At 39.7% G+C, this 144,179-nt stretch overlaps 5 protein-coding genes and 4 long non-coding RNA genes across 12 annotated transcripts in view; 4 read left to right on the forward strand and 5 right to left on the reverse strand.

Moving 5' to 3' along the window:
- Positions 1 to 35,779: 35,779 nt before the first annotated feature.
- Positions 35,780 to 74,116, forward strand: LOC122019709 (protein TSS-like). Its single transcript, XM_042577182.1, has 25 exons — positions 35,780 to 35,916; positions 36,083 to 36,191; positions 36,297 to 36,358; positions 36,683 to 36,775; positions 38,745 to 38,817; positions 52,912 to 53,271; positions 53,355 to 53,422; positions 53,514 to 53,645; positions 53,849 to 53,890; positions 54,471 to 54,995; positions 55,100 to 55,257; positions 55,359 to 55,899; positions 57,513 to 57,575; positions 57,679 to 57,780; positions 57,986 to 58,303; positions 58,376 to 58,468; positions 58,547 to 58,648; positions 58,748 to 58,852; positions 60,868 to 61,001; positions 65,085 to 65,268; positions 67,691 to 67,822; positions 67,935 to 68,047; positions 68,786 to 68,876; positions 69,756 to 72,248; positions 73,859 to 74,116. Exons 2-24 carry the CDS (start codon positions 36,131 to 36,133, stop codon positions 72,027 to 72,029), a joined length of 5,826 nt encoding a protein of 1,941 aa, XP_042433116.1. The 5' UTR covers positions 35,780 to 35,916; positions 36,083 to 36,130; the 3' UTR covers positions 72,030 to 72,248; positions 73,859 to 74,116.
- Positions 74,117 to 80,360: 6,244 nt separating this feature from the next.
- LOC122020780 (auxin response factor 9-like) lies at positions 80,361 to 84,767 on the forward strand. Of its 2 annotated transcripts, none has more exons than XM_042578802.1 (14): positions 80,361 to 81,069; positions 81,139 to 81,257; positions 81,401 to 81,496; positions 81,600 to 81,656; positions 81,789 to 81,938; positions 82,040 to 82,109; positions 82,225 to 82,315; positions 82,398 to 82,562; positions 82,668 to 82,781; positions 82,875 to 82,947; positions 83,029 to 83,194; positions 83,328 to 83,896; positions 84,021 to 84,205; positions 84,351 to 84,767. In XM_042578802.1, the coding sequence occupies exons 1-14, from the start codon at positions 81,033 to 81,035 to the stop codon at positions 84,463 to 84,465; spliced, it is 2,007 nt and encodes a 668-aa protein (XP_042434736.1). In that variant the 5' UTR covers positions 80,361 to 81,032; the 3' UTR covers positions 84,466 to 84,767. The 2 variants fall into 2 exon arrangements, with proteins under 2 accessions (XP_042434736.1, XP_042434733.1); XM_042578799.1 differs by having other exon boundaries at positions 80,363 to 81,069; positions 82,025 to 82,109.
- Positions 84,768 to 85,162: 395 nt separating this feature from the next.
- On the reverse strand, positions 85,163 to 85,832 carry LOC122020782. The gene is made up of 2 exons (XR_006122330.1): positions 85,552 to 85,832; positions 85,163 to 85,477 (listed from the first exon to the last, which is right to left on the reverse strand). It is a non-coding gene; the product is annotated as an uncharacterized LOC122020782 (long non-coding RNA).
- Positions 85,833 to 86,864: 1,032 nt separating this feature from the next.
- Positions 86,865 to 87,338, forward strand: LOC122019404 (CASP-like protein 1C1). Its single transcript, XM_042576875.1, has 3 exons — positions 86,865 to 86,998; positions 87,101 to 87,164; positions 87,234 to 87,338. Exons 1-3 carry the CDS (start codon positions 86,865 to 86,867, stop codon positions 87,336 to 87,338), a joined length of 303 nt encoding a protein of 100 aa, XP_042432809.1.
- Positions 87,339 to 89,992: 2,654 nt separating this feature from the next.
- Positions 89,993 to 93,314, forward strand: LOC122020781 (dnaJ homolog subfamily B member 13-like). Its single transcript, XM_042578803.1, has 3 exons — positions 89,993 to 90,488; positions 90,584 to 91,020; positions 92,626 to 93,314. Exons 1-3 carry the CDS (start codon positions 90,324 to 90,326, stop codon positions 93,062 to 93,064), a joined length of 1,041 nt encoding a protein of 346 aa, XP_042434737.1. The 5' UTR covers positions 89,993 to 90,323; the 3' UTR covers positions 93,065 to 93,314.
- A 12,198-nt stretch (positions 93,315 to 105,512) lies between these two features.
- Positions 105,513 to 106,312, reverse strand: LOC122021002. Its single transcript, XR_006122408.1, has 3 exons — positions 106,276 to 106,312; positions 105,687 to 105,744; positions 105,513 to 105,581 (listed from the first exon to the last, which is right to left on the reverse strand). It is a non-coding gene; the product is annotated as an uncharacterized LOC122021002 (long non-coding RNA).
- Positions 106,313 to 134,585: 28,273 nt separating this feature from the next.
- LOC122019405 (triose phosphate/phosphate translocator, chloroplastic-like) lies at positions 134,586 to 136,467 on the reverse strand. Its single transcript, XM_042576876.1, has 5 exons — positions 136,093 to 136,467; positions 135,944 to 136,012; positions 135,471 to 135,549; positions 135,018 to 135,101; positions 134,586 to 134,907 (listed from the first exon to the last, which is right to left on the reverse strand). Exons 1-5 carry the CDS (start codon positions 136,465 to 136,467, stop codon positions 134,807 to 134,809), a joined length of 708 nt encoding a protein of 235 aa, XP_042432810.1. The 3' UTR covers positions 134,586 to 134,806.
- A 44-nt stretch (positions 136,468 to 136,511) lies between these two features.
- LOC122021001 lies at positions 136,512 to 139,783 on the reverse strand. 3 transcript variants are annotated; one of them, XR_006122407.1, is made up of 3 exons: positions 139,199 to 139,678; positions 138,803 to 139,110; positions 136,512 to 136,562 (listed from the first exon to the last, which is right to left on the reverse strand). It is a non-coding gene; the product is annotated as an uncharacterized LOC122021001 (long non-coding RNA). The 3 variants fall into 3 exon arrangements; XR_006122406.1 differs by lacking the exon at positions 136,512 to 136,562 and adding an exon at positions 137,196 to 137,489 and having other exon boundaries at positions 139,199 to 139,677; XR_006122405.1 differs by lacking the exon at positions 136,512 to 136,562 and having other exon boundaries at positions 138,756 to 139,110; positions 139,199 to 139,783.
- A 1,697-nt stretch (positions 139,784 to 141,480) lies between these two features.
- The window catches only part of LOC122021920, a 3,157-nt gene continuing 458 nt past the window's right edge, over positions 141,481 to 144,179 (reverse strand). Inside the window, exons 2-3 of the long non-coding RNA XR_006122690.1 lie at positions 143,821 to 144,179; positions 141,481 to 143,716 (exon numbers count right to left, since the gene is read on the reverse strand). The exon at positions 143,821 to 144,179 is cut by the window's right edge and continues 9 nt beyond it. This is a non-coding gene — a long non-coding RNA (uncharacterized LOC122021920). The remainder of the gene's footprint in view (positions 143,717 to 143,820) is intronic.

Genomic DNA, 144,179 nt, shown 5'->3' on the forward strand with positions numbered 1-144,179 from the left:
GGCAGTCAAGCAGCGGCTCTAAACCCTAGCACAGCATATCATAGCTGTAAAATACCGAAAAATGGAGAATAATGATAAGGGAATTTTCTGAAATTTTTAGAAATTTTCTGGGAATTTTTCGGAGCTCGTATGACCGAGATTACGGGGATAAAAGTGGGCCCCGGGAAAGCCTGTTTAGGCTACCCATTTATGCGAGGAAAAAGATTTATTTATTTATTTTCTTTTCCCTTTTTCTTATTTATTTTCTTTTCCTCCTCGTTACTGTGTCGTTCCTTCTTCTTCTCCGCGCGCCCCATGCCGATCCTTGCCCTAACCGACGCTGCACGCGGCGGTTTTTCTTCTCCCCGAGCGATAAAAACCTAAGCTAATCCCCTCCTCTTCTCTTCCCCCTTCTTCCCTACTCCTCTGCCCGTCGCCCTCACTGTGGAGACTGCCACAGCCGACGCTCCTCTTCCCCAAGCGCCGGCAATGATCTGCCACCGCCGACCCACTGTCGCCCTCCCATTGCGTCGCTCCGCCGCCGCCGCCGCCGTCGTCATCACACGGAGCAGCGGCGACGCCCTACAACCGATGTCGTGCCCTAGCTTGAAGCTGATGGCCACGGTTCAATCTCTCCGGTGGCCATTGCATCGCGTCTCTACCCTAGAGTAGTCGCCACCCTTCCTTTGCCTGGATCGTCGCCAGCGTCTGAGGTATAGCCATGCCCTAGATTTCCACCGGCGAGTCTTCTATTTCCACACAACCACTGATCAAGCCAGCGCCGGTTGTTGTTCACCAGGTACTTGCCTTCAACCGGCCATCGTCAGAGGTAATCTTCTTGGGTCTGTGATCCCTGTGGACGAAGGAAATCTATTGGGCTAGTTGATTCATAGGTTCTGCTGAATCATCTATTCGCTTTTCTGGTGGATCTAATCGCATTGCAAGTTGTGGCTTTCCTCGGTTCCGGCCTTTCTATTGTGGATCGAGTTTGTTGCCATCACAGACGGCTGAAGGAGAGGTAGAGGTAAGGTGTATAAATTTGTTCTGGTATTAGGTTCGTATTTGGAAGAGTTCAAGTTGATTTAGGTTTAGACCTAAATCAAATTGTATAGTGGAACGAATTAGGGTTCTGATAAATAAGGAATTTCTTTAGCTATGTGATATATATGTAGCTAAATTAAATGTGGTTATTACAGGACTTTGATTCGAGACGGTATCTCGACGAGGGATCTGTTTCGGATTGGACCATTTCTATTGGAAGCGGGTACTTTGACTTTATGTCATTTGATGTGCATAGTAATGTTTTTAACAAATAGCAATGATTGTGTTTCTTATCTGCTTCGGTTGGTCACTACCTGATCTATTACATGCTTGTTTGTTTATTTGTTATGCACTTCATGTTAGTACCTACCTGATTATACATGCTTATAGGGGTAGTGACACAACCATGTTTTTATTATGTTCAAGACCTAGGTTTTATACCTTATCTGATCTGTGTACCTTTGATTTGGTTCATTGTCCTATGGTACACATTTTACACATATATGGATATTGCTATACTGCTCAGGATTTTGCCATGCTTAGTGGCATGCATCATTCGCATGATTACATGCTGCGCGATAGTCTGCTCTATTATTGTTGAGCACATCGCCAGTTTCATCTCTATCGATGCTCCGCTGGTCCGCTCATGGGTAGCGTGACGCAGCGTGGTAACACGTCAGTTTGCTCGGTGATGCTCCGCTGGGACTCTCATGGGTAGTGTACTGCAGCGTGATAGCACGCTGGGATCCCTCCCCGTCATTGTGTACCGGGAGATGAGAGCATTGAACTCCCCCATTTATGATTTAGGGTAGGAGGATAGGTGTACTCCGACAGCATCTCATCCACTCGGTCACTCATCAGGAGTAGTAATATCAAAGTGCACGGTTGTCATAGCCCTACCCACTTGGTTTCACTATCGTGTGTGAGATAGCTGACTGGCGTTAGGGGTGACCAGGACCCATCATTGGCATCATATGCATTTATGCATTTTCTGATTATGTTTGCTGCACTTATATGTTGCATTTGGATGGATGCATATGTTTGACATGCATACAGGATTTTGATACCTCTCGGTCTGACGACCCTGTTATACTTATACCCTGGTCCTGCTTAGTACAATTTTCTCTTGCTTGTTTCAGTTGCATTTATCCTTCTTGTATCAGGAGACTGTACGCACGATTAGTGTTGGTTGTTATTTTCTTTATTATACATATCAGTTGTTACCCGCTGAGTGTTGGACTCACACCCTCCTCCTCCGTTTCTATTTTCAGGTTGATGCTGTCCGGAGAGTTCCAGTCGCTAGTCCTCTGCAGCCCACGAGGACGTGTGTTGATCTTTTGGTTTTCTTCTTTATTAGACTTGTTCTATTTTAATACATTTGGATCTTGTATGGATTTTAATTTATCGATGGGTTTGGATTGGATATGTTTTGCTACATGCCTGCCTGGATGACAGAAGAGGTAAGTTCGTTGTGATTTGTGTTTTATGAGTGTAGTGGAGTAGGATATCAGTTTTGAGCTTAATGGGTGTAGTTGAGTAGGGATGTTTTTGAGTCTTCTTATCACTATTCTAGTTTGTTAATTATTAACCGCGTGGGTGATTGCCTTATATTATTGTTATTGTTCCAGCCGTGTTAGCCGATGTATATGTGGCCCTGAGGGCATTGTAGAAAAGTTTCAGATTGTCACCCGTACAGGGGAGATGCTGCCGAAATTTCTTCTGGCAGGGACTACCTGGGGCGTGACAATTTATTTGGTATCAGAGCTAAGTTGGCGATACTTGTTTGATTTTCGTGTTACGGATTTTCGAGATTTAGTTGATACCAATTTATTGGTATCAGAGCGGGTTATGATACTTGCTTATGGTGTTCTGGATTTTTGGAGTTAGCCCCAGTTTACTAGTAAATTTGGATATTTATTTTCGGAGCTACGGATTTCCATTATGTTTATGTTTCGGACTTCCGTTTCGGATTTATATGGATTTCCGACGATTTTTGTGTTCGGAATTTTAAGGTCAGAAGTTGGGGACTGGACAACGATGGAACATCTCCAGACGACATATAGGTATGATGTTTAATTTTATAGTTTATGACATGTATTAGCATTCTTTATTTAGTACATGTCTGGTTGTTGTAACACATATTGCATGTGATGGGTTAGCCATTGAGCATGGTCGACCTTAATAGATGTCACGCCCCGGAGGAGTCCCTGTCCGAGCAGCATCTCCCCTGTACGACGAACAATCTGAAACTTTCTACATCCTCATATACCTCAGCCATATGCGGCTGGAATAATAAAAATAAATAAATACAACACACAGACATTCCACGCAGTTTAATAAGCAATAAACAAAACAGTAATACCATGACTCGAAAACAACCCTACTCCACTACACTCATAAAACTCAAATCCGATTTTTCCTACTCCACTACACTCATAAAACACAAATCCGACGAACTCACCTCTTCTGCCGTCCAGGCAAGCATGTAGTAGAACAAATCTAAACCATACGAAAATTCATCAATCATAAGAATCCATACAATATCCAAGTATCAAACAAACCAAGTCTAAACATAGTCAAATGAGAAGAGAAACTAAAAGGTCAATAAGTCCTCGAGGTCTGCAGGGAACTAGCACTACGTGCAGTGAGGACTAGCGACTGGAACTGCTCCGGACAGCCTCAACCTGAAAATATCAACAATGGAGGCGGGGTGAGTCCAACACTCAGCAAGTACAACTGATATACATAATAAAGTAAATAACAGACAACACTAATCATGCGTACAGTCTCCTGAATACGAGAAGGATATATGCAACTGAAACAAAAACAGGAGAAAACTGTACTAACCAGGACCAAAGTATAAAAATAACTAGGTCGTCAGACCGAGAGTGTCATAATCATGTATGCATGTCAATCATATGCATCCATATAAATGCAGCAAGTAAATGCAGCAAACACAAGCAATAAATGCATCATGCGTATGATGCCAATGACATGGTCACCCCTGACGCCATCTCACACAATGGTGAGTCAGGGTGGGTAGAACCGTGCACTCGACATCGCGCACGATGAGTGATCGAGTGGACGGGATCTTGTCGGAGTACACATACTCCTACCCGAAATAATAAATGGGGGCGAATGCTCTCATCTCCGATACGATGACGGGAGGACTCTCTGCTACCCGAGTCACACTACCCATGAGCGGACCAGCGGAGACAAACAGAGTCAAAACTACAACGCTGCTACACTAAACCAACGGAGCCAAACAGAGCGGAACTGTCTGCCGGCTACCACGCTGAGTCACCAGACCAACGGAGCCAAACAGCAGAACTGCCACACACCTGTCTGATATACCACTAACCCATGAGTGGTGGTGTGTACAGATACATGTAACTGGCGATGTGCTCAACAATAATGGAGCAGACAATCGCACAGCATGCAATCATGCAGGATGATGCATGACACTAAACATGGCAATATCATGAATAGCATAGCATGCTCCATACATAAATATAAAATGTGTACCACAAGACAATGAATCAAATGGAAGGTACACAAACAGATAGGGTATCAAATAAACCCTAGGTCCTGAACATAATGTATCATATGGTTGGGTCACTACCTAAAGCATGTATGATCAGGTAAATAATAACATGCAGTGCATAACGAGTAAACAAGCAAACATGTAATAAATCATGTAGTGACCAACCGAAACAAATGGAAAACACAATCATGATATATGTTAAACACATTATTATGCATATCAAAAGACATAAGTCAAAGTACCCGCCTCAAAAATGGAGATCGTATCCGAAAGATCCCACGTCGAGACACTCATCTCGAATCCAAGTCCTGAAAATCATACATTATACAATTTAGCTAACAGATAAGTAACAAGTGGCTAGACCTAAAGATCCAACCCTCAGGAAAAATAACCCTATTCAAACCGATCATTATTATCCTCAATAAATAATTAGCTTCCACAACTCTTACCCATGAATCCTTAATTACAATTTATTCAATTCTGCCAACAAGAAACTGTACAAATCCAACCCATGACTATTAATCACAATTATTAATCTAATGTTTTCGATACAACCATGTATTCCTCTAAATCAAACAATCACTAGTGAACCAAACCTCAACAAGAAATAAAATCAAATCTCACCTCGTATCAACTAATTAATCAAATTCCAAACTGATACCTATCCAAATCAAAATAAGTATGACTTAATCAACTCAAATTCTCATTCCAGCCCCATATCTCCTCATTAACTAGTTAATCAATCCAACACAGAAATGAATCAAATTCAAAACTTACCCAATTTGGAATAAACCACCACTGATCCAAGGCCATAATTACCATGATCAAACAACCTCCAATAATCAGTCCCGATACATATATTCCCTCGTATGAACTCCAACGGCTGCTGTCCACCAAATCCATATCCCGAAATTAGCAACAATCTTAGACGAATCATAGTTAGAGCACGGTAACAACAAGGATAGGACCACAGTGAAGAACCAACTAGAGCACTGACCTTTGCCCTTGGTTGAAACCCAACTCGTGTAGAGGTGGCACCTCGGATCGGGATGACCAGCACTCGTCGGCAGTGGACCGAGAGCTAGGGTAGAGGGAAAATCTGGCCTAGACAAAGGAGAGAAATCCAAGGGATAAGGGGAAAGCTCCTGCGTCTAATGGCTAGTGATCGGCGGCCGGCTGGCTAGGGCATGAGCACAGAGGAGGCGGCTGATGGCAAACATCTAGGGCATGGTTCCGGATTGGAAGAGGAGAAGAAGGGCCGGCAAAAATCCAGTGACCACAATTAGGGCTCACGGCAGTCGGCGCGAAGAGAACACACTGCTCGGAAGGAAGGAGGGCGCTGGCGCCGGCTGTCGTCGCTAGGGCAGAGGATGCTAGGGCATAGTATCGCGGAAACTAAGGCATCTCTCCAAGCTTCGGTAAACAATGATGGAAGGAGACCCGATGCTGCGGAAAGCTAGGGCACAGTGAGAGATCGGCTGAGGGGTCTTGGATGCCGACGACCGGTGCTCGAGCGTTGATCGGTGTCGAGAAGAACCAGTAGGAAGAGGAAATCAGGGTGTCGGCGCCGAGAGAGGAAGATCTAGGGCTCGAGTGTGTGGTCGGCGACAGGGCTTTTCCTCGGCTTGTCGTCGCGTGAGAGAGACGGCAGAGAGGCTTCGACATTGCGGAAGTTAGGGCACACAGGTGGTTCGGCGGGGAAGAAGAGAAGGAAAGGAAACGGCTCGGCGCGTGGGTTCGGCGGTGAAGGAGTGAAAACAGTGATTGGGGGAGAAAGAAAAGAAAAATAAATAAATAAAAATATATAAACTTTTCCTCTCTTAAATGGGGTAGCCTAAACAGGCTTTCCCGGGGCCTTGTTTTCATCCTTGTAAACTCGTCCATACGAGCTCCGAAAAATTCCTGAAAAATTTCTAAAAATTCCGGAAAAATTCCCTTATCATTATTCGTCATTTTTCGGTATTTTACAATATAGATCAAGGATTATAGTCTCTGGTGATTTTTCATATCATACCATCAGTAGTTTTAGCTTCTGTTACTACTAGTAGGAGATGGAGGCGCATACCAGCCTCTGCTATTGTTAGCTGGGTAGTGGATGATACCTGCATATTCCTGTTGACTTAGCCAGTAGAATGTCATTTTATCTTAGTTAATTTTATTAGTAGATAATTGATTTATTCTTATTAGATCGGTCAGTAGAAGTCAAATTTACCCTTATAGATATAGATAGTCGATGACCGATTCATTTGTTTTGGTTGGTCCGATCAGCAGGGTATCGACTTACTCTATTTTATAAAGATGCTGATCTTTGGGTTATTCATGCTTAGTTGGATATCTTGAGCACATTGAGTACATGACTTGTATTGATGTGGGAAAAGACTGAATTAGTTGTATACCGTTGTCGGTTTGGTCAGTCTATAGAGGATCGATGTATCCTATTCCATGGGTACTTTAATTTTTGATTGTATGTATCTAGTTGGATAACATAGAAGGTAGAATAGGGAATGTCAGGTTGCTTGGATTAAGTATGCTGATTTTTGCATATATATGAGGTGTGTACATATGATTATTATGTGTTGTAGGAGTTCTATGATAGACGGTTTAAATTTGCATGTAGTGGGTGTATACTTGTCCAGTTATGATTATTGTGGGTTTCTAGTAGATTATACCCGAGTGGTTAGGCATACATGTCTGATTGGTTATTGGAGGTATTTTGTCGATTTACTGTGTGCATGTGTTTGAGTGTTTTAGTGAAGGTATCTTATCGATTTAATTTGAGTTGTGATATGTGCAGATGTGTTCGGTGTAATATTCGAAGTATCTTGTTGATTATATTAGTTCCGTGTGTACACTCGTGTCTATTATGATTTGTTGGAAGTATTATGTTGATTATTCTCTTGGCATAGGTGTATATATATGTTAGGTGAATGTTGTTTGAGGTGTATTGTCGATTATACCTACGTTGATATATGCACACGGGTTCGGAATGTATTTTTGGAGAATGTATTTTTGGAGGTATCACGTTGATTTATATCTGTGTTATGAGTATGTTTGGTGTATACTAATTGGAGGATTATGTCGATCATACCTATGTTATGTGTGCACATGTGCCAGGTGTATTGTGGGTAGCATTATGATGATTCTACCTATGTTGAGTGTTTACAATATGTCATTTGTAGTATTGCTCTATCAACTAATTCTACTATTAGTGGGTGACCCACTACGATGTTGATAGAGTTGACGATGGATTTGATTTGCTTACTGGATTGTTATACCCTTGGCTGCCCACAGTGATATGTGTTTGAGTGATCTCGTGCAGTCTTTAGTTGGATAGTTTGATGTCTTGGTCACATATTATGGATCGTTTATGATGGAGCGTTACTCCCACATATTGAGGATTTCTTGTGGTGGAGCATTTCTCCCACATATTGAGGATTTATTGTGGTAGAGCGTTGCTCCCACATATGTAGTATTTTCTGTGATGGAGCGTTGCTCTCATACTGGTGGATCTATTCTTTGGTGATTTTTATTGTTGGTGATTAGATTTCAGAGTTATTGTCAGAGATCTTATGGTTAGGAATGTCTTTAGTACGGACATTGTGAGTTCTTGATTTTACCATTAGAGCTTGCGGAGCTTTAAATGTTTTCAGGGACTCGATGATTTTTGATATTTCTAGGATGCTTGGATCGGTTTCCATTGTCTTTGTTGACGATGTTGTGGTCTATTTCGGATCTGGGGTGAGTCACGTACACCATCTTTGCATAGTTCTAGAGATGTTTCGACGAGAACATCTATATGTGAAGATCAGTAGTACGTATTTGGATTGTCTTATGTGAGATGTTTGGGACACACGGTCACCAGTAGTGTATACCGTGGTTTCACAAGAGATAGAGGTTGTTACCGTTGGGAGCAGCCGAAATCAGTGCAGGAGATCCGCAGTCCTTGGGACTGGCAGGATATTACAGACCTTTCGTCGAGGGTTTCTCCCGTATAGCTATATCACTGACACGCTTGACCAGGAAAGGCGTGAAGTTCACGTGGTCCGAGGATTGCGAGACCAGCTTTCAGGAGCTGAAGCGGAGATTAGTGTCGACTCCAGTTTTGGTTTTACCTTCTGGAGAGGACAGATTCGTGCTCTATACCGACGCGTCTCTTCAGGGTTTGGGCGTTGTTCTGATGCAGCACGGCAGGGTAGTCTCCTATGCTTCTCGATAGTTGAAGGAGCATGAGAAGAACTACCCAGTTCATGATCTGGAGTTAGCTGCCATCATCTTTGCTTTGAAGATTTGGCGACATCATTTATACGGCATTACATTTGAGATTCTCACTGATCATAAGAGTCTCAAATATATTTCCACCCAGAAGGAACTTAATCTCCGACAGATGAGATGGATGGAGTTCCTGAAGGATTATGATTGTACCATTAGTTATCACCCGGGGAAAGCTAATGTGGTTGTCGATGCACTCAACAGGAAGTCCAGAGGGACTTTGGCTTGCCACCGAGTTTTGGACATAGAATTGGTTTAGGGTTTCTCCAAGTTAGGCCTTCAGGAGCAGGGACAGACAGAGCAGGGTATTCTTGTTACCATGGTGGCTCAGTCGTCGATCAGGACGAGGATCCGAGAGGCCCAGGCTGGTGATCAGCATTTGCAATTTATAGGCAGCAAGATAGCTTCCGGGCAGCAGACCGAGTTCACACGAGAAGAGGAGGGTATTATATAGTTCCGAGGCAGATTATGCGTACCTCAGTCTCACCCGGTCTTACAGGAGCTACTTCAGGAGGCTCATTGCTCTCGATTTACGATCCATCCAGGTGGGACCCGCATGTATCGAGATTTGAGGTGTTCCTACTAGTGGAACGGAATGAAGAAAGACATCACGGAATTCGTAGCTAGATGTCTTGTGTGTCAGCAGGTGAAGGCTGAGCACTAGAGACCTGCCGGTTTACTTCAACGGATTCCTATTCCTGAGTGGAAATGGGAACACATTACTATGGACTTTGTGGTGGGTTGCCGAGGACACGACGAGACCATGACGCGATTTGGGTAATCGTTGATCGATTAACCAAATCCGTGCACTTTTTAGCGATCCGGAGGACTGATCCCCTGGATCGATTGGCAGATCTGTACTACCGGGAGATCATAAGATTACATGGTGTCCCTTTAAGTATTATTTCGGACAGAGACCCCCGGTTCACGTCTCGATTCTAGCAGAGTCTGCATCAGGCCTTGGGCACTCAGCTCCATTTCAGTATAGCTTTCCATCCGCAGACAGATGGACAGTCAGAGCGGACAATTCAGACTCTAGAGGACTTGTTGAGATCATGTGTATTGGATTTCGGATGAAGTTGGGAGGACCATTTGCCATTGGTAAAGTTCGCCTACAACAACAGCTTTCATTCGGCTATCCAGATGGCACCGTTTGAAGCATTGTATGGTAGGCCTTGTCGGGCACCCATCCTCTGGGATGAGGTTGGGGAGGCCCAGTTGTTGGGACCTCATAGGGCTCAGCATGACGCTGAGTTGGTCCGTATTATCAGACGGAGGATGTCAGAGGCGCAGGACCGCCAGAAGAGTTATGCTAATCGGAGACGAAGACCTTTGGAGTTCTCTATTGGTGATCATGTTTTTCTGCGAGTTTCACCCACGAAAGGGGTGAAGAGATTGGTCCTCAGAGGAAAGTTAGCTCCGCGATACATTGGCCCTTTCCAGATCCTGGAGAGGATTGGAGCAGTAGCTTACCGGTTGGCGCTACCACCGTCCCTGGTAGGCGTGCACGATGTATTCCACGTATCTATGCTGAGGAAATATATACCCGACCCGACACATGTGCTGACAGATATCTTAGTTCCAGTATAGCCTGATGTCACCTATGAGGAGGTTCCGGTACGGATTCTAGACCGGAAAGAGTGTCAGCTGCGGAACAAGACTATCCGACTGGTTAAAGTCGGATGGCAGCATCATTCGGATGAGGAGGCTACTTGGGAGCTTGAGGATATGATCTGAGCTCGATATCCCCATCTTTTCATTTGAGGTAGGTGGGTTATTACCGTTCAGCATTTATAATATTTACCTGTTGATAGTATTTGCTGATGGTAGATAACGAAATTTGGGGATCAAATTTTGATTAGTGGGGGAGAATGTAAAATACGGGAAAATGGAGAATAATGATAAGGGAATTTTTTGAAATTTTTAGAAATTTTCTGAAAATTTTTCGGAGCTCGTATGGATGAGATTACGGGGATAAAAGTGGGCCCTAGGAAAGCCTGTTTAGGCTACCCATTTAAGCGAGGAAAAAGATTTATTTATTTATTTATTTTCTTTTTTCTTTTTCTTATTTATTTTCTTTCCCTCCCCATTACTGTGTCGTTCCTTCTTCTTCTCCGCGCGCCCGACGTTTATCCTTGCCCTAACCGACGCCGCACACTGCGGTTTTTCTTCTCCCCGAGCGATAAAAACCTAAGCTGATCCCCTCCTCTTCTCTTCCCCCTTCTTCCTTACTCCTCTGCCCGTCGCCCTCACTGTGGAGACTGCCACAGCCGACGCTCCTCTTCCCCAAGCGCCGGCAACGATCTGCCACTGCCGACCCACTGTCGCCCTCCCGTTGCGTCACTCCGCCGCCGTCACACGGAGCAGCAGCGATGCCCTATAGACGACGTCATTCCCAAGCTTGAAGCCAACGGCCACAGTTCGATCTCTCCGTCAGCCATTGCATCGCGTCTCTGCCCTAGAGCAGTCGCCACCCTTCCTTTGCCTGGAACGTCGCCAGCGTCTGAGGTATAGCCATGCCCTAGATTTCCACCGGCGAGTCTTCTATTTCCACACGACCACTAATCAAGCCAGTGCCGGTTGTTGTTCACCAGGTACTTGCCTTCAACCGGCCATCATCGGAGGTAATCTTCTTCGGTCTGTGATCCCTGTGGACGAAGGCAATCTATTAGGCTAGTTGATTCGTAGGTTCTGCCGGATCATCTATTCTCTTTTCTAGTGGATCTAATCGCATTGCAAGTTGTGGCTTTCCTCGGTTCCGGCCTTTCCATTGTGGATCGAGTTTGTTTCCATCACAGACGGCTAAAGGAGAGGTAGAGGTAAGGTGTATAAATTTGTTCTGGTATTAGGTACGTATTTGGAAGAGTTCAAGTTGATTTAGGTTTAGACCTAAATCAAATTGTATAGTGGAACGAATTAAGGTTCTGGTAAATAAGGAATTTCTTTAGCTATGTGATATATATGTAGCTAAATTAAATATGGTTATTACAAGACTTTGATTCTAGACGATATCTTGACGAGGGATCTGTTTCGGATTGGACCATTTCTATTGGAAGCGGGTACTTTGACTTTATGTCATTTGATATGCATAGTAATATTTTTATCAAATAGCAATGATTGTGTTTCTTATCTGCTTCGGTTGGTCACTACCTGATATGTTACATGCTTGTTTGTTTATTTGTTATGCACTTCATGTTAGTACCTACCTGATTATACATGCTTATAAGGGTAGTGACACAACCATGTTTTTATTATGTTCAGGATCTAGGTTTTATACCTTATCTGATCTGTGTACCTTTGATTTGGTTCATTGTCCTATGGTACACATTTTACATATATATGGATATTGCTATGCTGCTCAGGATTTTGCCATGCTTAGTGTCATGCACCATTCGCATGATTACATGCTGCGCGATAGTCTGCTCCATTATTGTTGAGCACATCGCCAGTTTCATCTCTGTCGGTGCTCCGCTGGTCCGCTCATGGGTAGTGTGACGCAGCATGGTAGTACGTCAGTTTGTTCGGTGGTGCTCTGCTGGGACGCTCATGGGTAGTGTACTACAGCGTGGTAGCACGCCGGGATCCCTCCCCGTCATTGTGTACCAGGAGATAAGAGCATTGAGCTCCCCCATTTAAGATTTAGGGTAGGAGGATAGGTGTACTCCGACAGTATCCCGTCCACTCGGTCACTCATCAGGAGTAGTGATATCAGAGTGCACGGTTGTCACAGCCCTACCCACTCGGTCTCACCATCGTGTGTGAGATGGTTGACTGGCATTAGGGGTGACCAGGACCCATCATTGGTATCATATGCATTTATGCATTTTCTGATTGTGTTTGCTGCACTTATATGTTGCATTTGGATGAATGCATATGTTTGACATGCATACAGCATTTTGATACCTCTCAGTCTGACGACCCTGTTATACTTATACCATGGTCCTGCTTAGTGCAGTTTTCTCTTGCTTGTTTCAGTTACATTTATCCTTCTTGTATCAGGAGACTGTACATATGATTAGTGTTGGTTGTTATTTTCTTTATTATGCATATCAGTTGTTACCCGCTGAGTGTTGGACTCACACCCTCCTCCTCCGTTGCTATTTTCAGGTTGATGTTGTCCGGAGAATTCTAGTCACTAGTCCCCTCCAGTCCACGAGGACGTGTGTTGATCTTTTGGTTTTCTTCTTTATTAGACTTGTTCTATTTTGATACATTTGGATCTTGTATGGATTTTTATTTGTCGATGGGTTTGGATTGGATATATTTTGCTACATGCCTGCCTGGATGGCAGAAGAGGTAAGTTCGTTGTGATTTGTGTTTTATGAGTGTAGTGGAGTAGGATATCGGTTTTGAGCTTTATGGGTGTAGTTGAGTAGGGATGTTTTTTAGTCTTCTTATCATTGTTCTAGTTTGTTAATTATTAACTGCGTGGGCGATTGCCTTATATTATTATTATTGTTCCGGCCATGTTGGCCGATGTATATGTGGCCCTGAGGGCATTGTAGAAAAGTTTCATATTGTCACCCGTACAGGGGAGATGCTGTCGAAATTTATTCTGGCAGGGACTACCTAGGGCGTGACAATAGCAAAGTTAACTTCTCAGCAAAATAGTTCAGTAACACAGCCGAGTGACGACTCTAAACCCTAGGACATCCGATCGGGAAGAAATAGTCTCAGGCCACACTAACTATCTAGTCAGTCGGACTTGTAGCTTCCTTCGACTAGACTTGAGGGGAAGACTTGTGATACGATGATAAAGAGCGGCCCCACCAAAGATAGGTCAAAGGAAAATCGGCTGACGTGGAAGTCAAAGTCAAGGAAGGTGTCGAAGTCGGCCAAGCGGGCTGGTTATGGCTAGACGAGCGACATTACCGAACGGATAACATAAGGCTAAGAGACGAACAAACATTGCATTCTCCAGCCATCGTCCGTGTCGAGTGGGACGGCACATCTGTCCGGGTAAAAGAAGGCCCTCTGTTGAACGGAAAAACCGAGCAAAGGGAGATTGCTCTGTTCAGCATGATTGAACGAGGGTGCCCTAGTTGAGCGGACGCCGATCGACCTATAGCAAGATCCACCTATGTATCTTTTCACACCCTTTTGGAGGTTTATGTCACTAATAACAGAGCACGTTCCGCTCGCAAATTGTACTATGGAAGCTTCCAGCTTATCACATCAAAGATATGCATGCTCCCTTAAGAAAAAGTGTCAGGGACACTTTTTTATCTTGTCTTTTTCTAGGATATTTCGTAAAACGTGTCATGCTTTGATATGTGTACACAAGCACTACAGTAGCACTATAAAAGAGGGTTATCATTTACAGGCGAAGATATATGCAACTTCGTTATTCTACAAACTCTTTGTTATAACATTCTTACCATTATCTACATCGCCGGAAACTGACTTAAGTATTGAAGGGCTCATACTAGGAACTCCTTCCTAACCCAATACTAACGCTCTTATATTATAAGACTATATGAAATCTCCACCTTATCAACCTTTTAGTCATATTTTTAACTTGTCATCTTCTTACTTGCGGACATGATAATCTACCTTAATTTACATACTGTTAAACATTAAAACTACATGTCTAAAGTAGGATTGCATCGACACATTAGTCCAACAAATGATAGTAAAACGGAAATGCAACCTTTGAGATCACAAAATGACAAAAAGTGCCGAAAAAAATAAGGAGATAAATCGGAACTTGTTGATAAATCGGAAATGCAACCTTTTAATCTCGTATGCTACCTTAACGGCTCCCAAAGGTGATTTACATAAGCGGTCAAATGTTTTGGAACCGCTTCAAAAAACATATCAAGCTTTAGGAGTGGTTACATATAACCGATTCTATTTGTTATGCTTCATAAATATTTTTTAAAATTATATATTCTATTTTTAAATTGTTAAATCAGATTTTTTTTTTTTTTAATACTCCACCTATACAAACCAAATCCAAACCGACTAAAAAAAATTTTAAAAAAAATCAAATGGTGAAAAAAAGAATCTGAAATAGCTTAGTGTCGAGGACTAGGCGCCCATATAAAATCACAACTAAACTACTTCGTCACGAAATGATTGGCTGATTACCAGGTTAAAAAAAATAATCTATTGTAACTAGTTGTTGTTCAAAAAGCTAGCCCAATTATATTGACCCGTCAACTCAAGTAAGCTAGTTAACCAAATTCAATTTCATGTTATATATTAGATTAACACAAAAGTATTGTTTAATTGAATTTAGTTGATGCTCATGTATTCATTTTAATGTCCAAGACTATGTTAGCTTATGGACATTGATTCGGTAATGATGAGAGTCCCTACTAAAAATAGGTTAAAGTAAAGAAGATTAGTTAATATGGAAGACAAAGTTAAGTGGGGTATCCAAGTCGATTGAGTGGACCGGTTATGGCCGAGTGGATTGGGTACGGTCGAGCGGATTGGGTACTGTCGAGTGGATGGTACCAGCTTAGGAGACAAGTAAGCTCGACTTCCCCCAGCTGGGTTGATTCGGTAATAATGAGGGGTCCTACCAAAGATGGGTCAAAGTAAGGAAGACCGACTGATATGGAAGACAAAGTCAAGCGGGGTATCCAAGTCGGCCAAGCGGACCGGGTATGGTCGAGCGGACTAGGTATGACCGAGCGGATCGGATACTGCTGAGTGGATGGTGCCAGCTTAAGAGACAAGTAAGCCGGACTCTCTCTGACCAGGTAAATTGCCCTCCGACAACAAAGAAAGCTAAGCAGCAATTGGTCTCGCCAACCGGACTCTGCGTCCGGTCGGAGGGGAATAACCGACGACAGTCAGGAAGTAAGGAAAGAAACGAGCCAACAAGCCCTAAGGATACTACCGCGCAGAGGCTACCTAGTCGAGCTGACTTCGGTCAGCTGCGCATGCCCCCCACTAAAAATTTTATCATATCCCTTTGGGAATTTGTGGCGCAAATAGCAGGACATGTCCAGTAGACAATCGTACTTTAAAAACTTCCAGGCTATCAAATTAGAGAATTACATGCTGCTTAAGGAATGGTGTCAACGACACTTTTTGACATCTTTTCCTACGACACCTAAGAAAATGTGCCTATGCTTTGGGATGTGTGCGCAAACACCACAGTAACATTATAAAAGGGGTTCTCATCTACAGGGAGAGGTATGCACAACTTCATTTTCTACACACTTTAGCTACAGTTCTCCACTTTGCTTCTCACAAAAAATTGACTTGAGTGTCAGAGGGCCAACGTCGGGAACCCCTTCCTGACCCGGCACTGACGCTTTTGTGTTGCAGGGTTACGTGGAGTCTTCGCCGCATCAACTTTGAAGTCACATCCCCAACTTGCCATCTTCACCGATTTTGGACAGGATCATATTTGGTGTCATCTATGGGGAGCTTACTTGAATTCGAAACGCAAAGATGGAGGACACTGTACGACTCACCACTGTAATGTTGACACAAGAAGAGTCAGACATGTTGATACAAGCGCGAGCTGCAAAGATGTTGGAACAGCAGCAGGCAGCGACCGAGCAGACGAGCCCATAGCATCGACGGCAGAACAACAAGCAAAACACAAAGGGTGAGCGGAAAGTCTTGCCGCTCGCAAGCCCCACAACAAGTTGACCGACACATTCAGTGATGCACCGAATGCGCCCATCCCATATTACCGAGCATTGTTCCTCAATATGTTGGAGGAACGAGGTCGGGCAGGTAGGGCACAAGGATCCTCTTCAGATGAGGTGCCCATCCGAGATGAGCGGAAGGACAAAGAACCTAGGCTCGATGACTCCCCCAAATGGATAAATAAGCAGTTCTCTCAAGCAATCCTAGATGACCAACTACCATGACATTACGCGCCACTGACGATTGGAGAGTACACGGGGGCGACCAATCCCGAGGACCATCTAATAAAATTTGACAATATGGTCACGCTCCATCAGTACACTGATGCAGTTAAATATCGAGTGTTCCTCACCACACTCTTTGAATCGGCCAGAGGTGGTTCAGGTGACTGCCGATTGGATCTATATATAGCTTTAAAGATTTCTGAGCGGCGTTCCTACAGCACTTTGCAAGCAGTCGCCGCCATTAGTAAGGCTATAAATGAATCAAGCGTTCGTAAATAAACTTGGTGTTCATCTTGATAAGACCTTGTTTATGTTCGTTCAATATACACAAGATTAATTAAACAAACAAACTTGAACAACTCATTAAACTAAACAAACAAGTTTGAACACATATATGTTCAGCTCGTTAACGTTCGTGAATAATATTTGTGAATAATGTTCGTGAACAGCTTTCATGAACAATATTCACGAACCATATTCATTAATAAAACTCTTTTCAATATGCTAAATAAATAATAAAATAAAATAAATAAATAAATAAGTTTAAATTATCAAGCTTAATAACTAATCAAACAACTAAAGTTTCAAACAATCAAACAAACTTGAATTGAGAGCTCAATAACATCTAAACGAACCAAGTTTGAACCAAGCTCAAGCCAAGCTTGAATTGAGATCTCGATAACATCCAAATGAACAAGTTCAAGCCAAGCTTCAAACAAGCTCAAGATCATAAAAAATAAATCAAGCCAAGCTTGAACAATTATTTCAAAAGCTTAGTTCATTTTAAGCTCGGCTCAGCTCAGTTATCTTATCAAACAAGCTTGAACACCCCAAAGTTTGGCTCAGCTTGGCTCATTTACAGCCCTAGCCATCAAAAGATGAATGTTAATCTGTTCGTGGTTAAGCAGGGGTCCAAGGAAGCACTGCAGGCCTACATTACGAGGTTTAACCAAGTAGCTATGGAAGTCCCATCAACCACTCCGGAGATCCTTGTGAGTTCATTCTCACAAGGGTTGTTAAAGGGTGAATTCTTCCGCTCACTCATCCAGAGGCCTCCCAAGGACTTCGATCATCTTCTCAGACATGTTACTAAGTACATCAATATTGAGGAGGCCTAAGTCGCTCGAAGGAGGGAAGTGATCCCTGAGCCAGCCACCATCCTGAAACGCCGAGTGGCCCATACTCACCAACTGCCGAAGGGGACCCGAGTAGGAGTGGTGCAGCCACAGCCTGAGCCTAGGACTCATGCAGTGCAACATGTGGAAGTTGAGCGGGCGAGATTCGTCGAGAGATGACAATGGATGCTGCTCTTTTGCTCTTTTCATCGAGTGGCGACACACAACACCAGAGACTGCTACAGTCTCAAACTGAAGCCTGTCGAGTGGCCTCACCAAGATTACACCGTAGGTCCCCATCTCCTGACTGACACCATCATAGCTCATCAGGAGGTCGATGTGAAGAGAAGAGGCCATCGAATGAAGAACATCGACAGTCGACTCAAAATTGAAAAGCATCAGTATCAGCTGAGTGGCTACGCACATTAGCTCGAGAAGAAGAGAACAACCATAATGCGACTTGAGGTAATATAGGAATAATCACAGGGGGTCCGACCGACGGCGACTCCAACTGAGCTCGAAAGTCACACACCTGACACCCATAAATCCACGCCGTCGGGTGCAGTTGAGCAGCAATAGAAGGACTAGAGATTTCGATCCTCGAGACTTAGAGGGAGTAGAGGTCCCTCACGATGACACCCTGATCATCAAAGTTGAAATCGCTAACTATAATATTCATCGTACTTTTGTAGATACAAGTAGTGCAGTGAATATCATCTTTAAAAAAGCATTCGATTAACTACAAATCGACCGGAGTGAGTTGCAGCCCATGATGAATCCCTTATACAGGTTCACCGGCAACAAAGTATTATCGATCAACCAGGCGCGGTTATCCATATCCCTAGGAGAAGAGCCGCTCGGGAGGACAAGGATAACGATCTTCATCGTGGTGGACACTCTGTCTGCCTACAATGTCATACTGGGCCGATCGATGCTGAATGAATTTCGGGCGGTCGTCTCTACCTTTTGCCAGAAGATCAAGTTCCCCGTCAAGAACTCGATCGATAAAGTAAAGGGCGATCAGCTAGCCGCTCGGTGATGCTATGTCGAAATGGTTAAAACCAAGTCGAAAGTCACTCAGAAGATGTTGGATCGGGTCACACATGAGAGGGGGGTTGAATCACGTGGTTTTTAAAAATTTGTTTTCTAGTTTTAAAATCAAAGTATACGTAGCGGAAAATTAAAAAGAATAACACAAGAAAACTCCAGCGGTTTTACTTGGTTCAGAGCCTTTGATGACTCCTACTCCAAGACCCAGACCCCGCGAACTTATCGATGGATAATCCACTAAAATACTTTTTTCGGTACCTCTGGAAAAGGGAATCGAGTACACAAAAAGATGGAACAAGTGCAACACCCTGCACTTGTCCTATTGCAAATAGTTAAGTACACAAATTACAGCTCGTTACCCAACATCTTCGAAGATTGTCAGCTTAGGCTCTGTGTCGATCGATTCCTCTGCAGTAGTCGAGTGCAACAGCGTTAGCAGAGCCATAGCAGTAAGCCGAGGCAGTCGGAACCTTAATCGGATGCGTAGAAGCTTGTATGTGAGTTGTGTTTCAATGCCTTCTTGAGACAGTCTTATAAAAGGCATGGAAGGTGCCTCCAATGAGGCAAATCCAATCCCGAACAGCCCGACTTTTATCCATGACTTCGGCCAAAATTTATCTAGCGGAAGGCGCCTTCCATAGCCATGCAAGGCGCCTTCTATGAACAGTACGAAGGTGCCTTCATTGCTTGAAGGCACATTCGACACTATTCATCCGAAGGAAAATTAGCTCCTTTGACCTGCAAAATAATGTTAGTCTAAATAATCTGTAAAACAAGTATTAGGATAATAATAATTCAACAATAAAGAGTAGTAATTTAGTTCCTGTCATCCTAGGACCAGGAACTAGTCAAGGTCTCAGTTTAGGGATCCTAAATGGACCTAAACTGGACCGACGTCTTCTGTCCCCTCAAACGGGATGTGTCGTCACTTAGTCACTCTCCTCCAGTGACTTACCTTAACTTACCAGTTTGCCAGACATCCGGTCAGCCCGTCGACTTGTCTAGACTTCACGCCAGCTATCCGATCGGTCCGTTGACCTAGATGGACTTCTTGCCAGATATCCAGTCAGCCCGTCTACCTATCTGGACTTTGTACTAACTATCCAGTCAGCTCATTGACCTAGTTGGATTTCCTACCAGATATCTGGTTAGTCCGTTGACCTATCTGGACTTTTCCTACACACTTAATCAAGTGGTTAGATCACAACAAAACCTAACTTAACTTACTTACCATGCATCAAAACCTGAGTTAAACCGTTAGTACAACCTGCATCAATAATCTCCCCCTTTTTGATGCAATGACAACCTGGGTTAAGTTAGGAAAAACATATAAACATAAATAGATAAATGATTATGATTTAGTTGTTAAGTTATTTGCTAACTTAATCCCTAACCCTCTCCTTTTGTCATTCATCAAACACATTAATAGACAACTAAGCAAAAAAAAATGTCTTAAGAAAAAAAATTTGACAACATGATAAGTTCCAGGATTACTTGGGGAGTTAAAAAAAAATTATAACCATAAAGATTTTTCAAAGTGTTTTCAAAAAGTATTGGTCAACATATCATAGAATACTTTCAAAAATAGTTTCGAAAACTATTATCTTTAAAAACTGCTTTTAGAAAAGAATTTAAGTATCACAAGGCTAATAATAATTGTCAAAGTTTAAAAAAACTTTGAAGATGCTTAAAAGAACTGTTAAAAAAAATTTCAGAAATAAAATTTTGAAAATGTTAGGTTTTGCAACAAAACTTTTTAAAAGCATTTTAAAAACAATTGAAAATATTAAGTGTCGTAAAGTTTTCCAAAAACATTACATGGTTTAAGGTAGTTTATAAAAAAATAAAATAGTTTTAAAAATAATTTTTCAAAATGATTTTTCAAAAATGGTTTTATGAAAAGTGTAAGTGTGATTTAAAATAATTTTTAGAAAAAATTAAAAATCAATCTTCCCCCTGAACCTGAGATTATTTTAAAATAATTTAATCAACTGTAAATTGTCCTTAACTGTCTAACCGTTAATTACTAACTAACTATTAGAATATAGCAGGGTTCACTTGGTTAGTCGAGTTAAGTCTTTATCCAGTTAGTATTTAACTAAACTGAATTACTTAACCTGATTATTGTTAGTTTGGTATTGAACGTCCAGACTATGTTGATGTACTGATATAAGCATCTTAAGTCCAGGCAATTTGCTTATGTATATCACCCATTTCTAAGGTTGGCAATACAGAAACAAGATAACCCTAATGTGTTGGTGAGATGCTCAAATTCTAGATCTATAGGAACATGTTTTTTATGGATTTGATCTAGGCTAAGGCTAAAATTGATTTTAAAAATTCAAAAAATAAGGAAATTTTGAGAAAAATCTAGGAAAATAAATTTTACCCTAGAATTTGTAAGTTATTTGAAAGTAATTTTGAAAATATTGGTCCTAGTCTATGAAACACATTCCTAATTTTAACAAACAGACTGAAAAAAAACTGACTAAAAATAGTAAGTCAAGTAATATTCAATGTATAATAGTGTTTGTAACATGATCAGGTTTGATCATCGTCAGCAGGTGGTAGGGGTAGCTCAGGAGCACGCAAAGCCTGAAAAATATGGTCAAATTTGGTGGTCATGTCATCTTAGAGAGAAGTAAATTCAGTTGTCATCTCCCCCCGGAGTGTGCTGAATCCATCCGAGATTGATTGCCAAAGCTGCGTGATAAAGAAGTCGAGGGTTGGGTCAAGGTCGAGGGCTGGGTCGAAGTCGAAAGATACCCAAATATCTTCTCAGCTGTAAACTCTAGCCACTCCTCTCCCTCGGCTGGAATAGGTGGAAAGTCATCCTCGGCCTCAACTGGTATGGCTGGCTACGACCCACCTCTCCAGGCTAGAACCCCCTGAGCAGTGATGTTTATATGCACTAAGGCTATCTGACGCTGACCAAACTCGTCATACACTAAGGGAACTAGACGTGCCCTGGGCCATATCTACTCCTATGGTCGAAAATATGTATGTCAAAATGTGACAATCAGACATATGAACTTGATTCCTAGTGACGAGACTAGATGCATGTATGACATTATGAAACACATGTAATGCAATGTCAATATCTAGGCGCTGACAAAGAGCATACAAAAAGGAGTGAGAGGGTCACATCATCGCAATGTTGTGAGATGTGATCAGTAAAATACATGTGGTCAGGACTCGATATAGGATATAGTCCTGGACTCTAAGGGAGGTGACCTAAAGTCAGTGACTGTAGGTAGTCTCTCCTCCTCAAAAAAATACATATAGATAGTATCTAATGTAATATGGGGTAGGGCTCGTCAAATGGCAGATCCCTACCGGGATAGCACAAAAATGTGCATGCAGATCTTTTAAGTCCTAAACTATCATATAATAAGGTGGAGGAAAAGTGAAAGTCCTTTCCACCAACTCTGGTGAAGTAGGTCAGGTCATCTATCTTTTCTAAGTTGTTATAAAATTGAGCACATAAATCGAGATTTACTACATGACTACAATAAACCAGTTTATCTAACTGGTAGTGCTCAATAATCTATGTGATAGGGGTGCAATATTGAGTAAAAAATGTTCTACTTAGGTACTTAGATTTCAGAGAAACATATATATAATGTGAAAAAGACAACCTAAGCTGTTCAGTAGGGAATCTAGCATCAGTAAATGGAGTATTGCTAGGTCTAAGAGTAACATGTCATCTTTTCCTAATTTTATATAAGTATATAAACATAAATTGACAAGGAAAAATACATAAGACCTAATGATTGACAATATAAACTAAGTTGAGGTTATACTAGGAGGCATTTTGAGGTGTTGGGGATGAAAACGTTGAGAAATCGTGGCTGGAAGCGCCTTGTCACGTCCGAGATCGTGTTCTGTTCGCTTGAAAAATACTGCTTGAAGGCGCCTTTAAGCTTAATGGAAGGCGTCTTCCATAGGTTATGGAGGGCGCCTTCAAGCGGCTGAAGGCGCCTTCCACCGCTTAGGTGTGATTTTTCCCGTCTCTCTTGAGGGCGCCTCCGATGGTGTCAGAGGTACCTTCGGGAGGCGCCTTTAACTTTTTAATTTTAGTTTTAAGTTTAATTTTAATTTTAATTTAAGTTTTTAATTTTGAATTTTAAGTTTAATTTTTAATTTAATTTTTAGTTTTCATTAAAATTTTTAATTTAATTTTAAATTTAATTTCCAATTTTAATTTTAAATTTAATTTTAAATTCTATGTTTAAATTTTCAAGTTTAAATAAAAAGTTTTACGTTTAAAATTTTAAGTTTAAATTTAATTTTTAAGATTAAATTTAATTTTAAATTTTAAGTTTTAAGTTTAAATTTTATTTTAAATTTTAAGTTTTAAGTTTAAATTTTTTAAGTTTAAATTTTTAAGTTTAAATTTTAGGTTTAAATTTAAATTTAATTTTAATTTTAAAGTTTAAATTTTTAAGTGTAAATTTTATTTTAAATTAAATTTTAAATTTTAAATTTTAAATTCCTTATCCATCTCACCTGATCTACATTTTCAATCAGGGAATCCTATAATTTTGTGAGATGAATTACGTTTAATTTGTGTTAGATTCAGATTTAGCTTTGGGTTCAACAAATAAGTATTTTTTGAATAAACTTCTCGACTATGGTGAGTCACCTGTACATCATTAGATTTAAGTTTAAATTTTCAAGTTAAATTTAATTTTTAGTTTTAAGTTTAAATTTAATTTTTAATTTTAAGTTTAAATTTTTAAGTTTAAATTTTTAAGTTTAAATTTTAAGTTTAAATTTAATTTTTAATTTTTAATTTTTAATTTTTAATTTTTAATTTTTAATTTTTAATTTTTAAGTATAAATTTTTAAGTTTAAATTTTATGTTTAAATTTAATTTTAATTTTTAATTTTAAGTTTAAATTTTATTTTGAATTTAATTTTAAATTTTAAATTTTAAATTCCTTAGCTATCTCACCCGATCTACATTTTCAATCAGGGAATTCTATAATTTTGTGAGATGAGTTAAGTTTAATGTCAGGGTTTGATTTTAACTTTATGTTAGATTCAGGTTTAGCTTTGGGTTCAACAAATAGACATTCTTTGAATAAACTTCTGGGCTATGGTGAGTCACCTAGACAACATTAGAGTAATCATGCCTTCGAAGTTTTTCAAATAGTCATATCCACTGAACTTAGTACAAAACCTTGGTCTAACTAGTTAGGATCCGTAAGGGGTAGCTTTAGTTAGTTTCACTAAGCCAAATGCACCAGGTCGAAGCCATATCTTTTTAAACATGCATAGACAAGGTTTCCCTAACCTACTATCATCCAAAACTTCACCAGTACTTTTGTCAAGTTAAACTGTTGTCCCTATTTTAACTAGTCCTAATTATCCTGCAAGGTAAGTTATTATTTTGGAGGTGCCAACTAATTTGGAGCCTCCCCCTGAATTATTAAGCTTGATTTTTAAATTTTGGATTTGTGTCGATTACTTTTGTAATTATAGTGGACTTGATGGTAATTAAATTTGTTTGATTTTATTTTGTTTTTAATTTTAGAATTTAGTTTTGCAGATTTATTTTGGTTTGAATTTAATGTTTTGGTTGGATTTGATTTTATGTAGTGGATCTCATTTTTTGGTACATAATATTGGTTGATTCCTACTTGTGTGGTTAGATACGCTTTTGGAACCCAAGCATTAGTTTGGGTCTTATTTTGATTAATTAATGATATAAAGGATTTGTTGGTTAAGCTGGACTTGTATTCGAGTCCGGACTTGTTGTACACAGCTCTTTATAACCCAAGTATCATGTTGAGATACTTGGATCTAGTTGTAAATTTTTGTAATAATTCTTTTAGTTTAATTATTTCATTTTTCAGTCTGAGATTATTCTCCTCAAGTTTTGCAATTTGAGTTAGAATTTCAGCTTGAATTGATTCAGTTGTTGAACTTGATTTTAATTGTTCATTAAGTTTATTATTTTCTCTTGTTAGTTCATTTATGCAATTTTCAGAGTTAGTTAATTTCTTATTTAAGCATGCAATAATTTTGAAAAATCTTTTACTTAAATGAAAATATACCTCATCAAAACCTTTGGAAACGAGTACGAACTCGTGGCTTGATTCGGGTTCGGACTCGTCTTCCGATTCGTTCTCCGATTCTATTTCTAAGCCATCAGCGCGATGTAGTTGGAGTACTTTGGTTCTCTGTCGTCTGATTCATCTCCGGATGATTCATCCCACGTCTCTTTGAGGACCTTCTTCTTCTTCAGATTCGGATAGTCGGTCTTGTAGTGCCCCTTCTTGTTACACCAAAAGTAAGTCACATTCTTATTGTTAGAGTTAGTGGTAGAGTTGATCTTCTGCAGATCCTTTTTGCTGAAATTCTTCTTTCTCCTGGTGAACATATTTCTTACTGAGTTCACCAGGTATTCTTCATCCTCTGAGTCTTGGTCAGACTTAACTTCTGATTCTGGTTCATTCTTATGTTTAGCTTCTTTTGAGGGTCCTGCAAGAAAAGCAACACTTTTCTCGACCTACTTTGAGTTAGTTTGTTCATGGAGTTCAAGTTCACAAAATAATTCATCTAGTTTTAATTTAGAGAGGTTCTTTGAAATTTTATAGACATCCATGATGGATGCCCACAGTGCATTTCGAGGAAACGCTTTTAGGGCATACCTTATTAAGTCACGGTTCTCTATCTGGTGGTCGACGGTGTGAAGTTTGTTGAGGATGTCTTTTATCCTCACATGTAGTTGACTCGTAGATTCTCCTTCGTATATTTTTATGTTAAATAATTTATTTAAATAAAGATCCCTTTTTGTTACCTTCGTATCATTGGTTCCCTCGTGCAATTCTATAAGTTTTTCCCATAGCTCCTTTGTATTTTTGTGTGGGTCGATGCGGTTCAGTTCTTCCTTCGTTAGCCTGCACTGGAGTGTGTTGAGAGCCTTGAAGTCGATTTGAGCCTTCTTCTTCATTTCAGATTCCAATGTTTTGGGTTCATTGGAATTCTGGCGGTGTCGATGGGAGTCTTGTAGCCTCTGGTGATGCTGAACCACTGGTCGAAGTCGGTCTTCAGGTATACCTCCATCCGCTTCTTCCAGTACGAGAAATCATCATCCTTGAATAGGGGAGAACAAATGGTGTTGTACCCTTCAAGTTGTGTCATTTGAGTGCTGAAAAGATAAACTAAAGAAGGTACCAAGACTTGGTCTTGGATTAGCAGAGTTTGAGATATATAAAAATAAAAATATAGAAAATTTTAAGAGGTATTGCACTAATCTCAAATTAAAACCGAACAAAAAAATTACTAATTCAAATAGAATGCAAAGAAATTTGAAAGTGATTCCCCCAGCTCGATTAGTGGTTGCACCAAATCAAAGCACAACCTGCTTTGATACCACTTGTTGGATCGGGTCGCACGTGATTTTAAAATCAAAGTAGGAAAATTAAAAATAATAACACAAGAAAACTCCAACGATTTTACTTAGTTCGGAGCCTTTGGCGACTCCTACTCCAAGACCTAGGTTCCGCAAACCTATCAATGGGTAATCCACTAAAATACCTTTTTCAGTACCTCCGGAAATAGGAATCAAGGACACAAAAAGACGGAACAAGTGTAGCACCCTACAGTTATCCTATTGCAAATAGTTAAGTACACAAAATACAGCTCGTTACTCAACTCCTTCGAAGATTGTCAACTTAGGCTCAGTGTTGGTCGATTCCTTGGCAGTAGTCGGGCGCAACAGCGTCATAGCAGAGTCACAGTAGTAGGCCGGAGTAGTCGGAACCTCAATCAGATGCGTAGAAGCTTATATGTGAGTCGTGTTTTAATGCCTTCGCGAGATAGCCTTATAAAAAGCATGGAAGGTGCCTCCAATGAGGCAAATCTGATCCTGAACAGTCTGGCTCTTATCCACGACTTCAGCCAAAATTTATCCTGCAGAAGGTGCCTTCCATAGCCATGGAAGGTGCCTTCTATGAACAGTATGAAGGCGCCTTTACTGTTTGAAGGCGCCTTCAGCACTGTTTATCCGAAGGTAAATTAGCTCCTTTGACCTGCAAAACAATGTTAGTCCAAATAACCTGCAAAACAAGTACAATAATAATTTAACAATAAAGAGTAGTAATTAGTTTCTATGCTCCTAGGACTATAAACTAGTCAAGGTCTCAGTTTAGGGATTTCAAATGGACCTAAACTGGATCGACGCCTACTGTCCCCTCAACTGGGGCACGTCCTCACTTAGTCACTTTCCTCCAGTAACTTACCTTAACTTAACAGTTTGTCAGACATCCGGTCAGCCCGTCAACCTGTCTAAACTTCATACTAGTTATCCGGTTGGCCCATTGACCTAGCCAGACTTCTTGCCAGATATCTGGTCAGCCCGTCGACCATCTGGACTTTGTACTAGCTATCCGGTCAGCCCGTTGACCTAGATGGATTTTCTGTCAGATATCCGGTCAACCCATTGGCCTATCTAAAGTTTTCCTGCACACTTAATCAAGTGGTTAGATTACAACAAAATCTAACTTAACTTGCTTGTCATTCATCAAAACCTAAGTTAGACCATTAATGCAACCTGCACCAACAGAAGACCTGACGGCTGGAGGTAAATGTAATCTTGGAGGAGCCTCCTGCACTAGTCTACAACGTAAAGGAGGAGGTTCAAGTTCATCCTAGTCGGTTGGAGGCTACTACTTTGATAGCCACCACCTGACTGCTGAAAAGAAGAGGGAGTTATTTGCCTATCTTAGTCAAAATCATGATGTATTCGTATGGGCGACACACAAGCTCCTAGGAATTTCACTAACCATAGCATAACACGAACTACACATCCGACCAGACGCCCGAACGATGAAAGAAAAGAAAAGAGACTTCAGTTCGAAGTAAAATTAGATCATCCAACAAAAGTAGAAAAGCTGCTGGAGGCCGGCCACATACGCAAAGTACAATTCTCGAGCTGGCTAGCTAATGTGCTGCTAGTCTCCAAGTCGGCCAATAAATGGCGGGTCTGCATTGACTTCCGAAATTTGAACAAGGCTTGCCCGAAGGACTATTACCTGTTGTTGTGCATTGATCAGATGGTGGACTCGACGGTGAGTTGCGAGTTGATTTACATGTTGGATGCATACCAGGGCTACCACTAAGTGTCACTCACTAGAGAAGATCAAGAGAATGTTAGCTTCATAACTGCTGATGGAACCTTCTACTACAATGTGATGTCGTTTGGACTGAAGAGCGCCAACGTCACTTACCAGAGGCTAATAAATAAGTTGTTCCAAAGGCCGATCAGCAGAAACATGAAGGTATATGTCAATGATGTTTTGATAAAATCCCTCCGAGCCATTGATCTCTGTGTAGATATTGAGGAGACTTGCCAAACGCTGAGAAGGTACAGAATCTAGCTCAATCCAAGTGCTTGTTGGAGAAATGCATTTTATCAAAATAAATAGTGTCCACTTAGGCTTGAAATAGAAAGGTATCCGGCTCAGATAGCTTAGGGTAGTAAAAATAATGAAAGACTCGGGGAACTAAGGGAATCCCGTGCAGCCGAAATAGTACGACTACCCTACACAGTAGCCTAAAGGAGTTAGGTTCCGACTAGTGTAGAGAGATATGAAAATACCTATAAACTTCGGAGAAATAGGGGTGAATAGGAAAGCGCATGTAGGACCGTAAATACACTAGGGGGTGAATAGCACTTTTTGAAAATCGAGAGTTAAAATGAATTATGTAGCGAAAAAGAATAGAGACAAAAAAAAAAAACAAATGTTAACACAGATGGTTTTACTTGGTTCGGAGCCTGCGACGACTTATACTCCAAGACTCACACTCATCAAGTGCTTTCGTTGGAAAATTCACTAATAGTTCGAAAAGATACAGTAATGAAGCACAAGAACTATATATGAAAGATTACCGACAACAAAGAAAACTAAATAAAGCTTGATGTCCAGTTGTCGGTGGAGCGTTATAGCGTCATCAGAACCTTTTTGAAGAAGTGCAGAGGAAGGAAAGTCGTAGCAGATGATATCCTGAAGCAGTTGGTCGAAGGCCCTTATATAGGCTTATTCCGAACGTCTAGACCATTGATGTGGGTTCAACCACTCGTCGCGCTCTAACTTAGATTCGGCATAACTTTTTTGGTTTGGGTGCTCGGATTAGCTCTAGGCACCCGAACCACCCAGGTGCCTGCGGCACCCGCTCGGGCTACACTGGTCCGGGCACCCAGACCAGCTTTGAGCGCCTGAACTCCCCTTTTTCACAATTCTCCTTCCTGTCAAAAAAAAAGTTAGTCCAGGCAAATAAAAATATGTTTATTCTGTAAAATAAAGTTAGTACAACATAATAAGATAGGAGTAGTAATTAGATCCTATCTTCCCGATACCAGGATCTAGTCAAGGTCTCAACTTACATTTCCCAAATGGACCTAAGTTGGACTAACGCGTACAGTTCTCTCCACCGAGAACACGTCCTCACTGGATCTCTCCTCCAGTTGTTTACCTCCACTTACCAACTGTAGTCACTTGACTTATCATTGACCCACCAGGTCTTTCTACCAGTTGTCAGGTCTTGCAGACCCAACTGGACTTCAGCCGGTTGTTAGGTCCCGTGGATCCAACCAGACTTTTCATCAGATATCGGGTCTCGCGGACCTATCTAGTCTTCACACCAGCTATCGGGTCCCGTGGACCTAGCTGGATTTTAGCCTAGTATTAGGTTATTCAGACTAATCAACTCCTGCACATTTGGTAGAATTGTTACACAAACAATACATCTAACTTTAACCTATTTATCATACATCAAAACTCAATTATCAGTGCAACCTGCACCAACAGCGCAGGCCAGCAAAAAATTAATCCTTTGAAAAGGGCAAAAAGTCATCTGGAGGCAAATAAGGTCGGTCATAAGCAGAGGGAATGACAATCTGATAACCCTCGAGGAAACGATAAGTTAACTGCATCTGGTCAACCTCGTCATCATTGAATTTAGAGGCGGTAGAAGCGTACCAGAGCCCGGGGACGGTCGGGGGAGGATGAGGAGATTTAGCCATGAAGAACAGAGGGGGAGGAAGATCAAGGATTCGAAGAAAGAAAGAAAGAAAGAAAGAGAGGCTTATTGCAAAGAAAATTGTCGGTGAAGAAGAAGAGAGGATGATGGTGAGTGCGATGAAGATGGTGAGGGGAGGAGAAAAAGTTGATGGCCTAAAAACCTGGAGAGAGGTCGTTCTGAGCCGTTCAATCAAGGGCTTTGGGAAAATGGGAGTTCATCATGACTGTTGAATTCAAAAAAACAGCGGTCACATCAAACCCAAATAGTCATCTGTACATCATGCATGCAACGGCAGGCAGAGATGACACGTTGCATTCCATCACAGATGGCATTAATGATGAGGCAGAAAGCATGATTACAGGGCATGACTGAGTGTACTCTGCATTAATGGGTGGAGATTTAAATGATTCTCTAGAAACTATAATGACATCAGCAGTAATCAGAAAGCACTACAGTTGAAAGTAGAGCTCAGCAAGAAGTTAGAAAATTAGCTAAGTGTCGCACATGACAAAATCGAATGGCGGCTACAAAACCGAATGTCTTTGCCATCAATAGTCGAGTGGTCGTTATAAGCCCTAGGACATCCTTATTGGAAGAAGGAGTTTCAGACCACATCAACTGTCCAGTCAGTCGAACTTACAGCCTCCTTCTACTATACTTGAGGGGGAGGCTTGTGATTCTGTAATGATGAGGGGTCTCACCAAAGATAGGTCAAAGTAAGGAAGATTGGCTGACGTGGAAGACAAAGTCAAGTGGGGTATCCAAGTCGACCGAGCGGACCGAGTATGGCTGAGCAGACTGGGTACAACCGAGCAAACTGGGTACGATTGAGCAAACTGGGTACGACCGAGAGGATCGGGTGCTGCCGAGCGGGTGGTACTAGCTTAGGAGACAAGTAAGTCAGGCTCTCTCCAATTGGATTGATCTGGTAATGGTGAGAGGTCTCATCAAAGATAAGTCAAAGTAAGGAAGATCGGCTGACGTGGAAGACAAAGTGAAGTGAGGTATTCAAGTAGGCCAAGCGGACTAGGTATGGTTGAGTGGACTGGGTACGGCCGAGCGGATCGATTACTGCCGAGCGGATGGTACCATCTTAGGAGACAAGTAAGCTGGGTTCTCTCTTGCCGGGTAAATTGCCCTCCGATAACAAAGAAAGCTAAACATCAATTGGTCTCACCGACCGGGCTCCATGTCCGGTCAGAGGGGGATAATCGACGACAGTCAGGAAGCAAGGAAAGAGATGAGTCGACAGACCCTAAGGACACTATCGAGAGGAGGCTACCCAGTCAAGCGGACTTCAGTTGGTTACGCATGTCCCCACTAAAAATCTTATCATATCCTTTTAGGAGTTTGTATTGCTAATAGCAGGACATGTCTAACAGGTAATCGTACTTTAAAACCTTCTAGCCTGTCACATCAGAGAATTACATGGTTGTTTAAGGAATAGTGTTAAAGGACACTTTTTGATTTATCTTTTCCTATGACACCTAGGAAAATGTGTCTATACTTTTGGATACGTGCACGGACACAACGTAACACTATAAAAGGAGATTCTCATCTACAAGGAGAGATATGTACAACTTCATTTTCTACACGTTTTAGCTACAGTTCTTCGCTTTGCTTCTCGCCATAAATTGGCTTGAACGTCATAGGGTCAACACCGAGAACCCCTTCTCGGCCCGACACTGATGCTTTTATGTTGTAGGATTATGTGGAGTCTTCATCATATCAACTTTAAAATCCTATCCCCAACTTATTATCTTTACCAATTTTAGACATGATCAGACATGTATCCACCAATTAAGTTGGACAAAATTAGTAATACATACGATTTTCTTCATTATTAAAGTAGCTACAAATTAAATCTTGATCTTATTTTTATAAAAAGAAAATAAATTTATTATAATTATTTATATTTGTATTGAGTTTTATTATTTAATTAAATTCCAACAACACAGATAAATTTGATAGCTATAGGCTCTTAAACAAACACGGTTTAAAGGAAATCGTAGTAATTAGAATATCCATAATATTAACCCATTATAAAATTTATCATCTCATCTAAAGGTATAAGATTTACTGTCACATATTTATTATAATAATAAATCTCTTTCGTTCATATCCCTTTTAACATTAACACTTATTATTTATATGTTTCACGATACATTCTATCTTCAAATTAATACATATTAAATAAATATAATTTAAATATATTTTCAAATATTTAAATTGTTATTTTTTATTATTATTAGATAGTGTTGATCCCTCTTAAGCCTCCCCTCTCTATTAAATGATCATTACATTTAATACCCTAATAAAAAGAATGATTTTTTTAGTCTTTCAGAGGATATCAACCAATACCCGATTGCCACGGAAAATCATTAGATTTGCTAATGTTTTATTAATATCGAATTATCAATCTAAAAAATATTTATTTATTTGAATCAGAAAAATTCTCAATATCACAACAACTAATTAAATCACTAATTTGAATTTTCTGTTTCAAAAGATTTTTTCATGGTACATTAATGAAAATCAATATTGACGTCGTTGTATTTACCTCTAACAATTTAGGAAAGAAATCCTATATCAACTGATAGTTCATCAACTAAATTAATTAAGAAATTTTAAAGAAAGCTTCGTATCTAGATTTTATAGAAATTTGTATAATTGTTTTTTTACTAATTCTCTTGACCATTTAAACCTGATCAGTTTCCAAAATTATCGCAACAAATTGAATTCCTATTTATGTTAGTGTTGATTTCGTTCTCTCGCCGCCGTGATCATGTCGTCGATCTCCGAGAATTCGGGCCGCCAGAGGAGTACCCGCGAAGAAGAACCACTGCCGGAGAGCACGCAGAGAAAGAAGAAGCCTAAACGCGTCAGGGCGCCGCGGCCTCAAGAGCCCGATGCGACCGCCGCCGTCGATAGGAGAGGCGAAGCGGCTGTCCCTCCCTGTTCCTGCTCCGCCGGCGGCGACGTCAAGCTTTGCCAGAGTCCGTTAGCGTCGCCGAGTTCCCGCGGCCTACGCGAGAAGCTAGCGGGAGTGGGCGCCACCTTCATCGTCCGCGTCATGCGGAAGAGGATCACGGACAGCGACATCGACCCCGGGCAGCACCGCCTGCTGCTGCCCAAGAACCTCCTCAACCGGACCGTGCTGGAGGCCGCGATGCAGGTGGAGGAGCTAGCACAGGCGATGTCGGGTACCGGGCTGCCGGTGAGGGCGCTTGACAGGCTCGGGCGGGAGTACGACCTCACGCTCCGGTTCGTTAGCTCCGCCAAGGGGTACCGCATCATCGGACGCGACTACTCGCGGGTGGTGAGAGAGAACCCGTTCCGGGCTGAGCAGTGGATCGACGTGCTTGTGTTCCGCTCCGCCGCCGGACTAGGGGTTGCGTTGGTGGAGCACAAAAAAGATGAGGAAGTGGTGGAGGATGACGTGGGCGGCGGCGAGGCGGCGGCGACGGCGCCGTCGTGTTTGTGCGGGAACAGTACGGAAGCGAATTTAGCGGCGGCGTTGATAATGTTATCGCGGGGTGTGCGACTGACGCCATCTCCGACCTTGCAACTTAAATCTTGATTGAATAATGGTTGTTTGATTATGTTGTCGTTGTTGTTGTTCTTGATTAGGGTTAAACACTAGTGTAACTTGTTTTAATTTGCACTTATAACTAGTTTAAATTCTTTGTCGATGCTTTAGCATGCAGATGTGTCTTGTTCTTTTTCTCTTACTAACTCAGTTTCTCTTAATAATTATGTAACTAATTTTTTTTAACAAAAAATTTAGCTATACTTATATTCAACCTTTCGGCCGATTAATGGTAAGAAAGACGACGAATCCGATCCCAATAAAACTTCTCATCTGCCATCAAATATATTTAGAAATGCTGACCAGCCTAGAAGATCAACATCTTAGATTTGCCACCGGAGTAATAATTGTGTAACTTAATAGCTATATGGTAATGCTCTAAGAATTTAACAGGATTCAAGTTTGATGCAGTCCGAGTAAAAATGATATTCAGTCATTTGAGCAGACTATTCATAGGGATGATAGCCTGATCCTATAAACGAGCTCGATCAACTCCAAGCTCAGCTCGAGCACAGTTAACTCTGAATTCGAGTCGAGCTTTGACTGAATCGCTTGACTTATTTACACTTCTAATATAAATTCTCATACATTAATCACTTTGCCCTATCCTGAGGGCAATATAACATGATTCATGATTGATAAAGCCAGGATACAATTGATCGGCTGCTCTCCTCTCAAGATTATACATTGGGCAACACCCTCTAAATCATCGGACCCGTTCGACAATAGGTAAGAGATAGACAGATAGTACGTAATAACTTCAGCCTACATGCATGAGGCGGCACGAAGAACCATGGGCTTGACCGTCATGAAAGGGAGAAAGAGTTTTATTTATTTATTTTATTATTACGGCATCTTCTATCGTTAAAATTTTAAATAAATTTTTTAAAAAATTTTAACATGTCACACCAATATTATAAAAACTCATTGAAATATTCTCAATAGTTAAAGCTCTAAGTAAATTTTTTTTTTATAATTCTCTTCACATGTAATTGTATGGTTCCATATATATTATATCAATTTCAATACAAATCTACTATTCTCTCCACAATTAAAAAAAAAACCTCCACATAATTTTTTCATTTAATATCTTTATATAGTTTTCATTTGATGTTTTAATTAATTATAATCTTTAATTTAATTTATTTATAATTAAAAATTAATAAATTAATTAATTTTTAATTTAATATAATTTATCATTTTATTTAATATTTAATCATTTTATAAATTTAATTTAATTATAGTCATTTGTATATTTTTTTTAACTTATCTCAAATATATTTATTTTTAAAAGAAAAAAATATAATTTTAATTATTACTAATTATTTATAAATTGAAACATTATAATTAGCTCATCAAATAATTTATTTTTTAATTATTTAAAAAGGGTCAATCATGTACATTAATTATTGACTCCACTTTCAAAAAAAAACAGGAGTTTGAAAACTCAAATATACTTTTGTTAAAAATCTTAAACCTCATCTATATAATCATAAAAGCTTTTTTAATGAGGTTTTTAAATTGTACAAACCTTCAAAAAAATTTACATTGAAGATGCTCTTAAGGTTGATTTTATGGATCGCTTTGAAGTTAGGTCACAACTACTAAATGCTAGAGATTTAATTCTATAGACATAAAAGAGTAAAAGATACAATTGAAATACAAAAAATTAAAAAAAAATTATTCCAAAAGAAACTACGTTCCCTTGTCTATACCAAGAGCCTCTAGCCGCACCCTCTACGATCCGCACTGGCATGAGCTGGCGCAGTACTAAACTAAACCCAAGAGTGATCCATTTTCATCCTTTTAAAAGTATACTCAAGCCCTACATTTATGGTTACGTAGCCTGTATTGATACATAATTAAATGGCATCTCAAGAAAAATTTAAATTAAGAATCACCTGCCAGAGTGGCCATTGACGCTAAGCCTCCACTGTCATTATCCTCTCCTTGAAATGGACCACCTCTAACCCAAATCCATCCAGAAAACAGATCACTTTCCTCGCCTCGCCCAGCAGTAGCATCAAAATGGTAACCGCAGCTCCCACTGCTTGTCCGCGCGTCCATTCTCCGCCCTCCATCGACCATCCAACGGCTCCAACTCGGCCCAAGAAATGATGTACCCATGTAGCATTATACTCTCCCGAGTACCCGACCATCTGGACGTCGGGACGCCGTGCGAAAATGCGTGCGTACTGTGTACATCTCGGGTAGAACCTCTGAGTGAGAATATAATCGAATACGTAAATGTGCTCCCGTTAGCGGCCAACGTTACATCTGACCGTTAAATCTCCGCCCTTCCTCCCTTATCAACCCCCCTCTCGCTATCCTCATTCCTCCCTGCTTGCTGCTATCCATCCACCTCTTCCTCTGCCTTCCCCTGCTTCATTTCCTCGTCAATGGCGGTTTGCTAGATTTCATTTCGAGAGCTATCGGAGGCTTCTATCTTCGCCGTCGGTGAGTGTTGCCGAGTTCTTCACCTAATGGAGTTTAATTAATTAATTCCACTTGAGACCGCCGTCCCCCATTCGCTGATTGGAAATCCAGCTAGCTCGCTAGTGCTCGTGCGAGAAGAGATTAACTAATCTATGCTAAATAATTGGCCACCGTGCGCGATTCCTAGATAAGTGGGAGCGGCGAGCGAGTGGAGCGGCGCGCGGAGTCGGTGCTGATGGCGCCCAAGGGCGGTCGAGGAAAGGGCAAGGGCGAGCGGAAGAAGAAGGATGAGAAAGGTAAGCAAACGCACGATCCATTTCTCGATCCTTGTTTTCTTTGTTCCTTGGATTTCGTTTTTCAATGACCAAAAGCTAGCGCTGGGTTTTGTTGCTCTCCATCAGTTCCTCCTCTGGCTTTGGACGTCCGAGTGAATCTTCCAGATGAGTCTCATGTCGTCTTGAAGGTCTTTCTATTGCTCTTCTTCTTCATCTTGTTCTCTCTGTTTCGTTTTCGAATTTGAAATTTTCTTTTCTAGGTATTTCTATTTATGGTGCCCGATAACCACCGGGCTTAATTAATTATCTGTCAAGAACACTCATTAATTTTGGATTGCGAAAGGATGAAATTAAATGAACACTCACAGTTTCATTAATGCCGCTCTTTAAAGTTTGATCGACAGCAATCCATCGATACTCAGCTGCCATCAAACGACAAAATTAATATTAATTTTATTCTATAAATGCAGACAAATCGATCTAATTATCCCTCGTATATAAATTGTTTGCAGGGAATATCGACTGATAAAATCATCGATGTGCGGCGGCTGCTATGTGTCAACATCGTCGCTTGCCATATCACCAATTATTCCTTGTCCCACGAGGTAATTAAATGCAATTTTTTGAAAATCATGTTGCACATAAATTAGTATTTCTTCTCCTTGTTTTTCATATTTCTTTTGTTTTAACTGATCATTCAGAGGCAGGAACTAATTGGAAGTATGTAGGTACCGTATGTGAGAATATAACTCCTAGCAATATTATGGAAAAAAAAAATGAATGGTTGATAAAATTCGTTTGACAGAAGATGGCATAGTTGAACAAGCAATTGCTTTTTATATATTTTGAGCCAACCCGATGAACTGAATTCATAAAACTAATGAAGTCCGGCTTACTCATCTATAGCAGTGGCACTGTTGCTAACAGAGCTTATTGCTTGCAAATTCATGTGCAGTTGTGCACCACGTTGGTTGTCAAGATTAACAGACATCAGATGTAGAAAATTGATGTGGGCCACATCCGCCATAATACATTTTTGCAATATTCATAAAAAATTAGAACGTGGAAAATGATGATAATAAATTCTCAGGGATCTTGTTGCGGTCGATATTCCGCTACGCGGTCCCATCAGGAGTTTTGGCGGGGCCCAGTTAATTAGCTTAAAATGTATAAGATAATATAGATTACATTATAATAAAATTAATTAATTGGTGCCATTTTAAAGATGTAATAATCTAAATTATAAAAATAATAAAGTTACATAATATGAATTATAAGGCTAACTCCATGTAACCTAATTATATTCTAAATTATATTCTAAGCCTAATATTTAATTAAAATTTAACTATCAAATATACCTTTAATCTTAGCTCTGGTTCTTTCAATCAAATTAAGCCAAGTCCATTGAGTCCCGCCATTGCGTACTCCACCTCCAGCGTCAGAGCCATCTAGTCTAGTCGCTCAGAGAAGGTGTCGCAATGAGCAATGCCCATGATTTGGGCTCTTGAGAAGATGATCATCTTAGCTTCGCTCAACCCTTTGGAGACAAACAGGTCAGTGAGAGTGGTGAGCTCGAAGTCCAGCGAAGGGAGGATGTCAGCGTTGGAGGCAACAGAGATCCTCCCATCTCTTTTTCCTGACGGCACCTCATAGCGAATTCCTCCGTACTATCCAATTAATCATCTTAACGATCAATTGATGAACAAGATTGAATGGAGTCAACACAAGAACGTTACATGAATGAAGGTGTCTCTGGCGGCGAAGGCAAGGAGATCAGCATAGGAGACAACTCCCCTCTAAGCAATGGCGGAGCCGGAAAATGTATAGCCCGCAGGATGACTGGAAAAAAGAAATCTCCGGTCGACTTTCTCATTTTTCTACCCGACTTATCCTTTTTGCTATCTCAAATATTTTTTTCTTTTTCCTCTGAAAAATTCGACAGCTCCAAGTCGTTGTCAGCGTCGGCCCTCAGGCTACAGCCTGAGTAGGTCATAAGGTGGCTCCACCCTTGCTTGCAAGCCGCTTCCAACTTCTCCTTCAAGGCATTGATAATGTTGAATCCTTCTAGCATGAGGTTGATCTCCATGTCCTTCTTGACTTTGCTACTATTGGGAGAATCCAACAAAATCAAATCATCGCAACCTTGATCGATACAAACACTTCAATTCATCAACAATTCCAATCCGTTACGCTACAATTTGACGGAAGGATGAAGAGGTGTGATGTATACCTTGATGAAGTAATCATGGAAGTACATCCTGAGCATTTCATGACATGTCTTTATGTATGGTATATAACTCTTTAGTATATAACTCTTTGATCAAATTTAATAATGTAATATTAATTAATTATATTAATTATAAATTTTATTATATTACGTTATATTATCCCTAATCATGAGAATACTTGATTGAGGAGTTAAATAAATAAATAAATGAAGTAGAATTGGGATTCAATGTTTTTTTTATCTTAATTTTCGATAATCTTTCTTCAAAATAGAAACACAGTTTAAAAAGTTGAATAATTGGAGTTCGTATACATTAGATTAATTGTATTTTATTTTTCCTTTTTCAGGTTAAAGGCGCAAAGTTGAATGACTCGGTGGATGTCATAGCACTCAAACCATGCACTCTCGCATTGGTTGAAGGTAATTAAAATATCACCGTTCCAGTAACGATTATTTAATTGTATTTAATGTTTCCTCAAGACTAGCATGTATAAATTACTCGTGAAACAATAAAAGCCAAAATTTTATTTAAAATTTCAATAGAATATTTAAAGTCAAAATACATTGAAAAGAACTTCTCAATAATTTTAAGGTTAACAACTCGTAAATATGGATAATTTATTTATTTATTAACGGCATTAATAAATAATACTAAAAAACATGAAACCATAAGCACTATAACTACAATTTACTCCAAATTAAACTTACCCAAAATACAGCTGAAGACGTTGAGACCAAATGTTTAAGAAATAAACAACGATATAAATTAATTATAGAAATTAACTTCATAGTATTTAAAAAATAATTAGATGACTTTGGTATTTAAGAAATAAATAATTAATAAATTAAGGAAAGAAATTCAAATTGCATTTAAGTGGTATGTTTTTTTTAAATAATTTTTAAAAGATATGGAATTTGAAAAGGTTAGAAATCTTAGTTAAAAAAATATATAAAACTTTAAGGAAAAATGGTTCAAAACTTCCTCCTATCAAACCATTCTCTGTCCTTCGAATAAAATTCGTCATTTCGTCTCATTCCCTCTCTATGTAATTTATTTATTTTATTTTATTATTATATATATATATATATATTTTGCATACATTGATTTCTGTAATTATTTTTTTTATAGGTATAAAAAGTTATGGGTACCATTCTTTCTAAATTTAGGATATTTTTAAATTTAGTATATTTAAATTAGAATCTAATATAATTTTTATGAAATTGAATAGGATTTTTTTTCTTCTGGACCAATTAATTAGAAGTCATATCAATTAAATCAATTAGTAAGCATGATCGCCTTGGGAAGTGTGCACGCATGCTACCGGAACTCTATATAAAGGGTGGCCCAAGCATCAACGGAGATATGCGATATTCACTGTTTGTGCTATAATCTTCTTGTTGCTCCGCCTTAGTCTTCATCGTCGGCGACTGACTTCAGCATTGGAGGGTCAACGCGGGGACCCTTTCCCTGGCTCGACACTGACGTAGTTTGTGTTGCAAGTCCGAGCGGAGTCAACAGGAGGTCAATGTGAGCGCTACATCCCTAGCTTTCTGTCTCTTCGACTTTCGGACATGATCGTATTTGACGCCATTTGTGGGAACATAGCCTGCATCCAAGCCGAGAAGATGGAAGACGCTGGATGACTCACCACCGTGACGCTCATCCAAGAAGAGCTCGATATGCTCATTCAAGCCCGAGCAGCAAAGATGATCGAACAGCAACAACAACAAGCGTTAGCCGATCGGTAATCGCCGCAACTTGCAACATCGGCAGCAGGAGACGAGCGGGGCCAGAAGACCGAGCAGAGCAAATCTTTGTATGGGGGCAGAACAGAAGGCCGACCGACACACACTACAAAAAATACTATTATTACCGACTGGGGGAAGCGTCGCCCGCGCCGATCTCCCTCGATCGCACCTTGTTCCAAACCCCCTCAGAAAATAGCCCAAACGAACCAAGAACGAGGATCGTCTTCGGATGATGCTCTTGTTCGGGATGCACGAAAGGGTAAGGCACCCTAAAGCAGCGCGTAGCCCGAACGGATCAACCAACAGTTCTCCGAGGGGATCTTACGAGATCCTCTGTCCAAACACTATACCCCACTAGCGATCGGGACCTACAACGGATCGATCGATCCAAATAATCATCTGGATTAGTTCGATAATGAAGTCACACTGCACCAGTATACAGATGGAATAAAGTGCAGAGTCTTTTTCACTACCCTCTCCGGATCAACGCAACGCTGGTTCCGAACACTGCGGACAGCTCAATACGAAGCTTTAAGGACTTCCGAGTTGTCTTCTTACACCACTTCGCCAGCAGCCGACGCTATCAAAAGACGGGTGTTAAGCTCTTCTCCCTGAAGCAAGGATCGAAAGAAATGCTCCGAGCGTACATACAACGTTTCAATTAGCCATGGACATCCCCTCGATCTCATCCAAGACAATGATGAACACCTTCACCCAGGGGCCCGTCGAGGGAGATTTCTTCCGATCGCTCATCAGGAAGCCGCCTAGGGACTTCAACCACATGCTCAAGAAGGGTAACGAATATATAAACATGGAAGAAACCCAAGCAGTCAGAAGGAAAGAGGCGTCGACGGAACCCTCAGCAACGACCGAGCGTCGACCATCGAATAGCCACTAGTCGCCCAAGGGGTCAAGGGGCGAATGAGCATGGCTACACCAGGAGACCAGGGGCACATATCGTACAACATGTGACACCCGGTTGGCTGAAGGCATCGAAGGGCAAAGTATGGGCGTCGATGTTCTGCTCTTTCCACCAATCGACGACCCACAACACGAGTGATTGCCGCGGTCTAACACCAATCATCAGTCGATCGGCTCCATGCGGATACCGCCTCTGATGTCCTTCTCCCAATCGACAACAAAGACATCGATTTGCTGGGCGGTGAGAGGATGATAGAAGGGCGCCCGAGCAGCACCATCAACATCAGCGAAGGGATGACATTAATCCCCTCCCGAGGCCCAGCTAAGCGAAATAGACCATCCGCTCGGGAAGAAGAAAACAAGAATAATGCATCCCGGGGAGAGATAGACATGATCACCGGAGGGCCGACTAGCGGCGACTCCAACAGAGCAAGAAAGTCGTACGCTCGGCGGTTGGAGATCCACGCAGTGGGATGCAGCAGGGAGAAGACCGAAGGTCCCGAGAGCAGTTTCGACCCCAGTGACTTGGAGGGAGTGGAGATCCCTCATGACGGCACGCTAATCATCCGGGTGGTAATAGCTAATTATAGTATTCACCGAACTTTTGTTGATACAGGGAGTTCGGTGAATATCATTTTCAAGAAGGCGTTCGATCAATTACAAATTGATCGGAGCGAGTTGCTGCCCATGACGACCCCTCTCTACGGCTTCACGGGCAATGAAGTCTACCGCTCAGACATGCCTGATTGGCCATCTCGCTTAGAGAGGAGCCACTAAGGAGAACCAGTACCACCAACTTCATCGTGGTGGGCGCGCCGTCGGCCTACAATGTCATATTGGGTCGACCATCCCTCAATGAGTTTCGGGCGGTAGTATCTACTTACTGCCAAAAAATCAAGTTCTCGGTAGACCATCGGGTGGGCGAAGTCAAGGGTGATCAGCTGGCCGCTCGTCGATGCTACGTCGAGATGGTCAAGTTCGAGGCGAGAAGCGCTTGGAGATAAACGCGATCACTGAAAAACCTCATACCTTGGTATATGAAGAAAGAAGGAGGTTCAGATCCACCCCAGTCGAGCGGAGGCAACAACCTTCATTGTCGCCGACCTGGAGGTGGAGAAGAAGGCGGAGTTGGTCGCCTGCCTTAGGCAAAATCATGATGTGTTCACCTGGTCGACATACGAACTTTTCAGTATCTCCTCGAGCGTGGCTCAGCACAAGCTTCATATCAAACTAGACGCTCGATCGGTGAAGCAAAGAAAGAGGAACTTCAGTGCAGAGCAAAATGTGATCATCCGAGCGGAGATAGAGAAACTGTTGGAGGTCGGCCATATTAGAGAAGTTCAATTCTCGAGTTGGCTAGCCAATACCGTGTTAGTCTCCAAGGCGGACAATAAATGACGGGTCTGCATCAACTTCCCCGATCTGAACAAGGTCTGCCCAAAGGACTTCTATCCGCTGTCAAGGATAGACCAAATGGTAGACTCAACGGCGGCGTGCGATCTAATCTGCATGTTCAACCATGCCAAGGGTATCACCAAGTGTAGCTCGTCCGCGAGGACTAGGAGAAGGTCAGCTTCATTACGACCGACGAAACGTACTACTACAACGTCATGTCATTCAGACACAAGAATGTTGGAGCCACTTACTAGAGGCTGATGAACAAGGTGTTCCGAGTGCAGATCGGTCGTAATATGGAGGTATACATCAACGACATATTAATTAAATCCCTCTGACCTGCTAACCTATGCGCAGATATCAATGAGACCTACCGAACACTAAGGACCTATGGAATAAAGATGAACTCAAGCAAATGCCTGCTCGGCGCGAAGAGTGGCTACTTCTTAGGCTACATCGTCACCGAGTGCGACATTGAAGCCAATCCGAGCAAGGTCGAAGCTTTGCAAGACATGTCACCGCCTCAAAACTTAAAGGGAGCTCAACGGTTGACCGGTTGGATCACGACTCTATCTAGATTCATATCCAAGTCATCCGATCGGAGCCTGTCATTCTCCGAGCCACAAAATTTCAGTGGGACGCCGAGTGTGATCGGGCATTGGAAGAGCTCAAGGAATATCTAAACTCCTTGCCTGTATTGGCCAAGCCAGTTATTGGTGAGCCACTTTAGATTTATCTATCATCCAACGAACATGCTATTGGATCGGCTCTAGTTAGGTAGAACGACCGAGAGCAGCAGCCTGCATATTTTTTGAGCCATATATTGAAGGATGCAGAGTCTCGCTACGTCGTCTTGAAAAATTAGCTTATGCTTTGATTTTCACCGCTCGGAGGCTTTGTCCGTACTTCCTAGCGCACACAATCATCGTGCTAACTAACAGCACCTTGGGACGAGTCCTTCTCAACCCGAAGCGTCAGGAAGGCTAATCAAATGGACGATCGAGTTAAGCGAATTTGACATTCAATATCAACCCCGAGCGACAATCAAGGCTCAGGCCTTGGTGGATTTTGTCATAGATGTCCAGAATATCAAGCCAGAGGCAACATGGAAGATATATGTTGACGGCTCGTCCACTCGGCAAGACAGCGAGATCAACATATTGCTCATCTCACCAAGGGAAGACCGGATGCAGCTCTCCGTTCAGCTGGACTACAGAGCCACCAATAATAAAGTAGAGTATGAGACGCTGATAGCTGACCTATAGGCAGCTCGGCATGTGGGAGCAGTTAAAGTCCTCATCCACTCGGACTTCTAGCTTGTCGATCAACAACTATCCGGAACATTCGAGATAAGCAATGCCCGACTCAGACTTTATGCGGAGGCCTTCGAGAAGTTAAAGACCAACTTTCAGGAGGTCATCATACAAAAGATCCCCCGATTGGAGAACCAGACGGCGGATGAATTGACAAAATTAGCCAGTTCGCTGTCCCCGATCGTTATAGGGCAGCCGATCGAACAAGTCTCGCTTGTGGCGCATATCGACTGGATGGAAAGAATAACCTTCCCGAACAACTAGAGGATGGTCCTAACAGAGTTCTTGCGGTTTGGAGCTACACCTACCGATCCGAAAGAAGCCTGCTTGTTGAAGAAGAGGGTCGGACGGTTCACCTTGGCGGGGGACCAGCTTTATAAAAAAGCATTTGCCAAACCCCTACTTAAATGCGTCGGATCGGAAGACGTCGAGTACATTTTACGAGAGGTGCACCAAGGCTCCTGCGGAAGCCATCGGGGTCATCGTGCATTAGCACAAAAGATACTCCTAGTCGGATATTTTTGACCGACCCTCCAAGAGGATGTCGCTCGGACGATGGTCACCTGCTTGTCCTGCCAAAAATATCACAAGCTGCCGCACCGACCGGCCAAGGAAATGAAGGCGTCCACAGTATCTTGCCCGTTCGACCAATGCGACATGAATATCATTGGACCATTCCCCATGATGACCGATCAGCGGAAGTTTTTTGTTCATCGCAGCAGACTACTTCTCAAAGTGGGTAGAAGTCGAGCCACTTGCAAAAATAGCCGAGCAAATGGTCACTAAGTTTGTTTGGCATAATATCATTTGTCAGTTTGGCATCCCACGGCGACTCATATCTGACAATGGAAGACAATTCGCCGGTCAGAAGCTCAGAGAATGGTGTGAGGGCTATGACAACCAACAAGCCTTCACCTCTATGGCCTACTCTCAGGGCAATGAGCAAGTCGAAGTCGCCAATCGGGAGATCCTCTGAGTTTTACGCGCTAGGCTCGACCACGTTGGAGGCAGCTGGGTCGACGAGCTCCCCAGCGTGTTGTGGGCCCTTCGTACGACCCCGAAGGAGGCGACCGATGTAACCCCCTTCCATCTAGTATATAGCGGCGAAGCAGTTATTCCCGTGGAGGTCAGAGTAGAATTTGATCGGGTGCAGCACTATAACAAATGAAACACCGAACGGAGGCTCATAGAGCTCGACTTAGTGGACAAAATGCGGGCAAAAGTAGCAGTTCGGCTAACGGCATACCGACAACGGATGAAGCATAACTAGAATAGAAGAGTGATCCCAAAGTCCTTCCAGGTCGGTGATCTCGTCTGGAAGAAAGTGAAGTCGGTCGGCGACGTCATCAAGCTCGAGGCCTCATGGGCAGGACCTTTCAAGATCGTGCAGAAGCTCCGTTCAGGCGCTTACTATTTGGAGGATGAAGAGGGAAGGCAGCTCGAGAGGCCATGGAGCACAAATCATCTTCAACTCTATAGGGTTGGATGAGAAGTGTGCGAGTGAATACTATATATTTTTTGTATGTCTCCTGAACGCAGGGCAAAATATAAATAAAATGCGAAGGTCTCTTGCAATGCGTCTCCCTCAATGGTCAAGCGGCGACCTTAAATTCTTGTCTCCACCAATGGTCGAGCGGCGACCTTAAACTCTTGTTTTCACCAACGGTCGAGCGACGACCTTAAACGCTTGTCTCCATCAACGGTCGAGCGGCGACATTAAACGCTTGTCTCCAACAACGGTCGAGCGGCAACCTTAAACGCTTGTTTCCATCAATGGTCGAGCGGCGACCTTAAACGCTTGTCTCCATCAATGGTCGAGTGGCAACCTTAAACGCTTGTCTCCATCAACGATTGAGCGGTGACCTTAAACTCTTGTATCCGCTAACGGTCGAGCGACGACCTTAAACTCTCATCTTCATCAACGGTCGAGCGACGACCTTAAACTCTTGTCTCCACCAACGGTCGAGCAGCGACCTTAAACCCGGGATCACATCGACGGTCGAGCGACGACCTTAAACCCTAGTGTTCGCCTAATCTTCCTCGGCGGTCGAGCGACAACCTTAAACTCTTGTCTCCACCAACGGTCGAGCGGTGACCTTAAACTCTCGTCTTCATCAACGGTCGAGCGGCGATCTTATACTCTTGTGTCCACCAACAGTCGAGCGGTGACCTTAAACTCGGGTTCACATCGACGGTCGAGCGGTACCTTAAACCCCAGTGTTTGCCTAATCTTTCTCAACGGCCGAGCATCGACTTTAAACCCTTAGCTCAATGAGAGGGCAACAATCGGCTACTCAAAAGCCTAAGTCTTCAAAATATGGTGACCGTTCGACACTATTCTTCAAGACATTCCCGGGGTCGATCGGAAGTTCGTATAATCATGATGGAATTGAATACAAAAGGGATTGGTCTGCTGGATTGACCAATCATGGATGATCGGAGTCACGAGGCCACGAGTCTGTGCAATGCTCAAAGAAAAGGGGAGTCAAAAAAATATACAAGGAGATAAAGCTCGTCCAAACGAACGAGCATTCATTAAGACTTCAAAAATTTTATAGAAATTTTACAAGGATTTTCCGCCTCACTCAAGGTAGTCTAAGGCGTCATCAGGCAGTGCTGCAGTGAGTTTATCCCGACTGATGATGTTGTTGGTCAGAGTTGCCGGCAGGTAGTCACTCTCTCTGAGCTAGTCAATCATCCCATCAATGGCCAGATCAAAAAGGCGCAGAGCCCGATCGACGACCTTCTCGTTGAAAGCATCCGAGTGGAGATAATTCTTCTTCATAGCCTTGAAACGGCTAGGCTCGGCATCTTGGTAGATCTTCAAGGCCGCTCGGGAATCTTCCAGCTCATCCTTGGAGGTGGCCAACTCATTGTTTTTGGGCGCAAGTTGGTTGCGAAGAGCAGCCTCTTCGGCCGACCGACTCTTCCGCTCGGCGACCAAAAAATCTTCGACTTCCTTGAGTTTTTAGGCGAGGGCTCGAGCCTCCTTATTCTTCAGCTCAAGGTCTTTGATGGCCCGATTTTTCCTTGCATTGGCCGACTCGATTTTATTGTTAAAAGTGGTGACCTACTTATTGAGCCGAGACAGCATAATGGCCTGCCAGGCACTCTTGTCCCATTTGACCTCGAGCAGTTTGTTGCTCTTCTCCAGATCGACCCGTAGTTTGGCCACCTCAGCGTCTGTTGAAGCGCTTGCCGACTCGCGCCACTCTTCGATCGGCAGATGGAGAATCGTCATAATGTGGCGTTGGTCACTCGGGGCTAACCGTGCAGAAGTTGCCCACTCGAACAACCACGATGAAGACGCCGATCGGATACCAAACTTCTTGGTCTTCGATTTTGGTGGTAGAAAGGTCACCAACGATGTGCAGACGGTAAGGAAATATGTTACTAAACGCGCAAACGCGCAGCGGAAAAACATATTTCCTCCAGAAGATTCATGCGAAGGGAAACAAAATTATATACTAAGTTTATATCTAAGAACATGATAGAGTATACCTTTGTAGCGTGCTCACGGACTCCCAACAGCTCGGGTCTCTGCACGATCAAGCGTCCGTGCCTTTTTTGGTATCTACACGAATAAGTGTTCCTCCGTTTGTCTCACAAACTCACAAAGATGGAGAAGAAAAATACTTATGGTTGTGCTAGCAACCAAGAGTGATTTCGGCCAAGAGAGGAAGAAGAAGAGGAAGGATAATGAAAAGGAAAAATGAGAGTAAAATGACTTAAGTATTTTTCATCCAATGAAAACACTTAATGCCATTAATTCCATTAATGAGCCTTAATGAGTATTCACTCTCCATTAATGGTCATTTTGAAACTCCTCATTTTTCATTCAATTTCAAAAATTGAATATATTCATTGAATTTCGAAAATTCAATGAATGTCTTCTCATTTATCCTCACTTAAGTCTAACTCAAGTATAACTCACTTGAGTCTAACTCAAGTCTAATTCAATCGAGTCTTACTCAATTAATTCTCACGTAATTCAAATTCAATGAATCATTATTTCATTAATTTGAATTGACTTCCTCAAGTCTAGTTTGAATTGGACTTGCTCCAATAATTAGATCCAATTGAGTATAACTCAATAAATCTAATTCGGATTAGACTTAATCCAATGATTCATCATATATACCCATCTCCAAATCTACTTGTTCTTTGTGTGTGACCCAATAGATTCTCATAACGTTGGCAATGTACCCAAATCAATATTTAGATACATAAGCAATGAGTGACATCTAGCAAGACATCATTGCTACCTAAGTGACGAGAAAGTCGAGATCCGATCTAACCTGTTCGTGGCTATTATCTTGTATGGCTTAGTCCCTCTATCCTTGATATCTAGATTGATCGATGAGGCATAGACCGTGTCATCCTCTTATCAACCTTTGTATTTCTTGATCTCTAAGTAGACACACTTAATCAAATAAGCTCAATATCTCATATTGACTCATTTGCGCATGACCATGCTTTCTTGTGTCCTACTAATCAAGGGGTCCACATATATCGCTTCCGTCATATGGAAGAGATAGATCCCATCTACATCACGCACATCCCTCCACATAATTCATTGCATACCCAGTGATCGACTTTATTGTCCATCTTGTTACAGGTGACGTTTGCCGATACCAAAGTACACAACTTCTTATGTAGGGAACCATAGTAACTTCAGGTCAAAGGACTATTCATACCAATAGTCACATGAGAATATTTATGCCACTCATATAACGATTCATGAAACATTCTCATGATGGGTCATTCAGTATATATTCTCTAATATATATCCATGTGTCAATCTGATATCTCATATCCATGACTTGTAAGATCAAGTCATCCGTTGACCTACATGCTAATCTTAACGCATTAATATTGTCCTTGTATATTAATCCTCGACTAGGAACAGTTAAGAGTAGTGTTCTCTATAATATCTCACTATCAATTCAACCAATTGATATACTGTAGATAAGAACCTACTACCTAAGGACATTATTATACTGATTCAATTGACACTGAACTGAAATAAATATAATAACCAACTTTGCCTTTTATTAATAATGACATATGATACAAATTGAGTCATTTACAATTATCTCATAATTGATACTAGGGTTAATACTAACACAAACTACCCCCTGAGGCAGACCGGATAGGGAGAGGGTCTGCTCTGACGATTCAAGGATAGTGGACTCTTGGACAGGAGCGGGGGTTGACGTCCCGACCCGTTTGGTAGACCACACCCCCAAAGTGGTGGAGCGCGACGAAGGCTCCCTCCGGCGCCTCTTGCGCCTGATCAGTGGCTCGACTGAGGAGGTTGAGCCAAATGCCCCCTCAACTTCGACGGTTGGCTGCCGTTCAGAAGGAGGTTGGGAGCCACCGGTCGCTCCACCACTTGCCAGAGCGGGAGCCGCTTCGCTCTTATCCTGCGACTCCTCTTGTGAGCCGATCGACTGCAGGCCTCGACTCTCCAATTCTTTCACAACAGCCGCATTGATAGCGGCATCCGCAAGCTTCGCTTTGCCGGCCAGACGTGCACGTAGCATGACTTCGGCTACACTAAAGGAAGAAAAATCAGTTAGAATTAAAGAAAAGAGTAAAGTGGTCGCATACCTAGGTTGAACAGAAGCCGGGTATGGATCAGACTCAAGCCGGAGATATAGAGGACACCCTCCAGCAGCAGCTTGTGGATGTCATATTTCTGACCGACCAACATTGAGGCTGCGTTGAGGTAGTCCGATAAGCTCTTGTACTTCTTTAATGGAAGCTGAGTCGCCACATCGAGTTGCCAGTTTGTGGGAAGTCCGGCCGCTCGGAAAAACACATAAAAAAGAAGTACTCCTTCCAATATTTGTTGGAGGTCGACATTTTATCAAAGAAAACCAAGTCTACTCAGGCTTGGAAAAGAAAAGTCCCTAACTTGGACGACTTGGGATAATAAAAGTACTGAAAGAGCCGGGGAGTAAGGGGAATGTCGTGCAGTCGAAAAAGAACCACCACTCCACATAGTAGCGGAAAGGAGTTCGACACTAGTTGATTAAGAGAGACTCGGAAATATTTACACACGGCAAAAAAGAAGGGGTGGATGGGGAACCGCAAACCGACCGTAAAATGGTCCCTAAAGAAGCAAATACAGTCAGGTGATGGAGAATTTGGCCGATCGGAAAGGGAAGGAAGGATAACTTCATATTCGGGAAGAAGCTCAAATGCGGCTTCCAAACTCTCAGCGTCGCCAGCGTCAAATCGGGATTCAGTAGAGGTATACCAGAGCCTAGGGATGCCGGCGGGAGACTATGAGGAGCTCACCATCGCAAAATGACGGAAGGTAAAGAGACGCGAAGGAAAGAAAACTCATTGGAGGAATTATCGCCGGAACACTAAGACGCCGAAAAACTCGGAAGACAGGGAAGGACAGACACTAGAAGAGAAAGCAAGGGGCGATGGAAAAAGAAGCTTACTAGAAAAAGGTCGTCGGAGGAGCAGGAAGAAGGAACTTCGCCAAACATAGAAGCATCGCCAAACTCGAAGGAAAAGTGTGCAAAGGCGGCGACGTGCACGGGCTTTGTAGGTCGGCCGACCGGAGCCGTCCGATCTAGGTCGCGAAAACCTAGACCGAGATCTAATTGTTGAATTTGAACCGCCAAACGTCACATCATAGCAGATATCCTCCTGTCACGTCAGGCGTGCGGCGGCAGTGGGTAGGACACACGGTACATCGCCACGGGTCGACATTTAATGAGGGCATGGAAGCGTGCTCAGCCTTAGTGCGCAGAGATTTGCACTATTTCCCAAAAATCTGGGTGACGTAAGCCTGGCTCGCGCTCACCCAAGATAGTCCAAGCAAAGATTTCACAAGTATAAACCTTCGTTGTGCCGATCGGATTAAGGGAGCATACTTACGGTCGAACGACAAGCTTCAACAGGTCGATCGACAAGGAGCGGTTGTCCAGTCAGTAGGACTTACAGCCTCCTTCGACTAGACTTGAGGGGGAGACATGTGATACGGTGATAATTGTTGGTGCAATCGACCTAGGTTTTGATCGGTATGATCATAGTTTTGATGTGTGTGTCAAAGAGTTTAAGTTAGGTTCACTCTTGTATTTGATATGTGCATTTGAGTTGTGCAGATTTGCAGGAGGACAAGGGCCGAGGGAAGCAACTTCGAGACATACGCGAAGGATGACATTGGGGACGAGCCGTGGACTTGAATGCATCTGAGGGATGAGAGTCAAAGGAAGTAGGCTTGAAGGCAAGAGGTTAAAGCTATAAAGGAAGCGTCAAATGAGTCGTAAGGGTGAGGGTACGAGTGCATGAGAAATTATACTCGGAGTAAAAGTCTAGTTGTAGGGTTTTACTGTAGTAGCACTGTAGTGTTACTGTAGCAGTCGACTGGGTGTGAACAGAATGGTTCCGTTCGTTCGGTCAGTGTGGATCAGTCGACTGCACCAGTCGATTGCATGTTTTAGCAGTCGACTAGTAAATGACCGTTGGCATACTGTTGGTGCTAGTCGACTGGTGCCGAGATGAGTTGATATGATGATCAACTCTCTCCTCTTATTTAAGGAAAGCTTTGGGGCTTAAAGGAGGTTACTCATGCTTGTTGAATAACTCCTTAGCAATTGTCCAAAGCTTCCAAGCCATTCTCCTCCTCCTAATCTAAGTCTTCATCTTGTAAGAGGAAGAGAGCTTTGTGAGAGATTATACTCCACCGAGAAGGAGTAAGAGCTAGTCAGAAATTATCGGGGATTGATCCACCGAAGGATCGCGTCCATGGTGGAGGTCAAAGGAGGTCAAAGTCAAGGCGGTCAACACATAGATGACATCGTCTAGTCAGGCAAATCATGCCCCGACCAGGGAGAAGGCTTCGACCCACTATCGCCTTCGCTACGAAGAGAAGTCAAACGACCGACGCTCAAGGGAGACGATGTACAGAAGTCGAGCCGAGCGGCTACCTCGCTCGGCTAGACAGCAGAGCTTGATGTGGGCAGAGTTCGACTTCGGCCGAGCGGCTACCCCGCTTGGCCTGGCAGCAGGCCTCGGCAGCGGTAAAGTGGACCTTCGGTTGAGTAGACACACACTGAGGAATAGCGAGGTTCTGGCCAACCGGACGGGGCACCAGAAGGGCAGAAGACCGGCCGAGCGACCAACTCGCTCGATCTAATAATACACTCCCTTTGATATTCAGTGATATCCTTTTGAGAGTTAGTGCCACCGACACCGGACATGAACATCCAAAAGATCGTACGACAGAAGCTTTCACTGTCACTTCAGAGATATGCTCGGTCTGTTAAGGTACTGTGTCAGAGACACTTTATTGACAAGTCTTTTCAGGTAAAACTTTGAGAAGCATGCTCACCTTGGGAAGTATGCACGCGCGCTATCGAAGCTCTATATAAAGGGGGGCCAAACATTAACGGAGGTATGCGATATTCACTGTTTGTGCTAAAGTCTTCTTGTTGCTCCGCCTTATTCTTCATCGCCGGTGACTGACTTGAGCGTCGGAGAGCCAACATCGGAGACCCCTTCCCTGACTCGGCACTGACGTAGTTTGTGTTATAGGTCCAAGCGGAGTCCACAGAAAGTCAGCATGAGTGCCGCATCCCCAGCTTTTCGTCTCTTCGACTTTCGTACATGATCAAGTATGATTCTCAATCGATTGATGAAATGGAAAAAGAATCATGCTCAATTAAATAGAAAATATATTAATTTTTTTTAAATGATGCTAAATTTATGAGAAATTATACATTTTTTTTGATTTTTTATACCTATAAAAAATAAGAGCAATTAAATAAATTGATATATATTATATTTAGTTAGGAAGTGAGAATAAATATTTTGATACGACGATTAGGGTAAAGTTTAAATTGTGGTGGAAGATTTTAAGAGAATTTATGGAAACTTTTTAAAAGATTTTTCGTAGCTAATTAATTTCATTAGATTTTTTTTTTAAAAAAAATAGATAAAATATTTAATAGGACATAGATAAACTGAAATATGCTAATTATTTTATTAAATAGCTTGAAATTCTAGATATGATGGTGTTTTTAATTTTTGAGGGGATTTCCACACTGTAGTAGATAAATGTGTCATTTTCGTTAACTGCAAGTCAATCTGATCGCGGTAATAAAATGAGCAGAGGAGTACGACGAAGGGCGTGCCGTGGAGCACGTGCGGCGCCTTCTAGACCTTCTCTCCTCCACCACCTGCTTTGGACCGGCTCCGCCGTCGCCGTCGCCGTCGCCGTCGCCGTCGTCCAGTGATGCACCGCCCGCCAACGAAAAGGATGGAAAGAAGAGTGTCAGAGGCGCCAGTGCTGCTGGAAACCGGAAAACCCCCTCGGACCATCTGTGCCAGGGGCAACCGAAGCCTCCGTCATCCTCGCCGCTGGCCAAGGATTCGTCGGATGATCTGGAGGCGGAGATTAGTGGCGCTTGCCCTCGTCTGGGAGCCTTCTATGAGTTCTTCTCGCTTGCCAATCTCACCCCTCCCGTCCAGTGTCAGTCCAGTCTCTCCCCCACTTGATTTAAGAATCAACTATGTTTCCTTATTGGTTTTCTTCTCCCTTTTATGGTTTTGCAGTTATAAGACGAACGACAAGTCTTCGGAAGGAAGAATATCCATCCGACGATCATCTCTTCTTCCTCGAAGTACGTCTTTTTTTTTTTCTCTCTCTCTAACTTCTTCTCCGTTGAGAATTATTTGATCCATGTTGAGTTCGTTATTGGGTTATTCGGTCAGGTGAAGCTATGTAACGGGAAGCTTGTGATCATCGAGGCTTGTGCTAGGGGATTTTACAGTCTCGGGAAGCATCGCGTGCTTTGCCACAATCTTGTCGATCTCCTGAGACATCTCAGTAGAGCATTTGACAATGTCAGATTTTCGTCTCTTCCCAGTTTATTTGGATCTTTAATAATTGTTTTTTTATACTTTATTCATTACTAGCAATTAGTTGTCATAACAATGCTGGAGCATTTTCTCTCAAAACTTGATAATTTTGGACATATAGTAAATTATACCTCGTTCGTTGTTTTAACTTCTTACTTGGACTTCATCCTGCTGGTGCATTCTTACAGGCTTATGAGGACCTTATGAAAGCCTTCATAAAACGTAATAAGGTTGGTTTATTTTCTATCCTGTTAGATTCATTGTGCCTATATCTATATATCTATATATATATATATATATATATATATATATATATATGTTTGTATATTTGGCTTCAAAGATGTGGTCCCCCTTTCTTTGGCTAAAGTGCGATACATTATTTTTTGTTACTTATACTTCTCCATACATGATTCCTTATGCTCTGCATATCAATTTGTTGTATGATTAAATTCATGTCCTGCAGTTTTGACCGTTGTATACTATTCATTTATGATCCAAAATACTTTTCCATGAGAATCTTGTTCAAATAAGTAAACCAGCCAGGTTTTCAAACATAATTTTGTTTGGGAGCTTCTAAGTCTGACCAGTAGTTCTATCAATTTTTTCCCCTGTAACTGTAATGTGTTGATTACTCTTTGAAACACTTTAGAATTTGGCATGCTCTCATTTTATATTATACTTGCAACATTAAAACTTTAGCACGTATGGGGTTTGTTTATTATGTGTTTGAATCTTACAGTTTACAATACCCTTTTTTTTCCATGGATTCAGTTTTTCTATTCTTGAGTTGCTCTATCATCTCACTTGCAGTTTGGAAATCTTCCATATGGTTTTCGTGCAAACACATGGCTTGTACCCCCAGTTGCTGCTCAGTCGCCATCTATATTTCCATCCCTACCCACTGAGGATGAAACATGGGGAGGGAATGGAGGTGGATGTGCCTGGGATGCTGAAAGGGATACTATGCCTTGGGTAAATGAATTCCTTTTTCTCAAGTCCATGCCTTGTAAGACAACAGAAGAGAGACAAATACGTGACAGGAAAGCATTCGTGCTACATAGCTTATTTGTAGATATTGCAATATTAAGAGCTGTTGCAACAGTGAAGCAACTTATTGAAAAAAATCAAGACAAACATTCACCAGGGGAGGATAAAATACTGCACCTTGAGACAGTTGGAGATTGTAGCATCACTGTCACCAAAGATGCTTTCGATGCAAGCTGTAAGATGGATACAAAGATTGATGGGAGTAAAACTACTGGAATTGATGCCCAAAATCTTATCCAGAGGAATTTGCTAAAAGGAATCACTGCCAATGAGAATACAACAACTCATGTAAGAGAACTTGTATATTGTTAATAAATCTTACGATAACGTTATCTATTTCTCTTATTGATAAGTTTTTTGTCAACGAACAAATTTGTGGGTTTCAACTTCAGGATATTTCCACTTTAGGGGTTGTTTCTGTGCGATACTGTGGTTACATTGCTATTGTGAAAGTCAATTACCATGAGGGAAGTGAAGTGAATTTACCTTTGCAAGGTCTTGAAATCAATGATCAACTGAATGGCGGTGCAAATTCTTTGAACATTAACAGGTTCTTGTTGGTATATAGATGTATTTGTTTCTTCTTCTGAACCCATTTTGTTAAATATATTTACATGCCTAGTATGGTGAGACTATTATCTATCGTTTCAGTCTCAGAATGCTTCTTCATAAGAGCCATACATCACAAGAGAAAAAGAATCAAATCTCAAAACATGAGGAACTCTTTGCAGCACAAATGTCTGTGGAGAAATTACTGAAAGAGAGTCTGGTTAAGCTTGAGGAAGAGAAAATTGGAAGCAATGCCTTCATGAGATGGGAATTGGGAGCTTGTTGGATTCAACATTTGCAAGATCAGAGTAATGGTGAGAAGGACAAGAAACAAGAAAGTGGAAAAAGTGAAAAACAAACTGGAGAAAAGAGTAAAAATGAGATAAAAGTGGAAGGCCTTGGGAAATCTTTTAAAATCCTCAAAAGACCATCAAAGAAACCCTATTTTGATGATGAGAAAACTTCAACTGCCGACAAGAATTTAACTACTAAGACCCATGATGGGAAGCAAAATGTGGCCATGCCATTCAATGAATATCAGAAGGAAAGCATAGAAGCTGAGAAAGCTTCCATGCTTAAAGATTTGCTACCTGAACCAGCATATACACGGTTGAAAGAATCTAATGTTGGACTCGATACGAAGGTACTTAGAGGATTTAAGGTGGCTTATTTAGTGTCTTCTAAATTAAGAATTTCAGAAATTATCAACTCTAGATAACAAAGTTGCAACGGAATTTTGAGAGAATTTTTTTGCAATATTGAGTCCAGAATGCTTCTTTACATCATCCTACATGATTTTCAAGTTATGTCATTAATGAGATGCTCTTTCTTCTCCATTACATTTCCGTTTGGATTCTCATGCAGAATTTAAGTGAAAATAATCTGAACTGGAAGTTTGGCACGCACACAATTCAAAATCTTATTCATTTATCAATGATAACCTTGATTTTTTATTCCTTTAATCAAAATATTCAAGATCAGAAATACTTCTGGAATCAATTTTTTATCATAGCAGAATCTTTGTGGCATTGCATTTCTATACTCTTATTCTGGCTTTTAATCTTATTTTACAAGTTTGTATTTTCATATGTTCATGAGCATGGCATCACATGCCAACTCTGATTATTCTATTATAGGAGCATGGGTATGAATAAAGTATCTGTATTTAGATTTTATCTGATCATACACGAATGAATTGTCTTTTTAATCTTATATTTAGTTACGTCAAAGTTAAGATAAAATATTATTCAGTCAAATGCCTGCTTATTTAACAATTAAATAACAAGCCAGTTTTAGTGGTCAGATACAATTTCTATCCTTTTAAGGTTCTGATTTTGGGTTATGACTTATCCTTTGACCAATTGGAAATTAGAGTCTTATTGGCTGTGACAAGCAACAATTTGTATGCTTATGGGCATTGTTTTTTAAACTATCTCACTACCATGTAGTAGAACTTTTGTGACTTGCTACTTGATAACTACTACTCATCCACTGAAAATTGCAAATGGGTTAACCTGAATCAGGTGGTTACTTTGAGTAGACAACTTTGATGTTTACTGTATCTAAAAAGTAAACTAATTTGAAGAACAGAGATTAAAAAAGATATCTGCGCAGGTTGAAATCTAGATTTCTGAACTAGTAATATTCCAATCCCCTTATCAGCCTGAAGTCAAGACTAAAATTTACTGACACAAAAAATTTGTAGTTGTATACTATGATCAATGTATATTAGTAAACTAATCATCTAAGACAACTTTAATTTACTGGATACCAATAAGATTAGGATATTTATAACTCTGGTATTAATCTTTGTAAGGTCAGGCATTATGATAATGTTTTATTTTGTGAATTTGTTCAATCTTTCCATTTTCTTGTTCTCAATAATTTAGGATTCAAGTCCGGGTCAAAAATAATTTTGTTATTATATCTTGTGTGTTCTTCATATCACAAGAGACTAATTTTCTTTCAAATCACAAGAGATGATGTGAAGTACCAACAACAAATTCTTAGATGAATAGTTGACTTCAATGTCTTGCTTTTGTCGCTATTAGCAATTGAATATTTGGGTACACTTTGCTCCTATATTCCAAAATAAGTTTTCTAGGCAGAATGCTACAGGGATAAAAAGAAAGAAGGAAAAAAAAATCCAACATCGCACCTTTTTCCATCTATAGCACACTACATAGATTTTGTTTCAATCATTTGAGAATTACCAATTTTTTGTAGTGTATAACTTACTCTTTTTTTCATCATCAGTCTCCACAGGAATTAACTGAGATGGCAATGAGATATTACAATGAAGTTGCTCTCCCCAAGTTGGTAGGTTCATATAAGATTGCTTTATTTTGCATTTGTTTCATGCTTCCATTTTCGGTGGTTTGATGACTTTAACGAGTATGGATTGCCTCCGTATCAACTAAAGGTTTCAGACTTTGGGTCACTAGAACTTTCCCCTGTTGATGGTCGCACTCTGACTGATTTCATGCATACAAGAGGACTACGAATGCATTCGCTTGGTCAAGTTGTAAGTTAGCCATTTAGCTTTAAGAGATTCAATCCATTCATTGAGCATTTGCCATAGTTTAACGTTGGCTGACAACCTAATGCAAGCCTTCTCCTTATTCGGGTTTGGGACTGGCCGCAGAGTTCTTTAAGAGATTCCATATACCTACATTTTCATTTCACCACTAATATAGCTAAATTGTGTTTTTAATATGTTTATTGATCAGGTCAAGCTTTCAGAGAAGCTATCTCATGTTCAATCACTCTGCATTCATGAGATGATAGTAAGAGCTTTTAAGCATATTGTACGGGTTGTCATTGCTGCTGTTTATGAAACCAGAGATTTGTCTATATCACTTGCTGCAACTCTTAACTTGCTCCTTGGGGTTCCTGATGCTGGATTTTCACATCATTCTGTCCATGTGCATTCCCTGGTCTGGGCATGGCTCACACTATTCTTGAAGAAGCGATATGATTGGGAACTTACAATCTCAAATTATCAGGATATAAGAAAGTATGCCATCTTGAGGGGGATATGCCATAAGGTGGTTATCATTTTTGCCTTGGAAAAACTTGTGCATGATATTTTCCTTTGATCTTACCTTCACTCTTCTTAGGTGGGGATTGAACTGGCACCCAGAGATTTTGATATGGATTTACCTTTCCCATTTGATAAGTTGGACATCATCAGCCTTGTTCCTGTTCACAAGGTGAAAAAAAAGAAATTGATTATCAGCTGAAAAGTGTTCCATGCAACGATGAGCCTTAATTTCTTTCATATCTTGCAGCAAGTTGCATGCTCATCTGCAGATGGGCGACAATTACTGGAATCTTCAAAAACCGCCCTTGACAAGGGAAAACTTGAAGATGCAGTCAATTATGGGACAAAGGTTTTTATACACACACACACAGACACTTTTATATATTTCCTGCTAAACAAATTCCTTTGCTTATCATTTTCTCACGCTAGCAAGTGTATTTGGATGCAGGCTCTGGAAAAACTAATTGCAGTTTGTGGCCCTTATCACCGAATGACTGCTGGAGCATACAGTCTTTTAGCTGTAGTCCTATATCATACTGGGGATTTTAATCAGGTGGATTTTCATTTTCTGTGTGCAACTTAATGCCATGTTTCATGGAATTAAGTGGCTTGTTTTTTGGTGCTTCATACTTGTGACTGTTTATTAAGAATTTTGATCTACAATCAATCTAACACTAACACTTAATGACCTAATATGTATTTTGTATGTGATCATGAGAAATTCTTGAGTGTATTTGTGTGATTCATCTGCTTGATGAAGCAGATTACAGTGCAGTTTTTTTTGGGGAGCTATATTTCCTGATCTAAGCACATGTCTATTGTAATCCATCAAGAGATTGAATACTCACATAAAAAAATAATGCCAACTAATAGATTATGCTATTATATTGAGAAAAGCCCAAGGTATCATCCTTCCAAGAAATGCTGGACATGAATTCATATTCATGCAATGAAAATTGATTATTGATTTGGTATTGCCAATAAATGTTCTATTCAATCACAAAAACACATGTGTCTGGTGCTAAAGATGGTCTTCATAGCTGTTTTTGTGTTTGGCATTGATACTGTTGGGTTCACAGCTAGCTCCACCCTGGTCAATAGCATAATTTGTACTCATTCTTAGTCCCATAAGGTTAACTGCACTTCACTTTGTGATGCACAAGTTCCAGGAGGCTCTCTACAAAGTGCCTTGGCATATTCGGTTAGATTGGACTTCCATCTCAAGCCCTAACATTGGTATGAATGCCACCTACACAATTGACCTATGGCATGTGGATCGAGTGATTAGGTTACTGCTCCGGTCCACTTGAGGGCTGGTTGAGAGTGCAAGAGTTTTCACCTCTCTTTTCCATCTGAGAGAGCAGGATTTGCACTTGGTAATTATTGAAATCAACTTGGGCATGGCCAAAATACCAGTAGGTTACCCACCTAAGTGCCTTGGAATAGGTTGGATTGGGTTTCCCTCCTGGGCGTTAACACTTACGATTGTCTACACGCAACATAGAAGGCACAAGGGTATTATGAATGAAAAAAAAGTTTAGATAGATCATTATTCAATTTCAACATAGCATTTATATGAGTAGGACTCATTTTGTATTTTCTTTGAAGTATGCCAAATTCTAAGTAGAGAACTCAGCTGTTTCACCAGCTTTCTCAAAGTTGGCATTGGAAGCATTTAAGCACTCTCCGACTGCATAACCATATAGACTGAAGGCCATCATCATTATCTAAGGTAGCTTATATATGGTTCAAAATTCAAATGTGGAAAGGCACTCTATAAATAACTCTGTTGATTATGTTGTCTAGTTGAGCCAATATACATGCTCTTATGTGGTTGAGTCAATCAAGTTAATCGAGTCAAATACAAGGAAATGAATTCTGAATGAGGAACAAGGTTTGTGATGATGAGAAATTTAATGATTATTTTGTTCAGTGTAATGATAATATTTTGTTAGATATATTCTTTCTTATTCATAATCTTTAATTGTGAAATTTTTTATTCTCAAATTGGTTTCATTATGCAACTATGTTTTACTAAAGCATTAGACGGGTTATATGCATTTTCTTATCTTAAGGCAGATAGAAAATTTTCTCCTATATGGATCAGTAAGTTGATTGATATGTTTTGTGATAGATCTGAACTTTCTTTTACAATGATTACTTTGAATAATTCCATATGTTAAATGGTAAAGGTAAAATTATCTTTTAGTTAGATTATGTAAAACTTAAATATTTCATTATTCATACTTGTACAACTATGTATTTATTAATTACAATTAAATATATGTAAATATTGACCACAAATGCAAGATCATAGGACATGTGTGATATAGAGTGGTTCAATTGCACATTGATTGGGTACGAATTTACATATCTTGATCAAGAGACAACACAATGTTCAATCAACTTTTTGCTGCTTCAAAAATGAATATTATGGCTTTGTTTTTTGCCCATCACTGTTATGAATTTTTTTTTATCACTAATATGTACATGGTGATCATTGATGCCTCCATTTTGAGACTTTACAACTTGTTCTCTTGGAGGCAACTGAGTTTTTGCAACATTTAGGCTACAACATATCAGCAGAAGGCATTGGATATAAATGAGAGGGATCTTGGATTGGATCATCCAGACACAATGAAGAGCTATGGTGATCTAGCTGTATTTTATTACCGACTTCAACACACTGAATTGGCACTAAAGTAAGTTTAAGTTATATCGGTTTCATACTTAATGGATTATTGCTGTCTCTGTATCTATGGTAGACATCTGTATGGCTTCTTAAACTACAATAGGTGTTTTAACCATTGTTATCTTATCTAGTGACACATCATATCTGTGTTGTCTATCAGAATTGAGTAAATACTTCTTAATCTCAGTTCAGCTTCAGAACAAAGGGAGACAAAAATTTCGGTCTTATTCGTTGAAACTTTCGAACAAGGTTATCTTCATGAAATGATACACAAGTACAACATTAGTCAGTAAACTATGATAATGCATTGGTAAAATTTTGTTGACATTGGCACTGCCAGGAAGAACTCTTTCTTTTCTTTATGTTGGAAAGAAGCACACTAGCAAGTACAATATTGAAGAGTATATTACAAACTATTGAATGTAAGATTTCTACTATGGCAAAAAAATGATTTATGATACAAAAGTTCCTTGATTTGGGCAGTGATTATATCTATAGAGTAAAAAAAATTGTTATTGGTATATATTACCTTAAAGAACCTAGAAGAATGATGATCCACAAAATTTGGACACGTGTCATATTGTTAAAGAACCAAGAGGAAACTGCATCTTTACTACAATGAGGGGCGTTGTTATAAAAATTAAACCATATGATCAAACTCGATGAATTCCGGGTCATTAGTTTAGTGGTCAAACTAGTGGATCAACCAGTCAATTCATTGTCAACCCGAACATTGACCTGACGGAGTCCATTAGTTAAACTGATCTAGATCCATTGTCTAACTGTAAATTTCAACAAAAATAATATTTTCTTTTATTCCATTAAAAGTTGGTGACAATTGAAAATAAATCTTCAACCATGTCTAAATAAACAATCAAACTATTTCATAGCAAAAATAAATGTATAACTTGTATTCAAACTACAAACTACACATGATGAAATAAAATAAATTAAATTACAACAAAAAATCATGAGATATTAAATTATTAATTACAGCAGAAACTCATATAAAAATTAATCGAACTAGATAACTCCAAAAGAATCATAAATAAACATAAACAATATATGTTTGAGTTATAAATTATTCAATGTCATACGTACCCTTTGTATTTTAGTTATAAAAGGGTTTTTTTTTTGTCATTTTTAGACCAATGACCAAACAGGTCAGATTTTTTAAGAATTTTTTTCAAACAATCAGCCATCGAACCAGTTTTTGGCTGGTTTTTCATAACTCTAATCTGTGAATGGAACCCATTTGAGAGTTGGTTTTGATTTCTTCTGGTCGAAGTGCTAGTTTGGTCTTGTTATAATAGCTATGTAGAGGGCGAAGTGTTTGTCTTGAATGCTCAAGTCTATGTTTTGGTACATTATTTAAAACTTCAAGTGTGTTAAAGGGTTCATCGAACATGTTGATATCATAGATTCTTTTATCGATTTTGGCATATATAAAAGAAAATTGGATGTAATAAGAATTTTATCTTGTTCCTTGACAAAGCAAATGAGTTTTTATCTAAATCAAATGACAAGTTACTATGAAGTTTAACAATTATAATGCAGAAATGAAGCTTAGAAGTACTTGGGACTTGTTTACTACAATGGAGGAGAAAGGCAAGAAGAGGAAAATATAGATTTTGATAATTTTCTCCTTTGTTTACTTAGATAAAAAAATTTGGGGAAGGGAGCTCCTCCACCCTTTGTGAATCAATTTTTGAGCCAAATGATGTCCCCCTAAACTTGGGCGGATGTGGACTCCTTTTTGTAGAATTGTGAGGAAATTCCCTCTTTGCTCTCCATCTCTAGGAGATGTGAGCTTGGATGGGGATGGGACATGAGCTCGGATGTGGGTTGTCATTGAGGGCTCAAGATTTATTGATACCTAGGGGCGTTATCTGGGGAGTTGACGAGGTATTGGAGGTTATTAACAAGTGGCTTGGGTGTTATTGTTGTTGCTTGACCTAGGTGTGGATGGCAAGCCAAAGGTTGACAGTGGTTCAAGAGTAATCGATGATGGCTTAGATTCCAATAGGGAAGCTCGAGGTATGAACAATTGGTGAGGATATTTTCATCAATTTCAAACATCATTGATGGATTTCTTTACCTTCACTACCCTCCTCACCTCTTCTCTCCCATCCTATCCTATCCCTTTACTCAAGTAAACACAGTTTTATTCTCCCATGATCATAAAATTGGATGTCATAGGCCTGTTGTCTGCCATGGTTGTCAGAATGCTTGAAGTTTGTCACTATGACCTGGCTTGAATTCTTATCAGTACTCTGCCATTCTGTTTTTTTGATGATGAATGATGCTTTATGCATCCTGACAAAGTTGTAATTTTTTTTACTGAAAGAATCTAGAAGTTAATATTTGAGGTTCCAACTTCCAAGTACCAAGGTTTAAAATCTCGATCTGCGCTGAGGTTTCAGTCCCAAACCGGAACAATATGGTTTCGGTCTCATACTGACTACTACAATTTCGGTATATTTTTATTTATATATAGTAATTATTAGATTAATATATTTGTGATGTATAATTTAAAAATAAGTTGTATATTGATTTTATATAAGTTCTTCATTATTAAACAACTTAATATTGTTAAAAAAATAATTAAATATAGTTTTCTTTAAAGAAAATTAATCTATTAATAACTCAAATTAAAATTGATACATCATAATGTATTACCTTACTAATATAAAAGGAGTAATGTGAATCAGATGAAGTATTAGTTCTCCAGATTAAATAATCATAATTATATAAATTAATATAAAGATGCTATTTTATATATAATAATTATATAAATTAACTATTTATCCATTTAATTAATTATTAATTTAAATAATATATATTTAAAATGTTAAAAAAATATCAAAATATCAATTAAACATAAAGACAGTAAAAAATAAATAAAATAATAAAACATTATCAAAATATAAATTTGATTTATTAGTTTTTTAGAATTTTAGAATTTTTTTGAAGGGGAGCCCTGGCGCAACATTAAAGTTGTTGCTTTGTGACCAAAAAGGTCTCGGGTTCGAATCCGGGAAACAACCTCTTGCAAAAAACAAGGTAAGACTCCGTACAATGAATCATTCCTCGAGACCCTGCATAGCGAGAGCTTCGTGCATCGGGCTGTTTTTTTTTTTTAGATTTTTTAAATAAAATTTAAAAGTATTTTTTTAGATTATTAATTAATAAAATTAATAATTTTTTAAAATTTAAATATATTTTTGTATATTTTATTGGGATAATTTAATAGGGTTTATGAAAGTCTCTTCGAAGTATCACACTTAAGTTGAGAATTGCTTTAGTTAATTAAATTCTTTGGCGAACAGGAGCGTCGTGCTCGCGGGACGCCCTTTGGTGGTATTGTGTGTTGCAAGAAACTGTGGGCAGCGCCGGAGGCGTCCTGTGACACCTTCGGGATGCCTCCAACCCACCTTCTTGTGCGGAACGCGCACATGTCACAACGAAATTGTCTCGCGTATAGTGCGGGTTTCGCTCTACCGTTGGAACGGTAAAAACTGTTCATGCCGTCTAGCACGGAACGGTATTTCAATGACTGATTCCAACATTATTTTATCTGAATATATTTTCTTTATTAATGGACATAGTAGATAAATGAATAACCACCTTTTAGTTATCTCAATGTCAATGCAAGCATTAAGATGATGAATGAAAAGATGGTTGTTTTTTAAAAGATGGTTGTTTTTTAAGATACTTTATTATATCTTATGCTAGCTACTAGCAGTAGATTTCAATGCTTACAGTGTTACAATATACTACTCACAATTTGTGTACTGAAAGAACTTAGAAGTTAATATGAGGTTCCAACATTAGATATGTTTCTGATGCTTTTTACTGTTTGTATTTATTTCCTTTATTAATAACATAATAGCTAAATGAATAACCACCTTTTAGTTAGCTCCACATAGATGCAAACACTAAGATTGATGCGCAAAAAAGTCAGCGGTTTTTAAGATACTCAGTTATAACTTATACTAGCTAGTAAATTTCAATAGGTTTAGAATGTACAGTGACCATGCTTCCAGTACATGTTGCTTACCACCTTCTATACATAATTTTGTTTAATGTTCAGGTATGTGAAGCGCGCATTGTATCTTTTGCATCTTACTTGTGGACCATCTCATCCAAACACAGCTGCTACATATATTAATGTGGCTATGATGGAGGAAGGCCTAGGAAATGTGCATGTGGCACTTAGATATCTTCATAAAGCTTTGAAATGTAATCAGAAGTTACTTGGTCCTGACCACATTCAGGTTTGTTTTTGTTTTTCATTTGTCTCTTTTTTCTCATAATTTTTAAATATTTTGTCTGCAGTTATGGTTTTAAAATGGATGCAATAAATCCCACAAATAATTAGTAAATATTTCCAACTGGCATGGCTTGCACAATCTACTATTCATCTGGTATTGATAAAGTCAATACGGTTCATAGGTTCAGGTTAGGCTGCTTTTCTTGCATTTAATTTTACTCCATATTCCAGTGCCTAGCGATGATTCTATTCTCCGCCAAGACTAGAAGGGTAGTTTCATCTCAAGACACAAAATTCTCTTCTCTGTCCATGATGCTTCACGAGGAATGGAAACTATATGGAATTGAAGCATTTACCTAAATAGGGTCCCATGGTAATGGGGAAATGCTGAAAGAGGACCCTATGTTCCAAAAATGTCAAAATAAAGCCCCTCTCATATCTTTGGACTAAAATACTCTTCTGATTTTGAAACTGACTTTTTTTGAATCTGACTGTTTGGGCAAAACAACTTGATTGATTGAAAAAAAGTTTGATATGCTTTTTTAAAATAGGAAGCATATGTCTATTTGATTTTAAAAGCTTTTTTATAAAAAAATAATTAAATATATATGAATTTCAATTAAAAAAAAAGTTGTTTGGGCAAAATAGCTTGATTAATTGAAATAAACTAAATCAATTTATTTTTTTGTCTTTAAAAATAAATGCCTATCAATACACACACACATATTTGCCTTATTATTATTTTTTTAAAATTAGAATTATTTAGAAAAAATGGAGAGGGACTAAAATAATTTATTTTAAAAAAAATTGTCTAAGTTTTTAGGTAAATATTCTGGAAATCAAGAATGACCAAAATGAATCAATTTTTATTTCATCACGTTGTTGGTTGAAACCAGGGGCGGAACTAAAAACAAATCGGAGGAGGGGGGTTGAATTGCATGGATTTTTTTTCCGGATAAATAAATATATTTAATAATTAAAAGTTTACATCAACAACTGTAAAAATGATAAAAATACATGAAAAAATACAATTATATGGGTCTGGGTCATTTGGTTGGAGGGACTCGCGACTAAGTAAATGGAGGAGGGGGGTTCGTTTGTTTGACTTGGGCCACTTGACCCGCTTTGGTTGGCCGTTTGATTATTTTTTTTAATCCTTTAGTGGAACGATGTCGTTCCACTAGAGGATTTCTTTTCTTTTTTTGTAATTTTGTTTATGTAAAATGACACCATTTTTATCAAAACGACGCCGTTTTACTAAAACCAAAAAAAGAAGAGAGGTTGAGTTGTGTGATGCAACCTTCTTCTCCGACAACCTTGCTGCCAATGAGCTATGCGGCCCGTGCCACACTGGGCTAAGCACGGGCCGTTGGCGTCTGTGGGGGACTACAAAAACATCCCCCCACATGACTACTGGGAGGCGTCCAGGTTGGGGGAGGCTAAAGCCTCCCTCAGCCTCCCCTATGCGTTCGCCCTTGGTTGAAACAACTAAATTAGTTGAAATTGGAAAGTTTCTTTTTTGAAAAAGGATAAATATCAATTCAATTTATTTTTTAAAGTTGAATGTCAATTAAATCAAAATAGGTATTATTATTTTTTAAAATTTAATTATTTTAGTTAGTTAATCAGTCAGGTATTTTCGCAGAACAACTTCATTAATTGAAATTAATTTATTTTTACAAATTTAAAATAGGTTTATTTATATAATTAAATGGGTATTTTCCTTTCTAATTTTGTATATTTTTAGTCATTCAAGCTATCTGATCGAAATTGATGAATTTTATAATTTAAAATTATTTAAAAATAAATTTTACTTATAAAATTAAATAGACATTTATTTTGTTTTTGGATTATTTTTCCTGTCACTCTATTTACTTGGTTCAAAGAAATCAAGACATTACTAAAGTAGAGGGTATTTTGGTTTAATGAAATGATTGGCCTTATTTATGCATTTTATAATATAGTGACTTGTTTAGGCATTCCCCATTACAGGGGCCCTATTTGGGTGATTGCTCATCTGCGCGATAGTGGCTGAAAATAAAAGTATTAGGCAAAATTGGCTGGGCAAGACAAGATGTAAAATCCTATGCCATTCTTGTAACCTTGTCCAGCTTCACCTTGGTCGCTGTTTCTACTTGTCCATCCGATCCTTATCCTGAAATGTGGATGGTGTGAAGCATGATTGCTTCAATTGGACAAGTTGGTGGGGTCTCCATTTTAATAGTGTTTTTGCATTATGTACCAGTACTATGAAGGCCTTTCAAAAGAACTGCAAGCGACCAAATTCACTTTCCAGTTCATATGTTTGAACAGAAGTTAGATTTGGTTGATCATAACTGCTATCTTTCTCCTAAAGTCTCTTTATTAATTTAAATGCTATGATCATTGCTCACTATTACAAATTTTGCTTTTACAACATTTATCAGACTGCATCAAGTTACCATGCTATAGCTATTGCACTGTCCTTAATGGAAGCATATCCTTTAAGTGTTCAACATGAGCAAACAACACTGCAAATACTTAGAGCAAAGCTTGGTCCAGATGATTTGCGTACTCAGGTAATTTATGTGTCTATATGTGGTGATACCTTGTACAGATTATTTCTTTTCCCTTTTTAAATCTTTTACGGGATGAATCTCTTGTCTGTGAAACTGTCATTTGATTTTGTAGGATGCTGCTGCCTGGCTTGAGTACTTTGAGTCAAAGGCTATTGAGCAGCAAGAAGCTGCTCGGAGTGGTACACGGAAGCTGGATGCATCTATTGCCAGCAAAGGTCACCTAAGGTACAATTGAAATAATTATTCCAACATAGTCTTGCAGTCATTGAGAATGAACATTCTCAGATATGAATGCACTGCATGAAAGTGCTTTGTAGTATAGCATATGCTTATCTTGAATTAGTATTTAAGCATTTATCACTTGAGATGCATTTGTTTTTTTTAATCAAAATAGCACACTGCGTTTTATCTTATTCCTTTTATGCAAAAATTAGTTATTTTTCAGAAATTGCATAATTTCTTAAAAGGTCTAAGACAGCTTGAAACTTAACAAAAATTCTGTCGACTACATTCAATATTCATGTGATCGATAAAATGGTTAGTTTTGCATTTGAAGGAAAGACAAATTAGTGGATTAATGAAAACATTTAATTTGTCAGATTCAACTAAAAATTAAACCAAGGTAAACTATTTCAGTATTGATATCTTGTAACTCCTAGCTAATATATAAATTATTTGGTGAATTTGATTATTTGAAGCTGTTTGTACATTTGTTAAACTATATATAATTCTTTTGAGAAACCATCTAATTCTGTAGAAGAGGAATTAAGTAGCAAAGTGGTTTTTTTTTTATCAAAGAACCAAGCAGGGAATGACCCAATCATGTTTCAGATAAAATAGAGGTTGCCCCTGAGATAAATACATTGTTTTTAATCCAACAAATATGCAACAAAGAATGTCTTTGATTGTTTCTCCCCCAAGAAAATATGATGAAGTCATCACTAGTATCTATTCTTCTTGCAGCGTGTCTGATCTTCTTGATTATATTGACCCCAGTCAAGATGATAAAGCAAAGGAGGCTGAGTTACTGAAAAGAAAAAATCTGGGATGGAAGGTCTGTTGACAAGTCATCTTGTTCTCATTCGTCAATAAAGAACAGTCATTATGATAATGCTTAGTCACCTGCATGAGTTTAAATGATGCTTGCTAAAACTATGTTGGCTTCATGTAATACTGGTTTCAATATGTTGATGTTTGTTTGGTGTTCACATTCATCTATCTATTGATTACTTGGGCATACACATCCTTCACCTTGCCTACCCTGCTTTTGAGCATAAAATCAAGAAGATGTGCATGTTGCATAGTACCATGGTGCTTTAGAACATTTAATGTTAAACCCTAAACCCTATAATTAGCTCTTAACACTTTGATATTCCTGTGTCTGAATAGCAAAGGTCCCTTGTGTTGTACTTATATGCTTATGTTGATTTTTCCAAACATAATTTTTGAGAAAATCTTATATTTAGCCACTCTTGATTTTTCTTAATGTTCAACGTTTGTGTCCTACAAAATTCCAGTTTATGGGTGTTCTTAGATTTATAAGGTATTGTAATTATATCATTCATTTTGGTCAGATAATTATTTTATTTTTTGTACTCCAGAATACCCTCAAACCTTTGTAAAATTATTGGTTAAATTTTCACTGAAAGTCACCTTGGAATCCTAAAAAAAATGAGTGCTCTTAGAATAAGGTATCATAAATATATCATTCATTTTAGTCAGATCCTTACTTTTAGTTCTTTATTCCAGAATATCTTCAAACTTTGGTTAAATTTGTTGAACAAGTACTGTTTGATGGGCATTGTCAATTTTTTTATGGTAAAAGATCAATTTACCTTGGATTTATATTTCCTGAAATTTAAGAGCTAAAAGATATTTAGCTCATTTATAATTTGTTTCAGAGTCCTAGCAACTCAATTTTCTACCTACTCAGGTCAAAGTGCTATCTCCTCAAAACTTGAATGTTGCTGATTCATCATCCAAACAAGAAAACCAAAATCTTGCAGATAAACTGGTGAAAGATGGCACTGACATTCCTGACAATGAAATAACTGATACAGGTCATGAACAAGCTGTTATTGAAAAACATTTAGCAATATCTCAACAGTCTAAATGTGAAGAAGTTAGCAGAAAACATTTAGCAGGTTCTCAACAATTTGCGGAGAGAGAAGAGCAGAATCTCAATTCATTTAGTGAAGGTTTCAGGGAGGCAAATACAGAGGTAGAAAATGGTTGGCAATCTGTTCAAAGACCAAGGTCCACTGGAGGTTCATTCCAGCGAATAAAAATCAAGCATCAGTATACAAATATTAAGAGGTCCTACAATCACCAAATGGATAGTGTTCCTAATGAGATGGTGCAATCAAGGAAACAATCCTCTTATTTGAGAAAAGGGTATTACTTGCTAAGAAAAAGAACCGTGGTTCCTGGAAACGTCAATGGGGATGTTAACATGAAAGTTCAGTCAGCGGGAACCAAATTTAGTCGGAAGGTATACAGAGCTGTTTCTTACAGGGTCAAGCCATTGCCTTCATCCACCAATCAGGAGAACTCAAGTAAACCTAGGAGTGCTTCTGAAAAAATGGCAGATGATAACCAGGAAAATAGTATCCCTGAGCCTCACAATCAGTTCCTTCTTGGGCTGTGTAACTCTCCATCATACAAAGATGTAGCATTGGCACCTCCAGGAACCATTGCCAAGATTCAGAGTCAGAAATCTCTGGATGATATGTTATCAACACAAGAGAGTTTTGTTGGTAGCACTATATCAGAAGTTAAGGACTCAGTTTCATTTGTGGGACATGAAAATTCTTACAAACTACCTGAGATATCTGGCATAATCCAAGAGGACTTGGTTAAGGAAGAGGTTCTAGACTCAGTTAGAAAAGATGAAGTTGAGAAGGAAGAAGGAAGAAAGAAAAACTGTGATATGGATAGTCCTCTAGAACCTTTGTCTTCTGGATTAGAGGTGCCATCTAGTGGAAGATTGCCAATAAATAATAACATTGAGACTACTGTACTTGATCATGAGATTCAAGAAGTTCAAGGAAATGCCAATTGCAGTCCTAATTCACCTAGAAATGCATCTGTGGAAACATTAGAGTGCCTTATCATTGCTGAAAGTGAAGGAAATAATGAGGAAGCCTCGTGTAGCATTGCTCAAATCACTTCAGACTCTAATGCCCAGCAAGCTCTCAAGAATGTTGACAATGACACCTCTGAGAAAGTTTGTACCGCTGATTCAGTAGTCCAATCACCGATTAGCATCAATGATGGAAGAGAAATAACCTCCAAAAAGCTGTCTGCCTTTGCTATGCCATTTAATCCATCTCCTGCCCCTGGTCCCCTTCCTGTAAGTATTGGTCTTCCTCCTAGTGGTACTATTCCTGCAGTTACCCCATGGCCTTTGAGTACTAGCCTTCATGCTACACAGGCAGTCATGATCTCACCAAGGTCTCCCATATGCAGCTCATCTCATCTTCCTTATCCTTCTCCTAGACCTCTTAACATCCTTCATACTTTCCCACTAATGTATCCACGATACACCCAACCTCCAGTCGTTCCCAATTCCACTTTTGGTATGAATAGCAACATGTTCCATGGAGATTGTTATCCATGGCAGTGCAACGTTGGTCAAAATGCACCTGAGTTTGTACCAGGATCTGTATGGTCTGGAAGCCATCCAGTGGATATTTGTTTGCCACCTGTTCTGAATCCTATTGCGGAACCCATATTGGCACCAGTGATAACATCTGATATAGGCACCGGAGTAGACACAGGTAGTCAGTCAGACCACAATAATGAAGAAGAAAAAAGAACTGCAGGGAATGATGAAATTATCGAAGTAGTAGAGGCTAGCAAACCATTGGAAATAAGCTGGTTAGAGAAACATGAATTGGAAGAATCACAGGTAAGTAATACAATTACCGATCAACTGAATTCTGGAACAGATCTAAGAGAAGACACACAGCATGATGCCTCAACGCATGCCAATGGAAGTAATAGAAATAATGAGAACCAGGGGAGGTTTAGCTTATACATCAAAGGTCGACGCCGACGTAGACATACATTAAGACTTCCTATAAGTTTGTTCAATAGACCTTATGAATCACAGTCATTCAAAGTTATTTGTAGCAGAGTGGTAAGAGTAAGTGACACGGCACAACCAGAAATCATGTCTTCCAGCAAGAATGTTAATGCCGGTTAGTCACACAAGAAAGAAAAGCCATCATGATTTCAGTTGCCTAGTGGTTGAAAAGGATTTCTTATTCTTCAATCCACAACAACTTGAGATTATTTTACTATGTGATCTGATAGTTTTATTGGAGTTCTTCTGGCACTGCCTTTAAATAAAAAAGATGAACCAAATTTTGGTAGATGAGATATTGGGATAAGAAGGGATGTATGATCTCATTGTCTGAGGCAGGTAATTATCTGTTAATGATGTTGCTTATCTTCATAATTGCCAAAACAGTTATAATGAGCTTTTGTTCCATTGTATTTACGTTAACAACAAAGCAAAACATCTCTTTGATATTTAGAAACCAATGGTGATTTCACTAGTTTACTATTCTATTCGGCACAAGACTGACCAAGATTCAGAAATTTAGATTTTTTCTTAACTATGAATAGCCTGCTAGTTCTTTCAGGAGCTGCATAAACCTAGGTTCTATATGTTGTAAGTTGTCCAAATTTCAGTCAACTTGGCAATTTGTTAAAAGCATCTGTACACAATTGTTTGAGCTGTAATCAGTGAATACTATTTCACTATCAAGGACAAACTTTAGTTGGTCAATCATATAAAGACACTTTCACCTTATTTTACTGAATGAGATCACCACAAATTTATGGCTTGCCTCATGGTTCAGAAGCCTCTTGTTCTTTCTTGACTCGTGGTTAATATTAATAATCATCTGGCTGTCTGACATGTTGGACCAGTTTACAAGCTTGCCTAGTGGAAATGCCAACTTAAAATTATCATATTGTTTTCTAATTCTGGTTATTTGTTTTACTTTGATTATCTGGTTGAAAGATACTAACTCTAATTTTGTTCTTGTAATATCCAAGTCAAATTTCTGTGAACTTCATATCAAAATTATAGTCATGTCCATTGATTAATATACATTCTCAATATCCAATAATGGTATGTGTAAAAATGCTGTGCCATTAAACTTAAGTCAACTATGTTTGAACCTTTTCTTTTACAAGTATTGACATTCAATGAAGTAGTGTTTATACCTGGTTGTCTTCTAGTGTTGGCTATAGGAACTTGACTTCAATTTCAATTTTTGAACATAAGAAATCTTTTCTTGTCATACTTTCAATGTGCTTGGTGTTTCACGGTGCTAAGGTAGTTCTTCATCTTAGTCACCCGAAGATTATGACACTGCAAAACTGTAAGATTTTAGTGCTAAGTTATTAAAAATGTAATGCTGATTTAAAAAAAAAACGTTTTATTATTTGATTTTTGGTAAGATTCTGCTTCCCTTCATGGTAGTGATTATGTTGTTATAGTGGGAACCGAAGGCAAAGGCTTACCTAAAAAAATATTAAACAAAAGGAGAATCACATTTTCAGATAAGGTGGTGGGATAGCTGAGCAATGGGATGGGAAATTATGTACATTAGATGGTAAAGTGCAATGGTCAGGGAGCTAATTAAACGAAAGAGAGAACATCCTAATCAACCACAATGGGAATTTTGAAACTCTGGTCTGACTGATCTGGCAGTTCAAGTCCACCTAAGAAAAATTTTTTGCTCTGAGTGCCCTTATTCGTTCATGCTCTAACTCCTAGGGTCCTTATTAACCAGTGTAAACACCATGGGATATGCTTGTTTGGTTTTCTGTAAGGTTAGAATTCTAGTTAGTAGCTTTCCAAGTGAACTAACTCCAACATTACTTGCGTAGTTATACTCTTTTGCTAGTTTTTTGGAGCTTTTTCTTTGATTGCTTGGCACAGAAGAACATTTAGAGTATTTTGGAAATTATAATTTGAACACAAATTGACCCAAAGTTTTATCTACATGAAATCTACAGTGGATGCGGAAATTTTCATCATGCACCGGCGACGAAGTCAAACAAGACAACGATGAGATACAGCAAGGAATACTTGTGTTTCCATCCGTGTACTACTCCCATCGAAGGTCTACTGTTTATTGTTTGGTAGAACTTCAGAAAAAATAACTTATTTTGCCGGAACTTGTTTATGTTTCAATTTCATTAGTCAATGTACTAATAAATGCTTTGTTTGATTGAATATTATTAATGATACAGGCTTTTGCTGTTGAGGGACAAGACTCAGGTTGTTGATCTTAAATAGTCGGGGTCGGGGATAGGAACTTTTGATGAACCAAGTAAACAAGTAAAAGAATAAAACCTTATCCACAGATTAACAACTCGCTACTCCTTCCATTATCATCATGATCAGCAGTTTCTTAAACACCGCCCATCTTTTATTAGTATCATAATTTCACGCACTGTAGTATGGAGAAGCATTCCATCATTGAATAATAGAGTGAAACAATCGCACCTGAAATGCATTTCTTTCAGGCATATTATCAATGCTCATATTATGATGATGCTATGTTGGTTGTGCAGTTATCTCATCCTAGGCTCGACTTGACGTTACCGTTAATCATTGGTTGTGCAGTTATCTCTCTTTGCATTTTTTTTTATAATCTAGTATCTAAGCCTCGTCCAACTAGTCCCGGAGATAAACAACCCGATTCCATAGAGCGGCCATTAGACAAATTTGAAAGTACGAGCGACTTTTCGTCTAATAGTCAACGTTTCAGATTTTTTTTCCCATTGCAGGAGAATACTCTACAGTCTTTCAGATTTTTATCCCATTGTACGAAAAATACTCTACAGTGCGGCGGTGTAGTTGAGATTCTTATTCTGGATACTTGGGAAGGCTTCTTTGTATTTTGTTTCTATGAATAGCAATTGAACCATCATCATCCTTTGATGAGAGACGTATCTGCATGAGTTCAACTAATAAGCTTGGTTTGGTGGTACCGTATGGCTATTCACATACACAATTATTGGTCCAGATAGTGGTCTCTTGTTCTGCCAATAAATATAGCTACATTTGGTTGAACCTTGATTTTGAAAATTGGTATTCAATAAAGGTATATATATGATAAATTAATATCCAAAATTATTTTGAGTGATAAAGAAAATTATGGCAGCGTTGGCAGACTCTTTAAGAGAGCATTTTAAAATAAAATTAAAAATATAATAGATAGTTTGATAATAACAAAATTTTTAGAGGGTATTTCAAAAAATTCACAAAAAGATTTAGGGCATTTTGAAATTTTATTTTATTTACACTAATAAGGGAGATTGAAGAGGGTGCATTTTAAAACAAAATAAAAAATAGGGGTGTTTTGATAATATTAAAATCTTCTAGCTTCTCCAAGTGGTTATATGATATTTCGATAGATTTCTGCATTCGTATTTGATCTTGTTCCGGAACCAACATTGTACTGGATAATAGAGGTTATTTATGTTAGATTTAAATTATTCTGAATTTTTCTCTTCCACTTCTTCTCTATTCACATATATCCAATAAGCTCACCGATCACCTTGAGATAAGATACAAATTTAAGTGTGTTGTTATGCAGTTATTGATTGCTCTTAAAAACTCAATTTACCATTTTAAGAAGAAATGAGTACCATTTCTTATCTTCGTCAAGAAATTCATTAGCATTCATCTTGTATAGTTTGATCAACGTGCTAAGCTATGATGAGTCTTTGGCTCTTTGCTATTTTCTAACAGATAATGTATGCGAAGCATGAAGCAATCTTTTAGGGTGGAAGTGATTTTATACTTTTTGCTGCAGTTGAAGCTTTTTAAATACACAATGAAGCATTTTTCACATTAATAGTCCATGTATGGATTGAAAATATTATCACAGGTTATGGCATTATTGGCAACAACAACAATAAGCACATTGAAACTCTGATATTATGGGCATCAAGGCAAATGTTGTGACCTTCACAACGATCAACAGTGGCTGGTTCAGTGCAGCAGACATATATGAACCGCAAAGCTGTGTTCCTATAGTACATAGAACTGATTAGAGGATTGATGGGTCGAAGGATCCAGTTTATTAGATGCTCTTGACAAAATCTACAAGAGATTGTGTATCCGCCAATTGTGTTTGATTCTCCAATATTATTGCAAATATTTGAAAGGCGATCAGTTCATTATCTCGTGACTTTATTCGGCTAAAGCTTAATGCGCATGCTTACAGAAAGATAGACTCCATTAAAGCATCACCAATCAAACATCATTTACAAGTGTGACAAATTAGAAGATAGCAACCACAAGAATACAATCATATTGTATGCATGGCAAGCTAAGCAAACTCCATTTTCCCTAATATCATAATCCATAATACTATATTCTAGACTAGGCCATTGGGCCCCACAAGGAGTCTGACCGATCACTTGCAAGATATCTTTGTTGTGCTTGCTGGTGCACACATGCAATGCATTTGTAAACCGAATTATTAGAATATGATTATACTTTGTCGGATACCGTTACTTGTCCGACAATACCGTCACCACTAGATTCCCCCCAATCCATCTCAATTACATATTTAATGACGTCGTAATTAACTCATATAATTTTAAATATCATATACACATACAATAATAACCTTCTAAACTTAATCCACGGTGAAGTTGATCCTGAATGATTAAGTTTTATCCCATATTATATCCTAATATATATTTAAATAAATTTTATTTTATTTATTATTATTAATCAAGTCTGATTCTTACTCGTTTAATAGATGTATTTATCATAATTTTATATTACCTAATTAAAATATTTATTAATTATCTAAATATATATTTGATCTTGTCCGAAAATAAAAGAGATAAAAAGTTGAGATGTGGCGCTCACGCTGATCTTCTGTGAACTCCGCGTGGACCTGTAATACAGACTACGTCAGTGCCGAGCCAGAGAAGGAGTCCCTGACGTTGACCCTCCGACGCTCAAGTCAGTCACCGGCGATGAAGCGTAAGGCGGAGCAACAAGAAGATTATAGCGCAAACAGTGAATACCGGCATACCTTCGCTGATGCATGGACTCCCTTTATATAGAGCTCCGACATCGCGCGTGAATGCTTCCCAAGGCGAGCACGCTTCTCAAAGCTTTCCCTAGAAAGATTTGTCTCTAACACAATATCTTAACGGGCCGAACATATCTCTGAAATGACAGTGAAAACTTCCGCTATACGATCTTTTAGCAGTCCATGCCCGGTGTCGGCGGTACCGACTCCCAAAAGGATGTCGATGGATATCAGAGAGAGAGTGTGCTGCTAGGCCGAGCGGGCTAGTCGCTCGGCCGGAATTCCGCCGCTATGGTACCTCGTTCGGTCGGCCAAAGCCTTGCTATTCCTCCGTGTGTGTCTGCTCGACCAAAGGTCCACTAAGTCACTGTCAAGGCTTGCTGCCAAGCCGAGTGGGGCAACCGCTCGGCCAAAGTCGAACTCTGCCCATATCAAACTTTGCTGTTTGGCCGAGCGGGGTAGCCACTCGGCTCGACTTTTGCACATTATCTCGAGCGTTGGTTATTTGATTGCTCCCCGTGTCGAAGGCGACGGTGGGTCAAAGCCTTCTCCTTGGTCAGGGTATGCTTCATCCGACCGGACGATACAATCTACATATTGACTGTCTTGACTTTGACCTTTTTTGATCTCCATCATGACCACAAGATAAAACCCCATTATCATCGCACCAAAATAAATAAATAAATAAATATATATATATACAAAGCACTGAGGTCACGAATTTGATATCTGATTGGAAAGCAAGTGGTTGTTACTTTGCATTTTTTTTTTCAATAACAAACTAAGCCACTTTGATAATATGAAAGAAATATAATCATCCTACAAAATTTTCATTTTAATTGACTATATATATATATATATATATTAATCAAAATAATTTTATTGAAATTAAATATGCAAAAGAAATGCTATCAATGAAACAAAATATAAAACCTAGGCATCCACCTAAAAAAATACTATAAAAATAATTAAATAGTGTTTGTACATGCATCCACCACCAAGTTGAATCATCTTGCTTCCAAGTTGCTAACCAAATGTTTGATGAACAACTCTACTTCCTAATCATGTGTGATATGACATGCCATGTTCATAATTGTTAATTACCCCCACTAACTAAAAACTAATGTTCCACTAATTACAAACAAACATTGGTAGTGACATTACATTAATTCTTGTTTATGGCAACTTTTTAGAAAACCAATCATGCATGTCTTGGCTCATATAATATTCTCTGTTTTTTTTCACAAAAGGAGATTTTATCTTGATTAATGTTCCCCTTAACACTTGATCAATATGTTCCTTATGTTAGAACACTTCGGTACTTAGAGAGGGGATGATTAATTTCAATCATTTTATTGATAATAATTCGTAATAGAAAACTTGAAGCAATGTTAATATCTTTGATTTTACTTGATATTAATATATTTGAGATGACTAATCTAAGAGTTCACTCTCCAGTCTCTTCACTCATAATATACTATGAAAATCTCATTCTAGGAGGCGAAGAAGCCTCATACAAGCAAATATGAGAAATACAATAAGAAATATAACAATAATAAGAAAATAAATACAACAATAAATGACATTTGCTGTTGATCTCTTGTTGCTGTGAATTTGAAAAGTACGGTAACACTTGTCTCCAAGAAACCTTAAGAACTGACGATAACGAGAGGAGAAGAGATGCATTTGAATCTTCATGAAAGCTTTTATATCGCGCGGATTAGGGCTCCCAATTGATTGACCTTACCCCTAATCGATTGCCACGTCAGATTCGAGCAAATCCACCTGTCTAAACTTCACAACGACTCTTGTAATGTTCTCCTAATCAATTACCTAATTGATTAAAACGACCTCAATCGATCACCTGATCGATTGAGAAGCTTATTATTTGCTCGCGAATTCCTCTAAATCGATTAGCTAATTGATTAAACTCCCTGCGACAAAATAACTCCCAAATCGATTGACCCAATCGACAATTAATTTAGCATCTCTCCATGCTCACAATTTAGTCTCCCAATTGATTTGCCAATCGATTGGTGAAAACTTAATCAATTGCTCCAATCGATTCATGCCTTTTCCTCTCTCGCGACAAACAGCTCCTAATCGATTAGCTGGTCAATTAGGAAGAGCTTAATTGATTGCTATAATCAATTAGCTCAGGGTCAATCGATTGCTCTAATCGATTATCCAATCCTAACTTGCATGATCAAATCTAGGGTTCCCTTATCCAAATCCGGTCAATCGTGACCTGTTGAGACTTCTTCACCAAGTGTATGGTCAACCTTTGATCCACTTGGACTTTACATCTCGTGTCAACTTCTTGTTAGATTTCCGATCACTAAGTATGGTCCTATTTGATCCACTTGGATTTTTCTTTTGCCTAACCGTAGTTAGAACTTCCCTTACCAACGTTTGAAAATCCTTAACTCACTTAGACTTTTCTTTGCCTAACCACAGTTAAAACTTTCCTTTGCCAATGTGCAGTCCTCCTTGCAGTTAGGACTTTCTTTTGTCAATGTGCGGTCCTTCTTAACCCACTTGGACTGTTCTTTGTCAACGTGCGATCCTCCTTGATCCACTTGGATTTTTCTTTACCAATGTGTGGTCTTCTTTGATACACTTGGACTTTCCTTTGCCTAACCTCCAGTTAGGACTTTGCCCTTACTTAACTCTCGAGTTAGAACTTCATCTTGTCTAACCTCCAGTTAGGACTTTCCAATCAAGTATCTAGTCCTCCATAACCTACTTGACTCTCGTTTCACATAACATCAAATATCCGATCAACCTTGACCTATTCTCATATATTATCTCACATATTCTCTAAATATCGAAACTCAAACTCGAATCCACTCGAGTTTCGTCAAATTAGTCAACCTTGATCCGAGGATGATTGCACCAACAATCTCTCAACACCTTTACGAAATAAAGAACCTAGTGGCCGATGAAAAATGTTCAAGGGGTGAGATCGAATCTGATCGATTGTCATAGGTTCGATGTTACTTGGTTAATATTTTTTTCTTAACGAAATTAAAGAAAAGATTGCCGCAGGTAGAGTGTCTTTTCAATTTTTCATGTATTTAAGGAAAGTCTTAATTTTAATTAACTAACAGATGAATTTATTTTATTGATTTATTGTCTCACTGAGTTGATGGAACCTTGAGAAACGTGGTAAACTTTCGTATGATTAATTAAGTTATATCTTATGCCACTTTTTTTTTTCAAAATAATTTTTATCTGTAAATAATTGAAGAAAACATTCAATTTTAGCATTTTTATTCATTAAAATTTGAATTTAATTGGAGGTGGTGGAATAACGCAAGTGTGATGCAAGGAACCTCGTTCATCAAGATCCGTGGAAACGCAAAACAGTGATACGTGGCGGAACGATCGTCGTCAGATTTAGTGGCAGGGATCGTCATTATACTCCTCCCGAGGGCGAAGTGTTTTGATTCATCAGAAGGGTGGCCGCCGGCGGTGGGCGATGCGATGGCGACGCCGTCAACGAAGGCGACGTGAGAGGCGGGGAGTGGAAGGAGGAGTAGTTCCTTTTCTGTTTTTAATCGTTCCCTTCTTCCTTCTCTTCCTCGTGATTGCCTGTCGACCCATGACTTTGACCGCCCACGCCCACGCGCCCACCGCCTGTTGGTTCTTGGGCGCCTCAGGGAACCCGATGCGTAGCTGCGTACAAGTTTTGGTATAATCTAAACTAAACATTGTGGCGCCCGGGAGGCGAAAGGAGTGGGGAGTGAGGAGGAGGTGCAAGCTGCTCTCTTTGTTATGTTCCCTGTTCTGAAGCGTCACTGGCCAGTACAAAGCTGACTCCAAAAGTGTGCCAAGCGTGGGACCAAAATAGACTAGAGTCTAGAGGGAAGAAGATAGAAGAGCAATGGTGGGAGGGAGAGTGATGAGCGAGGAGTTAAAAATGAGTTTTTTATGCTTAATAAAGGAGGCGTTGTTTTTGCGAATGTGGTGGCGCCGCTGCTTTAATGGGTTGGGTAACAATAAGATATCTGCCGTTGCTGCTGCTCCTGCAATAGGACCTCGAGTAGGAGAAAGGAGGAAATTGGGATCGTCACCGGCCGTGCTGCTTGTGCTGCTGCCGGTGGAGAAAAGGGGGCGCCTTCTTTATGGCGGCGATGGCGGAAGGGCAGGAGAGCGAGAAAGGTGCCTCCTTTTGGGCCTTGTTTGTGTTTCTCTCTCGCTTGTGTTTAACCGTGGGATGCTCTTGCTAAGGTCTCTATGCAAGGGATCCACTCTATGAGGAGCTGTGGAGGGCTTGCGCCGGGCCTCTGGTGGAAGTGCCAAGGGCCAAGGAGAAGGTCTTCTATTTCCCACAGGGCCATATGGAACAGGTGAACACACGAACGCCGTAGAAAAGCTGCAAAAGCAAAAGGAAATAGAACTATTTTTTTCTCTCTCTCTCCCTCCTTCCCTCCTAAAAAAGATGATTGCTTTCTTGATGGTCTTGTGTTTGCCTGTATGGATGCAACTATAGTTGGAAGCATCGATGAATCAGGAGTTGAATCAGCAGATTCCTCTCTTCAATCTCCCTTCAAAGATTCTCTGCAGCGTTGTTGATGTTCGACTGAAAGTGAGTTCATATCTCTCGACTATTGCTTTAGTCACAATGGTTTTTCTTTCTTGTACTTATGAAATTTTTGTTCTTGCTACTCCACAATTACCATACATGCTAGGCTGATCCTGAAACGAATGAAGTGTTTGCTCAAGTAGTTCTTCACCCAGAAGTGGATGTAAGAACTCGAATTAGTTCTTGACTTTTTCTTTGTTTTTCTTCTCACTTTGGGTTATTTAGATTATCAAGCGCAAGTTAATCACATTTATTCAATTTTAACAACCAAAAACTTTTGATGGGGCTGTGGTAGCAACATGAAGTTCCAAGTCCTAATGAATGTTTTGTGGAGGCAAGACCCAAAGTGTACTCTTTCTGTAAGATTTTGACAGCCTCAGACACTAGCACTCATGGTGGATTCTCTGTTCTTAGAAGGCATGCCACTGAATGCCTTCCTCCACTTGTGAGTTCCATTTCTTTTATGCCTTATCATGTTTAAGGGCTTTTAAAGATCATTTTGCTGATTGTGAGATTCTCTTCTCACGGTAGGACATGTCACAACAGATTCCAACTCAGGAACTTGTGGCCAAGGATCTTCACAACTTTGAATGGAGATTCAAGCACATCTTCAGAGGTAAAAAGTATCTAACTTCTTCTGAAGAACTCAATTTTTGTTTTGAAATCATTAGTTTCCATCAATTTCTCTGTGACCATAACCTTTCATATGTTGTTTCACTTGAGCTATACAGGTCAACCACGGAGACACTTGCTCACCACTGGATGGAGTACCTTTGTCACATCTAAGAGATTAGTTGCCGGAGATGCATTTATTTTCTTAAGGTATTGTAACGTGTGCTTCCCCAATAGGATTATGGAGAATTCCAAGGGTCTCCAATGTTGTGATTTTGTGTTTTTTCATCAGAGGGGAGAATGGAGAACTGCGTGTGGGGGTAAGACACCTTGCTAAGAAACAAACAACAATTCCGGCCTCAGTCATATCCAGCCAGAGCATGCATCTTGGTGTGCTTGCAACTGCCTCGCATGCTTTTACAACTCATACTCTCTTTACTGTCTACTACAAGCCAAGGTTAGACACAAACACTTATCCATGCTCAATTAAGCATGCCATTTTCTTTTTAAACTATTGCGCTGGTTATATTCTTATGATTGCTTTTTGTGGTTCATACATCAGGACATGTCAATATATTGTAAATGCCAACAAATACTTAGAAACATTGAAAGTTGGATACAATCTGGGGACTAGATTTAAGATGAAATTTGAGGGTGAAGATGTTCCTGAAAAAAGGTAACTCAGACAAGAAAATACCTTTTTTGCATCTTCAGATGTATTTACTAGTTGTTTGTCATCTCTCTGATGGTTATAATTTTTTACCTCAAGATTTTCTGGGACCATTATTGGGTTTGAAGATCTTTCTTCTCAGTGGAAAGATTCTAAATGGAGATCCTTGAAGGCTGGTTTGATTTGCTCTTACTATACTGAGTTATTTTGCACGATTTGAATCTTTTTAATCTATAATGTATATATTTTTCAGGTTCAATGGGATGAGGCTACTAATATTGAGCGACATAATAGAGTTTCTCCTTGGGAAATTGAGCCTTTTAATGCCTCTATGCCTTCTGAAAATGTCCCGCTGCCGGTGATTGTCAAGGACAAAAGATCAAGGCAGCCTAGTGATATTAAGGATATCTCAGCCTTTGGTACGTAAAGATTAATTTACTTTTACTTTACTGTGAGTAAAAATACTTTTATCAACTTATTCCTTCAATTTATTACTCCCTTATTTTCAGTTATTTCTTCATGCAAAATCTAATGCATCATTCTGGTACTCAGGACCGACTGAGCTACAAGATTTAGCTGCCTTAATTAGCAGAGGTTCAGAACTTGACGAAACACAAGAAACTTGGTTATCTATTAAAAAAGGATGCAAGAGAAACAATATCATATGCATGACAAGTTCACAGGACTCTTTAATGTTTGATGGTTGGTTGAAGGAAGCCCAATCTCCTGCTAAGAGCTCAGGTTCCTCACTAACTTCACTCAAACTATCCCAAAAAATATGTGAAGAGACCAAGTGCATGACTGAGCCTGCCCTTAAGTTAGGAAATGTCATGGAGTACCCGAAGAAACCTGAAGGCAGTACTGCCAATTACCGCTTATTTGGGATCGATTTGTCTAATCACTCAAACAACATAGCAGACTCCAAGGTAGCAGTGACATTTCCTTTCAGCAAAAATAGTGTGCCTTTTGAGCATCATTCTGCAAAGCTATCTACTCCTTTGGAAGACTCTAAACGTAAGTTGGGGCTTTCCAAAACTTCAAAAGATCAAAAACAATCCCCACAAGATGGTTCAAAGGAGATCCATGGACGACAAACTTGTCTAGCTAGAAGCCGTATCAAGGTGAATACTTCCTCAGCCGAAGTTATGTAATTTATTCAGAATTGACATGTTTAAAAACACTTGTTAAGTTTCTATAACAAGTTGCACATGATTTTTTTTCTTCTTGAATGTGTATGGTGAATAGGTTCATATGCAAGGCATTGCAGTAGGCCGAGCTTTGGATTTGACAGTACTAGAAGGATACAATCAACTGATAACAGAGCTGGAAGAAATGTTCAATATCAAAGGGGAACTTCACCAGAATAAATGGGAAGTTATCTTCACTGATGATGAGGGTGATATGATGCTAGTTGGTGATGACCCTTGGATGTATTTCCCTCAAATCTTGTTATCTATTTCTTTAATATGTCATGTCATTTCTTTTCTTTTCTTTTTGTACCTACACTGGTTTATACTATTGGCTTGGTGTTAGTTTGTTGGGTTTATCTAATACTATCTTGTGTGAATTGCACAGGGAATTCTGCAAAATGGTCAGGAAGATTTACATCTACCCTACTGAAGAGGTGAAGAAAATTAAGCCTTTCGGCGGTCATACTTCAGCAGTGGATGATGAAGAAATCCTTTTTTAAGGGTACAGGAATCATGAACTGAAGGGATGAGTACTAACATCATTCGTTTACTCACCAATGCAATGCAGTTAACGTGAAAGTCATGAGAATTTGCAACTCATGTTCTTTAGGAGCTTGTAGAAATAAATTGCAGACATGAAATGCTGCAGTCAATGCGGAGAACTACTTTTAGTATCATATCTATCCGTCTGTTTATCTATCTTATCAAGATTGTAGAGTTCATAAGTTTAAAGTATGAAGACAATATATTTCTATTGTGTTTAAACTATTGTTTGGAGTTGCTTGCTTTCCTGATTCTGCAAGTCGATGTTCTCAACTTGTAAATATATGGTATGAATATTTCTTGCGCATCATATATAGCTAGTGCTGTTCTTTCAAGGTTTTAGTAATTTTCCTTCGGATTCCATCATAATGATTAGGATCAAGTGCAGTATCAATAAATAACTTTCAATGCATGACTGAAGCACTAAGATCCATCCAAGAGACACTTCTTTTTATACATGATCAACTATATCCATCCAAGCACAATTAGTGAATGAGTATTTTTATAGTTACTACTATAACGTTTAAGGTTATCATCTTCATATAGTCAAAAGATTATCATCCTCTATGGATAATTCCTCGGTTCCTTCCTTTAAGGGTATTCACAAGATGTCTTTCTGTAACTCATATTAAATTGGTTTATAAGGGGTCAGACTTGGTTTATAAGAGGCTTTGTCTCTACTTGAGCAACATCAGAATTGACATAGCCTTTATTGTCAGAATCACACATAGCTAATAAACAACTAGCTGATGCACCAAGTTGAGGAGCATTATTTAAAAAATTCTTAAGTGTACTTAAACTTATGGAGTACATATTGAAGTAATATTTAATTAAGATACGGCAAGGGAGCATGCCAATGAATCAAGTCTTCTTTCCTCCAATCCCAGGCTTCCCCTTCCTTGGATCATGCTTAGGGTTGGGCCCTGTCTCATAATCCTGTATATCCACCAGGAGCTTCCTTGATGGCATCTGATACAATTAAACACCCAGGATTAGTTAAGCAGCATGAGTTAATCAGTAACTAAGCAGAGCATTGACAATACCTTCTTTGCCAGATCTATGTGCTTAGTCTCCTCTTGAGTAGCCATGGATGGTGTGAAGACGAGGACGAGGAGGATGAGCAGGCCTGTGGCTCCTTTCAGCATTGTGAATTGACTCGAGGCTCGAGTACTTGTTCAGTGGATTTGATGAGAAGAAGGTTGGAGATAAGGGCTCTCCTTTTATAGAGGAGGAAGGCAGACTTGGAAGGTAAAATTTGACAATATCACTAAAGCTTTTCGTTGACAATGATAACCATTAACCCCCTCAAATCTCTAAAGTCAGATCTGTTCCACTATTTTTTTTATTTCAGTTCTTTCTTGTTCATCAGAAATCTCCAAGTTCTAGCTCAAATTCTGGTCAGAAATCTGATTGTATCAAGCAGGAAGTTATAAGACAGTTAAACATAAATGTAGTGCTTCAGACCATTTTTACTATTTTGACAAACACAGACTAGCTGGATTGGTTGACTTTTGGATTGAAGTTAGGTGTAGAAGAAGAGTTCTCATGAGATTGTCATGGGAATTAGGAATGGCAATCTAATTCCAAAGTCAAAGATGATTTCTGTCTTCCACTATTTACCTTTATCAAGTTGATATCAAACAGATGATCATGATACGTGAGAGAGATGTGAAGCACAGAACTTGCATGGCTACCTACCCAATTACCAAGTCAACTATTTCTACTAAAGTGTGTGGAAATTGTATCAGTATACATCATTGGACAATGTTTTAAAGATGGAGCTAAAGAGTGAAACTGGAATAGGACTGGCACGCACATGAATTGTCATTTGCAATGATGATTTTATCATTTGCAAGAGATTTAGTCCTAGGGAATTGTCAATTTCTTGGAGTGTGAATGAACAGCCGTCGTAATATTTTAGTGGTCTTGTAGTGGGAAGAGACTACTACTTCCAGCACTAGAGAATTGCAACTTGTTACAAAATCTTTATAGCTTGATTTTTTCCCCTTGTTTTCCTTTTTAAAATTCTTGTACGAAATCACTCTCAAGAGAGGAAACATTATCCCAAAGGAACAATAGTAGTGTCCTAAATGCGAATCTATGATCTGATAAGTTCACCTCCAGTAATGAGAAGGATCTTCAAAGTCATTATTTTCTGTTTGTAGATGTTTATAGATTATGCATTCCAACTTCTTGTGAGAGATCTAGTGTATATGATCAGCAGAAACAAACACAAGATATGTATCAAATTCCTAGAAAGTAGCAAATGAGATGGACACAACTGCTTATTTAAGTGCTAACTTCAGTATCAGCGCTGCAACACACCCTCACCAAAAAGGGCAAGGCTTTGAGAGTTATGCCTCTTCTTCTAAGGCTGCTAGCTGCAGCAGCCACTCTTTGCGCAACCATCATCGTGGCCACGAGCCATGACTCCACCATGGTGTTTGGTCTAACCTTGGAAGCCAAGTTCCAGCACACTCCTGCCCTCAAGTAAGCAGCATATATGTCTCTGTACTCATCCTTAAACCACGTAAATCTCTCAACAAACTGTGTTGTGTTGTGTGTAGGTTGTTTGTCATGCAAATGCTATAGCTTGGTTTCAGCTTGTGTACCTTCAACGAGCTTGCTGTCAAGGTTGGTCATTGTGCCTGATGTTGTAAGTGCCTCGGACCTACTGGCTTTCTCACACTCTTCATGTTTGACTGACTGTCTACACTTTCTGTAGATTTTGGCGATGCTGCTGACGGCTAGCTGCCGTTGCAGCAGCAGGAGCCATGGCACAGCTAGGGAAGGAAGGCAACAATTATGTAGGGTGGCTGCCTATATGTGACCAAGTGCCGAGCTTCTGTGATCATGTCATGGGAGCAATGATATGTGGCTTGGTTGGTGTTTCTACCTTCCTTCTGATTGTGCTCCATGGCATTCACACACTGTTGAGTCCTAAATTCCCATGTTCCATATAGAAATCTTGTATTGATCTGCTTTAAAGTTTTTTTTTTGAAGCTTTCTTCAAGCTGTCTTTTAATATGTTGTATAGATTGTTGTTGCTTTATAATTGGTAATTTCAGAATAGTTTTTCTAAATTATACGATAATGTAATCATATTGAATTTCACTCTTAGCCAAAAATAGATTGGTGTGGGTTACCCTAGTGTGCCAAGACATTAAATAATTTTCTAAATTTTTAAGATTTGAATCTCAGTTACCATATATTATATTACCTTTAGCGGAATGAAAAATTTAGAACGTTGAATAATGGAAAAGGAATCACTAGCACTTTCAAATTTATCTACTAGTGGTTTATCTATATTTCGGACCTAATTGGACTAAACGTCCAGATCCATGTTTATAAACCATGATATTGGATTGTAAGAACACACGATCCTATGATTTGAAACACTGAATCAATCATAGATCATGCAGAAAAGTTTTTTGTAAGAATCGGAGTAGAATCGGTGGGATCATAATAGAATTGACAGGGTTGGAGCAGGAACAGAGAAAGATCGATAGAAATTTCGAGACTATAACTTTTAAGTTGAACTACGGATCTATAATATATTAAATCGAAACATGTTCAGATAACTAAAAAAGTTATTTAAAGCCTTTTAGAAACCTGACAGATTTTGTCTTTTTTATATTATCTTTTAGATTATTTTGTAATTTAAGTTATTTTCATCTTTTTACAAAATTATGTTTGGGGTCTGACTATCTATACATCTATTTAGTTATCTGTGAGTTAATTTTAATTAATAACATTTTATTATTATTTTTAAATGATAAATTTTTAGATATCTATTATCTAATATTATACAGAGTCAACATGTTTTTAAAAATTTGTTTCAGGCATTTGTGTTCGATCGAAAGTTTCAATAATTTTCGCCACATTAGCCACTTTGTTGTATTTAAACTGGGTCATTTTGATTATCGTATTAAAATGGTAGTTAAATTACTGATTAATTTAAATTTATATATGTGTGGTATGCTAGTTATATGAATGGTATTTTAAAAAAGAAATTACAGTAAAATTTTAAAGATTTTTAGTCGGATCTCTTCTATCCTAAATCAATACTTAAATTATACTAGCGATTGTACACGTGTTATATGAGTTAGGCCCCTTATTTCAGATGTGCCAATGTAAAGAGAGATTTGGAGAAGAAGAATTGACCTATAAAAAATAGTTTTAATTTTTGAGGATTGCCTTACTTTTATTTTTTTTTTAGTGAGGTAAGATCTCTTATTTTTATTTTTTTAGTGAGGTAAGACTCTTATATTTTTATAATTATATACATCTCTAAGAGTTACAAAAAATTCAGGTGGAGCAACTATCCCATCAAAGCTATATGTGGCTCCGTCCTTGTTTGCATGTGTAATATAATACATGAACACGTGGATAATACTCTCTTTTATAAAAAATTAATTTAATTCTTTATATTAAATTGATAAGAATAAATACAACATTTAATCTTAAGCTGATAAAAATAAATATAATATTTAATCTTAGCTAAAAGATGGTCTATAAATTAGATAAGGATGCACATGCTATTGTAATGAATTCTCCTATAAAAATTAATTTAATATCATATTTAAACTTAACCAAAAAGTTAGAAAAGTATTTTTTTTAACATCATCGATCCAAGGTATTTATAGAAATTTCTTTACTCGTAGTGTATGTGAAATAAAAAAAAACTTTAGATTGCGGGTTTCAAATTTTAGATATGTATTTATAAAAATTATTAATAAATTTTAAAATTATTTTTGATATGACTAGTAAAAAATGTTAACGTATTTTTATTTTAGACTACACTTTCGTTAGTAAAGAGAGATTCTTAATAACAATACGAAGATAGAAAGAAGTAGGGTTGTAAACAAGTCGAGTCGAGCCGAACTTTAGGGTGTTCAAGCTTGTTTGATAAAGTAATCAAGCCGAGTCGAGCTTAAAATGAACCAAGCTTTTGAAATGAGTGTTCAAGCTTGGCTTGGTTTATTTTTTATGAGCTTGAGCTTGTTTGAATCTTGGCTTGAGCTTGATTTGTTTAGATGTTATCAAGCTCTCAATTCAAGCTTGGCTTGAGCTTGGCTTGAGTTGGGTTCATTTAGATGTTATCAAGCTCTCAATTCAAGGTTGTTTGATTGTTTGAAATTTTTAGTTGTTTTATTGGTTATTGAGTTTGATAATTTAAATTTATTTATTTATTTTATTTTATTATTTATTTAGCATATTGAAAAGAGTTTTATTAATGAATATGATTTATGAACATTGTTCACGAATGTTGTTCACAAACGTTAACGAGCTGAACAAATATATGTTCAAGCTTGTTTGTTTAACTTAACGAGCTATTCAAGTTTATTTGTTTAATTAATCTTATGTATACTGAATGAACATAAATAAACTTTTATCAAGCTGAACATCAAGCTTGTTCACAAACGCTTGATTCATTTACATCCCTGGGTTAAAAATCTCGAGCCCAAATCTAATCGTGGGCTCACAACTTCGCGAATGTTTCTCGAAGCTTCGACGGGCTTCGCGAGAATTGGACCGCATTTGCAATCTTGGCATGGCGTTGCTGGCTAGATTCAACGTCTTCGTCCCGCAGACTTAACGAGAGGAGGAGGAACTGAAATTGATCCCACTTCCTGTTGCGATTTGCAAAAGAGGGAACGCTACGGTGGAAGAATCGAGGGGAACGAAGCGGAGGGGCAACGACACTCCTCGTCGCCAGGACAAGAGAGGAAGGTACAACAGCAGCAGAAGCAATTGTGGTTTCAGTGATTATACAGGCCAGAGCGGTAGGAGAGCAGAGGCGGCGGCCGGAGAGATGGGAGTGGATTACTACAAGATCCTCGGGGTGGACAAGGGCGCTAAGGAGGACGATCTCAAGAAAGCCTATCGCAAGCTCGCCATGAAGTGGCACCCCGACAAGAACCCTAATAACAAGAAGGAAGCGGAAGCAAAGTTCAAACAGATCTCGGAAGCTTATGAGGTACGAACCGGAACCTCCATCGTAGATTTAAATTGTAAATTCCCGATCTTGTCGATCGATTTTATTTTTTTCCTTCTTTTGTTTGTCTGTTATAGGTCCTGAGCGATCCGCAAAAGCGCGCTGTCTACGACCAGTACGGCGAGGAGGGACTCAAGGGTCAGGTCCCGCCGCCTGGCGCCGGTGGGCCAGGAGGTGCCACCTTTTTCTCCAGCGGTGGAGATGGACCGACCTCGTTTAGGTTCAACCCCAGGAACGCCGATGATATTTTCGCGGAATTCTTTGGGTTTTCCAGCCCGTTTGGAGGGGTGAGCGGCGGCGCTGGTAGCGCCAGGGCTGGATCCAGATTTCCCGGGCGAATGGGGATGCTCAACGAGGACTTCTTCGGATCTTCCTTTGGTGGGGCCGGAGAGGGTGCATCACAACCGCGGAAGGCAGCCCCCATTGAGAAGAGGCTTCCGTGCAGCCTGGAGGAGTTGTACAAAGGAACCACCAAAAAGATGAAAATTTCGAGAGAAATTCTGGATGCAAGTGGGTAAGTTTCTGCTCTTCTCTTTCTCAATGAGATCCAAATCAATTGTGTTATCCTCATGTACTAAGCCAGTGTCTTGTTTTGTCGAATTGCTGCAATTTGCATTGCTGAGGTGAAAATTTTCCATCATTCTCTTCAGAGTTGTTTCTGCATAAAATACTAGTTTTGTGTGTTTATATATATAGAAAGAAGATTCAGCCAGTGGTAGGTTCTTTGCAAAAGTGGATCCAACTGGTAAGGTTGGAAGAATTGTTTCCCACCCACTTATGAAGAAGTTGGTTTGTAGCAGTATGGCTCTTTGGTCAATATTAACTATTAAGCCCGCATTTTTTGTGTGTAGATAGTGTTGGGCTCTTTATTAAAGTTTCTTGCATGTGACCTAGAGGTCACGGATTCGAGTCTTGGAAATAATTTCTTGCAAAAGTAGGGAAGACGGTGTACAATAGGTCTTTCCCTGGGGCTCCGTATTGACGGGAGCTTCATGCACTGGACTGCCCTTTTAAATGGTATTGTTCTAATTCACTAAACTGATACGAACTACTAAGGATAACCATGACGATCTGTGGCACCCAGCTTTCATAACTGTGACAACTGTGTATACCTGGATGGTTGTGTTGTCATTTGGATCCCTCATACACCAGATGCACAGTGAAGGGGGGCTTTATCCCTACTTTTGTCCCTTGATTTGAAGGTATGGCAGAATGCTTCTGAGTGTTTTTGTCCCTCACGTTCACATTTCTAATCTTCATTGACATATTAGAATAAAAAAGGACATTATATAACATTATTCTATACTTTGAGGATATTGCACTTTTTAGGTTTATGACCTTTTTAACTATGACATTAGTAGGGAAAAAGATTAGTATGATTTTGTGAAATAATTTGCTAACTTTATAATATTTAGCACACTTTTAGCTTATTATGTTAATTCTAATTAATTGTGTGTGTTCTGATTAACACCTTGCTAGGTGGCAGGTTCACCAATATTTCTTTGAATCAATCAACTTGTGGTATAATTGTCTATAAATGCAGTTGTAATTAGAGAAAGGTACTAGTAACAAAAGCAATATTTGGTCACAGTTATTGTGTATCTATGTTAAGAAAAGATTTTTAGTTGAATTTGAATTTGGCTACTCTCCTTAGACCAAAGATTTGTCAAATGCAATAGGAACCAAGGAAGGAAGGAGGATGGAACAGGGATTAGATCAATTTTTAAGCTTTGATCCTTTCTTCTTTTACATTGGCAGATGGAACGTGGGACAAGGAGGATGGAAGATTCAAGGAATGATAAAGACCATTTATTTTTGAGATGGATGTGAAAACTGTTTCTTGATTTGAATCCCAAAATACTCCCTCTGCCAGGCTTCTCTAGTTTAGGTTTTAGTTGGAATGGACCACATTCAGACTTCCATGACCTCTTTTTCATTGTTTTGATTTTTTGCTGGACTTTAGTACGGTATGCTTTGACTTATCACTAACTATGCATTCAACTTTTGGTTGGTATTTGCTTTGTAGGCACGAGATAACTTGCCTGCTAGAGTGGTATCGAGTTTATTCAATCAGTTTGGATCATCCTGCTAAAACTCTCTCGTGTCCAATGTTTTGCAGGAAATCAATGACTGCGGAAGAAATTCTAACAATTGACGTTAAACCAGGCTGGAAAAAGGGCACAAAAATAACATTCCCAGCAAAAGGAAATGAATCACCAAATGTACTTCCTGCAGATATCACCTTCATTATCGATGAGAAGCCTCATCCTCTTTTCAGCAGGGAAGGCAATGATCTGATTGCAACACAAACGATCTCTTTGGCAGAAGCCCTGACCGGTTACACGGTTCAATTGGCTACACTTGATGGTCGAAGCCTTGCTATTCCCATAAACAAGGTCATTCATCCTGGCTATGAGGAGGTGGTGCCTGAAGAAGGAATGCCAGTACCCAAAGATCCATCCAAGAAAGGAAATCTTCACATCAAATTTGATATCAAGTTCCCGACAAGGCTTACAGCAGACCAGAAGGTTGGGATCAAGAAGCTATTAGCTCCATGATAAAAAATGAGGGTTCAAGGATGATGCAGCTTCAAGCATGGCGCCATGAATATTAAGCTGGGAAAAGCTCAAACGTGTTATAGGTTTTTTGCTACATACGGTAATACATAAAGAAACCTTCTTTTGTTATGATCGTTTATATCATCAAGTCTTGTAAGGATTTAGATAATGCATTTGCCATGCGATTTGCCAGGCCAATGAGGCCATAGAATAAAGCTACAGGAAAAAAAATCTTTGCAGAGTTTTGTAACTGCTATTTGGTTTGCTTAGTGAAGATGTAAAATAGTCTGATTTAACAGCTCAAATAGCTAAACTACTGATCAGTTGAAGCTATTGTTATAGATAACCAAGCAGAAAATAGAACCAAAAAAAAAAAATCCAAACTCGTACATATTTTAATTGACTTTACATTTAAAGATATAGGCAGGTCTGTGAAAGACATTCACAATCCCACAGTTTGAATTCTCCACAAGCAATCTGATGCTCTTTCTGAAGCTTCTAAACAAGAAATTATTTGCAGTAATAGAACATTAATTAGCCTGGAAGGATTTCTGCTCTGTTATATATATATATGCCTCACATCATTATTCTTTTTCTTCTTCAACTGGCACAAATTATATGCCAGACCTTGAACTCCATGAAATCTTCCAAGCCCAAGGGTCTCTGCTGCTCAGGCAGCTTTTATCTGCAGCAGATGTTTCATAGAAATTGCTACAATTACTAGCGAAAAAAGCCATTCAGATGCTTTGGTACAAGCAAAGCAAGTGTTATTGAAGCGCTGTAGCTCAACTAAAACAAATGTGTGGCTTTTTATGCAAGTAAAATGTAATGCTTCTCATCTTTATGCATACATATTCTCATTGGGTCGGGTGCGGCGGGGGCGCTGGGGCGAGCGATTTTGCCTTTTTACCACATGTTTGGAAGCTAACCTATAGTTACTTTTTTTCTAGTTTTTTTTTTCTTGTCGATTTAAAAGTAACAAAGTAGAAGCTCTACGTGGCATTGTGTAGAAAAACATACTCTTTTCTCCTCTTCCATCTTTGCCTTAATAATATACTAGTAGAGGGCAACACCAGCAATGGCAATGCAAGTGCCAATGCCTGTCTGTGTTGAAATCTTGTTCCCTGCTAAAGAACAGAAAAGTTGAAACGTTAATGGCTTATGCCAAATCTACAGACAGTTATCATACTCTATGTCGGCTCATTCCAAAGATGATTATTAAGAATCCAGTCAGGAACACACGTTTCAGAACATTTCCAACAGCCTGTGTGAGAGGAGCGACACGTTCCAAGGTGTTGGTTGCCACCTGTTGATCGTCTTGCGTTAGACTATGAAAGAATCATCATTGTGGAATGGTAGGATGAGCAATGTCAAGACACTTGAGACTTTCGAGAAAATCAAAAGATGAATGGCCATGTGCCACCCAACTAACACCAATTATTCTCCAGTAAATGCAACTAAATCTTACTCCCTGAACTAGTTTAGACAAACAGTGAATCACTGAAGGGTGCATCTAAAAGTTAATCATTGATCTCTTCCTAGCCAAGTGATCGGCAAATACAAATTGATAATATTATGTAAACATAATAACCATTTGCATGCGGCGATGCTAGGTTTATGATTATTAATCAATCATGTCAATCAATTACCTGGTTGTAGAGGTGATAAAACATTCCAACCCAGAAAAGGTCCGAGACTAATTTTGTGACACCTACTTTGGCAATGGCATCCTTAAAACCATGATGCAAAAGTTGAGGTCCCTCAAACTGCAAGTTCCAACATGAATGATCAGTGAAAAAGTAACTATCTAGATACTAAAAACAAATGCATTACGACCAACTAGTATATCACATAGATAGAGAGGATAGCATGTTATGCACTCCATAGAGAAAATAGACTATTAGAGTGTAAAAGCTATCGCTTCTACTTAACGTCCATTGCTTTAGGTTGAATTTCTTTGTCATTGATGTTGGATAAAATTATTCTTATTTGGTGGGTTTATTTATAAGTTGTACATGTAAATACGATCCGAACCCTTTAAAATGATCTAACTTATGTCTAGTGGATTTTAGGTAATTGGATGTGGATCTCATATGTGTAGAACCTATAGTCCCGCATCTATGATCATCTATTTACTGATAATAGATGTTTAGTATATATGAATTTGTAGTTCCATATTTATTATCATCGATGGGCTGATAATAGATGTGCACTATATAATGGGTTGGTCCCTAGAGGATTAGGGTAATCTTGAGACGTCTCTTCGTTCCCCATTGACGAAGAGAATCCGGCGCCGTCAATCCTAACTCCTCTGGAAGGCCAACCTTCTTCTCCTCCTTCTTCTTCTTCCGCAGGATTATTGGATCTACGAGCTCTGCACGAAGAACCATGACGATTCCGCTGCATTCAGGTTCTTTGTAATTACAGTATTTATTTCCTTATGCCGTGTTCTCGATGAAACGAAGATCCATGCTCATATGTTCTTGTTTTTCCTTTTCGAATTCTTACTTTGATTGTCTAGAATTCATGCGGCTTAGGTTTTACGAGAACCATCAATTGGTATTAGAGCGAGGTTCTGTTTTGTCATTTTCATTGGCAATAAAGTTTAGGTTTTCGTCAATTTGTTATTTGTATGCTAGATTAAGTCTTTCCTAGTTAATACAAATTTTTAATCGTCGAGAGAAAACTATGATAGATTTATTTTTCGAATTTTTCGTATTTCTATGAAGAATACGAAGAACAGTGAAACTCGTCACTATTTAATCTAATTTTAGATAAAATTGTGATGATTCAATTGATTTCTTTAGTCGAGCAATTAATTGTCGAGTCTAAAATTTTAAACAGAAATAATTAAAAATTTCAATCAATAAATCATCTTAAACTTGTGACTACGTTAATTGATTAGAATTATTTTAATCGATTGAGGTTATTATTATTATTTTCTTCTGTCCATTAAGTTTTTTTTTTTCATTAAGGCTACTGTAACGAAACAGTCTCGAGAAAAAATAAAAATAAAAAAACTACTGTTTCGTTAAAACAGTGTAAAGAAGAAAAAAAAGTTACATTTCTTGGTTATAAAAAAATGCATTAAATTTTTTTTAATGCATGAAAAAGAAATTAAATAGTATTAAATAATTTAATACTATTTAATTATAATTATAGAACTCGAAACTTTAATTTCTTAAGGAAGGGTTCTATGTATAATCATCTAGCAAAAGGCGAAATCGCTCGCCCCCAGCGCCCCCGTCGCACTCGACCCAAGGCCATCACGAGGGAAGTAAATCACAGCATCCTGAGCGAGCATGTGGCAGGTGGGGTGAGTTGCACAGGGACCGGAGATTTACGCCCTGACTACCCTGAGTTTCGACCCCGCGACCTCATGGTTCTATGTGTAATCATGTAGTCACATAGAATAGGCTTTCGGATCGATTGGGATAATCGATTGGATCAACCAATCAATTATCATAAGGTATCAATCAATTAATAAGCCTAATTTGGCGTTATTAAGGTTGATTAAGTAATTTCTGTTTAAATTAAGTTCCTAGTATTTTCTTGGGTCTATCTACACAACGTGCTACTAAGTTGAACTAATGTGTCGGCCCAAAGGAAGACACCTTAGGTAGGTTTAGTGCATTTTGTGTTGATAGACGTATCTCTATGCTAAAAGTAATCAGCCCAAAGGAATGTTACTTTTATGCCAGATATATGCATAAGTTAGCTTACAACTATAGAACAAAATATTATTTTATTCAGATCATACACACAATATGTCGGCCCAAAGGAAGACATATTATGTGGCCGATTAAGGTTGTTGTAAGCTATGGACCAAAATATAACTCATATAAAATATCATATTATGCACACAATGGGTCGGCCCAAAGGAAGACACATTGTGTGACCAATTAAAGTTTGAGTTATATTAGAGAGTATCACTAACAAATAATATGTCAGCCTAAAGGAAGACACATTATGTGTTGGTTAATCCTAGGAAAATCGTACCGGTTCCACTTACAAAAATTTTGTACAAGTGTCGAACCTTTCCTTAAATAACCTATTGTGTTCTTTAGAAGTTAAATTAGAAATCGCAGACGGAACTTAACATCATTGATTCCAAATTTAACTTATCTGTTCTTAATGCTTTATATTTGAATCGCAAGTGGAACTTAACACTATTGATTTAAATCTACCTATGTTATTAATTCCATTAAATATTAATTTCCAAAATTAGCTTCCAGGACTGCATGGTGAGGCACATGACCTTCTTGGATATAGTAGCAACCACCACCGCCTAGACAAAGCCTTTTAAGGGAAGCTAATATTTAATTTCCTTAAATAACTCTAGGTTAACAAAAAAGAACAATCGAATCACAAATTTGAAAATAAAAAAAAACACAAATTCGAAACAAATCCAAAAACTCTAGAATCTTATGCCTCTTGTGTTTGGTATTTCCAAAAATAACTATACAAAGAAAACTAGTATGATGCGGAAAACAATTACTAATCATACCTTTCTTTGTAAGCAAATAACCTCTTGATTTTCTACCGCATTTCTCTTCTTATCTTGGACGTTGTGTGGGCAACGATCTACCGAGATAAGAATCCACCTAAGCCACCTTCTTCTCCAAGCAAAATTCGGCCACCACAATTCTTCAAGAGAAGTAGAGGTCCGACCACCACCACCAAGCTCCAAGGGATGCTAGAAACAAAACCTCCTTTCTCTCCTTCTTCTCCTAGCTAGAACCGACCATCAACAAGAGCTCCAAGAGAAGATGAAACCGACCACTAAAGAAGAAGAGAAGAGGAGAAGGAAAAACTCTAGGGCCGGCCACACCAAGGAAGAAAAAGAATAGAGTTCTTTAGCCATGAAGGCACCTCTACCCCCTCTTTTATAATCCTTCGCCTTGACAAATAAGGAAATTTTAAATAAAAACTTCCTTATTACTTTGCCATGAAAAGGAAGATTTAATTAATTAAAATTAAAATCTTTTTCACAATTGTAATGGTCGACCACCTCTAATTCTCCATCAAGGAAAGTTTTTATTCACAAGAATTAAAACTTCTTAATTTGTTTCTGGAAATTTATAAAAAATTTCTCGAATAATTTTTTCCTTCATGGTGATTTGTAAAAAGGAAATTTTATAAATTAAAATCTTTCTTTTAAACATATGGATGATTTCCAAAAAGGAAAGTTATCTCTAAAAATTAAAATCTCCTTTCAATCTACAAATAAGGAAAGATATCAAATCTTTTCTTAATCTTTGTAGAAACTAATAAAAGAGAATATTTAATTTTTAAACTCTCTTTTAAATCATGAACATGGTTAAAAAAGGAAAGTTTTCTCAAAATTAAAATCTACCTTTCAATTTACAAATAAGGAAAGATTTCAAATCTTTTCTTAATCTTTTGTAGAAAGCTATAAAAGGAAAGATTTAAATTTTAAACTCTCTTTTAAAACCATGAATCCACATAAGAAAAATTTTAAAAATAAAATTCCTTTTTATTTTAATAGGGCCGGCCACCTAAGCTTGGGTTCAAGCTAGGGACGACCACCTCATGAACCCATGAACCATGACTTTGGCCGACCCTAGCTTGGACTCCAAGCTAGCTTGGCCGACCCCAATAGGATGGGTAAGAAGGTGAGTATAATTGGGTATAGTACTCTATAATTAAGAGGCTACGATACGGACAAAGAGGAGGAATTGGTTTTGGTCTCCCGATGAAATTAAGCTTCCCGTGTTCGCCCCGAACACACAACTTAACTTCATCAATAATAATTCATACCACTAAAGAATTATTATTGAACTACTGCACCAATCCTAAATTACATTTTGGGCTCCTTCTTATTATGAGTGTGTTAGTCTCCCTGTGTTTAAGATGTCGAATGCCCACTAATTAAATGAGTTACTAACAACTCACTTAATTAATATCTTAGTCCAAGAGTAGTATCACTCAACCTCATCATCATGTCGGACTAAGTCTACCTGCAGGGTTTAACATGACAATCCTTATGAGCTCCTCTTGGGGATATTATCAACCTAGATTACTAGGATACAGTTTCCTTCTATAATCAACAACACACACTATAAGTAAAATCATTTCCCAACTTATCGGGCTTATTGATTTATCGAGCTAAATCTCACCCATTGATAAGTCAAAGAAATAAATACTAAATATATGTGTTTGTTATTATATTAGGATTAAGATTACACACTTCCATAATAACTAAGGTCTAGTTCTTTTATCAAGTCAGTATAAAAAAAACTTACCTAAAATGGTCCTACTCAATACACTTAGAGTGTACTAGTGTAATTTATTAGTCAAGATAAACTAATACCTAATTACACTACGACTATTCCAATGGTTTGTTCCTTTCCATCTTAGTCGTGAGCAACTGTTTATAATTTATAAAGAACTGATAACATGATCTTCTGTGTGTGACACCACACACCATGTCATCTACAATATAAATTAATTGAACAACTACACTTAACAAATAAATGTAGGTATTTGACCATTGTGATTCTTTATTTCTAACTAAATATTTATATAAAAGCTAAGCTTTTAGTATACACTATAACATTATGTTGTACTTGGTATCTCATGAAGAGCCCATTTATATGCATTTAAAATTTTATTTTATTTGCATAATTTTATATTACTTAATATGTTCTTGGCTTTAGTAAAGTCATGAGCTTAAATAAATTTCTCTCTTTAATTTCAGTGCAATCTGTAACTGCCAGCATTAATAACATCCCAACACTAACTGGTTCAAATTTTGCTGAATGGAAAGAATACGTAACCGTAGTCTTAGGCTGCATGGACTTAGACTATGCATTAAGGAATGATCGTCCCGCACCTCTGACCAGTGCTAACACTATAGAGCAGAGGGCTGAATTTCAGCTATGGGAGAAATCAAATCGCATGTGTCTGAGTATCATGAAGCTTCCCATATCGGCACCAATAAAGGGCTCAATAACGGAGGGAGAATTAAGAGTTTCCTAGACCAATTAGTAGACCGATTCACCTCAAATGAAAAGGTCGAGACTACCACACTTCTTACAAAGTTGGTAACCATGCGGTATAATGGTAAAGGAAACATAAGGGAGTACATTATGGAGATGTCCAATATAGCGACAAGTCTGAAAGTACTAAAACTCGATATGTCTGAGGGTATGTTAGTGCATTTCATCTTGATGTCTCTGCATGCACGGTTCACTCCTTTTAAGATATCGTATAATACTCAAAAGGAAAAGTGGACATTGAATGAGCTTATTGCTCAATGCGTGCAAGAGGAGGGGAGACTAAAGATTGAGACATCTGAGAGTGCTCACTTAGCATCTGGTTCTCAAAGTACGAGTAATAAATGAAAGAGGATCAACAACAAAGGAAAAGGAAAACAAACTGTAAATTCTGAAGGCAATGACAATAAGGAGCACAAGAAGCAGAATAAGGAATCCATTTGTTTCTTTTGCAAGAAGAAAGGTCATATGAAGAAAGACTGCCTCAAGTACGCTAACTGGCGTGTAAAGAAAGGTAAACTTCTCAACTTTGTTAGTTCGGAAGTCAATCTAGCTATTGTACCTACTGACACTTGGTGGATAGATACCGGTGCTACTACTCACATAAGTGTCATTATGCAGGGTTGTCTCAGGAGCCGACTTTCGCTTGATGGTGAAAGATACATCTATACAGGAAATGGAAAGAAGGATAAAGTCGAGTCGATTGGTGTTTTTAGGCTTTGTTTAGGAACCAATGTCTTTCTGGATTTAAAAAATACATTTATTGTACCGTCTTTTCGACGGAATTTAATTTCAATTTCTTGTTTGGACAAATCAGGTTATTCTTATTCATTTAGAAATGTAATTTTTAGTATTTTCTTTAATTCAGTGTTGGTTGGCAATGGTTCCTTAGTTGATAAGCTTTATAAATTGAACACCTTTACTCCTATAGTCGACAACGTGATAATGCATAGTATAGGTACGAAACATAAATTGACTAATGAGAATTCTTCCATGTTGTGGCATAGGCGTTTAGGGCATATATCCAAACAACGTCTAGAAATGTTAATGTCACATGGAATTCTCGATTCTCTTGATATGTTAGACTTTGATGTTTGTATAGAGTGTATCAAGGGGAAGACCACTAACAAAAAGAATAAGGGGGTTAGCCATTGTAGTGATGTTTTGGAGCTAATACATACGGATATTTGTGGACCATTCCCTAAGGCATCTTGGAATAGACACATATATTTTATTAGCTTCATAGATGACTATTCCAGATTTAGCTATCTGTACCTTATTCATGAGAAATCGTAATCTTTGGACATGTTCAAAATTCTCAAAGCCGAAGTTGAACTTCAACTAGGTAAGAAAATTAAAGCTGTCCGATCCGGCCGTGGAGGTGAATATTACGGTCGATATGATGGATCAGGTGAACAACGTCTAGGACCTTTTGCGAATTACCTTGCTGAGTGTAAAATTGTGCCTCAATATACCATGCCTGGTACACCCAGTCAGAATGGTGTAGCTGAGCGTCGCAATCGAACCCTAAAAGACATGGTAAGAAGTATGATGACTTTCACTTCTCTACCAGAGTCCTTGTGGAGTGAAGCACTCAAGACTGTAGTTTACCTACTCAATAGAGTACCTAGTAAAGCAATAACTAAAACCCCATTCGAGATATGGATGGGTAAGAAGCCTAGCATTAGGCACTTACACGTCTGGGGTTGTCCAACTGAAGCTAGGCCTTACAAGCCTAATGAAAGGAAACTGGACTCAAGAACGGTTAGCTATAATTTTGTAGGATACTCTGAAAAGTCAAGAGGATATAAATTTTATGATCCCTCTAATAGATCCTTCTTCGAAACGAGAAATGCCAAGTTCATTGAGGACAGTGAGAGTGATAAAATCAGAGAAATATCTTTTGAGGAATGCGATGGCAATCCTCCTATGGTTGCTACTAGTACGATCAGTAGCGGTATGATTACCATATTGCACATTATGGGTATCACACATCCAGTAAGCGTAGTGAACCAAGATATTCCGATGACATCTCCAATGCAATTGGAGGAACCTGCCACTGAAATTGAAGTATTGCCTCATATTGATGAGCAAGTACCTCAACCACCTCAAATACAAGTGCCTTTAAGGCGTTCCACAAGGGAACGGAGAAGCACGAATTCTCGTGATTATGTTTATCTCCAAGAGCATGACTTTGACATAGGGTTGGAAGGTGATCCTACATCTCTCCAAGAAGTCAAACAATGCTCTGATCCTGAAAGGTGGATTAACGCCATGCAAGAAGAGTTGAAGTCTATGGCGGACAATGACGTTTGGGAACTTGTTGAATTGCTTGAAGGAAAGAAGCCCATTAGTTGTAAATGGATATTTAAAACCAAGCGGGATTCAAGGGGTAATGTCGAAAAGTATAAGTCTCGTCTCGTTGCCAAGGGATTCACTCAGAAAGAAGACATTGATTACAAGGAGACTTTCTCACCTATGTCGACGAAAGACTCCCTTAGGGTAATCATGACACTTGTAGCTCATTATGATTTGGAGCTACATCCACTACAACAAAAACCTTCATAGACATCGGTTTTCCACCGGTGTCTATTTCATAATCGACCGATGTCTATGAAGCCGATGTTAAAAGTCTGCCATTTTAGACATCGGGTTAAAACCGGTGTAGTATCACTTAACGACACCGGTCTTCGAATCGGTTATTAACCGGTGTAGTATCACTTAACGACACCGTTTCATCAACTATGTAAAACCAATGTAATATTAGTTAATAACTCTGGTTTTACAGCGGTGGAAAACCGATGTAATATCAGTATTTTTTAACAGTACAAATTTGATTTCCGAAATAGTAACAAAAAAATACACAAATATTCACAAATTACACAAATATTCTTCATTCAACATTATCCATAAAATACACAAATATTCACAAATTACATAAGTATTCTTCTTACAACAGTATCCATAAAATACACAAACATTCTTTTTACATCAAAAGCTAATACATATCATAATCAAGGTAGAACATTCTTTTAACAACACATCAAAGTAGAACCGCACTTCAAATGTAATCTAGCATGCATTCAGCCCACTCGAACCGCACTTCATCAATTTCAACTCTGGAGTACTTGAGATTTGTAAACTGTAAAAACACATAAATAAAATATTAGTAAATCAAGACCAAAAATCATAGTTGAAAAAGTAGTAAGAGCACCAGGTAACAAGATGACTAATTTGAATGCTTAAAAAGAGACATATTCATCATTTATCTCAACCACATCAATGCTTACTTCAATGCTTGCAATAAGGATCTTCAGTGGTTCACAAGGTATCAGAAAGTTGAATTTGCAGTTACAAATGAAGTAAAAGAATCATATTCAGCTGTCAAAAGATAACTAGGTCCATGCTCTTAGAGAGAACCATACAAAACAAAATGAAAGGTTTCGAACATAAAAAAAAAATGTTAGTCATGCCAAGACTGAGATCACTCATCTATCTATCATTTCAACCTAATAAATTAGTTACTTTGGTTTTGCAAAGTCTCCCAATTGTGTAGGAACCTCAGTAGCTTTTATCCCAAGTTCAGAGAAGAAGAATAATAATGAGGAAAATCAATTTCTGTATTTACAACACTATTTTGATGTTAAATGTTGTTAACATGTTTGTTTAACGTTGTTGTCTCCTTGTTTAGGAGCATTCTTCATAGCCCGCATGAATTTTTAAACAAAATCATGTCTAGTACTATTTTTCATTTTTCTTATTGATGGAATTGAACCCAAATCCATCGCTAAGAATTAATTTGTCTCTGGAGCACAAAAAATTATGAATTTTCATAACCTCAATCAAAGCATTAGTTTGCTTTTTGTTCTAGCATCTAAAGCAAAAGAAAGTACATAAAGGAGAGAGGATAAGGAATAACCATGACAAGAAACCAGGAAAATATATAATAACAGTAGTCCTTCAAAGACAATGAAAATCAAGCAACTAACTTAAATCTGAAGGTGATGCGTAAGTTCGAAAATCTTAATTAAATACTTTGAGTGAGGCCATATTGATAACAGGTAGTCGAAGATTGTAAACCTCAAATTTCATTCCCATGCTTTGATGAATCAAGGTATAGCAAGATTTTAAGATTTACGAACTACTAAACAAAAATATCATGAGGAAGAATCTATAGAAGTACCTGGACAACATGGGAAAATTCATTAAGGAATGCATTTTGTGTGGCTAGGTACAGATGACTGCAAGCCAAAACCTCCAGCATATGCTTGATAGCCAAATCAAGAACTCCAATAAAAGAATACCTTGTAAGTAAATAGAAGGAGATAAGGTCAAAAGCATCAAAGATAAATGCACAAATATACAAACAAAGCATAGGGAACCTTCCAACATTGTAGTGAACATGATTAGATATATAACTCAAATCATTTTCTCTGTAAACGAAGAGTGCATTCCTGTAAGCTCGAATCGCATGTTGTCTCTACATTTTACAGAATGAATGTTTTACAATTAGCACATAAAATTTTGAACATGCTTTAAATATCTGAGACACAAGTTTCAATATGAAGATAAATTTGACATGCAATCGAGTACCTGATCAGAAATGTAGTAACGGTTTCCAGACAAAACAAGATGAAAACCATACTTGCGTAACATTGGTGGGATGGAAAGCAAATAGTAGTAGGATGCTTGTTCAAGCAATCGACCTGCCAAAATAATTATCTAGTTTTGTGATCTCGTAACAGCAAACTCATGCATGTAAAATGGAAATTGTTAGCGTTGATGGCAAAGTCTGATGGAATGATGACTTATGGACTTGCAACAATACAACAAAGAATAGTGAACATATATATACCAATCGTGAAGGCATACTCAGCCGATGTCGTATCCTTTTCCCAGTCCTTCCATCTGTGTATCTGCCCAAGAGAAGATTATCAATGCAAAGTGGATACTGCAACAGCTAAACTAAATCATCCTCAAGCAATGCTATGGAATTATTCAGAATGATACATAATGTAATCCACTACTCTGTCACTGCAGATTCACCTTTGCTCTTCCAAGGACCATTATAAGAGCACTATTTACCACATGAAACACAGCCAAAAAGAAGATCAGAATGTGCAACTGGTGCAAGCCTATGGCAGTAATCAGTTGCTCCTTTTCCTACAAGTGATCGCAACTGAACATTTTAGTGAAAGCTTCTTAGATTTTGTTTATAATAGATTATTTTCAACCAAACAATCAGAGAATTGGAAGTTGCTGTGCACTACTCACTGGGGGGCATTCAACCATTGAACCACCAACAGCTAAAATCCTGCGCTTCAGGTGTGACTCCGTCAGCACCAGCGCGAGCAGCCACCTTTTATTTCCACCAGTTGACTCTGCATCAGGGCGACATGGCAGCATAGAATCTGCAACTGCCTTTGGCACGCAGATTTTCGAGATCTGGTCCTGACTAAACGTCAACAGCAAGGAGATGAAGCCGAGAATCATCAACTCTACGAAAACCACAATGGATCACAGAGTTACAGTAATTCATCTATTCCGGATACCATGCACGTCGAAAGAGTGCTCCAATTTAGGTATGAACTTTCTGGTTTTACCGGCTTTCACCTTCTCAAGAACTTCAAAAAGAGTTCTCTTTTGCCTCTTGATAAACCACTGACAATGAAGTCAAAGCAGATGTAACTGTTAGTCATATGAGAAAATGATGCTGATGCAGGACAAGATGGAGTAGCATAATTCCAAGCTAGGAAAAAGATAAGCCATTCAAGGATCTGAAGTATGAAATTATCAGGACAATTTCTCACTTGCAGCCCCAGACATTCCAGAAACTGAAAGATGATTAATCTTTAAGATATAAATTGAGAATTTATAAAACCATGCTTCCTCGTGAAACATGACTGATAACTCGTAAAGAAACCGCTTTCGCTTCATTTAATTTCTTGATGTTACTGATAACTCCCAAAGAAACAACAAAGCAAAACAACTTTTTGTATTCGCAAACCAAGTTCATCCTGATCAAGATAGTTTAGATTTTTTTCCCAATACATACATACATAGATCAAGATTGAGACAAACACCTCATAATTTTCCTTTAAAAATTATAGTAAAAAAATTAAATTCCTGAGCAAGTTTCCTGTCAAGAAAAATACCCAAACACATATCAGACAAAGTGAAGCTCTGACTCACCTCCCCGACATGATGAAGTCCCTTCTCCAACAACAGGGAGATGATGATGATGGCCAACTCAAAAATCGAGCAATCGACCCGCCTATCCGTGAGCTACGCCATAGGACTCAAAAATCGGCCCGGCGTCGAAGATGGAACCCTCAAACGCCATGCCTTTCTTAGGGTTAAATCGGCCGCCCATGTCGCCGCTCCACCGCCTGCCTTGAACGTGCATCGCCTCGTACCCCTCCCCCTCGAACCACCACTCCTGCTCCAGGTGGCGGCAAAGGGGGAGCCGTCGGAAGGGCGCCCACGAAGGCGAGGTCGTGATTGCTGGAGAGGTAGATCTGGCGCAGAAGGGGAGATAGCGGGAGGGGAGGGATAGGAGGAAGTAAGTCGATGCCCCTTCTGTGTACGAGCTCCTGGATCTCGGTGCTGTTCTCTCTTCCTTCGGATTCCCTCACGTTGTCGACCAACCGTGCCATGGTGGTCGTGGGCGTCCTCTCGCTGTTCGGATCTCGTCGGCCCCTACCTTAGCCGGGAAGAGTGAAGAGAGGAAGGAGGAGGAGGAAGAGAGGATCAGACGAGGGAACGATTTATGTTGCGATTTTGCTTAGGACCGAAGCAGATGGTTTTGATCCTGGGAGAGGAAAGGGCGTCGATCCAGGAAGGGGCGTCGATCGAAGGGGAAGAAGGAAGGGGTGTGGATTGAAGGGGAAGAGGGAGATGAGGCTGAGAGAGATGGTCGGAGGTTTAGGTTTAGGTTTAGGCTGAGAGAAGGGGAGCGATATTGGTTTAGGTTTGGAGGGAACTTTGTGAAGTGTAGCTGGTGGAAAAATTAAATTATTATTTTTGGTTCATTAACACCGGGTTTTAAAAACCGCTGTTAAAACCGGTGTCTATTAACAAAAAAAAAGGTGCTCATAGACATCGGCTAAAAAACCGATGTCTATGAGCGAAAATCTGCGCTAATAGACACCGGTTTTTGAAAAAATCGGTGTAAAATACTCAAAGACATCGGTTTTTGCTTAAAACCGTTGTTGTTCCACTGATGTCTATGAGGGCTTTTCTTGTAGTGATCAAATGGATGTAAAGACTGCATTCCTCAATGGAGACATAGAGGAGTCTATATATATGGTGCAACCAGAGAACTTTGAGTCTAACGACTCAAATCACCTAGTATGTAGATTAAAGAAATCCATTTATGGTTTAAAACAGGCATCCTGTCAGTGGTACCAGAAATTTGATCAAGTGGTTACCTCATTTGGATTTAAAGAGAACCCTGTTGATCAATGTATATATGTTAAGTTTAGTGGGAGCAAGTTTGTTATACTTGTTTTGTATGTGGACGATATATTGCTTGCGAGCAATAATAAGGGTATGTTGCATCAAACCAAATCATTTCTATCTGATAATGTTGAAATGAAAGATCTTGGTGAAGCATCCTTTATTTTAGGCATACAGATATATCGTGATCGTTCAAGAGGTATTCTTGGACTTTCACAACAGACCTATATTGAAAAGGTGTTTATAAGGTATGGTATGCAAAACTGTACACCCGGTGATACACCTGTGTCAAGAGGTGACAAGTTCAGCTTGCAGCAGTGCCCACAACTTGAACTTGAAATAAAGGAAATGGAGCAATTCCCATATGCGTCAGCAGTGAGAAGTCTCATGTATGCACAAGTTTGTACTCGACCAGATATAACATTTATAGTGGGGATGTTAGGAAGATTTGTTAGTAACCCAGGATCGTCACACTGGAAAGCGGTAAAGAGAGTGATGCGGTATTTGTAAAGAACCAAAGGACATATGCTCACGTATCGGAGATCAGATCATCTGGAAGTGATTGGATATTCAGACTCCGATTTTGCTGGATGCTTGGATAGCAGAAAATCTACTTCAGGCTATATCTTCATTCTTGCTGGAGGGGCTATATCTTGGAGGAGCGTCAAACAGACGTTAGTAGCCACTTCTACTAGCAGAGTTAGTAGCTTGCTACGAAGCATCCAATCACGGGATTTGTCTGCGAAACTTCATCATAGCATTACAGATTGTTGATTGTATTGACATGCCACTGAGGATCTACTGTGATAACAAGGCCGCAGAACTTTATGCTTAGAACAACCGCAGTTCGTCGAAGTCTAAACATATTGATATCAAGTTTCTAGTGGTTAAAGAAAGAGTTCAAAGTTGTCAGATTATGGTAGAGCACATCAGCACAGATTCCATGTTGGCCGATCCACTCACCAAAGGCTTGATGCCTAAGGTGTTTCATGCGCATGTTGTGGATATGGGAGTCCTTCTTATGGAAAAAGAACTCATCTAGTGAGAGTCTATATTTATCTTATTGCTCTATATTTGATAATAAAGACAAACATTTTGTTTCGATTATTGTACGTACTTAAAGTTCAAAATACTAATGAGAATTTATATGTTTGTTTGATACTCTGACTATGATATCATCATTTACTACTGTTGTTTAGTATTTGGTGTTTGTAAATATGATAAATATTCCTTTTGAAATTATAAAGTTGATCATAATTTGCTATTGCAGTTTAGCATAAAGTATTTTGCAAATATGATCTGACCTCTTTTGAGGTCATCTTAGGACCAGTTGGAAATTGACATGTATTGATCACATTTCATGTAATTTCCACTCTACACATCCACATCTTGATCTATGTCATTAATGATATTGGTATTGTGATTACTGTTGGGGCTTGTTACGATCATATACAATAGCTATGACCTCTTTAGTCCTATACCAATAAAATTAATGGACCAGATTGTTTACAGGGGTATTTTATACTAATAAAGTTTGATATCAATTAAAGTTTTACTTGTATTTCACATACAACTGACATATAGCCCAAGTGGGAGATTGTTGGATAAAATTATCCCTACTTGGTGAGCTTATTTGTAAGTTGCACACGTGAATACGATTCAAACCCTTTAAAGTGATCTAACTTATGTCTAGTGGGTTTCGGGTAATTGGATGTGGATTTCATATGTGTAGAACCTATAGTCCTCGCATCTATGATCATCTATTTGCTGATAATAGATGTTTAGTATATATAGATTTGTAGTCCCACATCTATTATTATCGATGGGCTGATAATAGATGTGTACTATATAATGGGTTGGTTCCCAGAGGATTAGGGTAATCTTGAGACGTCTCTTCGTTCCCCATTGACGAAGAGGGCGCCGTCAACCCTAACTCCTCCGGAAGGCCAACCTTCTTCTCCTCCTTCTTCTTCTTCCGCAGGATTGTTGGATCGACGAGCTCTGCATGAAGAACCATGATGATTCCGCTGCATTCAGGTTCTTTGTAATTACAGTATTTATTTCCTTATGCCGTGTTCTCGATGAAACGAAGATCCATGCTCATATGTTCTTATTTTTCCTATTCGAATTCTTACTTTGATTGTCTAGAATTCATGCGACTTAGGTTTTATGAGAACCATCAATTGACTCATACATATTGAACAACAAGGGAGTGTATAAAATGGCGCTTCTCTTCTCTGCTCTCTGTTGTCCAAATAAACAGAAGAAACAGAAAATAATTATCAACTAATATTGATGCTCGAGTCCTATCGGAGTTTTTCTAGATTTCTGAGTTAATGTAACAAAAGGCGGGATGGAAATACCACCCATCTACTATTTTTGGTAGAAACAGGCAGTATTTTTTTCCCCCCAAAACAAGTAGACAATCTTCATGGCAAACCAGTCAATTATAAGATTGCAAACTTGGCATTTAACCACTGATGGTTTATCATCCTAATAAGAATCACAACAAATGTGGCTATTAGTTTATAAAACAGAGTAGTAGTGTTTCTTTCAATAAAATCATGTTTCCCCACTGCACACCCCTGTAAAAGGTTGGGCGTGTTTCTTTCAATAAAATCACGTTTCCCCACTGCACACCCCTGTAAAAGGTTGGGTGTGTTTCTTTCAATAAAATCATGTTTCCCCACTGCGCACCCCTTTTGGTATCAGAGCCTTACATATTCTTGTTGTTTGGGCTTGTTGGTATTATGCAACCTTGAGAAATAAAAGGATAGATCCTAACTTGGCAGCAGAAGGCAGAAGGCCAAAAGTAAGACCAAGGGCACATCTATATGAGATTCTCAGGGAAGGAACTGCCCTCGCCCGAGCTTCAGGAATCCTTGTAAGTCCTAAAACCTTTTATGAATACTTTTGCTATTACAAGAAACACCTCATCTTATAAGGAAGCAGTAATTTCAACCGATTCCATAGAAACCCTTTCTATTGGTTTTGCTAAACCCAGTGATTACCAAGGTATTACTTCTGCAATTGCCACCATTATCAAATAAAATAATACCCAAATCCAATTGCTTGTTCAAATATCTGAAACCCTAAAGGAAATTCAATCCACTCTTCAAAAGCAAAATTCTCCTCCCTTACCACAAGACCTTATTTCCAAGCTTCAAAAGCTATCTCTTGGTTCATCTAAACCTAAAGAAAAGGCTGGAAATCTTCGAGTGTTCAAAGATCCGTATAAAATCCTAAAAGAAGAACAAGAGAAATTAAAAGGAGTATGACCTCCACCAGAACGAAGCAGTAGCAAGTAGCCACTACCCCTTTATTTGAAGACCAGATAAGGAGCTATAGAAGAAACCAATGAAGACTCTATAACGCCCAACAAGCAGTAAGGCGTATAGGGCAAACGCTTACTGGTGGTTCTTCTACAAGGCATACCTTGGAACAACAAATTGAACCAGAAGCTCAACTACAATTATCCATGCAAGAGCGAGCTTCAATTGTACCAGCCAAGGTACTTTATCATTCCCGAAGACGCACCGACCACCGAGTATATGTGCATAGATCCGAAGAAGCTATGCTTGTGACTGATAATCATCAAGTAGACAGAAGCTTTATCCAAGAAGAAAACTTCAATCAACTAAGACGAAGTGGGATGCAGTACATTCACTTAGAAGTTCTCCAGGTACGTGTACAAATATTGTATCGACAAAGGGAAGGTACGATGACTCTTATTGTTTTCAGAGACAATAGATGGCAAGGAGATTAAGCCATACTTGCAACCATGGAAGTCGACCTTACACATGGAAGCCAGATGATCTATGTTATTCCTGAAATTACGATGACTATTGGTGACTTCTACCAAAATATCCAAATCTCTGTCCTCACAAGAGGATACGAAGCCTGGCAGAATAGTGAAGCCAATCTATTAATTACCATAGGACTGGTAGGTAGACTCTCCGACACTCCTAATGTTGGCTTTGCCTATGAGATACAGGGTGTGGTTGATTATTTAACCTCCCATGGAGTAAAAGCCCTACCAGGACAAAGCTTCTCAACAAGAAGTCTGCAAGGACTCAATTGAGTAATTAAACCCACCCAAATTTCAATATCATTGCAGCCAACTGAAGTGAATAGTCAAACAATGATGGACGGACGTATATCCTTAAGCTTCAATAACTATGCCGCTGCATAGCCATCAGAAGCACCAAATTACAATAATAAAGATGAAGAAGTATATGAAACTTTGGCAGTTCTAGTAGAAATCCAACCAGGAACCTTTTCCTATTTTGATGGAACGACTGAAGAATATTATGAAATATATGGGGATATGGTTGATCAAATAACAAAAGGAAAACAAATTGTTGATCAAGACGAAAGGTACTCCTCACAAACTGAACCCCATATTCTTGTTAATAAAATATCTCAACATGCAGTACTGCCCAAAAGACAGACTGAAGGATCGGCAGGCCTTGATATAGAAGCAAGCCATGCTGCAGTAATTAAACCATATGGGCGATATTTAATTCATACTAGACTTCGAATTGAAATTCCCTATGGTTATTATGGTCGTTTAGCTTCACGATCAGGGCTAGCATGGAAATATGGTGTTGAAGTAGGAGCTGGCGTAATTGACTTCGACTACTGAGGTGAGGTTCAACTTCTTCTATTTAATAGAACTAACATCCCGGTTCTTATATCGCCATAGCAAAAGATTACGCAATTAATCTTGGAAAAAAATAGCTTTTCCTGAAGTATATGAGGTACCACACCTTAGTTATACTGAACGTGGGGAAAAGGGTTTTGGTTCCACTGATACTACAATCACCTTAAGTCAGAACAACCAAGCTTCATCCTCACAGCAACGACAATATTTTACAACTCAGGATATTTTCTCCCTTCTTATGCCACAAGAAAAGATAGCAGTCCTAGTTGAGGATGCATCTTCCCAAAATAGCCTAGAGCAAGGCCATGCAGCGACTACAAGCCCAGGGGCCTCTGTACCGTGGTCCATGGAACCTACTCTTGACTATGAGGAGAATGATGACTCCTACCTAGACTATATTCAATATTTGGCATCCCTTTCTTCTACCAATAAACCAATTTGGGACGATTATCCTGACTCAGATATTGAATTTCTTAATCCTTTTGCCAGCGAAGGTGGTGGGGTAAGTGAATTAATTGCAGCTAACTGTGAAATGGAGTATCCTTGTTTACAGCGACTGACGGAGGAAGTGGCACCAGTAGAACAAATTTATTCCACTAGTACAGTCATCTCTCCATATAGACCACCTACGGATACTGTAATGGGACCACCTGGTTATCCCCCGACAAACGCCTCAATTGGGCCTCCAAATTTTCAGCCCATATGTGAGCAGTAACCCCCTAAGGCCAAATTCAAAGGAGGTATGAATAATAAATTATGGACTCTACCTTCTGCACAACAGCAGAGTGGAGCCCTATTTGTTATACCAGAACAGTTAAATTTTTTTGATGATGCTTTTTCTTGTTGGGAATCAATCACAAAGAATTTTGTGGCATCCCAGGCATTCTTAGATTCAAAAGAAAAAAATTGAGTTTATTGAAAACCTGTTAGGAGAAATTGAAAAATTACTTGGGTACAGTGGAGAATGACTTATTCCACTGAATATGATGCCCTTATATAAAGAGCCTCGAGTTAATAAAAACTAAGTAGATTGACTCGAGAAGAGAAATTTTTTTTGGGAGCTCCATTGCAGAGTTCAGACTTAACCATTAATAGAGAAGCTATAGGAATGATGAAACCTGTGATTGCATAGGATTCTACTGAAAACAAATCCGAATAATTCATTGGGTGGGATGCCGGAACGAACCAAGAAAAAATGAATTTATTTCGAGAAGTCATGGATTGACCTAAGCCTTCTGATTCGCCTGATAGGTCTTGTCTTGCTTTAATCAGTAGGGGCCTCGTGCCATGCTTCGTCCCCTTTCTAGGCATTCTCCTTGAAGAAAAGAAGGAAGACGGGCTTGAACTTGAAAGATTGCTTTTATGTGGTTGGTTGTTGGTATGCTTAAAAATCACTCGTCGATCACCCCGAATAGCCCGATCTTTATTTCAACCGATCTGCCGGGCCTTTCCATATTGATTGCGCACGGGTCTACGAGACATGGGACTTAGGGCAACGGGACGTGATGGAAGCAGATGGTATGTAGAATGTACACGGTTGGGTAGTAAGAGGATGAGGCCTTCGGGTGTTCGCCTTTTGATTGAGTTTCCGAACTCAGTGGTTGCTTCTGCTTGTCGGGCAGCCTCACTTCATTCATGCATGGGCGTTCCACAAACGAAAGCGAACCAATGCCTGAGTTAGGTCTTCGGCAGGGCAGATGGTACTAGACTGACTCTCGTTCCTCGCTCTGTCTTATCCAGATATTGTAGACGGGATTGGAGAGATTAGTATGATTATACAACATGGTCTAGAGACAATTGAGTCAGCATTATTTTCTTTAGTTATTCAGTTAAACCAATGATTCGTTATTGGAGCAGATAGCAACAAGCATTTGATCGGACATGCGTATTTTTTATTTTCCGGTGGATTTCCATGGTTTCATTAATGGAAATTGTTTGATGTAGTGAGTAATAGACTCTGGTTGTTCACCGTTCAAGAATTCTTGTTTAGGCAGTTCATATCATCCATACATAGTGTTTTGATCTAAGATTTCAATTCTTCCATGTTTCAGCAGTAACATATTGTTCCATGGAGCTAAGGTCCAAAATATGGAATAAAAAGTATTTCCACGACTCTACCACCCGGCCAATCCTGTTCCACTTAATCCCTTTTTCATGGCCACATATCTTTACGGCTAAGGAATGGGAAAACCCGAGGAATATTTAACTCCAAATCAAGGTATAAGTATAAGAAAATAAAGAAGCCTGGAATGAATGAATGGAAAAACTGGTTAAAGGGTAATTATGCATACAATTTATCTCAGAGCAAATGGTCTCGATTAGTATTAGTAGCGAAAAAATGGCGAAAAAAAATCATTCCAGAATAGGATGGATCCATCCATCTGCACTTATGGTATTTATAAGGGATAGGGGAAATAGTAAAAAAGTGCACAATCTCGACGAATTTCTTCTGAATAAATTAAGAAATTATATGCAAGAACCATAGCATTTCGTGATTTATTGGTAAATCCACTTTGATTCTCTATCAACCAATAATGCGAGACCTTTAACATGGTTAAAGCTAAATTGTTTAAAGTCCGGACAAAACATGGTATTCTTTCTACCACTACGTTAGTAACCAAATAGTTCAAAAAAATTGGTAATTTATTTGATTTTGATCTTTGATACGTTACTCTCAACAACCTGATTCTCGTCGTCCTTACGCGCTCAAAGACGTAAAACAGTGATTTTTAACAGATTCCTAAATCTCCGCTTATTTTGGATCGAGTAGAAGATTGATTAAATAAGATCGATCATAATCTTAAGTCTCTTTATAGGACCCAGAGAAAGAAGAGATGAAGCAGAAGAAGACTCTTCAGACTATCGATGAAAACGATAAGAAGAGAGAAGAATCAAATGAACGAATGGCAATAGCGGTATAGCGTTATATTTGCTCAAGCAAGAATCTGTTTGAAGCTCCGAAAAGACCATAATAGCGGACGTATGTTATTATTCCAATAGCCCGAGGGGTATGAGGATTTGGAAGAGTGAAAAGCCTGTTCAATGTACGTAAAATGGTATGCATCAGACTCTGGAGGCACTGATCACTAATAGTCACCCCTCTTTGCAGGTTACCTTATAAGTGAAGGGCGAGAAGGAACCCAAAATATTCTGTCTCAAATGAGACAAGTATTTTCTACAGAAGACCCAACTCAGGGTTCTACTAAAATCCAAAATTCTTCATATAGGGACCTGAAAAAACTATCTTGTAATAATGTTAAAAATATTATTCAGTACATCAATGATTATATGCGATTAGCAGCAAAGACAGGAAGACTTTATGTAGGACAAGAGCTATCAAAGAAATTCTGGTTAAAGATGCCCGGAGATATGATAAATAGAATTAAGATGGCTTTTGAAGCAAAGCATCCAGGCTTAACTATTGGTGTTTTCCCAAGAATTATCCTTGCTCACAAATTTCTGGAGCAAGAATGTAAGGATGCAACCTTTAAAAGGTCTTTGAAAGATTTATCTTTTTGAAGTCAGATTCCTATTCCAGGATATTATCAGAAACCTGGAGCAAAGAAAGTCGGCGTAAGGCAGTCAAAAACCTACAAAGGTAAACCACATGATACCCATGCAAGAATAGAAAAATGAAAACATTTACTCCGAAATAAAAAAATGCAAGTGCTACTTGTGCGGACAAGAGGGTCATTTCGCTAAAGACTGTCCAAACGAAAGAAGAAATGTTAAAAGAGTTGCTATCTTTGAGCAACTTGAATTACCAGACGATTGCGATATTTTCTCTGTACAAGAAGGAGAGGCACAAAGTGATGCTATCTTCAACATCTCTGAAGGACAAGAAGATACCTTTGAGGTACAATGATCTATTCATACTTTACAATTAAATTCCATATATATGCTTGGTTTGGAAGATGGTGGATACAGGCAACAAGTTAGATTTTCGGAAGACCAGGCAAACTGTCTGCACCAATGGAAACACAATGAAAAAATTATTGCAACCCAATCACACATATGCACGTGTTGTAAAAGAGATACTATCCAAAGGGCAAGAATACACTGCCCAGAGTGTTTTATGACAGTATGCAACGTATGCGGACCTTATTACTTCAATAAAGAGGTACTTGTTACTCCTGCACTATCAACTCCTTTTTATCCAATGAATTTAATACAGGAGTAGAGGAATTACATAATATGGTGTGAAGAGGAAATTAAAAGGCTAAAGGAAGAAGTTGTATACTATAAATCTCAATGGGAAGCCCTTCAGCTAGAACAAGACTTACAAAAGGACTTCCAGGAACTCGAAGAAGAAGCTGCAAATATGCTTATTGAAGAAACAATAGCAGCCACATCAAGTCCACGGGTAGTCAAAAATATGCTCTATAATCTAACAGTGGAAATCGATATACCAGGAATTCCAAAATTCAAATTAAAATAAATCCTGGATACTGGAGCAACTACCTGTTGCGTGGACCAAAGATCTATTCCAAAAGAAGCACTAGAACAACATACCTTCGTAGTAGATTTTAGCGGTATAAATTCACAGCAGACTGCTAAAATGAAGCTCAAGAATGGAAGGATGGTTATCGGAGATAATACCTTTCGAGTCCCGTATACTTATAGTTTTCCGATGGTATTAGGGGACAATATTCAATTCATTATCGGATGCAATTTTATTCGGGCAATGCAAGGCAGACTTCGTATTGAAGGAAATATGGTAATATTTTATAAGAATCTAACCACAATCAATATATTACCATTTGTTAATGCAGCTATAGAAGAACTTGATTTGGATGAAGAGGAATACATACAAATCAAGGAAATGGTTAATTTCTCGTTAGGAAAAATAAATCAAACCTTTGAGCAAAATTCAACCCTCTATTGCAAAAACTTAAGAAGCAAGGAATTATTGGGGAAAATCCTCTCCAGCATTGTCAAAAGAATAAGATTTTATGTCAACTGGACATCAAAAATCCGGAATTTACTATTGAAGACAGGCCATTGAAGCATCTCACTCCAGTACAAAAGGAAGCCTTTTCCAAGCATGTGAAGGCCTTATTAGACTTGGGGATTATTCGACCTAGTCAGAGCAGACACCGAACCACTGCTATAATAGTAAACTCAGGAACAACAGTTGACCCTAAAACTAGAAAAGTAAAGATGAGAAAAGAAAGACTGGTATTTAACTACAAGCGTCTCAATGACATAACTCACAAAGACCAATATAGCTTACCTGGCATCAATACAATTCTGAAAAAGGTTAGTAATAGCTGTATATTCTCTAAAATGATCTAAAGAGTGGTTTCCACCAGGTTGCAATGCACCCTAACTCAATCGAGTGGACGACTTTCTGGGTGCCTGATGGACTATATGAATGGTTGGTAATGTCATTCGGTTTAAAAAATGCTCCAGTAGTATTTCAAAGAAAAATGGATTTATGCTTTAACGGAACAGAGGACTTCATTGCAGTTTATATTGATGATATACTGGTATTCTCCCCAGACGAAAGGAGTCATGAGCAGCATCTTCAGTGAATGCTTCATATTTGCCAGTTAAATGGATTAGTGTTAAGCCCAACCAAAATGAAGATTGTTGTACCGGAAATCGAATTTCTTGGGGCAATTATTGGAAACTGCAAAATCAAACTCTAGCCGTATGCCATCTCTAAAATAGCAGATTTCAAGGACCGTGATTTAAAGACTACCAAAGGTATGAGATCATAGTTGGGCCTATTTAATTATGCCAGAAATTATATTCCAAACTTAGGCAAACTTCTTGGCCCCCTTTATGCTAAGACATCACCAAATGGTGAGAAGAGATTGAGTCAACAGGACTGGGATCTAATACATCAAATAAAAGAGAAAGTAAAACAACTTCTAGATCTTGAAATACCCCCTCTAGATTGTTATATAATTTTGGAAGTTGATGGATGTATGGACGGATGGGGTGGTATATGCAAATAGAAGAAGCAGAAGTTCGACCCTATTTCTTCTGAGAAAATATGTGCATATTCAAGTGGAAAGTTCAACCCCTCAAAATCCACTATTGATGCGTAAATTCACGCGGTCATGAACACAATGGAAGCTTTAAAAATTTATTTTCTGGATAAGCAAGAACTACTTATCAGAATTGACTGTCAGGCAATAATTAGTTTCTTTGGCAAGACCGCTAATCATAAACTATCCAGAGTTCGATAGCTTTCCTTCACAGATTACATTATTGGGGCAGGACCATTAGTTCAATTTGAATATATCGACGACAAAAACAATCAGGTAACAGACTCTCTGTCCCATCTAAAATCTGTGTTAATCTTTACAGAATGGCTAGAACAAGACCTAAGTAGGCTGGCCTTGGTAGCTCTAGCACTCCGAGAGCTCGAGAAGCGACACAACCTGAAGGCCCAGGAGACGTTGAGCAAAGCCCTTCAGGCCCTCTCGACCTCGCTGAATAATACCAACGGAAGTCTAATGAACATCACGACCGCCCAATTCCATATAATGAATTCAATGAAATCACAGAAGAGCTGCACCAACTGGAACAGCGCGCAACAATACAAGCCATTAATGCGCTACAACACCTTCCAAGCTCTTTGGAGGCACCCTCAAGGTTCGGATGAGATTTCCCAGGGGCTATAAAAAGATCTCTGGACCTAAGAAATCTATAACAACTATTGTAATCAATTTCCTAGTCTTTTCTGAGCTTTTCATAGATTGTAAGAAGCTTCTCCGCCTACACGAAGGAGAAATTTTTAGTGGAGCTTTGCAACCGCCTTGGATTAACAACCACTTAGGTTGTAACCAAGTTAAACTTGTTAGCCTCTTTTAATTATATTAGTTGTTCATTTCAGTTTATAATTATTGTGATAGTGCTACTAATCTTAGTTGGAAAAATAGAGAAAGGTTCTTATTGTTCTCTACAACCGGCCCTGCTGCACCAACAAGTGGTATTAGAATCCAACCGTCTCAGAAGGACTAACCGCCGATTGAAGCATTAAGATCAAGACGATGGCCAGTGCAAGCATTCACCCACCAAAATTTGAGGGAGACTTCGCACAATGGAAACGTCGGATGGAGGTATTCTTCAAAACTGATTTCAAAATTCTATTAATAATGAAATATGATTTTACAGTTCTAAAATATAAAGAAGAATATCAGTGGACGAAGAAGGAACAAGCCGACTTCGTGACGAACGGTAAAGCAAACCATTTGCTCAACCGTCTTCTGCCCCAGGAGGTCAATCGAATCGGCAGCTACGACTCCGCCAAAGATCTCTGGGAGAAGTTTCTAGAACTTCATGAAAGCATCTCGGAAGGAAAGTTAGCAAGGCGAGACATTCTCCGAACCCAACTAACAAACCTAAGGATGAACAATGGAGAAAAGGTAATGCAACTCTAAGCACGAATCAAAGAACTGATTACTCAGTTAAACAATCTCGAAGAATCAGTAACAAACCGAGATTCAATTCGATATTCACTCAACGCCTTCCCGAGAACTTCAGAATGAGCATCCTTAGTAGATGCATATTACACCTCTAAGGATCTTGAGGTAAGTACGCTAGAGAACTTGTTTTGCACTTTTGAACTTTACGGATCTCGAATTACAGATCCTAAAGAAATAGAGAAGACAAATCTCAATTGATCCTGTCTGAAAGTGAGTAGACGGACATTGGGTTGACGACGCTCACGTTAACTGACAGTCGATCGAAGATGATGTAATCCTCTGACAAGCTAAGCCTGCAACCACAAGTCGTTAGTGCCGCACCGAGGAGGGGTTCCCCAGCGATGACCCTCCGATGCTCAAGTCAATCACCAGCAGGCGAATGAAGAATGAATAATGAAGTAGAAAGGAGCAGTGTAACTGTAGCTACAGTGATCAAATCATACCTCCGATGAAGCTTTGGGGCTTCTTATATAGAGCTCCCGGAGGCGCACACATGCTTCTCGAGATGTGCACGCTTCCCAAAGCATACCTGGAAAGGTCGTGTCAGAAAAGCGTGCTTGACGCCATACCTGAACAGACTGAGCATATCCCTGGTATGACAGTGGAAGCTTCCACCGTACGATCCTCTGCCTGGCCATGCCGCTGATCTTGCCGGCTGTCGATGACACTAGTGTTGGAGCAATCCCAATGGTCTGTGTGGCCATGTGTTTTGGTGTTTAGGCAAAGAGTTTAAGTTAGGTTCACCCTTGTATTTGATATGTGTATTTGAGTTGTGCAGGTTTGCAGGATACACATGTGACTCAGGTTGTTGGCTTCGGGTCCGGTGAAGGATGGAGCATCAGAGGGATCGTGGACAAGGCAGCGAGGACAAGGGCCGAGGGAAGCGACTTCGAGGCATACGCGAAGGATGACATTGGGGATGAGCCGCGGGCTTGAATGCATCTGAGAGACGAGAGCCAAAGGAAGTAGGCTTGAAGGCAAGAGGTCAAGGCTGCAAAGAAGCGTCAAGTGAGTCATAAGGGTGAGGGTACGAGTGCACGAGAGATTGTACTCGGAGTAAAATCCTACTTTTAGCATTTTACTGTAGCAATACTGTAGCGTTACTGTAGTAGTCGACTGCATGTTTTAGCAGTCGACTGGTGTAGTCGACTAGCAGCGAATAGAATGTTTCTGTTCGCTTGGTCAGTGTGGAGCAGTTAACTGCTAGTTTTAGCAGTCGACTGATATCGAGCTGTTGGGATGTAACGATCAAATTTCCACAAAGGGCAGTCGACTGCATGTTTTGGCAGTCGACTGGTAGGCGGGGTTTTCAACTCGTGACCTATATAACCAAGTCTTGGAAGCTTGGTTATCCCTGACGAAATTAGTGGTGGTAAACCCTAATTAGTAGTCTACTTGTTCTCAAGTGTTTGTGAGTGTAGTGGTGAGGTTTCTCCACCCACAAGGAGATACTTGAGATAGCCAGAGTTTGTCGGGGGCTAATCCACTGACAGATCAGGATCATCCACCTCAAGGACACGCCGTGGAGTAGGAGCCCTAATCTCCGAACCACGTTAAACGAACGTGTTAGTGGTTTGCATTTTCTTTCTTAGTTTTAGCCTTTAGATTGTTTGTTTTGTTTGTATTCCGCTGCACAAGCTAACATCGTAAGAGAAGCGATCGATTTGGGGGCGCCGTCTATCCAACCCCCCTTTAAACTGGCCACCGATCCCCTACAAGTGGTATCAGAGTAAGGCCACTCTCTATTGGACTAACCGCCAAGGAATCAAAGATGATCGACTTAATTGAACCGCCAAAGCTTGAAGGTAGAGGCTTATGGGACATCACATATTGGATGATGAAGATGGAGGTCTTCTTCGACACGGATTGGGACACCATGATGGTGGTCAAAGAGCCGTTCGAAGTCCCGAAGGACAAGAAAGGGAAGAAGCTCCGACCACGACATTGGACGGAGGAGCAAACCTCATGGTCAAAGGCAAACGACAAGATAATATCTATATTAATTGATATTTTTCCTAATGACGTGATGAGTCGTGTAGGTAAATACAAGAATTTCCACAATTTGTGGAATAAGATAAAGAAGATTCAATGGGAAGAACCTATGCCTACACAAGAATAAGAAGAGCCCAAGGGGGTGGGCTTAATGGCTCAAGATGAGAAGGAGCAACCAGAAGGTGATGAGCACTCAACTTCCGAAGAGGAGAAGGATAAAGAAATGCCATCCACTAGTGTGGATGAGGATACATCCTCAAAGGTTGAAGAAGAATCCAAGACAAGTGAAGAAGAAGAAGAAGTCTTGGAAATTAACCTAGTGAGCACCTCCACCGAAGCAAAATCAAAAGATCACATTGTGTGCTTCGGGTGCAATGAAAGGGGGCACTACAAAAGTAGATGTCCTATTGGTAAGAAGAAGGTATCTCCTAAACTCAATTCAATTCATTTTGAATCTAATTTGAGTTGTAGGAAGAAGAAGGAGAAAAAGCACATAGTGTGCTTCACGTGTGGTGAGCGGAGTCATTACCACACAAGATGCTCAAGGAAGGGAGAGTTTAAAAAGTTAGAGCATTTGAAGAAATGGGAGAAGAAGAGAAGCAAGAGTCAAGGGGGAGCTTCAAGGCTAAGGGAGGTATACTAACTTGAAGTTTAAGTCAAATTTAAACTCTTCCATGCATGCTAGGAGAAATGATTTTGTTAATCATAGTATGCCTATGCAAAATTTTGGATTTAAGTATTATGATAGGAATAGGGTAAATGTCGATTGTAACCCTAGGAGACCTATGCATGATAGACCTAGACACGTTAAATTCTCATTACCTAAGGAGAATAAGGTAATGGAGAACCTAGGCATTAATCCCAAGAAGGGGAGACACATGCTTAGGAAGGGTAGGTCTAGGAATGTCTAATGTGGACAAGTCAATTCTAGGGTCAGGAACCTAGAAAGGGAAAATTAAGTTTTGAAGGTAAAGCTTGATAAATTGGAGAAAACCCTAGAAAGATTCAATGTTGGATCTAAGGGTTTAGGTATGGTGTTGGGTAGTCAAAAATCCAATAATGATAGATCGGGTTTGGGATACCGATCTAGTGTCTCCAATGATAAGGGAAAGTCCTATGCTAGGGTTGCATATGACTATAGCAAGGAGAAACCAATAAATGGAAAGAGAAAAACATTTAAAGGTAAGGAAAAGTTAACCAAGGACAAGGTGTCCAAGGTTAAAAAGGTTAAGTTTATAGGCCAAGTGTCACCGGAGGTGCACTGATGTGACTTAGCTATTGTGGATGAGTTACCTAGGAAGGTGGCTAAGGTTAAGAGCTCTAGGGGGAGCTCAAAGAGTCAATTTGGGACTCATGGCCAATGGATCTCAGGTGGGCTTTACTTGGGAGTCTAGACGAGTCATGGAATGTGCCAAGTGATTTGGAGACGGACTTGAGTCTCAAACCTAGGGATTTGGCACAATTGATTTATGTTTCATGCTTAGAAATATGACATTGGGATCATATAGCATGATGATTGATTTTGGATGTATAGATTCCATATAAACCAATTCTAGTGATGCATTGTGGGTTAGTATGAGCAAATACATCAAGAGAAAGCCAAAACTAGGACTTTAGGTCAAGGTTCAATTAAACTTTTTAGCTAGTTTTGTATTTTGTGTCAATCTTAGGATTTGTGATCAATATATTTTTATATATATTTTTCTCAAGTGGACACTGATAAAATATACATCTCCACAAAATTTGAGAATTTTTGGAGGTCTATGGAATTTCTGGTGCATTTCTGAAGTTGGCCAAATAAGGCTGATTTTTTTCAAAAATAGCGTACCAGTCGACTACTATAGTTATCAGTCGACTGGTAACAGTATTTTTGAGCACAGAATATCTATGTAAGCTCATTTCGATAAGGGCAGTCGACTGGTACTTCTTGCAATCGACTGATACCAATCTGAAAGTGTTTTCAGTACTGGATTTTGATTGAGTCAGCTCGTATAGATGTATAGGATCCATGGGGGATAAATACATGAGTTTAGGGTCAGTTGGATGATAAATTTTCAACAATTGGGATAATGTTCGAAAGCTTTTTGGATGTTAGGCAAAGGGGGAGAAGTAAGGTTTAGTCAGGAAAACCTTAGTGCCTTTGCGTAGGGGGGAGCCTTGGGATAGGTTCTTAAAAATCCTTGTGGAAAAATTCCTAACTCAATGGGGAGCATAGGCGTAGGGGGAGCCTTGGGATAGGTTCCAATGCATGTTTGCATTTTTATTTCGGCGTTGTAAGTCCAAGTGTGTAGCCTTGGCATCGTAAGTCCATTTGGCAGTGTAAGTCCAAGTGTGTAGCCTTGGCATCGTAAGTCCATTCGGCGTTATAAGTCCAAGTGTGTAGCCTTGACATCGTAAGTCCATTCGGCAGTGTAAGTCTAAGTATGTAGCCTTGACAACGTAAGTCCATTCGGCGGTGTAAGTCTAAATGTGTAGCCTTGGCAACGTAAGTCCATTTGTTTTAGTATATTTATTTGCTATTGTTTTCCCTAACTTAAACGTATTGCCAAACATCAAAAAGAGGGAGATTGTTGGAGCAATCCCAATGGTCCGTGCGACCATGTGTTTTGGTGTTTGGGCAAAGGGTTTAAGTTAGGTTCACCCTTGTATTTGATATGTGTATTTAAGTTGTGTAGGTTTGCAGGATACACATGTGACTCAGGTTGATGGCTTCGGGTCCGGTGAAGGATGGAGCATCAGAGGGACCGTGGACAAGGCAGCGAGGACAAGGGCCGAGGGAAGCGACTTCGAGGCATACGCGAAGGATGACATTGGGGACGAGCCGCGAGCTTGAATGTATCCGAGGGACGAGAGCCAAAGGAATTAGGCTTGAAGGCAAGAGGTCAAGGCTACAAAGAAACGTCAAGTGAGTCATAAGGGTGAGGGTACGAGTGCACGAGAGATTGTACTCGGAGTAAAATCCTAATTTTAGGGTTTTACTGTAGCAATACTGTAGCGTTACTGTAGCGGTCGACTGCATATTTTAGCAGTCGACTGACAGCGAACAGAATGTTTCTGCTCGCTCGGTTAGTGTGGAGCAGTCGACTGCTAGTTTTAGCAGTCTATTGATATCGAGCCGTTGGGATGTAACGATCGAATTTTCACAGAGGGCAGTCGACTGTATGTTTTGGCAATCAACTGGTAGGCGGGATTTTCAACCCGCGACCTATATAACCAAGGCTTGGAAGCTTGGTTATTCCTGACGAAATTAGTGGTGGTAAATCTAATTAGTAGTCTACTTGTTCTCAAGTGTTTGTGAGTGTTGTGGTGAGGTTTCTCCACCCACAAGGAGTTACTTGAGATAGCCGGAGTTTGCCGGGGGGCTAATACACCGATGGATCGGGATTGTCTACCTCAAGGTCACGCCGTGGAGTAAGAGCCCTAATCTCCGAACCACTTTAAATGAACATGTTAGCAGTTTGCATTTCCTTTCTTAGTTTTAGCCTTTAGCTTGTTTGTTTTGTTTGTATTCCGCTGCGCAAGCTAACTGTTGGAGTGTATACTTAAAAGTTTAGCTTTTGTACACATTTATTTTGAAATAAAGAATCACATTGGTCAAATGTTTACATTTATTTGTTAAATGTAATTGTTCAATTAATTTATATAGTAGATAACATGGAGTGCGGGGTCACACTTAGAAGATCATGTTGTCGATTCTCTATAAATTATAAACAGTTGCTCACGACTAAGATGGAAAGGAATAAACCATCAGAATAGACGTAGTGTAATTAAGTATTAGTTTATCTTGACTAATAAATTACACTGATACACTTTAAGTGTATTGAATAGGATCATTTAGGTAAGTTCTTTTTGTGCTGACTTAGTAAAAGAACTAGACCTTAGTTATTATGGAAGTGTGTGCTCTTAATCCTAATATAATAACAAGCATGTATATTTAATATTTATTTCTTTGACTTATCAAAGGGTGAGGTTTAGCTCGATAAATCAATATGACCGATAAGTTGGGAAATGATATTACTTATAGTATGTGTTGTTGATTATAAAAGGAATCTGTATCCTAGTTATCTAGGTTGAGAATGTCCCCAAGAGGAGCTCATAAGGATTGCCATGTTAAACCTTGCAGGTGGACCTAGTCCAACATGACAATAAAGTTGGGTGGTACTACTCTTGGAGCTAGATATTAATTAAATGAGTTGTCAGTAACTCACTTAATTAGTGGACATTCGTAATCTTAAACACAGGGAGACTAACACACTCATGATAAGAAGGAGCCCATAATGTAATTTGGGATTGGTGCGGTAGTACGGTAATAACTCTCTAGTGGAATGAGTTATTATCGATGAACTTGAGTTGTGTGTTCGAGGCGAGCACGGGATACTCAAGCTCATCGGAAGGCCAAAACCAATTTCTCCTCTAGGTCCCTGTTGTAGCCTCAATAAAGCCTCAAGTCCATCCAAAGAAAAGCCTATCTTGGTGTCCAAGAAGGGGCCGGTTCATTGCTTGGTGACCAAGCAATGGCCGGCCACATATTCTCTAGAAGTGGCCGGCCCTTGCCTTGGGCAAGGGGGCCGGCCGCAATATTTAAATTAGGAAGGTTGTTTTTGAATTTTTAAATTTCCTCAGATATTTACAATTTGTAAAAAGAGATTTTAAAATTTATAAAATTTTCCTAATTTAAATTAGGCCACAAGGTTTTAAAAGAGAGCTGTAAAATTTATAAAACTTTCTTTTAAAAAGAAATATTATTAGAGATGTTTTAAATTTTAAAATTTGGTTTTAAATTTTAAAACTTTCCTTTTAATATCCACATTAGAAAAAAAAAAAAGAGTTTGTAAAATTTTATTAGAAGTTTTCTTCTTTTAAATTTTGTAAAATTTTTTTCTTTCTTTCCCTTTTAATACTTGGTGCCCAAGCAAGGGGCTGGTCAAATAATTAAACATCAACAAATAGTTGTTTAATTAATAAATCAATCTAGGATTGATTAATTAAAAGGAAAGAAAAAGCAAAAATTAAAAGGAAATAGGAATGAGTCTAATTTTTTATAAAACTCTTTCCATAATTTTTCGTTGGGAAACTAATATAAAAAAGGGGGAAGGGGAGGCCTTGAAAAACATAACAATTGATATTGTGTTGTCGGAGATCATCAAGTGGTCGGCCCCTCTCCCTCTCTTCCCTTTGCTCTCGTTTGCTCCTTTGTGGTGGTGGTGGCCGAATTCTAGAGAAGGAGGAGAAGCTTTCCGAGTGGTGTTCGTCTTGGAGGATCGTCGCCCACACGACGTCTAAGAGGAGGCGAGGGATACGACAGAAGATCTCGAGGTTTTTAGCATACAAGGAAGAGGTATAACTAGTATTTAATTTTCACATCATACTAGTTAATTTTCTTTATATAAATACTAAATACAAGAGACATTCGATTCTTGTTTTTCGAATTTAATTTCGATGTTGTGTTCTTTTTCTTTTTTCCTTGTGATTTGATTGTTCCTTTTGGTTAACCTAGAGTTATATAAGGAAATTAAATATTAACTTTCCTTAAAAGGCTTTGTCTAGTCGGTGGTGGTTGCTCTCATATCCAAGAAGGCCAAGTGCCTCGTCATGCAGTACTGGAAGCCAATTTTGGAAACTAATATTTAATTGAATTTATAACCTAGGTGATTTGGATCAAACGTGTTAAGTTCCGCAGGAGATCCAAATCTAAACCTAAAAGAACATATAAGTTAAACTTGGAATCAAACGTGTTAAGTTCCGCAGGAGATACAAGTTTAACTTAAAAGAACACATGGTAGCTAGGAAATGTTCAGATCACGTACAAAATTTTTGTACAGTGGAGCCATTGGGTTTTCCGAGTAGCAACCAACACTAACATCGTAGGAGAAGCGATCGATTTGGGGGCGCCGTCTATCCAACCCCCTTCAAGCTGGCTACCGATCTCTTACAACTGGTCCCTAGGAAGATAGTTGCCAACTGCTCCCTTTGTCTACTATTAGGTCGAGCGGGAGAGCCGCTCGACCAGTCCGTTGTTCAGGTGATGCGACGGCAGGGCCGAGTGTCCGCTCGACCCATGAGTTGCTGTCCGACTCCACCTAGTCGAGCGAGGGAGCCCTAATTGCCGGGTCGAAGCCGTGTCCCTTGCTTAGCCGAGCGGGATGTCCGCTCGGCCTTCGTGTCTTCCCGCTTTGCCTTATGAGCGTCGGAAGCTCGACGTCAGGCCAAACTGTCGAAGTGTCGGGCCGACTACTCTTCCTGCTGATCGGGAAGGTAGCTCGACCGATCGGACACATACTTTGGATGTTGACCACTTTGACCTCCTGCCGGGCGGACCCCACCTTACCATTGGATCATCTATGTTGCCCTAAAAGCAAAGACGGAAGATCAAGGCTCTGAAGCATCCATCGATGAAGTTGAAGCGACTCTTATGGTAAGAAAGTTCAATAAATTTATTGATCCGGTTGTGTAAGGGGCAGAAAAGGAGATAGGAGAAAGTAGAGGGGCATTTAGGTCTTTTAGGGGGAAGCTAGGGCTTTGAAAGGGAAAAAAGGCTCGGGTTTGAAGGGGGGGAGGAGGCGGCGGCAGAGGGGGGGAGCACGAAAGGAAGAGAGGGGAAATCTTTGGGAGGTGGCGGTTGGATTGGCACTGCCACCGGCGACAGGCACTCATAGCTGCCTCCTCCTCTCCACTCGCCGACGACGATGCCGTGGAGGATCTGCTGTCTCTAGTGGGCGTACCCGCTGCCGCCTTCTCCCGCAACCGTTGCCGGCTCCAGTAGGTGCCAGCCGCTGCCAATGCCGCCAGCGACCATTGTCGTCGCCCTAGGCCACCTCCAATGGCCGTGGATGTCACCGCCGTCGCCCCCAGCGAGTATCGACGCCTCTCCCATACTGTCGGCAGTGAATGTCTCCGCCGGCCGTGACTTCCGGCGGCGGTCAGCGCCTCCCGCCGGCCGTGTGCCTCCTCCAGAGGCTGCCGTTACCGGCATCTCATGCTGTAGCCACCGCCGCAGCCGTCTTTGGCGGCCAGCACCTCCGGTCTCCCGACCGTCGATTCCGACGGCGGTACAGCCGCTGTCCTCGCCGCGTGCGGCACAGATCTGACCCAGTGCAGTGTTTCCGGACATCGGTTGTGTTTCCGGCCATCGAGCCGTGTGGTGTTTCATTATTCGGATTGTTATCATGCAGTCGGACCGTGCTCCGTCCTGCGGATCTATATCGCTTCCGGCTTCGAGCTACTGGAGCCAGCTACGCGTTTGGTGGACAGTTATCTACTATTCGGGATCACGACGACTCCGTCAGCTCACTGATCCATCCGAGGGCGCCCCCCTGGGCCAGGGTACGTTCTCGTACCTTCTTTGCATTTATTTCAATATTCTATTATTATCCGGATATTTATATATTTGTGGAATTCGCCTCGAGCACCGAGGTACCAGAGGCCGGGGCAACCCGGTCGATGGATACAGGTACAGTTGACCGGAGGAGGACTCCAGACGACTCGGTCAACGTAGCGGATAGATCATCCACCGGGTCATGGGGATGCGGTCAACCTTCCAGACACATCACACCGGCAGGTTCGTTTTCTCAGCTTCCAGAGGGGCTCGATCCCGAAGGCCCCCGAGCCGATCGGCCGGGAGGTTTATAGCCGAGCCAAGGGCTCGAAGCCGAAGGCCCCCGAGCCGATCGGCCGGGAGGTTTATATCCGAGCCAGGGGCTCGATCCCGAAGGCCCCCGAGCCGATCGGCCGGGAGGTTTATAGCCGAGCCAAGGGCTCGAAGCCGAAGGCCCCCGAGCCGATCGGCCGGGAGGTTTATATCCGAGCCAGGGGCTCGATGCCGAAGGCCCCCGAGCCGATCGGCCGGGTGGTTTATACCCGAGTCACAGGCTCGAAGCCGAAGGCCCCCGAGCCGTTCGGCCGGGAGGTTTATATCCGAGCCACGGGCTTGAAGACGAAGGCCCCCGAGCCGTTCGGCCGGGAGGTTTATATCCGAGCCACAGGCTCGAACCCGAAGACCCCGAGCCGTTTGGCCGGGCTGCGTATGGGAGACGAGCTACACGCTTGAAATCTGAGACCTCAACCATTCGGTTAGGTCGAGATTATCGTAAATATCCCCGAGCCGTTCGGCCGAGGAGGGTATCACGAAGACCCCGAGCCGTTCGACCGGGCTGCATGCTATTATGGCTGGATGGGAAACCAAAATCCTGTGCTGTTCAGGACGGCCAGGTACATTTTAGCTGAGTACTACCTCAGGGAGCGAAGGCCTGAGCCGCTCGGCCAGGTACATTTTAGCTGAGTACTACCTCAGGGAGCGAAGGCCTGAGCCGCTCGGCCAGGTACATTTTAGCCGAGACTACCTCGGGGAGGATTATATACGAGCCAAGCGCTCGATGTGAAGGCCCGAGCCGTTCGGCCGGGTATATGGTATCCGAGCCCAGCGCTCGATGTGAAGGCCCGAGCCGTTCGGCCGGGTATATAGTCTCACTTGAAGACCGACGAGCACCGTCGTTAAAAATCGAGAGTCGGACTGGTGACTATAAACCTCCCGGGCGACCGACCAAGAGTCGGGCCGCAGTCGGACCGACGACTATAAACCTCCCGGGCGACCGACCAAGAGTCGGGCCGCAGTCGGACCGGCGACTATAAACCTCCCGGGCGACCGACCAAGAGTCGGGCCGCAGTCGGACCGGCGACTATAAACCTCCCGGGCGACCGACCAAGAGTCGGGCCGCAGTCGGACCGGTGTGAATCCCCCGAGCTGAAGACCTCTGCACGGACCAGCATATCATATATTCTATCTTCCCCGTTCGGGGTCGAGTTATCACCGAAGGCCCTCGAGCCGTTCGGCCGAAAGGTTATCATCCGAGCCAAGCGCTCGAAGCCGAAGGCCTCCGAGCCGCTCGGCCTGGAGGACCAGTATATCGGACCAGTATATCATACATCTATCTCCCCCGTTTGGGGTCGAGTAGCCGTCGCGAGCATCTATCTCCCCCGTTCGGGGTCGAGCAGTCCTCGCGGCCCAGCATCTATTTGACCGATCGACGTCACCACGGTCGCACGAGCGGCATCGTCCGCCCAGCATCTATCTGACCGATCGACGTCACCACGGTCGCACGCGCGGCATCGGCCGCCCGACATCTATTTGACCGATAGGCGTCACCACGGTCGCACGCGCGGTATCGTCCGCCCAACATTTATCCGACCAATCGCCATCATTCCGGTCGCACGCGCGGTATCGTCCGCCCAGCATTTATCAGACCGATCGCCATCATCACGGTCGCACGCGCGGTATCGTCCGCCCGGCATTTATCCGATCGATCGACCTCATTCCAGTCGCACGCGCGGTATCGTCCGCCCAGCATTTATCCGACCGATCGCCATCATTCCGGTCGCACGCGCGGTATCGTCCGCCTAGCATCTATCCATCCGATCGACAGCACTTCGATCGTCCGGTCGGTATTTTCGCGGCTGCGCACTTGGCATTGGTCCAGTTTCCGACTTAGTTTGCTCGGTATCGTGACCATCTCCTGCGATACCATTATTATCGCGACCGCTCGAGGGACATTATATTATTGGTTCAGCGTTTTGGCTTTGACATCGAGAGTGGTTCAATTCTTTGCAATAGACTGTCCAGTCAGTCGGACTCACGCCTCCTTCGACTAGACTTGAAGGGGAGGCTTGTGATCCGGTTGTGTAAGGGGCAGAAAAGGAGATAGGAGAAAGTAGAGGGGCATTTAGGTCTTTTAGGGGGAAGCTAGGGCTTTGAAAGGGAAAAAAGGCTCGGGTTTGAAGGGGGGGAGGAGGCGGCGGCAGAGGGGGGGAGCACGAAAGGAAGAGAGGGGAAATCTTTGGGAGGTGGCGGTTGGATTGGCACTGCCACCGGCGACAGGCACTCATAGTTGCCTCCTCCTCTCCACTCGCCGGCGACGATGCCGTGGAGGATCTGCTGTCTCTAGTGGGCGTACCCGCTGCCGCCTTCTCCCGCAACCGTTGCCGGCTCCAGTAGGTGCCAGCCGCTGCCAATGCCGCCAGCGACCATTGTCGTCGCCCTAGGCCACCTCCAATGGCCGTGGATGTCACCGCCGTCGCCCCTAGCGAGTATCGACGCCTCTCCCATACTGTCGGCAGTGAATGTCTCCGCCGGCCGTGACTTCCGGCGGCGGTCAGCGCCTCCCGCCGGCCGTGTGCCTCCTCCAGAGGCTGCCGTTACCGGCATCTCATGCTGTAGCCACCGCCGCAGCCGTCTTTGGCGGCTAGCACCTCCGGTCTCCCGACCGTCGATTCCGACGGCGGTACAGCCGCTGTCCTCGCCGCGTGCGGCACAGATCTGACCCAGTGCAGTGTTTCCGGACATCGGTTGTGTTTCCGGCCATCGAGCCGTGTGGTGTTTCATTATTCGGATTGTTATCATGCAGTCGGACCGTGCTCCGTCCTGCGGATCTATATCGCTTCCGGCTTCGAGCTACTGGAGCCAGCTACGTGTTTGGTGGACAGTTATCTACTATTCGGGATCACGACGACTCCGTCAGCTCACTGATCCATCCGAGGGCGCCCCCCTGGGCCAGGGTACGTTCTCGTACCTTCTTTGCATTTATTTCAATATTCTATTATTATCCGGATATTTATATATTTGTGGAATTCGCCTCGAGCACCGAGGTACCAGAGGCCGGGACAACCCGGTCGATGGATACAGGTACAGTTGACCGGAGGAGGACTCCAGACGACTCGGTCAACGTAGCGGACAGATCATCCACCGCGTCATGGGGATGCGGTCAACCTTCCAGACACATCACACCGGCAGGTTCGTTTTCTCAGCTTCCAGACAGGATCATTTATTAAATCTAATAAATTTAAATCACAGACAAGAAAGCATCTTCGAAATAGAAGGACTGTCCGATGCTACAATTGCAACGAAGAAGGGCACATCAAAGATGACTGCCCAAAATTGAAGAACAAAGACAAGGAAAAGAATAAGAAGCCAGCTCGACCCGAACATAATCTCAAAGCCACGCGGGACGAGTCGTCATCCTCCGAATTTGAAATCGAACCATACGCCGGACTAGCGCTAACGACAATCCATTAAGTAGAAGATGAGACCAGCTCGGAGATGAACATAGATGAAGGGGGAGGATCATCGGAAGAAAGCAGCGATGAAGAGGGAGCATCAGATCATAAGGTAAGTGAGGCACGTACTCTTTCACCCGAGCATTCTTTTTAGCTCATTAAAGCACTTTAAAAAGATTTAGTAAAATTGAAAAAAGAGAACGTGATTTAAAAAGACAGTTAGATAATTTAAAGGTAGAAAATGATAATTTAAAAATACAAATCGATAATTTAAAAAAGGATGCATGCTTGAAACCAAATAACTTTCAAAAATCAAAACTTAGAATTTATGGAAGGTTAAATTAGTATATTAGACATCACCAAGGTCAACTGAGATGAATTCCCAGAAGATATATACCCTCCAAATTCTTAATTAACCTAGTAGAAGGAATCTATATTGAGTTCCAAAATCTTATTTAGATTAAATATTTTTTTTAATTTAAAGCTTTCAGAAAAAATTAAATGTTTAAATTCTTTAAAAGGCTTTGTCTAGAAGTGGTTGATGATCCAATAACCAAGAAGGTCTAGTGCCTCGCCACAATTTGGAAGCCGATTATAGAATTAAATATTTAATTGACAAATTGATAAGCTTGTGAAATTAATTAAGAAAATATTTTAATTTTTTTTAATTATTTGAAAATCTTCACAAACTTAGTAATTGTTTGGAATTTCTTTTACTTGTTCTATTAACTCAAGTTTTTTTTTTCCTAAAACTTAATTTCAAATTTTTTTACCCTCTTTTTAATGTGATCAAATGGGGAGGAATATGTACAAGTTTAGGGGGAATAGGGGGAATTAGAATTTTATCAAAAATTTGAATTTTTGCTAACTCTATTTTATAAGTCTGAATTTTGATAAATCAGTTTATTTCATACTTAGTGTTGTAATTTCTTTATTGCAAACTTTATACTTAAAATGTTTTATTTGCAAATTCTTTTATTACTACTTATTTATTTTTTTACCCTAACTTGAACTTAGGTTGATGTACATAAAAAAGGGGGAGATTGTTAGACCCCGTGGTTGTTTTGATGTGATCAGCCAAGTTAGGTTATATCCTGTTTGATTTTAATCCCCGTGTCTAAGTGTGCAAGAGCTTAGGAGCACAGGAAGTCGAGCAGAAGACGCAGCTAGCGAAAAGGATGGAATGGGAAGGGAGCCGACAGGCTCGGTGCATCCAAGGGGCGAAAGGGCTGCGGAAGAGTACACCGGTGGACGAGAAGAAAGTACGTGACGTTCGAGTGATGAGAAGCTAGAGCGGAAGCCTGCTAAAGGAGAAGGCCGTAAATTAGATTCGGGTGAGTCCTATTCCGGTGGCCGAAATCACCCAGGAGATCGCAGTAGCAAAGGAGCAAAATGAAGCTGCAAGTGCTGCTGGAGGCGCCTTCAAAGATTGTTGAAGGCGCCTTCGCGCCTTCTGTGGAAGGCGCCTTCCATGGCTGGAAGGCACCTTCGATGAACAGTACGAAGGCACCTTCCAAGGCTATGGAAGGTACCTTTGGCCAGTCAAACTAGCCGTTTGCAGTGGATAAAACTTTATCCACTGCGCCACGCTGGAGGCACCTTCCATGTCCTTTGGAGGCGTCCTCAAACTTCGGATGAGATTTCCTAAGGGTTATAAAAAAATCCCTGGACCTAGGAAATCTATAACAACTACTGTAATCAATTTCCTAGTCTTTTATGAGCTTTTCTTTTTTTTTTCTGTAAGAGGTTTCTCCGCCTATACGAAGGAGAAATTTCTAATGGAACTTTGCAACCACCTTGGATTAACAACCACCTACGTTGTAACCAAGTTAAATCTATTAGCCTCTTTTAATTATATTAGTTGTTCATTTTAGTTTATAATTATTGTGATAGTGCTACTAATCTTAGTTGGAGAAATAGAAAAAAGTTCTTATTTTTGTTTACAGACACTGTGCCCTCTTACCGACCTCGCTGCACCAACACTCAGAATATGCATTTCCAATATGTATACAGAAGATTGCTTGAGGATGCTGACCTATTTTAACTAGTACTCGGGCACACTTAAGCAGCACTTTGATTTATATGTCCAATTGATATAAACATACACTAGCACTAGGGTAGTAAATTACCAATCACAACTGGAGCTAGTAATAACCAGAGCGTCAAATGGTATTTGTTGTCCAAGTATGAACTGGGAAGCTGCTGCATTAAAGAAGGGTTCCAAAGCTGGCGTCAAAACAATTAAATGTCAGAGTACAATTTAGAAGCATTGAACTGGAACAATTCTTGAAACCTAAAAGTTTCAGCACAGTCCAGAAGCCAAAGCTCAAGATTACCTTTGATTGTGTGAGTAAATGAGACTGCAACGGTATCAAATGACACATAGCTAGTGACACGGCCAAGAGCATGGCAGACTGCAACTGGGATGAGCAATATCAAGAGGTTCAAGTCGATGGGCTAAAAGTAAACAAGTTATATCAACTACCATGCCATAGCCTGCTAGGCAAGTTTCACAAGGTGGCAACTGAGTATAAGTTTTCTGAACAGTGTACTAAATATTGATTCATTTGGTTTACTAGACAATGCGTGCTTAAATATGGGTGATCTGAACGGTGTACGTGCCAAAATACCTTATTGCAATTCACGATACAGTTGCACAGTAGGAACACCGTTCCACAGAACACCCACGCAAATTTCACACACAAACAAAAACACAGTATTTGCACCACACTTTTTTCCAAGACCTATCAAACGATCAAATGCAAGCATAAATGGGAGGAGAAACTTACGTTGCGCTTGGGAAGGCCAACGCTCCAGCTCACCAAACAGTACAACAGGCCAACGAGCAAGTGGATCACTGAAACAAAGCTGCATCACCAGAAGCAAGCAGGTCGGTTTGCAGCAAAGTTACAACGTAGGGCCAAATCATATTATAAAAAAATGATAAATACAGTTAGTCTCACTGATTAACATGAGGTGATCGATTCAATTCTATAAAATTTTTTCATCGATTATTAAAATAAATCGGGAAGCACATGATGGACAGCCCAAGAGCCCAATATCATTTGATTGCAGGCCCAATTTAGAAAAAAAGTTCTATAAACTGCGGACGTCTGAGAAAGTAATTGTAAATCATGATGTTGAATATCATGTTCAAGAAATACCTAGAAAAAAAAACTTGAATTATAAGTACACTGGAACAAATAGTAGTCCATCCATTTATTTCAGTTGGAAGTTGGAAAGCTTGGCAGTGAGAACGCACTACCACATGAAGAAGAAGAATCCGGTGACTAAAGCGGGGTACTTGGCAGCGAAGCTCAATTCTGCTTCCCTGTTCGAAATAAAAAAAGTCAAAAAAAAAGGAAAACAAATTAGCGGAAGATTTCGTTAGGATTCGATGAAGCCACGGACGAGAAGGAGGTCACTCGAAGGAATCGCTCCCTTCGGCGGGAGAGGACGAAGCGGAGGCCGCCACTGCCAGTCCGCCACGTGGCGGAGCCGAGACGCCTTCTGCTTGCCCCCGGCGGCTTCGGCGGAGGAAGCGATTCTCTCCGGCGGAGTGGCGCGGTCGAGGTAGAGAAGCACAGTGAAGATCTGGCAGCCCCAGATGAGGTTCCGTTCGTCAGCCACTGATCCGGTGGGCCAGGCGGGGGAGAGGACCGCAAAGGGATCCGCCGCTTCCGCTACTGGAGACACCTGCCGCGGCCATCCTTCTTGTCGAGATCGATGGAGAGGCAGACAACGGAACCACTGAACAAGTGGCAAAAAGCGAAGCACTCTAGCCATTCATCCCATGATGCCAAAGACGAATATGTTCGTCCCAATCAATCCGTCTCAGGCCAACACTCTCGTCATCCATCCCAGCTAGGCCTGCGGGGGAGCTGAGAAGCGAAAACTATTATAGTATTAAAATATTATTTGACGCGTGGGACTTATAGACTATTATATGTATGTATTAATGTACGTATATGCGGATTTGTGTCGGAGGAGTGAGATTTTTTTTTTTGTGGTCTATAATGTAATTATCGAATTGTGGTGATGATTTGATTATAATTAGTTATATATTTTTTTTAAATTTCTTTTTTTATTTAAGTTACAATTTGGATTGAGATGAGTGATTGGAGGTCACTTGGAGGCCGCAGATAGTGGGTCGGTGGCCAGGCTGCTAGATGTCAAGCGAGAAGTAGCCTCTTGTTCATTCTAATTCAAACTATAATTTAGGTGAAAAGATGAATCCAAAAAGAAATTACAACAAATTACAATCGAATCATGACCATAACTTAACCATAATTTCATTATAAATCATCCTCGGCCCATAAAAATAGACCAGAAGTTTCTGTCTTAGTGGACTATATATATATATATATATATCTTGTCATGCTCAGATAGTCTCTGTCAGAAAAAATTTCGGCAACATCTCTCTTGTACGGATAACAATATGAAACTTTACTACAAGCCCTCCAGACCACACAAACATCGACCAACACGACCGGAACAATAATAACAAACATAACTAACAATCCACGCAGTTTATATATTTCAGCCTCTGGCTGACACAACCACACAGTTTATATTTAAATAAGCCCTACTCCACTACTACGACGAAAAACGCATAACACAACAGAGAAATCAACGCAATGGAAAAATAAGTGTAGTAGACCAAAACTCAATGAAAATCCTCGAGTACAATCACAAGTACATAGATCAACAAGTAGATCATCACAAAAATAAGGAACCAAGTCCGTAAGCAGAAAATTGTCGCGACACGAAGTGGGGATTAGCAACATGAATCTCCTAACGGCCTCAAACTGAAATAGATATAATCAACGGGGTGAGTCCAACACTCAGCGGATACCAAGTTGACATGCATAGTAAGAAATAACCAATAGTAACAAATATGTGTACAGTCTCCTAAAGTAATGGAAAATGCAAAACTGTAAGAAAAGGAGAAGTTGTATTCACCAGTACCTCTTATCAGAATAATAAGGTTGTTAGACCGTAAATAACATGTCCCTGTATGCATGTCAATCAGATGCATCTATCCAATATGCAGCAAACACAAGCAATAAATGCAATCATGCATATGATGCATATGACATGGTCACCCCTGACGCCAGTCAGCCATCTTACACACGATGGTGAGACCGAATGGGTAAGACTAAGACAACTATGTACTCTGCCATCATTGCTCCTGATGAGTGATCGAGTGGACAAGATGCTGTCGGAGTACACCTATCCTCCTACCCCAAATCATAAGTGGGGGGAGCTCAATGCTCTCATCTCCCTGAGACAATCCAGAGGAGGGATCCCTGACGTGCTACCACGCTGCGTCACGTTACCCATGAGTGGACCAACAACGCACTGACAGAGTAAACTGCCACACACCCTGACTGATATACCACTAACCCATGAGTGATTGTGTATGCAGATCCATGTAACTGGTGATGAGCTCAATAATAATGGGGCTACCAATTACTCAGCATGCAATCATGCAAGATGGTGCATGACACTAAACATGAAAATCCTGACCATATCTACCTCCATAAAACATGTACCAAAAATAGAAGGATCAAATACGAAGATCTAGGTACACAGGTCAGATATGGTAAATGTCTAGTCCGGTGTATCGTAAGACATAGTTTGTCATTACCTCTATGAGCATATATAGTCAAGCATATATGAATGCAAAACAGGTAAGTAAAAACAAGCATGCAACAGGTAACTAGTAGTAACATACCGATGCAGATATGAACATAATCATTACTACTTATTAAAAACTACTATGCATATCAAATGATAATATCTAAAGATAAGTCAAGGTATCCGCCTCAAAATGGAGATCATCTCCGAAATAGACCCCACGTCGAGACGCCGTCTCAAATCAAAGTCTTGTAATACATGATATACAGATTTAGCTAATCACATATAAGTTAATTAGCTAGATAAAATCCCCGAGAAGCTAACCTAAATCCAAATCCAATTATAAATCCTAATTGGATCATCTAACTCCTCAATCAATTCTAATTAATCCATTCAAATTAGGATTTGCAATAAACATAATCAATCACAACAACTTAACCTAAACCAATACTAAATGTAATAATTTCATAGCACAACTTACCCAAAAATCCGTTCGTGCTGTTGCTCACAACCGGAGCTATAACGGCTGGGTCCAAAGCTGGAACCAAGCAACTACACTCAACCCTCCACTAACATTTACAAAACGATCCCAAATTCAACTAGTTAGGAATTCTAACAATAATTTACCTAAATCCACATTGCTGTTGAAGTTAACAAGGATCTTTACCTAACTCCGTTTGCTCTTGTATCAACCCATTGTCGGAAATTGTAGTTGGGCAAGGGAAAGTTGCTGATCTCCAAATCCAGTTCTCCAATTCAACCCTTTCCTCCTTCTTTGTCGATGAATCCCTGGCGGCAGTCCACACCCATGACAGTAGCGGGCATAAGAGATCATCACAAGAGATCTAAAGATAAGAGGAGGATCATCGTCTTGTACCTACTGCAAGATGTGGATCGACGCTATGACACAGGGGAAGGATGCGCTGAGCACTCTGTGGAAGTGGCTTCAACAATCGGCTAGACAGGAAAGTAGTCGTCGGCGATGCTAAACTAGGGCACGGTTTCAGATTGGAAGAGGGGCAGTGGATCCATTCTAGGGCACGCTCAAGAAGAGCGTGCTGGATCTGCTCCGACGCTAGGGCTGAGAGAAGGCGGCTCTGCCGCTCTGCTCGACGATCGGAGGAAGAAAACAGAAGCAAAAAAGAAGAAGCGGCGACGAGTAGAGGAGGAGAAGGAGACGGGGCCGAGAAGAGGGCTAGGGCACGGAAGCAGGGGAAGAGGATCGGGCTTGGGGAAGAGTAGGAGGCTTCGTCGTCGCGGCAGAAAAAGGGGAAGAGGAGAAGGCGGTTCTGCGCAGAGGGGATCGAGAGGAGGAGATCGGGCACGGTACGACGACGAGGAAAAAGAAAAGAAAATAAAGAAAAAGAAAAACAAAAGAAAAATCAAACTTTTTCTCACTTAAATGGAATATCCTAAACAGGCTTTCCCGTGACCTAATATTTATCCCCGTAACCTAATATTTATCTCCGTAACCTATACCATACGATTTCCAAAAAATTCTCAGAAAATTTCTAAAAATTTCGAAAAATTCAATTAAGGTTATTCCTCTATTTAACCTTATTATTTAATTAATATTTATTACCGTATTTTACATATATATATATATATATATATATATATATATATATATATATATATATATATATATATATATATATATACTTGTCGCAGCATATCCGACTTTTTTTTTCAATTATTTTTTTAAAATTCTAATTAAAAAAATCAATATTTATTTATATAAATTCTTAATACATAAATATATCTCCTAAACACATTACAATACTCCATAAATACTTAAATTTATTTCATTTTTAATTTTTCTTTTTACTAAACATTATAACCCAATTGGGAAGTCTAAACCCTAGGGGTAAAATCTTAAAAAAAAAATAGCTTTGATACTATAACCCAAAGTCTGAACCCTAGAGGTAAAATCTAAAAAAAAAATAGATTTGATACTATAACCCAAAGCTTGAACCCTAAATAGCTTTGATACTATAATCCAAAGCTTGAACCCTAGAGGTAAAATCTAAAAAAAAAAAAACTTTGATACTATAACCTAAAGCCTGAACCCTAAAAATAAAATTTTTAAAAAATATTTTAATTATTATTTTTTAATTCAAAAATTAAAAAAAAATAAAAAAAACACTAAAACCAGAGATATCCTGCACGCGCGCAGTCGCGCACTGTGCGGATGCGCAGAATATCAAATTTCTATATATATATATATATATATATACACGACGGCAGATAATAATTTTGTTTGTCATTTTCTAAATCATTTGATAACTTCGTAGGCATAAACCAACTTCAAATTAATTGTATTAAGATTAAAAATTTTAGAAAATAATAATATCTTAATTTTAGTCTAAATTTTAATACCTAAGTGAAGTCATATTATTTTATAAAGCCAATACAATGATGAAGGCATCGAACAAGATGATAAAACTCACCACAGCAAAACTGGAGGTACAGAGCAGCCATCATTGATCTCACCGAGAAGGAATCCAAGGAAGGAGCACCTTTGACTCCGGTTACAACCCTAACAGATGTGGTTTCCTAATCGGTGGTGAGAGCACCAAGCTCGACAGGGGAGTCTATGAGGTCTCCAGTTTATCGATCCGGTGCATCGAGACTGACATCATTTGCGGAGTCGGAGGCCCTCTTAGAATTTCAAGCAAAAGATGTCACCTATCTGGACCTTCAGCAGACCACTCGGGCCCATTCTCCCCTGCACGAGACCCAACTGGATTCCCAAATCTAGTGATCCGTTCGCTAATTTAACTACCAGACGTGCCAGTCAAGTCGAAGAGCCACCTAATAACGCTTTTTACGTATTGTCTATGTGGTTAAAAAAACGTTAAAAGCACTGTTGTATAAAGTTCGTTTAAAGACAACACTTAAAAAGTATTGTTATTTTGTATAAGGACAACACTTTTGCAATACTTAAAAAAATGTTATCTTTTTTAGCCAAAAAAATATTTTTTTAATAAATAAAAAATGTTATCTTTTTTAAAATATAATTTTTTTTAAACAAAAGATAAATCTATTTACAAAACTATTGTCCATTATATTTACACCACAAATTACTAAATTAAACCCTTATAAATAACACCAACTAAAATATCAAAAAGTACAACTGATTAATTAAAATACCATGAAAGTACAACTGGTCAAACCAAAAATGTGTCATACAATTCAGACTGAAAAATATGTGAACATAATCCACAAACTTTGGATCTATGTTAAGTCTATACAAAAGCAAAAATCATTCTTTGATTGAATCTTTCTGGTAATATTGAATCTTCTCGGAATATATGAGTATCCTTCTTGTAAAAAAAAAAACTCACTTTCAATTTCTTTCCATATTCACTGTGAGGAAGAAAATTATTATATTATAATTGAGATGAAACATCACACATAATTAATACACTAAACTCAATGAACAAATTTAACAAAGACAATAATCTAACAATAGATACCCTAAGAAAATATGGTGGGGTTTCATAACTCATGCTAGTATTACATAGCAGGTAATACAAAAGATTACTACCTATTGACGACTAAGGAGTATTGAACAGTCTTATTCTACCTATCACCATGTTTACCAAATGAGCATCAATTGGATGATTCTAATTACTCAAAGGAGTGATATCTTAACTCACACTAATTGTTTGTGTTGAATATACATGGGAAGAAGGCATTCTTATTTTAACTAGTCACCACTAACTTTGAATAAATCTGTCTATCACCCAATAGTTGTTTTGAGAAACATAATTACATGGACCACTCTCACTTTTAGCAAGTGGCATGCAAGTTCTAAATTGAAATAACAAATTAGCATATTTAGGTTATTGACAAAATATGATGCAACTATTCCAGCTAATGCGGAACATTACAGTTAACTGCACATGCAGTTCAATTTAATGATCAATTATGACCATGTTACAATGCCTTCTAGAGTTCTAGATGCATAGACATATTTACCTAAGATTGCAAGCACTTCACTAATGTCTTTAGATGAAAAGTTCAAACCACTAGATCTGTTGCTGCTCACAACCCATAAAGAGAAAATCTGAAATGTTTTAGTATTTGCATCATACTATAGTTTGAGAAACAAAAATGATAACTTCCTCATGCTAACTCCTTATTTATCGTACATCACAATTAATATTAGGAAGAATTATATTTTGAAGAGTAAGTATTTTTTTCTAAAAGAAAATGACACGTGAACTAATTGTTTTTTACTCTAAAACAATTTCTATTTATTGTGTTCCATGATTTAGGGTAACATTATTTTACATATTTGTCAAAGTTTGCCATATATTCCACATAACATGCTTTGTGTTCTTAGTATGTTTTCTTTCTCTAACCAGATTAAACATTACATGTGTATGCTTCATACTTTTATTAATAGAACAATGTGTTCCGTGCATCACAAGAATGATAACCTTTAAAAAGAATAGATAAATACATATTCATGAAAAATATGCTACCTCAGAGTATGCCATGTCTTGAAAAGCAAAGACACAATAAACAGTGATAATAGAAATCAAGTGCCAATTCCTAATCAAGCTTTGCTTAGCTTCCACCATAGTTTCTTCAGTTTCATCACTAGTTTCTTTTGCCTCGTACCAAATCAATAAAGCCTCTAGATCATCAATTTTTGCATGGTGCATGTGCAAAGTCTCTTGCAAAAGAATGCACCATAAAATACAAAAATATATTGAGCTGCAGGATAAAGTGATCCTCTACTGATACATTCTCAGCAATAAAATGGAATCAGAGATAAGCCAAAAGCACCAATTTCAATAAGATTGATCATCCCCCAATGAAATGAACTTAGTTTGCCATCCTATTAGCTAATTGAAAGGTAAGACATAAGGTTAGGTGACCCCTCCCCCTAGGCTAAGAGAAGCACAAGTAAAACAACAAATTATAATATCAGTCGAGAAATCATTTCTATATTGCAGACGTAGCCAATATGTAGAGTATTTGGATTCATAGTCGATGTTCAACATAATTGTATTCTTAATAGATAAGAAAGTCTCAGAACTCAACGCAGTGTGGACTATTGAGACTTGAGAGGGCTAAGTTGAAAGGTCATAAAGGTTCTTAGCAATTATCTAGTCGGATGAAAATCCCTCCAGTGTAAGTATGTCAAACAGAATGTGGTTCCGACAAGAAATTCTCAAGCTTCATCTTGGTAAGGTAAATGAATCTAGACAACCATTATTTATACTCCTTGATTCTGTGATCTTGATTCATTGATGCCTCATCTTGGATTTATGTATAAGATTTATCCAGAGGTTGGAAGGTACCTGGAGGTGGCTTTTTACTTCGTCCTTGGTGAGATTATCGACGTTCATCAGTTCTATGATATGCTTTGGAGTTGCCACTGAATCATGAACAGCTTGTGATGAGATGGTGGATGTTGTTTGATTGATGCAGAAAGAGGGGGGAAAATGGAGCTTTTGATCATTAATTATCTAAAACTCTTACCTTGAGGACCACTGAGTTGCTGGAGAGCGAGGACGAAGCAGCGATGCAGTTCTGACGACCAGCACCGCCTCGTCTTCCTCGGAGGATGCTGCAACTGCAAGCTAAGGTGTGCGTCGTCGGATGCCGGTGGGGCTCTGTCGGAGTGCTTGGCACCGGAGCCACTGTCGGAGTGTTCGTCGGCCGTTGAAGAGATGGGGAAGGGAACACCTTGACGGTGGGAGAGATAAAAGAGAGAGATCACGCGGTGTCATTGAGGGCTTCGATGCCTCCTTTGAGCTCTTAAACGGAAAGAATCCGGCCGCAAAATGGTCGCATTTTGACTTCGAGCAATCGATCTCCTCCTCCATGCGATCCGGCTT

This window comes from Zingiber officinale, chromosome 9A (assembly GCF_018446385.1).
Source record: "Zingiber officinale cultivar Zhangliang chromosome 9A, Zo_v1.1, whole genome shotgun sequence".
Taxonomy (NCBI): domain Eukaryota; kingdom Viridiplantae; phylum Streptophyta; class Magnoliopsida; order Zingiberales; family Zingiberaceae; genus Zingiber; species Zingiber officinale.

Bases quoted from the DNA above. Each gene is read 5' to 3' on its own strand.
- LOC122019709 (XM_042577182.1), top strand. From the start codon at position 36,131: ATGGCGCCCAAGGGCGGTCGAGGAAAGGGCAAGGGCGAGCGGAAGAAG. The intron at 58,649-58,747 runs GTTTTTATACAC...ATTTGGATGCAG, and splicing joins CAGTCAATTATGGGACAAAG to GCTCTGGAAAAACTAATTGC. The intron at 67,823-67,934 runs GTAATTTATGTG...TTGATTTTGTAG, and splicing joins CAGATGATTTGCGTACTCAG to GATGCTGCTGCCTGGCTTGA.
- LOC122020780 (XM_042578799.1), top strand. From the start codon at position 81,033: ATGGCGGCGATGGCGGAAGGGCAGGAGAGCGAGAAAG. The intron at 82,563-82,667 runs GTTAGACACAAA...TTCATACATCAG, and splicing joins ACTGTCTACTACAAGCCAAG to GACATGTCAATATATTGTAA. The intron at 84,206-84,350 runs GTATTTCCCTCA...TGAATTGCACAG, and splicing joins GTTGGTGATGACCCTTGGAT to GGAATTCTGCAAAATGGTCA.
- LOC122019404 (XM_042576875.1), top strand. From the start codon at position 86,865: ATGCCTCTTCTTCTAAGGCTGCTAGCTGCAGCAGCCACTCTTTGCGCA. The intron at 86,999-87,100 runs GTAAGCAGCATA...CAAATGCTATAG, and splicing joins CAGCACACTCCTGCCCTCAA to CTTGGTTTCAGCTTGTGTAC. The intron at 87,165-87,233 runs GTAAGTGCCTCG...CACTTTCTGTAG, and splicing joins TGGTCATTGTGCCTGATGTT to ATTTTGGCGATGCTGCTGAC.
- LOC122020781 (XM_042578803.1), top strand. From the start codon at position 90,324: ATGGGAGTGGATTACTACAAGATCCTCGGGGTGGACAAGGGCGCTAAG. The intron at 90,489-90,583 runs GTACGAACCGGA...TGTCTGTTATAG, and splicing joins AGATCTCGGAAGCTTATGAG to GTCCTGAGCGATCCGCAAAA. The intron at 91,021-92,625 runs GTAAGTTTCTGC...AATGTTTTGCAG, and splicing joins GAAATTCTGGATGCAAGTGG to GAAATCAATGACTGCGGAAG.
- LOC122019405 (XM_042576876.1), bottom strand. From the start codon at position 136,467: ATGGCTAGAGTGCTTCGCTTTTTGCCACTTGTTCAGTGGTTCCGTTGT. The intron at 135,550-135,943 runs GTGCGTTCTCAC...CTGGTGATGCAG, and splicing joins TTCTTCTTCTTCATGTGGTA to CTTTGTTTCAGTGATCCACT. The intron at 135,102-135,470 runs GTAAGTTTCTCC...TGCTCATCCCAG, and splicing joins TTGGCCTTCCCAAGCGCAAC to TTGCAGTCTGCCATGCTCTT.